General features: G+C 38.7%; 1 protein-coding gene and 1 pseudogene across 1 annotated transcript; one reads left to right on the top strand and one right to left on the bottom strand.

Annotated features, from left to right (window-relative positions):
* Positions 1–3,899: 3,899 nt before the first annotated feature.
* On the bottom strand, positions 3,900–7,626 carry LOC145100604 (peptidyl-prolyl cis-trans isomerase FKBP43-like). Its single transcript, XM_079037808.1, has 7 exons — positions 7,402–7,626; positions 7,207–7,292; positions 6,879–7,123; positions 6,720–6,799; positions 6,230–6,376; positions 4,240–4,349; positions 3,900–4,094 (listed from the first exon to the last, which is right to left on the bottom strand). Exons 1-5 carry the CDS (start codon positions 7,412–7,414, stop codon positions 6,327–6,329), a joined length of 474 nt encoding a protein of 157 aa, XP_078893934.1. The 5' UTR covers positions 7,415–7,626; the 3' UTR covers positions 3,900–4,094; positions 4,240–4,349; positions 6,230–6,326.
* Positions 7,627–30,282: 22,656 nt separating this feature from the next.
* LOC145099327 (protein HESO1-like) lies at positions 30,283–91,423 on the top strand (annotated as a pseudogene).
* The last annotated feature ends 52,756 nt before the right edge of the window (positions 91,424–144,179 follow it).

Below are 144,179 nucleotides of genomic sequence, written 5' to 3'. Positions count from 1 at the left end.
TGTTCATTGTGAGTTTGAAGCATTTTAGTGTGTTTTCTTGAAGATTTGGAGAGGGAAGGAGTGTAGATCAAGAAGAAGAGGAGGAGACCAGGCATCTTTGAGCTATCTCAGTGTTTTCCTTGAGGTATAACTCGATTTCCCTCTATTTTCATGCTTATAGTCCCTTTTTAGCTCCATGGAAGTCCTTCTTGAGTTTTTCCCCAAGCTTGATTATGCCTTATGGTTTGTAATAAGTTGTTAGCCTCTAGATCCAGGTGGGATCGAGCTCCAGGAGCTTAGATCTACTGCCTTTATGGAGCCATATTGCATGAAAGCCCTAGATCTACTCTTTTGGTGCATTTTGACCCCTAAAACCTTCATTGGTGAATATTTACACGTAAAGTTGGAAACTTTACGTGTTATTCATGCCCTAGGAACCCAGATCTATGAATAGCATGAGTTGGATTCAAGCAGAATCGCGTGTATAGTATTTGCATGTGGCTGACTCGGCGAGTCGAGTCGTGAGTCCCCGAGTTTCCCCCTTTTCGTGCTTACGGGGTGGAGTGGTGAGTCGTGGGATAGGACTCAGCGAGTCGGAAGCTAGACTCATTCGAGAAGTAACTCGGGGAGTCAGTGCCATGACTCGGCGAGTTCAAGGCAATCTTCTTGCCTCAAGAACAACTCGGCGAGTTGTTCATACAACTCGGCGAGTGACAGCTTAGAGTGTTCTTCGGATGAAGACCAACTCGGCGAGTTGTTCATACAAATCGGCGAGTAGGATGAAGGACTATTGGCTTTTAGTTTAGAAGGAGAACTTGTCGAGTCAATGCTTAACTCGACGAGTAGAGACGGGTTTAGGGTCGGACAAAGGGATAGGGACTCGGCGAGTTGACAAGTCAACTCGGCGAGTCGGGCCAACTGACAGTTGACTTTGACTTGACTCTTGATTTGTAAAGGGTGAATGGTCATTTTACCCTGAAGTCGGTTAGCAGTATTTGACTAAGGGATTTGTGGGAATTATAGCCGGAGGATTTCCGGAGCGGCAGCAGCAGCAGACAGTCAGTTCCCACACAGATCAGCAGTTACTTTGAGGTGAGTTTCCTTCCAGTAGTAACGGGTCTAAGGCACCAAGGCCGGCCCGTATAGACGAGATGTTAGTATTAGAGTGTGGGCCGAGCCCGTATCTCTTGGTTGAGTTGATTATGATATATGCCAGTATGATAGAGTTGTCTATACTCGTTGTCTATGTGATACTTGTATATTATGGGTTAGCAGCTGAGTGTGGGCGAGGCCCGTATCTCTCTGAGAGTGGAGTGTGGGCGAGGCCCGTATCTCCCAGATAGTGGAGTGTGGGCGAGGCCCGTATCTCCCAGCTAGCGGAGTGTGGGCGAGGCCTGTATCTTCATGAGTGTGGGCGAGGCCCGTATCTCACAGCTGTTCATTGTATGTTTGTATGGTATGAGGTATTATGGGGGAACTCACTAAGCTTCGTGCTTACAGTTTTCAGTTTTGGTTTCAGGTACCTCTTCTTCGAAGGGGAAGGAGCTGGCGCGGTAGCGGTACATCACACACATGCTTTATATTCCGCATTATGATATCACCTGAGGATTTGTACTCTGACACTTTTATGTTTTATAAAAATGTTTTCCAGACATGCAATATCTTTTGTGAAATGATATGATCGTTGAACGTTTTATTCCTAACGTTTTGCTAAGTACATGTTTTAAAATGAAATTTTTAGCTCGTATTTTTGGGATGTTACAATGATACTAGTATTTGAATTTTCGAATTTTAGAAGTTTTGAGACAATGTTAAGTTAATATTGGTATTTGAATTTTTGGGGCGTTACATCACCCCTACGAAATCTAGCTAATGATACGAAAAGATGATACTGACCCATCCAAATATCCCTAAGTTTCAGTTCAAGAGCTTTTTCATCATGAACCTTAATTAAACGGACAAAAGCTTATCGCTTATCAATTTTAGAGAGTTTCCTAGCAACATACACATTCGAGACCACCCCCACTTTCTCATAAACCTTCTAATGATCTTTTCCATCAACATCGGGAGGAAAATTCATGACATAATAAGCCACCAAAAGTTTGTCCACACTCCTAATACTATGCTTCCCATGCTTTGCCTTCTACAGTTTCTCGTTTCCAACCATCACAGGCCAATGATAATAGTTCTTTAGGCTATAATCGTATTATGATACCACTAGAGTATACTCCTACCGGTGTTTGAACCCACCAGAGGAGACGTAGGAGTCAATGATCAAGAGTTCTCTAAAATCGTCAGACAATAGGATTTTATCTTTGTCGATGATAATATTGTGATTATCCCTTCTATACTTTTCAATAATTTATACTTTGTGTTAAAATTTTAGGGAATTTAGGACTTCCGCATTACTAAAAGATAGTTTTTTTATCTTTAAAAGAGCTAAATAAATGTCATTTCAAACTACCATATAATGGATGTTCCATTAGTGAGAACGGAGTCGTGTTGGGGGGCAGGGGTACCACTGGTACCTCCGAGATATGATACTTTCTTCAGTGGGTTGCAATGAGTTAAAGAATGTGGGGTGATTTACAGTTTATCTAAGTCGTTCAAACAATTTTAGATCATGCAATAATTAGTTGTTAGATCATGCATTGATTAGTTGTACTTTTTGGTTTAAGGCTTATATCGAAATAGTTTTGTATGTTTTTAAATTAGTTTGTGAATTAGTTTTCTATGATTTTTATTACTTTTATGTTTATTTTACAATTAAAAATTGAATGGGTTGAATGTGTTGGAAAATAGAGTTTTTATGTGTTCTAGGTTGCGAGAAAAAAAAATAAAAAAAAAACCATGAGAGTTGATTAAAAGGATTAGGAGGAAATCCACCGTTACATTTAATTTTTCAATCATGTGTACACTATTCCGGTGTTTTTATCCTTCTTTGCTTGAGTAGAATACAAGATGTCATTTCTCCACGTGGATGTGTATCATATCACCATTGTGGAACCAGATTAAATCATGTGTCTACTTTGGTTGTTTATTGCTATTTTGTTTATTTGGTTTTGTAGGATATTTTTATCTACTTGATTTATACACCCTCTCTGTTTTGTTATCATTGTTGGGTTACCCTTGATTTTGTGGATTACAGGTTTGGGCTTTTGGTGGTGTATCACCCGAATTATTGACATTTTTTTTGTTGTCAAGTCGTCAAGATATATTTTTTCCAACACATGAAAGAAGTCAGAAATCAGGGTTATGTTGAGTAAGTTGGATCCAACATATGAAAGAATTTAGAAGTAAGGGAAATGTTGAGTAAGTTGGAACAAAAATAATTTGGTTCAATTTCCTTCTTATACTGAAATGACTTTTTGCCTAATTGCTTTCTTCATTTTGTCTATTTGTAATGCAATGTAATGTGATCACAATTATTCAGGCCATGGCTTGTAAGTTCACAATGCTTTTTCTTTTTTGTAATTTTTATAATGCGTTGTAAGTTTATAAATTAATAATTCAACTTTAGCATTTCTGTAACCATTTAGTTTACACTTTCATTAAAATAACTTCAGAATCGTATTTATCATATTGGTTTGTTTGTTTATAACTCAAATCATGATTTATAAAATTATAACGATAAATGTAAAGGATGCGGATTTTATTTTATGATTTATTATGTTTGTAAATTTTTCTTTTTTATAAATTCATACATATTTTTGTTCATAGTTTACTAATAATGTTTATGAATTAATAATATTTAAATATTATTAAGACTTGCTTTTAAAAATAAATCAAATCGGTAAAAGATTAAAATCCGGAGAAGTCACAAGTCCAAGACTGCAAGTGCAAGCTGCACTAAACAGATCTAGGCTCAACTTGGCTTTTTCAAAACAAAAGTAGTTAAAACCCATGTGAAACTCTTTTTTTGGAAAAAAAAAAACCATGTATCTTTAAACACAAAAACTAGGCATGGCAATAGTATTTTTCGAACTATACGAAGGCAATGTAAAACTTAGCACAAAATTCTAATTGCCTTGCCTCACTAACCCTTTAAGCTAACTAATTATCTTGCTTATTTCCCTCCCTTTTCCTTTAACTTCATCTTCCCGCAAGAATCGTCCCTGACCATAAAAAGCAAGTTCTTTGATATTAGCACTAAAAACATACACATTTAAAAAATACACATTTTTAGCTTATGTTGAAAATAAATAATTACTTCTCAATTTGTTTCATAAAAACATTAAAAAAAAAGGTGTGACAACTTACTTGACATTGAACTTCTCCTTTTATGTTTCTTTTCCCTCTCCTTGGTATTGTCAGGGATTCTCATTTTCCTTTTCATATTCCTCTTCTTTTTCTTCTTTTCAATAGCATCCCTGCTTAATGAAAACATGAGTTGTGGCAAGATATATATGAATGTTTTCCTTTTTAATAAATTAAAAACAACTTGATAATAGGTTTAGAAAAAAAATTGGGTTTTTCTATTTAGTCATAGCTTTTTACAAATTCTGTCTTTGTTTAACTTTTTCTTACCATTTCTAGAGTTTGTCATCTTTCCTAGGAAAAACAAACCATCATAATCTGCCCAAACAAAATAACATCTACAAAAACTAAATCGGTGTTTGAAAGAAACAATTATATATATATAACTGTTTCTCGCTTGTGCCTTTCTGTTGTTTCTTTTGTTTTAATAATAGTTTACCCGCCTTTCAATATATATATATATATATATATATTTGTAAATTTTTTAAGAAAAACATTTTTTGGCCAATTTCACAGATTTAGTCGGTATATTATTGTTTTTACGTTAATTTGGTCAAAATATTAAGATTTTTCTGAAAATTATTCTAATTTTAACCAATAACCAAAATATTTTGACTTTTTTGAAGATTACCCTTAAATTAAACGTAACATAGTGAAAAGTGAAAGTTTAAAGAGATAATTACTTTTCACTCGTTTCCATTTGATCTGTCATTCAAGGCTCACTTTTCACTTTTGATAGACATATATTAGCCGATAGTTGTTACGAGATAAAGTATAGACGTTAGGTGATAATTAGGTTGAAAAACATAAGAGGTACACCAACTTGAGAGAAATATCTACATAGTGCATCGAACTAAGAAAGTGACAACGATGCATATCAAAATGTGTTATATTTATAAATTATTTGTTAATAAAAAAAAGTCACAATACTTTGATCAAATTATCAAAAAAAAGATACCAAAATGGTTCAAAAAAAATTTCTAAAATTTTAACTGGTATTCTATACTTTTCCATAAATAAAACTTATTTTCAGATTTTTTGATAAATTGTGCTAAGATATTATGAGTCTACCGGAGATTTTTGATTATTTAACTTTTAACCATCATTTATAAGACAATATTTTGATCTGAATTTTTTTTCTTTCTCTAAATCTGTCGAAAAAAAAAAAAAACTAGAAAGACATTTGCCAGTATCACTTGGACCATATGTGTACTTTTTAGGGCTGACAAAATTGTACCACGGAAAACCAACCAATATGTTACCAATCGAACTAATAAACTTGGTAGTCAATCTATTTGGTAGCCAACATGTTTGGTTGGTAGTACCGTACCAACTGATCAATGTTTGTACGGTAATGGTACAAAAATTTGAATACCATGTTAATACTGTACCAACCAATTTATTATATATATATATATATATATATATATATATATATATATATATATATATATAAAATCGTATATTTCAACTATTAATTGTGTTTAGTGTTTACAGTTTTAATAAAATTATATTAGTCATTTGATTGTATTAGTCGATAGTTATTATCACATTAAAGCACAAAATTAAAACGTTACTTTAGTATAATTCTTTTGTAAACAAAAAGAGCTACGTAACTAATTTCTATACTAAACATTAAAATTTCGATCTCTTTATTTTAGTAGAATTCTTTTGTAAACAAAAAGAACTACATAACTAACTTCTATACTAAACATAGAAATCTTGATGTCTTTGCTTATTTTTAAATGTTACAATAGAAAATAAAAGAAGTTGATATATACCATTACCAATTTGTACCAACCAAACATGTTGATAGCCAAATAAATTGGTACCAAGTATACTTGGTACGGTACCGGTAAAAAAAAATTTATACCAATTATAGTTGGTACGGTACACGGTTTAGAGAAAAATGATTTGTTACCGTACCAATTCCACCCCTAGTACTTTCAGTCAAAACCATATATATTGATGGTCAAGAAATCGAACTAAATACCTTTTCTCTTCTAGTAATCTGGCAAACACTGAAAATGATTTCAAAGCACTGGATTTCTCTCCATCTTCATCAGAACTGCGGGGCACCTGCTGCCTAGTTATGTACTTCTTGTGACTACCAAAACTAGAATCTTGATTATCATCCTTTCTGCTCCCATAATTCAAACAAAATTGTAGATTCAAAAAGTACATTTTTGACTCATTATAACTGGTTACCAAGAACTGAAAGGTGAAAAGATGAAAAAACATATCCAATTTCTTTGTTTGAGTAACATTTTAGAAAACGTTTCCCGGCTTTCAAGTTTTTATCACAATGGTTAATACCTGTGATTTCAACTGTGGTTGAATCTTTAATGGGATCTGATAAAAATTGAATGCAAAAGTCACGAGATATAAATACTAAAAGACATGAGACACACACGCAAACACAAATCTTTCCCTTCTTTATCTCCCCTGAACACAAAATACAATTATGTACGCAAGAAACATACCTGTCTTGTTAGAATCAAGTTCATGAGCATCACGACAACCAGCGTTCTCCATGAGTGCTTTCTCTTTCCCTTCATGGCAACTAAAAATTGAGTTGTCAATGACATATTAGTTGATCATCCATGTTTTGGGGGTTTCAAGATTGAATCTAAGGGACTTACAGTGCATGGTGATGGGAAGTGGGAGGAGAAGGAGGAGAAACGATCAAATAACCAGCAAGATAAACACCGCGAGGACCCATGACGGAGAAGATGACAGTGTGGGGCTCCTCGAACTCAAGATCTAGTTGACAACAAGTCATCTCTTTTACAGACAACGAACATATAGCGATTGTAGGTTTATCTCCTATCGAACATCTTACTATGCTCCTCGCCGGTGAATTACGTGTAGCATCTCCGAGTGTAGCCTGTTGAACGGTGAATGAGACTAGCGTATTCAAACCCAAACCCACGAGAGAGAAAAAAAACATATTGGGCATGAGATTCTTACCTGAGTAATGCGAAGTCTCTTCGGAACAGTATCATCATCATCATCATAGTGTAGAGTGTAGGGTTCGTTGGGCTTGAGATAAACCCCTTCTCAATTTTGTAAAGAGAACGACGAGTATAAACGATTAGTGATATTGGTGCATCGAAATTATAAAGATTAAGAGAGGATAAGTTTGAAAATAAGAAGATAACATACCCCAGAACGCCATTTCAGTGGTTGAGTGTGGAACTGGTTCTGGGAATCAATTTGAAAGGAGTGTTTTTTTGGCGGGAAGAGAAAGAAATGTGAAGTCCAACCCTTTCTCACACTGTTTTGTCTCAATGCCCTCGGGAACTCGCAACAAATCAAATCCAAGAAAGGGAAGAAACAGCAAGTGTTGAAAGGCGTACGGATTGATGGGCATAGCGGAAATGTCATAACCCAAATGAATGGGGCGCCCTGCACGTATGATGTTAAATTACCTTTGTTGTTCAAAGTTCAAACCTATTGCCGAGATTAGTGCATATACTTGCTATGTATATATTGTACTGATTAGTACATGTATATCTTTTTCTTACCTATGTATATCATTTCCTTGGTTAGACGCAAGCCAGTCCATTGAGATGCTAAAATAATGCCCCAAAAATAATTGTTTCTATTATTTATTACTTACCATTCATGACACATTTTTTTTAGACAAAACTGCAAAAAAGTTATGGTATGCATGTTTTCCGTTGTTTGGTTCAAACCTCAATTTTTTTGATATCATAGTCTTTTTGACCTGGTTTGTATGTAGGGGGTGTTTGGAGTATCTTTTTGAGAGACAAAAGGACTTTTGGGAAAAGATAGAGAGAAAAGATGTTTGGTAAAAGTTCTTTAAAAGCTCTTTTTGGATTTTTTATAGAAGGAAAACTGACTTTTTGGAACTTTTGCCAAAAGTTTTTTTACCCTCTCAAAAGATACCCCAAACACCCCAGTAGAAATGGTCTCCCGACTTAACTCCCGTTAAATTGTTGTTATTAACTCCATCATGTGTGAAGGTATTTTTGTCTTTTCAACTTTAGAGACCATTTTTACAGATGGAAAAAATCTTATACCCTTTAAATGTTTCCCATTCTTGCTATCTTCTCCAACTTCTCTTTTCTTCCCCTTCTTTTTCTTGAGCTCTTACAAAAACAATGGTGCTTTGTTTTTGGGGAAAGCTTGTTATGGTGGAAACGTCATGGACCCCACTGAATCCCGAAAGGAGATTTTTTGTATGCCCTATGAACGATTCTGTTTATGGGTTTATCGGGTGGCTTGACCAGCCAATGTGTGCTAAGGCTAAAGTCGTCATACCTGGTATGCTAATAAATTTGAACTCAGTGCAAGAACGGTGCAATCAGTTTGTTAGAAGTGTCAACGTGCTAGAGGAACAGTTTAATGGATTGATAACCAGAAACAACATCTTTGTGGCAAATTGAAATGCATTGAAGGATGAATCTTTGAAGATGAAAATCTATCTATTTGGAAGTTGTTGTTATTTTTATTGTTATCTTTGGTATTTGGTATGTATAGGGATTAGGGTTAGACAAATGGGTGGGTGGGAGGGTGTAACGCCTCTGTTTCCGGGCTCGTCATTAATATTGATATAGTAGTCTAGGTTAACCTTTGTAACCCGTTTTGAAATAATAGAAGTGTATTATTTGAGTATTATGTGTTATGTGCTTAATTGTGTGTCTTAATTTAATTAAGAATAAAAATAAGCGTCAAAATGAAATGTTAGATAAAGCCGATATCTATGGATAATATTGTAGTAGTTGAAACGAGGTTTCGAATATATAAAGAATGCCGAAATCCGAGTTATCACGAAGAAGTTATGACCTGTCGAAGTTTCGCGACAGAACCGGCAACGCTGAATAACATAAAAAAGTGAAATTTACGTTAGTGCGATATTTAGCCTTAGTAATCTAAAAGAATGTTTTAGAGTTCCTTAAACCGAGAGCGTGCACGAAAAGAACGCCCAAATCTGACTTCATATGAGGAAGTTATGAATTTTCGAAGTTTCGACTTAGCGGTATGCAGCCCGAATACTCGAAATAGAGATCGAGTGATATTTAGCCAAAAATTTATAAATGAGAATTGAAGATCTCATCGATAGTAGTCCAACGATAAAAAGACAAACGAAAACGGAGTTCAGATGAAGGAGTTATGAATTTCGAACAGAGTTTTCCTGTCCCGACCTACTAAAAATAATGTATAAGTAATATACTTATAATATATTAAAAATCAAGTCAAAATTAGCCAATGGAGTCTAAACAAGAGTTGTAGAGCATAATCGCACCTTCGCGTCGATATAAAGAACGTCGAAAACAGAGTTCGTATGCGAAAGTTATGAATTTCTAAAGTTCGGGGCGCGAAACCCCAAAATTGCCAGATACCACGACGTGGCAAGTCTTCTGACACCTCTGGGAGTCCCCCAGACGCAACTTGCGATGACGCATGCAGTGACGACCAAGCCCACGACGTGGAAAAGGTGCCACGACGTGGCAAGGGCCAATTTTGCCCTATAAATAGATTTGAAGGGCCAGCCATTTAGGGTTGCTATATTCTCTCATCTCTCACGCATATTACCTCGATTTATGTGAAAAGAAGTACCCCCAAATCCCCGGTATCATTCCCGAGTCCCGAAGCAAGTTCCGGAGTCCCAATGATCCCGAAGAGCGTTATTCCCGAGCCGAAGCCCTGCCCTCGAGGAGCCCGGTTTTTGTGAAGATCTTCCAGATCTACCGAAGGATACTACTTCTACAAGTCGTAGTGCTGTCTGATCATCTTCTGATCAAGTGAGTGTGTAGTTACTTTCTTCTAACGCATAACTATGAAGTATTTTATACGCTATACGTGTTATGTTAATATTTTGTTGTTATATGTGTGAATGTATATTCACTTTCTTCTATCTCATAGATATGATTTATTCTCTATGAAATACGTGTTATGTGTATGTGTCTCATCTGTTGATTGGAATATGTATTGAATGAGAATGATATACATGTTTTAAACTATGTATAAAAATATATATTTTATCTATTAATATGTTGGGTAGAACATGGGTAGATAGTTGATGTGTGATAAACAGATGAGAGGCCTCAATGATGTTGTTGTTGATCTAGTTATTCAGTGGAGTATGGATAATGACCACAGACTTTTTCTAGACAGTCCTGTGGAACGCTAGCAGGTTCATAACCTATAGGTGTTGTGAACGATGTGTTCACCGGTGTACTCTATCCCCCTCATGGTTGCCTTTAGGACATCTATTGTTGAGGAAACCCCGTAGCAGTAATGTCCGTCCCGATGAAAATCCTAGATTAGGTCCCTTGAGATAGATGTTGTTTTAGGGACGTAAAGTGAGGATAACGGGAATGGGTAATCGGGTTATTGTTGGTTGGTGAAATTAAATATAATTATTTATTGTGGGTTGAAAACCCTATATGCTCACCACGCTCCCAAGCCTGACCCACTCAGTCTTATTTGCATTACAGGGAGTGGCGCGAGGGCATAAGATAGATGAATCATCAAGTTGTTTTGTTTATGAGCTTGTATATGTATATAACTGTTGTATGGCTTGTAATATGTCGGTTATGCTTTTTGGTCTATATCGAAACATGACATCCTGAATATTGTTATATAATGAAAACGCATCTCTTGATGAAATGCTTTGATAAACTTTATTTTATCATATTTTGTTTTGGGAACAAATTCCGCAACTCTTTTAAATCAAAAGGATTTACTCTGAAATTATTTTAAAAGCATAAATGAAACCAATCTTTTATGGCCGTGATTTTGGGGATGTCACAGAGGGGGTGTTGAGATGAAGGGTATTAGTAAAAAATGGGATTCTTTTGTTGTAAGTTGATTTGATCATGTTTGTAATGAATTATGTTGTTAATGATATATATATATATATATATATATATATATATATATATATATATGGTAGGTATGAAAGTATGATATATATGTAATGAACAGGTTTGTATACCAATATACCATATATGGTATCAAAGTATGACCAAAATGTATAAAAATAAGCACATTAATAGACTAAAAGTACATTACCAAAATATGTATCAGAATTTAACCAAAATGCACATTTCATTAACTACATCAGTAGAACCAAAAAATATTACCAAGTTAAGCATAAATGTGCCATTCCACCATACACAAGCAAATCATGAAACCATACCTAAGAGTCTAAACATAACAACCAAAATACAATCAAAGTGACATTGCACCATACATATAAGTCTAAAACTAACAACCAATTTTTCAACAACATATAATCAAAATCACAGAAAACACTTGCATGAAATCATACCAACTTCATCAAAACTTGCTTCTTGGATTGATTCCCACTTTGCCCTTTACATGTCCTAGATTTGTGTCCCTTATTCTTGTATTTGCTACAAGTAACACTAATATGCTTCCTTGATAGCTTTTTCACTCCATCATTTGTTGGTCTATGGGATCCTTCTTCTTGTGTAGCCTTGACTCCATCACCTTGAATTCCCCTCTGTTTTTTGCTAAACCTTTCACCCTCACTTTGTCTTCTCTTTTTCTTAGGCGTTCCCACCTGAGCGCGATTTGGGGGAGGAATTAGCTTTGTTGGACAATCACTTTTGGGCCACATGGATCTCCCCTTAATTGGCTCCACCTTAAATGAATATGATTTTTTCCATGTCTCTAGCCAGTAGACCTTGTGTACCCATTTGTAAATGTCAAGCTCATCCTCTGAGTCTTTGCTCATTTGATTGAGAGTTGCAATTGCATGTCTGCAAGGAATTCCAATTAATTACCATTTTCTTCAACTATAAGTTTTCTTCCTAACATTCACAACATGCTGATCTTGCAAAGCTCTAGTTACCTAATACTTGTCTCCGATATTCCACCTAGCGGTATATTGTGAAGCAACTGCTTTTCGGGCATCTACGATGTTTTTTTTATGTTGGTGTAAATGGACCTTTAGCCTTTTTAATTTCCTTCATGACATTGCATATCGTCTTCATTAGGTATTCCCTAATGTACTCTAGACATCATCGGTTTGTCCCTTTCTTTCTATATCTTCCCATTAAACACCTCACACATGTTTGAAATCAACACATTAGAAATAGTTCCTCCTGTTGTACATGACAATAACAAATAATTAATACAATTATAAACAATTGTACAATATTATGAGAATATTGAAACATATAGAATTACCTAAAAAATGACTCCTTGCATAATGTGCAGGAGGAATCTGCTTTAACCACTCACATGCCTCCTTATCATACTGGCTAAACTCCCTCATCAAATGCTCAAATTTAGGAATGGTGGGTGCTGATGCACACCTCCGTAAGTGGTCCATATACTCAGTTTGTCCCCACTTCTTTCTCATATTATCATGAATATGTCTGATACAATATCTATGCTCAACATTGGGAAACAATTCACAAATTGCAGTCTGTAAACCCTACATGATCCAAATTAATATTTAGAATTAAAAACATACATTGAAAACAAAAAATATATAAGTATGCATTACCTTTTTTCCGTGACTTATGAAAGTATAATTTAAGTTTTTTCCAAGCTCCAAGTCATCCCTAAGGTGTTCTAAAAACCACTTCCAGCTAGCTGTGTTTTCAGACTCAACAATTGCATAGGCTAAGGGATAAATTCCATTGTTGGAATTCAAACCTACTATTGAAAAAACCTGAAGAAGGAATAGGCCTTTCATGAAGGCACCATCCAAACCTACTAAGTCCCTAAGTCATGCCTTGAAACTTTTTTGAGTGAACCCAAGCAAACATAAATCCTTCAAAATTGCCTAGTAGGGGAAGCAGGGTTAGCCTTAGAACATACATCTATCTTCACTATGGTGTCTGGGTTGGTATGTAACGCCCCAAAATTCAAGACTAAAAAAATTTCTTTTAATAAAAATTACTTAAAGCAAAATCATCAATCTGAAACATAAACAAAGTATTAATTTCCAAAACACATGTTCGTTATCAGAGTAAAACATTCCCAGGCTGTCTAGTCTATGGTGTGTGCCATGCGATCACCCCGAGCTCTTCCCTCTGCTACTGGAAGTACCTGAAACCAAAACTGAAAACCGTAAGCACGAAGCTTAGTGAGTTCCCCAACCTACCACATACCATGCTTATCCACATACTGCACATACTGGGCCACGCCCGCTATCCTGGGCCTCCCCCTGCCTCGGGCCTCGCTCGCTACAACGGCCCCGCCGCTCCAGGCCCCACCTGGCTTCGAGCCCCGCTCGGACACAGATCTGTTTCACTTAGGCCTCGCCTGTCACAGGGCCTCGCCCGCTAACATATAATAGCACATAAACATACCACAACACATAAGCTAAACATATACTAATGGATCCTGTCCTAAGGCCTCGCCTATCCTGGGCCTCGCCCTTGTACTACTATTGATGAGTCATGGAACCCCGTCCACGCTCCTACTGATAGTGAGATACAGGCCTAGCCCACACTTACTTATTCCCTAACTTGGTCCTCGCCCCTGTTCTGCTGCTAATGAGATGTGGAACACCATCCACACTCTGCTATTGGTGAGATATGGGACCTCGCCCGCACTTACCTCCCTACCAGGCACATACATGTATCACACAGACAACAAGTATAAACTATCACATAAACAAATCCTTGGGCACCCGCCCGCTATCATTGGACCTCGTCCTGAATATCATACTAGCATATTGTGCCTAGGGCTAACCCCCGGGTCTTCTACTCATAACTAAATGGGCCGGCATTGTGGTCGTAGACCCATTCACACAAATGGGAAACTCACCTGCACTTTGCTGAACTTGCTGATAACCCCTCTAGCTGCTGCCCGGCAACTCTCTGAACTCCTGCTCCACTAGCTCCCCGAGCTACCAATATCAATGCAATACTTAGTCTAATTGTCCCCCGAAAGTCAACTAAGTCAACTCTGGACAATGACAAAGTCTTGGTCAAAGTTAACCTTCCTGGTCAACCCTACTCGCCGAGTTCATATGCTCAGAGTCCTTCCATTCGCGACTCGACTCGCCGAGTCAGTCCATGACTCGCCAAGTCTACCGATTTCTGAGTCCTGACCTGTCCAACTCACCGAGTCTCCACTCGACTCATTGATTCGAGTCTCAACTCGAAGGGTTTGGGGTTTCGCGTCCTGACTCGCCGAGTCCAAGAACAGACTCGCCGAGTACAAGGCAATCTTCATCCGACTCGACGAGTTGCTCATCCCACTCGTCGAGTTGCTCCTAATCTCCATGCTACTCGCCGAGTCCACTCAAAGGACTCGCCGAGTCCATTCAGATCTTCATATATTGCAGAGGACTTTTGAGTCATGCATGGACTCCAAACTGTAGATCTACCCTTCCCAAGCCTATTCCTCACGTAAAGTTGCAAACTTTACGTGTAGAGAAGGAGATCTAGGCTAAATACACCATAAACTAGGGTTTAAGGCAAGGAGGCTCCATAATCAGCTCAAGGGCAGCTACTTTCTGCTTCACAAGGCCAAAATGTGCTTAGATCCGAAGTAGCAACCTCAGATCTGGCTTCTAACTCAAATGGATAACTAATCATGGCTAAAAAGCCCCAAGACTCACATCTAGAATAGATCTAAATGAAGGAAACGACTTAGTACCTTCAATAACTCAGAAAGGTTCCACAAACTCCAGATCTAAGGCCAATCCTTGAAGCTTCAATGATTCCCCTCTTTCTTTTTCCTTCAAATCGCCCAAAAATGGCTTGGAAGCTTGAATGAGCAACAATGGGGCTTAGGGTTCGGTGTTCTGGGTGAAAGAGGCAGTAAAGGAACCCTAGGGGAGAGAATGATACGTTTAAATAGGCTCCAAGTCCCGGATTTAGGGTTTTCCTCGTTCAGACCAGACTCGCCGAGTCTTCTTGGCCGACTCACCGAGTCGGTCACTTACTCCTTGACCCAGATCCCGCTCAGACTCGCCGAGTTCCTCCTTGGACTCGACGAGTCGTCCCTTAAACTTAGGGCTTCCTTTCCTTTCTTGGCCTTCCTGACTTTGGGTGTTACAACTCTCCCCCACTTAAACTGAAATTCGTCCTCGAAGTTTGCTATGGCCAACCGCCTGCGATCTACTTCCAATACTCTACTAATTGATCGAACACCAGCTGCCTACCTTCGCTGGTCTTCCGCCCAGTCATTCTGACTAACATCAATCCTTGCGGATGATAACCTCAGGTCAACCCTAACCCTGAATATTCTGGAAACACAACTTACTCAACCGACAATCCTTCTGGGACTCACCAAGTACTGCACTGAACCCATAGGGGTTCACCCCTTCTTTCCTTGCGCGATTTCCTTGCCTTCCCAAGGCGATGCTCCATAACCAACTATTTCCTCTGTCACTGTGAAGATCCTATCTTCACCAAATCCACTACTCCTGCTACTTCCAGTACGTGTCATTATTGCCAGTATCCACTGGGCATTTCTTTCTACTATAATTGGTGTCGATCACCCCACGACCAACTATCTGAATTTCACCATAGACTGCTTACCAACACTGCTACTGACTGAAATTTTCTGTTATTCCTTATCTGCCTTCCAGAGAAACTGAGACCACCCTGGTCCCTACCAATCTATCAATATCTGGATTACCGGCTCCCACGGGTCGCTAGTCCTAACACAACTCCTAGTCGCTCCCAGCGACTTCGAAGAGACTTCGGCCACCTATAACTGCTCAATCTATTCTGCCATTCAGGCACTACAATCCTGGGATCCCCGATCCCCTATCCGACACTACGATACCTACCAGGTCTCACCTATGCTACTAAAACTCACGGGCCTCACCCATGGGTCTCACCCGCCTCTATCCTTCTAGTCTCACTTGTCTAACCACTCTTGCATGGGCCTCGCCCACGGGTCTCACCCAACCATACTACTGAGCAACCCTGCTCTCAGATCTCACCTATACTGCTACTCTCATACGGGCCTTGCCCACGGGTCTCACCTAACTATATCCTGGAGCGGCCTCTCCCAAGGTCTCACCTCTCTAGGACTATACAAGCAAACTCCCTATCATTCTCATCCACTATCCATTAATGATCCCTATCTGATCGCTAGGAGATAAGGGCCTCGCCCCACTCCACTAACTAGCTGCTAAGGAATGCTACAACTTACCCGCAGTCTTACAACACCTTCCACCACGGACTGCTAGTGAATGCTACGGCTGGCCCATAGTCTTACAACACCTTCCACCACTGACTGCTAGTGAATGCTACGGCTGCCCCGTAGTCTTACAACACTTTCCACCACTGACTGCTAGTGAATGCTACGACTGCCTCGTAGTCTTACAACACTTTCCACCACTGACTGCTAGTGAATGCTACGGCTGCCCCGTAGTCTTACAACACCTTCCACCACCGACTGCTGCTGAAGAAGGCTGCAGCTCTCCCGCCGCTCTACCATGCTCTACATGCTGCCTCTGCCACTGTCTACTAACACGAAAGCATCCCGTGCTATCTGTCCTCAAGATCTTCATTCCGACTCACTCGAGTCCTACAGGAGATCCTTCAACCCGAATTCTGAACCACGTACTCACCATCACCATTACACGCACGAACTGATGGGGAGTTTCTCAAACTCCCAAACCTGAACTACTCAATCCATCAAACGCTATACTACCTCTTTTCCTTCTCAAAACTCATTCTCGATTTGCGTACTCTTACCCTTGTACACTCAGAGGATTCTCCCCCCACTTCGATCCTGCTTACACCTCGCTGCTCAATGAATAGAAATCCCAATCCTTGATACCATTCCACAATCAATCTGCTGAGGAATCCCAAGCTTACCATAACTAGGGATCTAACCAGTCCATTTCTAAAACTTATACGGCTCCAAACTAGCGAGACATACCAAGTCCCTCCAAGGCATGATACAGTTACTGCACCCTAAGTAACCTTCTTCAATAAAACCCATCCCTTAACTACTATCCAAATATCCAAGGTATGCAGATGGCTTATAACTCGATCATAAGCAAGCCGCACAAAATAAAATACTCATACCAATAATGATGCAGAACCATAACAATATAATCATGCACAAATAAAAGAACAGAAAACGGAAGTCGTATACCTGCAACATCCGGTGCTGCTCGCGTCTCCAGGGTAGTCATCTGAAAAGCCCTGCCTCCTACCACAGGCGCCTCCGCACGGCCCTGACGACCGTCCGTGATCCTCAAAGTTGCAGGGGCGGGTGCCATCACCCGTCCTGCCGAAAACAAACTGGGGCACTGTTCCTTCTTGTGGCCCCGCTAATTGCAGTGAAAACATATCAAGTCCGATCCCTGTGTGGTGGTAACAGTACAATCTCTGCTAAAATGACCAGTCCGACCGCACTTGAAGCAGCCAGACTCACCACCGCTACTACTCCTGCACGCGCCCCCGTGCACCCTGCCACACTTCCCACACCGGCTGCGGTCCTGATAATCCCTCGATCTCGAATCCGATTCCTTGGGCCTTTTGCCCGAGCCTGTGGCTACCTGAACCTCATCCGGCTTCCTCTTCCGGATCTGCTCCAAGTCAATCTCCCTCTCTCTAGCCCGAGAGATCATATCTTCCAGCGTCTTACAGTCGGACCTGCTCACGAACTCCCTGATGTCAGCCCTCAACATCTTGTGATATCGGGCCTTCTTCATCTCCTCATCCGCGACATACTGCGGAACAAGAAGGGCCCTCTCCCTGAACTTGGCGGTGATCTTCACCACAGTCTCAGTGGTCTGCGTCAAATCCTGAAACTCCCGTGCCAAGTGTTGCACCTCAATAATTGGCGAAAACTCCGCCCTGAACCTGGCTGAAAAATCACCCCATGTCATCGCGTCCAACGCGGCATCATCACCCAAAGCATGACAAATCTCTTCCCACCAATCCCACGCTCTGTCCTTCAGAAGACAGGAAGCGAGTCTGACCTTGTCCCCCTCGGGACACCGGCTCGTACGGAATGTGTTAGCAACATCAGCCAACCATCTGCTGCTAGCGATGGGGTCCCTAGCCCCGTGATAATCTGGTGCACCGCAAGCCCTGAACTCTCGAAATGTCAAAGTACGCGCTCCCATCAATGCCATCATCTCGGTACGGAAGGCTCCCAGCCTCTCATCCAAAATCTCCAGTATACCCTCCTTGACTGTGCCAAAGATCACAGGAGTCTGATCTAGAATACTGCGCGTAACCTCAACTGATATCAACTCCCTCATTCGCTCCTCGAGCTGCTACGCACCTGAACCCGAGCCTGACCCGTCTCCGGTGCCTGATCCGCCCACTGGTCTCTCTCGCAACGTCACCATGTTGAAAATATAATACGTCCTCTTATCAGAATACTTATCACCGCTGCGAGACCAAACACACGCACTACCAGGTTCCCGGTCTTGCCTCGGCCTTTCCCGAATCGAATACGGATCCTCTGCTTTCAGTAGTATGGGCCCATACTACCTTCCACATCTATCTGTACTTTCCTCAATAACTGCTTCGACTCCACCAGGTCCCTTTTCTACTACTACTGCTCCCAGCACTACCTAATCCTAGGCTTGCCCTAGGGAAACCTCTGACTCAAACCAAAACCAGTCCTCAGCTGCTGAAGGACTTCTTGTGATGCCAATTAGCCATCACCTGAATACCATCACATGTGACGAGGCTCAGATAATCCTTCGAGTAAAAGACTCGTCCCTACAACGGTTAGACTCAAACGAGAGCTGCGCAATAGGGCCAAATCCAACACTCTAAGATTATTCAACCCTGATCACATGTGACGTGACGTATCCACCTAATGGCTAACTCCCACCACTAAGAATCCCACATTGCACAAAGCAAGCAGCATTCAGACAAGGGAAAATCTAACCATAACATACTCAAGCAATCATAATATCATACCAAGAATCTGTACTAGCATGCAACACAAACTCATAAACTCAGGCATAACCTAAACTGGCTATCCTACTACTGTCTAATCAGTACTATCATGCAACTCAAAAGCACATATAACAGGTACATAAGGCATCCTCCCAAGATCCTTAGTCCTAATCTAGCATGTTGTTCTATTAACTGATAATCAAAACATAAACTTGTATGGGTATTTTGGGGTACTTACTTGAGCTCGACTGACTGCATGCACCACACCCTTTTCTCTAATAAAAATTCTTTTTGCTTTTCTAAAACTGTTTTCTTTCTCAAAACTCTCTTTTTACAATTTGTCTTTTCATTTTGAAAACTTCTATACCAATTCCTCAGTTTGAGTTCAGACACACCCGAGAGCATGTCCGAATCCCTCAAACCAAGGCTCTGATACCAACTTGTAACGCCCCAAAATTCAATATTAAAAAAATATATTTTAATAAAACATTACTTAAAGCAGAATCATCAATCCGAAACATAAACAGAGTATTAATTTCCAAAACACATGTTTGTTATCAGAGTAAAACATTCCTAGGCTGTCTAGTCTATGGTGTGTGCGATGGGATCACCCCGCGCTCATCCCTCCGCTACCGGAAGTACCTAAAACCAAAACTGAAAACCGTAAGCACGAAGCTTAGTGAGTTCCCCAACCTACCACATACCATGCTTATCCACATACCGCACATACAGGGCCACGCCCGCTATCCTGGGCCTCACCCCCTACCTTGGGCCTCGCCCGCTACAACGGCCCCGCCGCTCCAGGCCCCGCCTGGCTTCGAGCCCCGCTCGGATACATATCTGTTTCACTTAGGCCTCGCCTGTCATAGGGCCTCGCTCACTAACATATAATAGCACATAAACATACCACAACACATAAGCTAAACATATACTAATGGATCCTGTCCTAAGGCCTCGCCTATCCTGGGCCTCGCCCTTGTACTGCTACTGATGAGTCATGGAACCCCGCTCACGCTCCTACTGATAGTGAGATACGGGCCCAGCCCACACTCACTCCTTCCCTAACTTGGGCCTCGCCCTTGTTCTGCTGCTAATGAGATGTGGAACACCATCCACACTCTGCTATTGGTGAGATATGGGACCTCGCCCGCGCTTAGCTCCCTACCAGGCACATACATGTATCACACAGACAACAAGTATAAACTATCACATAAACAAATCCTTGGGCACCCGCTCGCTATCATTGGACCTCGTCCTGAATATCATACTAGCATATTGTGCCTAGGGCTAACCCCCGTGTCTTCTACTCATAACTAAATGGGTCGGCATTGTGGCCGTAGACCCATTCACACAAATGGGAAACTCACCTGCACTTTGCTGAACATGCTGATAACCCCTCTAGCTGTTGCCCGGCAACTCTCTGAACTCCTGCTCCACTAGCTCCCCGAGCTACCAATATCAATGCAATACTTAGTCTAATTGTCCCCGGAAAGTCAACTAAGTAAACTCTGGTCAATGACAAAGTCCTGGTCAAAGTCAACCTTCCTGGTCAACCCTACTCGCCGAGTTCATATGCTCAGAGTCCTTCCATTTGCGACTCGACTCGCCGAGTCAGTCCATGACTCGCCGAGTCTACCGATTTCTGAGTCCTGATCTGTCCAACTCACCGAGTCTCCACTCGACTCACTGATTCGAGTCTCAACTTGAAGGGTTTGGGGTTTCGCGTCCTGACTCGCCGAGTCCAAGAACAGACTTGCCGAGTACAAGGCAATCTTCATCCGACTCGACGAGTTGCTCATCCCACTCGTCGAGTTGCTCCTAATCTTCATGCTACTCGCCGAGTCCACTCAAAGGACTCATCGAGTCCATTCAGATCTTCATATATTGCAGAGGACTTTTGAGTCATGCATGGACTCCAAACTGTATATCTACCCTTCCCAAGCCTATTCCTCACGTAAAGTTGTAAACTTTATGTGTAGAGAAGGAGATCTAGGCTAAATACACCATAAACTAGGGTTTAAGGCAAGGAGGCTCCATAATCAGCTCAAGGGCAGCTACTTTCTGCTTCACAAGGCCAAAATGTGCTTAGATCCGAAGTAGCAACCTCAGATCTGGCTTCTAACTCAAATGGATAACTAGTCATGGCTAAAAAGCCCCAAAACTCACATCTAGAATAGATCTAAATGAAGGAAACGACTTAGTACCTTCAATAACTCAGAAAGGTTCCACAAACTCCAGATCTAAGGCCAATCCTTGAAGCTTCAATGATTCCCCTCTTTCTTCTTCCTTCAAATCGCCCAAAAATGGCTTGGAAGCTTGAATGAGCAACAATGGGGCTTAGGGTTCGGTGTTCTGGGTGAAAGAGGCAGTAAAGGAACCTTAGGGGAGAGAATGAGACATTTAAATAGGCTCCAAGTCCCGGATTTAGGGTTTTCCTCATTCAGACCAGACTCGCCGAGTCGGTCACTTACTCCTTGACACGGATCCCGCTCGGACTCGCCGAGTTCCTCCTTGGACTCGATGAGTCGTCCCTTAAACTTAGGGCTTCCTTTCCTTTCTTGGCCTTCCTGACTTTGGGTGTTACATGGTAGCTTTAAGTTCAAGAGCATAGTTCCTCAACAGTTCATACTCTTTTGTTTAGTCACTAGTTACATGTTTTCTTGCCAAATCTTTTGCGTGAAACACCTTATCCATCGAAACACCCCTTGGTATGTCTTTTAAAAGTGATATTGTATAACTCTTAAAGGAATCTATGGGTTTGCCTCCAATTGATCTATGATTCTATTGGAAATTAATGCAACAGTTCAAGGCCTAAGTTTCCTTGTTTGTAAGCATGTGTGAGTCTGATTTAAGGTCCTCATAAACTAGTCAGACTTAGGGTTTAACCTATAAGCGTGTACATACCAACAACATTTAACTTTTGTTGTATTTACTCCTTTGCCCTTGCTTTTAGAATTGGTAGCTTGACTACTCACTTGGCCTTTATTGTTGACAAGGACAAGTCCTCTACACTGAGCTCGTAGCCTCAGGTTGTCATTTTTTAAAAGAAAAGATTCATCCTTGTTTCTAGTGCATGGATATTAATTTGCTCCTTCAATTCTTTTTTACTTTTAAATTTCTGACAAATTGCGATAGATAAATTGTGTATTTTCCTAAGGTTGCACCTTTTTTATTTTCCTAAATTTTTTATAAGAGCTCTTCTTTGTCTGTCTTGGTCTGATCCTTCATCCAACGAATCAAACTCCTCATTTTTATAACTTCCATGTCTTCAGGTTCATCACCAACATGCACATCATTAACACAACCTCCTTCCACATCACTATGAACATTGAGAATGAAGTCTGCCATGTCCACATCTATATCTTGGATATTGTTGTCCTCATCTATTATGTAGTCCAATTTATCTTCATATTCAGAGTGTTTCACTTTCTCTGGAACATCAACATCTTCAGAGTTTGAAACCAGATCTTCATACTCTACATCATCCTCTTCACCAATAGTTAAATTTTCCATAAGATTATCAAACAACTCATTAAATTGTTCATCATCATTAAGAGGGGGTGTTGTAGAATCCTTGATCCACAGTTGTAGCATCCTGAACACCATTCATCTCATCACCAATAATATCAAGATTTGAAGTACCTGGCTTGTAGCATCCTTGATCAGTAGTTGTAGCATGTTAAACACCAGTCATCTCATCCCCAACATTATCCATAAAACATGTTGTAGCATCCTGATAAGTAGTCTTTTCCTTTAATTCATTAATATCATCTAAATTAAGTCTCCTAATACAAGAACCTTCATTTTTTTTGGAGTTCCCAACTCTACCCCTTCTATACTCTGGCGAGAAAGCATCAATTTTACTCCCCAAAAGTATCAAAGACATGTACTCACCAATAGGCTCATCATTAACATGGTTCATATTTCTCAATGAAGAGTCCACATGAACTTCAACCTTTTGATCATCATTTTCAGGTAATTCCTTAATCACAACTTTACCCTTTGCATTTGGGGACATGAAGTAAGTCCATAAATTTTTCTTCCCATGTTCTATGTACACCTCGATCAACTTGGTATGTGGAATGTATTTAGATAGATTGATAACATCCTGATCATTACCTAAAGCTCTAAGACCAAATTGACAGTTAGCATTAGGTATCTTAAATTGGTAGTATATAACTTGGGAGCCTGAGAGATCAACTACTTCAGTCATCCGTGAGTATGGGTAACCTAGGTCAAGCATTATGGCATCAAGTTCATGTACATAGCACTCATCTGTGTCCACATAATCAATATAACACACTTCACCTCCAATATACATTATATCAGGTAACATAGTAAACTTCCTTCCGTGATGTAGCTTAATACTAAACCATGTGGGTGCACCCACTACAAGTCAAAATTTTGCATGAATACAGAGTCCAAATTATACGTTTTAGAGTATGAAAATCAAGGGGAAAATGCTTTATAAAAAGTTAAAGAAAACCGATCAACTTACCATACATGGATGATACGTCCAAAATTTTGTTTTTTAGTTTGACCTGCCACATTACATACACCATTTCGACTTTAACGTATGAAATCACCTTCTGTTTGTTGCTTCGATTAGGGTTTTTAAAGAGGGTCTTTTGCAGGTTATAATGGAGCAGAAGGAAGATTGAGGGAGATGAGGAGTTCACGTGTCTTTGGGATCGTAAATGAGGGGTAAAAGATTAAATTATGTGTTGACATTCCATCTGCAAAAATGGCCCCTAAAAGTTGAAAAGGCAAAGATACCGTTATGTGGGAGGCACGTGATGGGGTTAATGTAACATCCTAAAATTGATGACCAAAAAATTCATTTTTTAATTATGTAATTATAAAAAGCAGTAGTCTGAAAACATCAATAGTGTCATCCCATATCATAATCAAAACCAATATCTCAATAACCAAAACACGTCATAGTAAAATAACATCATAGTACAAATCCCAAAGATCTCATATGCGGAAAATCATAGTGTGATGCACTGCAATCATGCAGGCTCCTTTCCTTTCGAAGTAGAAGTACCTAAAACCAAAACTGAAAACCGTAAGCACGGAGCTTAGTGAGTTCCCCCATCGTACCACATACCATACAATAAACATATTGCCTAGCATATCCGGGTGCTGGCCTACCCCTTCGGTATCTTTCAACCGGTCTTGCCTAGCATACCAGGGTGCTGGCCTACCCCTTTGGTCTCTTTCAACCGGTAACCGCCTAACATATCAGGGTGCTGGCCTACCCCTTCAGTCTCTTTCAACCGGTAACTGCCTAGCATATATGGGTGTTGGCCTACCCCTTCGGTCTATTTCAACCAGTTACGAGGTCTATTTCACCCTTATCACTACCACATAATATCCTAATATATAAGCACATAAATCACATACTGCCTAGCATATCTGGGTGCTGGCCTACCCCTTCGGTCTCTTCCAACCAGTTACAGGGTCTGCTTCACCCCTACCACTACCACCAAATAACATAGCATACAAGCACATAAATCTCAGCAGATAGTGGCATACCAAACAGTTAGCACAAAGACAACCATCTATACTATAGACAATTACTAGTGGGTCGGCATTGGTGCCTTCGACCCACTTATACCGGGAAGGTAACCCATCTCGAAAACTAGAAGTTGCTGAACAGTCCCCGGCTCCGAATATCAACCCAACTCAATCCCCTACACATAACATATTTACTTAATTACCCTTTCATACTTATAACCCCTTAAGGGTCAAATTTGGTCCAAGTCAAAGTCAACGCTCCGAGTTGACTCAACTCGTCGAGTTTGCCCTTCAACTAGTTGAGTTCCCATGAATCACAAAAGTGTGAAATCGTGATCCAACTTGTCGAGTTTTCCTCCAACTCACTGAGTTCTTCCTTTTCAACAAAATCAGGACTCCTCAATACAACTCGTCGAGTCCTTCCATGAACTCGTATCCCAACTCCCACCAAAATCTAATACGCATGCATGCAACATGTCCTCAAGAGTCTGAATCGTCCTCTCACTCTGTCCATCTATCTGCAGGTGGAAAGCGGTACTAAAATGAAGACGAGTACCCATCTCTTCATGAAACCGCTTCCAAAATCTGGAAGTAAAGTGAGCATCTTGATCTGACACCACCGAAACCGGTACCCCATGCCGAGCCACCACCTTGTGAACATAAATTTCAGCTAGGTTCTCCACCGATATACTCTCCTGGATTGGGATAAAATGTGCACTCTTGGTCAACCAATCCACGATGACCCAGATAGAATCTACTCCTCGTGCGCTCCTGGGAAGCTTTGTGATGAAATCCATAGTGATGTCTTCCCATTTCCATACAGGAATCTCCAACGGTTGTGTCGTACCGTAAGGCCGCTGATGCTCGACCTTGAATTTCCTGCAAGTCAGGCATCGCTCCACATACCAAGCTATGTACCGCTTCATGCAGAGCCACCAATAATTAGGGCGAACATCCCAATACATCTTTGTCGCCCCCGTATGAATAGAGAATCTCGACTTGTGAGCCTCCTCCATCAGAACCTGGCACACACCTCCCTAGTAAGGAACCCAGACCCTATGATGCAGGGTCAACAATACATGACTATCATAGTCGAATGAAGCCACCTACTCTATGATCTGCTCACACTTTTTGTGCTCTTCCTTCATACCCTCGACTAGAGCCTCCCGAATCCACTCCAACAGCAGAGTAATCATTGTTATCCTCAGGTATATATCACGAATAGAATCGGAGCTGCAACTGCCTTGCAGCTGAGAGCATCGACCACCACATTGGCCTTCCCCAGGTGGTAGAGGATCTTACAATCATAATCCTTCACCATATCCAACCAACGTCGCTGTCTCATATTCAGATTTGGCTGATCCATCAAATACCTCAAGCTCTTGTGGTCGATGTAGATAGTACAACGGACCTCATAGAGATAGTGTCGCCAATTCTTGAGGGCAAAAACAACTGCCTTAAACTCCAGGTCGTATATCGGGTAATTCGCCTCGTCAGGCTTCAGTTGCCTCGAGGCGTAAGCGATGATGCGCCCTCTCTGCATCAATATTGCACCAAATCCTGTGATAGACGCATCACAGTATGTAACAACCCGTTATTTCAGGTCAATGTAATGACTAAAAGTCAAATATTGTAATCTTTTTGCGAAGTAATTAAAAAAATAACGTCAAAATGAAATGTTCAAAAAGCTTAGTTTGAGTACAATTAGTGATAGATATCGTAACAAGGTTTCCAAAAATATAAAGAACACTAAAATCCGAGTTATAACGAAGAAGTTATGATCAATCGAAGATTCGCGACAATACCGGTAAAACACTGTTAAGCAAAAAAACACGAAATTCCAATAAAATGCTTTTTAACCTTAGGTATCTAAATGAAAGTCCTAGATATCCCAAAACCATAAACATACATAAAAAGAGCGCCCAAATCTGACTTCATATGAGGAAGCTATGATTTTTTGAAGTTTCGGACATAACAGTAGACAGCAAAAACTTGAAATAGAGATCGAGCGACTTTTATCCAACACGACCTAAACGAGAATCAAAGATCTCGTCAATGGTAATACAATGGTAAAAAGTCTGATGAAAACGGGACACTAAATCCGAGGCTGTCAGGCAGCCCACGACGTGAGCCAGATGCTCACGATGTGAGGATTTGATTGATGGGTTCCAAACCTGGCCAGCAGACGTCGCATCTAAGGAAGAGATAAGATCAAGCTTCACGAAGTGGGAGAGATTTTCACGACACGGACTTCTTCAGGTTCACGACGTGAAGCCTGAATCAGGCCTATAAATAGAACTCAAGGGTGTTCCGGGTTTAGTTGCCCAATTCTTCTCATTCCCGTGCTTTTGCTCTGCGTTTAACCCCTCGAAGTCATCCCGAAGCCCCGATTTTCATATCCAAGTTCTAAAGGAAGTTCTACGCTCCCGAGATTTCTGAGATTCCCGAGAAATCAGCTTTTTCCAGTCGAAGTTCTGCTCGATTATTGTCTCAAGTTCTTCAAGCTACAACCTCAACCAAGTGAGTTCATACCCATATCACTATGTTTTTAAATACCTTTTTAAATTCTTTTAAGGGGGGGGGGGGGAATACAAGTAAACACACGGCTAAAATCGTGTGAAACGTCAATCTTGGATATACTTTTCATACTATTGTTTAAACTATCTTATGAAGTTATCATCATGCAAAATATCTCATAACACAACTTTACCCTCTTGGGATACGATATATTTTATAAATAGAGATATGTTTTGTTTATAAGTTTGCATATTATAGAGTAAACATTTCAACTACAACATTGTGCATTCATAAGAACATGTCAATCTCTATTATGCCTTTGTTAATATCGTTGAAAAGGATAATCATTTAAAAAACAAATGCATTCATTTTAATACGGGACTTAATTGAGAATTAGTGAGTCGTTCATCTTCAATATACCTATTAAGGTACCGTTAGAAGTCTTGTTTATAACCAGAATCTCTCGTCCGGAGAACGTGAAAAGTGTGTATCAATCTATACGCGACTAATGATCCCGCGCCCCGATTGTTAGCTACAGTCCCCAGGGTGACAAGTGTCATCTCATTTCCACGCCTGAAGAACGTCGCTACAGGCAAATTATGATAGTAAGGTTATAAAAACTCACTGGATAGACAATTATTATGGTATTACGTTTTCATGGGAAAAATAACTGTTACAGTTCTTTTCACATTCAAATAAAATCTTCTTATAGTTTTGTTTTATAATAAGACTATACGTCATTCTTTTGAGCATGTCATATTTGCTTACAGGTTATGGTCTTGGTTATTTGAAATTGCATTTCACTTTTAGAAAAATATAGGATTTTCCTGGTTCAAATATATACAATTTAGACAACAATCATTCATACTCATTTCATACATTCGTTAGAAAATATCAGATTTTCTGGAAAACCTACACAAACTTTCGAATGGCATTCATTTTCTCAAAATGCTACTTATGAACTCACCAACTTAATTGTTGACACTTTTTCTTTAAAATAACTTGTATTCTCAGGAAACCGCTAAGCCAGGTTTGTGACAACTTTTTGGGATTAACGCTCCGGTGTTAATAACTTCTTTTGGAACATGATTTTGTATTTAACTTTTGAACATGTAATAGATACAATCATGTAAACTTTACTATATATATATATGATATGGTGGTGTGTACTTTCTTTACTATTCAATTGTTATGATACTGAACATGACGTGTATCAAAACCATTTTTGATATCAAAGCATTGTTTATAGTGAACTAAGTGTATCAAAACCATTTTTGATATACAACTATAAACACAACTGGGAAAAAACACTCTGAGTGAGAGTTATACTTTTAAAATGAAATTTTTATAAAGTATACATGCATACATTATATAACAGGGTCAGTATCATAATGAAAACAATATAGAAGTATTATAGATGAGTTGTGGAATATAGGTATGCCTTGGAATATGTAATCGAGACGGGGATGAATATAGGCTGATCAATTATATTTACCCGAGAGCCGATTAACGTATGCCGGGGAATAGCTGCAATGGACAACTAGTCTAAAACTTATCAACCTTCTAAACTTTAGAATCAAACATAACATCTAGAATAATATATGAGTATTTTGTAAATACAATAGTTTAACTTACATGTTTAGATTTACATGTTTTAACTTTTTGACAATTCTCATATCTCTATTCTCGCATAGACACAATGGCTGGATTCCATCTACCAGGGGACCCCTACTACCCAAATCAAGGCAACGGAGGGTGGGTGGAGGATGACCTAGAAGAGGATGAGGAACCCTTGGAAGAGGAGGAAGACGAAGGCTCGGATGGGATAGACTCAGAGCCAGAGGTAGTTAACCCACCAGCCGTCTGACCTCCTGCTATTAGGATAGGTTTTCAGGGAGCAACTCCCGTTTTGGGAAGCCACATTCACCACTAGAGTCAACAACAAGGGTTACGTCCTCCATATGGGATGTGTCGGGACTTCTACAACGTTAGCAATGGAAGCTCAGCTGACCAGTCACTCCCAATCATTGTGGGCAAGATAGCTAACCAGGCCTACCCATCCGGAGTCTCAGCGAACCGGGTTCGTGAAATCAACGTAGAGGTACAAGATAACGCTGCTGACATTCGTCGTCTGGACGGATTACAGGAAAATGCCCAACTCCACACCGATGTACTCCAAGGCAGAATGGATGCAGCCCTCTCCGAGATAAGGGAAATGAGGGAGCAGCAAGCTATCTTTGAGAGGCGTCTAATGGAAGCCACACAATCAGACGCAAAGCCTAGCTCCAAGTGCCACTCGCGTCGCAAGTAGTACTTGCTCGACCCCAAATTTTTTTTATAGAATAGGATCTTGGCTAAAAGTCCTACTTTTCTTTAACTTATGTATCGTAGACCTTTAGAAAGGTCAAAATTTTCCTAACACTATGATGTAACCCAACTTATATATATAATGAAGTATTTCCTTTGCGTGTAAAAATTTCTTGGTTATCACTCAAATTCATAAGTTTATCTATTAATATATAAACTCTCATTATGAATCAAACTCAAAACCGTGTTTAGGTCAAATCCAGTTCATGAAATGTTTAAAATAGCTAACTCATGAACACGCGGTTTTTAATCATTAAAGACTTATTGTCTTAATTGTTATTTCTTTGACAACACGATGCTGCGTCGCAGATCTGCTCGCAGGTTAAACAACACAACACCAACGCCACCACCACCACCTCCCCAATATGAACCTAACATGGTGTAGGCTGCTATCACCGCAGCAGTGGCAGCTGCATTGTCTCAAATAAATTCTAACGGCAAAGGAGGGGCTGGAAGTAGTACAAACCATCTTAACCATGGCACTGGTCAGGGTCATGTCAGGGAATGCACATACAAAGAGTTCTTAAACGCAAAGCCAAAGATGCTCAATGGCACTGGGGGAGTCATTGCACTTATGAAATGGTTCAAAAAGACCGAGACGGTCTTTGAAATCTGTTCATGCAATGAAATAAGCAAGGTCAAATTTGCTGCTTGTACATTCACAGACCGTGCCCTCACATGGTGGAAGGGCCATGTGAAATCCGTATCTCTTCCAGTCGCCAACGCCATGAGCTGGGAGGACTTAAAAGCCCTGGTATTGGAAGAATACTGCCCAAGAGGCGAAATTTAAAAAATGGAGCAGGACCTATGGAACCTGAAAATGATTGGGTCCGACCTAGCCGCCTACACAACTAGGTTCAATGATTTGTCAGCCCTGTGCCTGGGCATGGTCAACCCGGAACCAAAGAAGGTGGAAAGATACATATGGGGGCTTTCACCCCAGATTCAAGGGCATGTTTTGGCTTCCAACCCAGTCACATTCAACAGCGCGAAGCGCCTGGCACAACGATTGATCGATCACGGGGGTAAACAGGGTACCATCACAATTGCTGCTGTCCCACCAAAGGAAATACAGGGTCAGAGGAAGCCCTGAAATAAGAGAAGGGGGTAAACCCTACAAGAGAACCCCACGAAACATAAAATAGTGACGGTCCACGTTGTTACTGTCCCTACCACTCCTGCCCCAACGAATGCATACAACAGCCACCTGCCAAAGTGCAACAGGTGCAACTTCCATCATCACGGGCCTTGTCGTGACTTGCAGTGCACTCGGTGCAACAAGAAGGGACACACCATCCGCTTCTACAAAGAACCAGTCCAACCAGCCGCTCCATCTGCAAATGTCGGAGTAGGTCGTACCTGTTACGAGTGCGGAGCAACAGGGCATTTCCGAAAGGACTGCCCGAAGGCAAATAACAGAAATGTTTGGGGAAGTGGCCGAGTATTCACAATGGGCTAGGAGGAAGCCGTTGCGGACCCTACTATTGTTATGGGTACATTTCTCCTTGATAACTCATATGCATGCATGTTATTTGATAGTGGAGTGGAGAGGAGTTTCATGAGCCGTAATTTTAAAAATCTAGTCAAACAAATCCCTCAATAATTAAGTGAAACTTTTATAGTAGAAATGGCTAACGGGAAAACAGAAGGCGCTAAGGAAATATACTTAAATTGTACCCTCCTACTAAACAATAAATCCTTTCCAATCAACTTCATGCCAGTCTCAATAAAAAGTTTCGACGTCATCATAGGCATGGATTGGCTATGTTCTCATCGTGCGGACATTTTATGTTACGATAAGGTCATTTGCCTTAATCTGCCAAATGACGAATCCCTTGTTATTTATGGCGACAAACCTAGCACCCCTCTTTGTATCATCTCTTGCATCAAGGCTCAAAAATATCTACGCAAGGAATGCCACGCGTTCTTGGCACATGTTGTGGATGTGAAACGAGGAGTAGAAGACATCAAGAGCGTGCCTGACGTCTGTGACTTTCCCGACATCTTCCCTGAGGATCTTCCAGGAATACCTCCTGCAAGACAAGTCGAATTCAGAATCGACTTATTTCCTGGAGCCACCCCTGTGGCCAAAGCGCTGTATCGCTTAGCCCCAACAGAGATGCAAGAACTACCCAGTCAACTGAATGAACTACTCAGCAAAGGATTCATCCAACCAAGCTTCTCACCTAGGGGAGCACCAGTGCTTTTCGTGAAAAAGAAATACGGATCGTTCAGAATGTGCATCGACTACCGAGAACTCAACAAACTTACCATTAAGAACCGGTACCCCCTACCACGAATAGACGATTTGTTCGATCAACTCCAAGGAGAAAAATACTTTTCCAAGATCGATCTGAGATCGGGATATCACCAACTGAGAGTCCTAGAGAGCGATGTTCCTAAGACGGCCTTCCGAACCAGATACGGTCACTACGAATTCGTAGTGATGTCGTTCGGACTGACCAATGCACCCGCCGTGTTCATGGACTTAATGAATCGGGTATGTCGTTCGTTCCTGCACAAATTTGTGATAGTATTCATAGATGACATAGTCATCTATTCAAAAAGTAAAGAAGAACATGGTCAGCATCTGAGATAAGTCTTAGAGACACTAAGAACTAAGAAGCTTTACGCGAAATTCTCAAAATGCGAGTTTTGGATTAGGAAGGTGGACTTCCTAGGTCACGTGGTCAACGAAGAGGGAATCCACGTGGACCCTTCCAAGATCAGCGCTATTCGAATTGGTCTGGGCCAACAACACCAACCGAAATTCGCCAATTTCTAGGCCTTGCTGGCTATTACCGCAGGTTCATACAGAACTTCTCCAGCATTGCAAAACCTCTTACCTCCCTGACTCAGAAGGGTGTAACCTACAACTAGGGGAGAAGCAAGATACTGCATTCCAAACCTTGAAGCAAGCCCTGTGCAGTGCACCCATTTTGTCTCTTCCAGAGGGGACAAAAGACTTTGTAGTATACTGCGATGCATCCAAGCAAGGGTTGGGTTGTGTACTAATGCAGCGAGGAAAGGTTATTGCGTACGCCTCACGACAGCTAAAAACGCATGAGGTTAACTACACCACTCACGACTTAGAACTTGGAGCAGTGGTGTTCGCCTTAGAAATCTAGAGGCACTACCTATACGGTACAAAGTGCACCATCTTCACAGACCACAAGAGCCTTCAACACATATTCGATCAGAAGGAGCTCAATACGAGGCAAAGACGTTGGGTTGAGCTACTCAACGACTATGAATGTGATATTTGTTATCATCCGGGAAAAGCCAATGTGGTGGCAGATGCCCTTAGTCGTAAGGAATACTCTGGTCGAAGAGTGAAGTCATTAACCATGACGATCCATTCACACCTGTCAACGCAAATCAAGGAAGCCCAACTGGAAGCCTTGAAACCCAAAAACCTGATAGATGAAGCACTTAGAGGGATGGACAAGAATTTTGAGATCAAGGGTGACGGAATTCGTTACCTCATGAACCAAATATGGACACCGAAGTTTGGTGGGTTCAGAGAGATAGTTAAGAACGAAGCACACAAGACCCGATACTTCGTGCACCTAGGTTCAAATAAGATGTATATGGATCTCAAACAAATCTACTGGTGGCCAAACATGAAAGCAGAAATTGCTACCTATGTGGGAAAGTGCTTGACATGTGCCAATGTCAAGGTAGAACATCAAAAGCCCCCAGGTCTACTCCATCAACCCGAAATACCTACGTGGAAGTGGGAGCAAATCTCCATGGATTTCATAACCAAACTACCCAAGACGCAGGGTGGTTACGATACCATTTGGGTGATCGTCGACAGGTTAACCAAATCTGCCCACTTCTTGACAATCAAAGAAATCGATAATATGGAGAAACTAACAAGAACCTACATCCGAGAGATCGTGCGACTTCATGGAGTGCCGATATCTATCATCTTGGATAGAGATAGTAGATTCACTTCAAGGTTCTGGCAAACGCTACAGAAGGCCTTAGGTACTAAGCTAGATATGCGTACAGCCTATCACCCACAAACTGACGGGCAGAGTGAGAGAACGATCCAAATCCTAGAAGAAATGTTGCGAGCATGTGTAATCGACTTTGCTAAAGCATGGGACATCCACTTACCATTGTTTGATTTCTATTATAACAATAGTTATCACACTAGCATCAAGACTGCTCCATTCAAAGCCCTTTACGGCCGCAAGTGCAGATCACCTCTATGCTGGGCGGAAGTGGGCGACATGCAGTTAGCGAGAGATCTAGTCCCTGATAGCACTCTCACTGGTCCGAAAATCATTATGGAAATGACTGAAAATATTGTTCGAATTCGAGAGCGACTGAAAGCATCAAGAGATAGACAAAAGAGCTACGCTGACAAAAGACGAAAACCCTTGGAATTTCATGTTGGTGACCGCGTTCTACTGAAGGTCTCACCTTGGAAAGGCATGATACACTTCGGGAAGCATGGAAAAATAAACCCAAGGTACATTGGACCATTCGAAATTACTGCAAGGATTGGTCCAGTAGCTTATATACTTCAGCTTCTAATCGAAATTAACAAAGTACATCCGGTGTTTCATGTATCTAACCTGAAGAAGTGTCTATCCGACGAAACTCTTGTAATTCCACTCGAGGAAATCAAACTGAATGAAAATCTTAACTTTGTGGAAGAACCCGTCGAGATCATAGATAGGGAAATCAAACGAACTCAGCAGAGTCGCATACCCATAGTGAATGTTGGCTGGAATGCTAAGCGGGGACACAAATTCACTTGGGAGTGAGAAGATCTGATGCAAAAAAAGTACTCGCATCTTTTCCCTAGTCCATAGACATTTACTTTATAAATAATTTCGGGACGAAATTCCCTCTAACGGGGGGATGATGTAACAACCAGTTATTTCAGGTCAATGTAATGACTAAAAGTCAAATATTGTAATCTTTTTGGGAAGTAATAAAAAAAATAGCGTCAAAATGAAATGTTCAAAAAGCTCAGTTTGAGTATACTAAGTGATATATATCGTAACAAGATTTCCAAAAATATAAAGAACACTAAAATCCGAGTTATAACGAAGAAGTTATGATCAATCGAAGATCCGCGACAATACCGGTAAAACACTGTTAAGCAAAAAAACATGAAATTCCAATAAAATGCTTTTTAACCTTAGGTATCTAAATGAAAGTCATAGATATCCCAAAACCATAAACATACATAAAAATAACGCCCAAATCTGACATCATATGAGGAAGTTATGATTTTTCGAAGTTTCGGACATAGCCGTAGACAGCTAAAAACTCGAAATAGAGATCGAGCAACTTTTAGCCAACACGACCTAAACGAGAATCGAAGATCTCATCAATGGTAATACAATGGTAAAAAGTCTGACGAAAACGGAAATTGGATGAAGAAGTTATGGATTTTTAACGGACTTTTCCTGTCCCGACCTGTTAAAAATGTAATATTAAAAATCAAATAAAAAATTAGCCAACGAAGTGTAAACGAGAGTTATAGAGCATAATATCACCTATGCGTGCATATAAAGAACGACAAAATCAGAGCTCATATGCAAGAGATATGAATTTATGAAGTTCGGGACACTAAATCCGAGGCTGTCAGGCAGCCCACGACGTGAGCCAGATGCTCACGATGTGAGGATTTGATTGATGGGTTCCAAACCTGTCCAGAAGACGTCGCTTCTAAGGAAGAGATAAGATCAAGCTTCACGAAGTGGGAGAGATTTTCACGACATGGACTTCTTCAGGTTCACGACGTGAAGCCTGAATCAGGCCTATAAATAGAACTCAAGGGTGTTCCGGGTTTAGTTGCCCAATTCTTCTCATTCCCGTGCTTTTGCTCTACATTTAACCCCTCGAAGTCATCCTGAAACCCCGGTTTTCATATCCAAGTTCTAAAGGAAGTTCTACGCTCCCGAGATTTCTAAGATTCCGAGAAATCAGTTTTTTCCAGTCGAAGTTCTGCTCGATTATTGTCTCAACTTCTTCAAGCTACAACCTCAACCAAGTGAGTTCATACCCATATCACTATGTTTTTAAATACCTTTTTAAATTCTTTTAAGGGGGGGGGGGGATACAAGTAAACACACGGCTAAAATCATGTGAAACGTCAATCTTGGATATATTTTTCATACTATTGTTTAAACTATCTTATGAAGTTATCATCATGCAAAATATCTCATAACACAACTTTACCCTCTTGGGATACGATATATTTTATAAATAGAGATATGTTTTGTCTATAAGTTTACATATTATAGAGTAAACTTTTGAACTACAACATTGTGCATTCATAAGAACATATCAATCTCTATTATGCCTTTGTTAATATCGTTGAAAAGGATAATCATTTAAAAAACAAATGTATTCATTTTAATACGGGACTTAATTGAGAATTAGTGAGTCGTTCATCTTCAATATACCTATTAAGGTACCGTTAGAAGTCCTGTTTATAACCAGAATCTCTCGTTCGGAGAACGTGACAAGTGTGTATCGATCTATACGGGACTAATGATCCCGCCCCCGACTGTTAGCTACAATCCCCGGGGTGACAAGTGTCATCTCATTTCCACGCCTGAAGAACGTCGCTACAGGCAAATTATGATAGTACGGTTATAAAAACTCACTGGATAGACAATTATTATGGTATTACATTTTCATGGGAAAAATAACTGTTACAGTTCTTTTCACATTCAAATAAAATCTTCTTATAGTTTTGTTTTATAATAAGACTATACATCATTCTTTTGAGCATGTCATAGTTGCTTACAGGTTACGGTCTTGGTCATTTGAAATTGCATTTCACTTTTAGGAAAATATAGGATTTTCCTGGTTCAAATATATACAATTTATACAACAATCATTCATACTCATTTCATACATTCGTTAGAAAATATCGGATTTTCTGGAAAACCTACACGGAATTTCGAATGGCATTCATTTTCTCAAAACGCTACTTATGAACTCACCAACTTAATTGTTTACACTTTTTCTTTGAAATAACTTGTATTCTCAGGAAACTGCTACGCCAAGTTTGCGACAACTTTTTGGGATTAACGCTTCGGTGTTAATAACTTCTTTTGGAAAATGATTTTGTATTTAACTTTTGAACATGTAGTAGATACAATCATCTAAACTTTACTATATATATATATATATATGATATGGTGGTGTGTACTTTTTTTACTATTCAGTTATTATGATACTGAACATGACGTCCTCCGCCCCCGAACGTTTTTGTCGTTCAGGTGTGGGGGTGTGATACAATACACTACGAAATCCTCAACACCCTCTGGCAGAGTTAAAATCGGTGCCTCACACAACTTCTGTCTTAAAGTCTCGAAAGTCGTCTGCTGCTCAGGACTCCAGCGGAATGCCACCGACTTCTTGGTCTGTCGGGTCAGTGGAACAACAATTTTGGAGAAATCCTGGATGAATCTCCGATAATAACCCGGTAGACCAAGAAAAATCCAAATCTCGAATGGAGACCTCAGAACCTCCCATCTCGCCACTGCCTCTACCTTGCCCGGATCGACTAGTATACCATTCTGGTTGACGGGATGCCCCAAAAACTGCACATCGCGTAACCAAAACGCGCACTTGGAGAACTTTGCGAAAAGTCTCTCCCTCCTCAGCATCTCTAGCACCTCCTTTAGGTGCTCCTCATGCTGCTCCTGCGTCTTGGAGTAAACCAAGATGTCGTCAATAAAGACTATCACAGACCGATACAACATTGGTCTGCATACGCGGTTCAAGAGATCCATTAACACGGAAAGAGCATTGGTGAGCCCAAATGGCATCACCATGAACTTGTAATGACCATATCGAGTCTGAAAGGCTGTCTTCTACAAATCATCGTCCCGGACTCTCATCTCATGATAGCCTGATCGCAAATCAATCTTGGAAAACCTAGATGTTCCCTGAAGCTAGTCGAAGAGATATCTGATCCCTAGGAGTGGGTAACGGTTCTTCACCATTACCTTATTCAACTCCCGGTAGTCTATACACATTCGGTGTGATGCTTCCTTCTTCTTCATAAACAGGATCGGGTCTCCCCATGGCTAACTGCTTGGTCTAATGAATCCCTTGTCTAACGGCTCCTGCAGTTGTGTAGACAACTCCTGCATCTTAGGAGGAGCCAACCAATACGGTTCCTTGGCTATTGGATCCGCACCAGGAACTAGGTCAATCCTGAACTCTACCTGCCTCTCTGGAGGTACCCCAGGCAGATCCTCTGGGAACACGTCCGAGTACTCCCCTACGATCGGTACATCGTATACGGTCACCCTGCTATACGCAGGGGGATCCGGCTACTATAAGTACGATCTCCTTACCCTTCTCCAAGGTATCCATGACAAAGGCGATATAACTTGCGCAACCCTGCTAAAGGTGGCGTCTCGCCCTCGTTACCAAACACAAAGTCGGTCCACACTGCGGCCTCTCACCCTGAATCACCAAACCTCCCCCACTAGGGGTTCTAACTTGCACCAGCTGCTTCTCGCAGTCGATCACTGCCCTATTGGGGCTCAACCAGTCCATACTGACGATGACCTTATTCCCTCGCAGGGGAATATGGATTAAATCCACAGAATACTGCTCATCGAACAACTGCAGTGTACATCTCCGGTGAACCCTCGCGACCCGAATGGTCCTATGATCCCCGATCTCTACATCAAGGGGACAGTCCAACTCCCCTGGAGCTCCAACAAATCGCTTATTAAGCGTGAGAAATATAAAGGATCGGGTAGCCCCATAGTCAAATAATACTATCACTGGGATATCGTTCACATGGAATGACCCTAAAAAAAGATACATGTAATACAAATATCACAACTGACATATAATAAAAACTAGGGAGAAGAAACATACCAGTCACCACATCTGGTGTGACACTCGCATCCTCGGCGGTCAGCTGGAAGGCTCGGATCCTCACCACAGGAGCATCTGACTTGCCCGGACGGCCATCTGTGATCCTCAGGGTCGCTGGAGCTGGCGCCGCCACTGGCGCTCCTGATACCAATCTCGAGTAGTTGTCCTTTTTATGCCCTCGCTGATTGCAGTGAAAACTAGGCATGTCTGATGTCTGAATAGTGGGGATAGGGATAGTACAATCCCTACTAAAGTGCACCAACTTGCCTCACTTATAGCAGCCTGATCCTCCTACTCTGCAAACTCCCTCATGCGTCTTGCCGCATTTCTCACAGCGGCTCCGACCCTACTGGCCCTTCGACCTCGAGTCGAATCCCTTAGGGTTCCTCATCGAAACCAAAGTCGTCTGCCCAGTCTCCGCCTTCCTCTTCATAATGTGCTCTATATCAATATCCCTCTCTCGTACCTTAGATATCATATCATCCAAAGTCAGGAACGCCGAATAACTGACATATTTCCGAATGTCAGCTCTCAACATATCATGGTACCGGGTTTTCTTCATCTCTTCATCACCTGTGTACTGGGGCACCAACAAGGCCCTTTCCCTGAAATTGGCGGTAATCTCAGCCACCGTCTCAGTAGTCTATCTCATATCCAAAAACTCCCTGCCCAGCTGCTGAACCTCCACAGCTGGCACAAACTCCACCTGAATCCGACTAGGCCATGGCCTCAACGGCTGGGGCTCTCAATGTATCACGGAATGCCTCCCACCAGTCTCTAGCTCGCTCCATCAAACAGCCAACAGCACAATCGCCACCATCTGAAACAAACTACACAATCGCCAGGGTCATACATAATCATCGAGAGATCTCACACTCTACCACCCATGGTTCCTCGCAACTCTCAAAGAGTCAAGTACGGATCCTCTGCTTTCAGTAGTATGGGCCCATACTACCTTCCACATCTATCCGTACTTTCCTCCTAGGTTGCCTTGGGTTACCAAAGCTGCTTCCTATCCATGATTATAATTCTCAATCAAATAGCTCCTGCTACTATTCTCATCAAAGCTTGCCCTAGGGTAATCTCCGACCCACTCTCCATCATCAGTTTCATAAGAAGTCTCTGCTATCTCTCCCTAACTAGGTCGCGAATACCATTACATATCACTAAGATCAGATAATCTTTGAATGAGAGGTCCTACCCTACATCGGTTGGACTCAGACAAGAGCTGTGAAATAGGGCTAGACCTATTATTCAGTCCTCATAAAATGTATCTTAACGTATTCGTTTACTAGTTAATTAGAGATGACTAAAACTCCTAAAAGCACAAAGCAAGCAGCATTCAAGCATTGAGTAACCAAAACCAGGCATATCCTAAACAATCCATCATATCACTAACTAATCAGTACATGCATGTAGTTCAATAAGCACATACAATAGGCATACAAGGCATCCTTCCTAGATCCTTAGCCCTAATCTAGCATGCAATTCACATATTCACACTTCATATCATAATATAACATTTATGGGTGTCTTGGGGAAAACTTACTTGAGCTCGACCGATTGCACGCATCACCCTCCCTGTTCTTTATGAAAACTATTAATCTTAATTTTAGAAAAATATTTCTCTTGAAAAAATCTCTCAAACCCTCGATTTGAGTCTAGACACCCCCGAAGGTGTGTCCGAATCCCTCAAACCAAGACTCTGATAACAACTTGTAACATCCCAAAATTCATGACCAAAAATTTCATTTTTTAATTACGTAATTATAAAAACCAGTAGTCTGAAAACATCAATAGTTTCATCCCATATCACAATCAAAACCAATATCTCAATAACCAAAACATGTCATAGTTAAACAACATCAGAGTACAAATCCCAAAGATCTAATATGCAGAAAATCATAGTGTGATGCACTGCGATCATTTCGACTCCTTTCCTTTCGAAGTCGATGTACCTGAAACCAAAATTGAAATCCGTAAGCATGAAGCTTACTGAGTTCCCCCATCATACCACATACCATACAATAAACATACTACCTAGCATATCCGGGTGTTGGCCTAACCCTTCAGTTTCTTTCAACCGGTACTGCCTAGCATATCAGGGTGCTGGCCTACCCCTTAAGTCTCTTTTAACCGGTAAGCACCTAGCATATCAGGGTGCTGGCCTACCCCTTCGGTCTCTTTCAACCGGCAACTTCCTAGCATATCTGGGTGCTGGCCTACCCCTTCGGTCTGTTTCAACCGGTTATGGGGTTTATTTCACCCTATCACTACCACATAATATCCTAGCATATAAGCACATAAATCACATACTTCCTAGCATATTTGGGTAATAACATAGCATACAAGCACATATATCTCACCAGATAGTGGCATACCACACAATTATCACAAAGACAATCATCTCTGCTATAAACAACAACTAGTGGGCCGACATTGGTGCCTTCGACCCACTTATACCGAGATGGTAACTCACCTTGAAAACTGGAAGTAGTTGAACGGTCCCCGACTCCAAATATCAATCCAACTCAATCGCCTACACATAATAGATTTCCTTAATTACCCTTTCATACTCATAACCCCTAAAGGGTCAACTTTGGTCCAAGTCAAAGTCAAATTTAATGCTCCGAGTTGACTCAACTCGTCGAGTTTGCCCTTCAACTCGTCGAGTTCCTATGAATCAGAGAATCGCAAAATCGCGATCCAGCTCATCGAGTTTTCCTCTAACTCGCCGAGTTCTTCCTTTTCAACAGAATTGAGAGTCCTCAATACAACTTGTCGAGTCCTTCCATGAACTCGTCGTGTTCTTCAGTTTGTTAACTCTTCTTAATGCATCAAGCTATTTTTTCTTCAAATCTACATCCTATACTCCAGATCTAGACTAGAAATGCCTCTAGGAGGATAAAGTTTCAAACTTTACTGATTAATACCCTTCCTAATGAGATTAAGCTCAAACCCTAACCCACAAATGCCAAAGTTTTCATCCAAAAGCCACTCAAACTACAAGATAAACCATAAGGTCATAGATCTGGACTCTGGGGACTGAAAGGTCATGTAAATTCTTAAACATTATCCACATACATGGCCATTTGGAGCTTTAAGGATCAAAATGTTGGTCTAAAGGTTGCATGGGACTTCCATGGCCATAAAGTTAGCACCTTTATGCCATGAAAACCCCTCAAGACCCTAGATCTAAAGTGTTAACCCATTTGGGACGTCCAACTCCCAAGGACCATGATATTTGGGCCAAAACCAAGCAAAATAACCCTAAAAGAAGATCTTAACAACTATAAGTCAAGGTTCAAGATCTATACCAGTAAAGGGTCGATGACGAGGCAAGGATTCTGAATCTATAAGCTCTTTCTTGAGTCGTCAAGCTTTTCCTTCTTCCAATGGCTTCAACACACACCAAAAACACCCAAAATGGCTCACAAACTCTCACGAATGACTTAGGGTTTTGAGATTTAGGGTTAAGACAGTGGAGGCTGGGATATGAGGCCACCATGAAAGGTTTAAGGTGTTTAAATAAGGTGCAAAACCCTGGAATTAGGGATTCATTTTACCCAGCCAACTCGTCGAGTTGAGGTCTCCCAACTCGTCAAGTTGGTCACCAAAAGGCGCGGTCCAAAACATATCTACTCGAAAAGTCTGGGGATTCTGACTCGTCCAGTTGCTCTATAAAAATGAATAAATTATAAATTTAAATACATAACAGAAACCAGGCGTTACAATTCTCCCCCAATTGTCTCATACTTCAACCCCGAAGTTCGTTGTCTCAAGTAATCTTAGATAGTGCTCCCTCATCTCGTCCTCTAGCTCCCACGTCCACACTAACCCCTTACGGTGCAGCCATTGCACCTTCACTAACTAAACATCCTTATTCCTCAAGGTTTTTTTCTTTCGATCCAGAATCGTCACTGGCTTCTCAACGTAGTTTAGACTGTCATCCACCTGAATATACTCTAAAGGCACGACTGTAGAGTCATCCACTAAGCAGTTCTGCAGCTGGGAGACATGAAAAGTGTTGTGGATCTGACTAAGCTCGGCTGACGGATCCAGTTGATACGCAACCTGGCCCACCCGAGCTAGAACCCAGAACATACCAATGTACCTGGATCCCAACTTGCCCTGCTTCCTAAACCGGATGACAACTTTCCAAGGTGACACCTTCAGGAAAAAGCATATCTCCCACCTGAAACTCCACGTCCTACCGGTGCTTATCGACATAGCTCTTTTGCCGACTCTGAGCATTCTGGCGCCTACGCCGGACCTGTTGGATCTTCTTTGTAGTCTTAAGTACCACTTCGGTACTCCCCATGACTCTCTGACCGACCTTGCCCCAACAGATTGGGGTCCTACACCTCCTCCCGTAGAGCATTTTGAAGGTAGGCCGGTCTATGCTAGTGTGATAACTGTTGTTATACGGAAATTCTGCTAACGGAATATATATATATATATATATATATATATATATATATATATATCCCAACTCCCACCAAAGTCTCACACACGCGCACGCAACTTTTCCTCTAGAGTCTGAATCGTCCTCTCACTTTGTCCATTCATCTGCCGGTGGAAAGTGGTACTAAAATGAAGACGAGTACCCATCTTGTCATGAAACCGCTTCCAAAATCTGGAAGTAAAGCGAGCATCTCGGTCTGACACAACCGAAAATGGCATCCCATGTTGAGCCACTACCTCGTGGACGTAAATTTTGGCTAGCTTCTCCGCCTATATACTCTCCTGGATCGGGATAAAATGTGCATTCTTGCTCAACCGATCCACGATGACCCTAATAGAATCTACTCCTTGTACGGTCCTGAGAAGCTTTGTGATGAAATCCATAGTGATGTCTTCCCATTTGCACATAGGAATCTCCAAAGGTTGCGTCTTGTCGTGAGGTCGCTGATGCTCGACCTTGACTTTCCTACAAATCAAGCCTCACTCCACATACCAAGCTATGTCCCACTTTGTGCATGCCTTACAATATCTTGAAACTAATAGTATACATCTCCTTGAATCTCCCAACATGTATGTATCTTTGTACCGCTACCTGTGATACAAAGAAGCTGAATGGGTCAAGTTGGGAAACCTGGTGAGTATTAGAGTTTTTAACCCACAATAATACAGTTAATATGTTTCATTATCAAACAATCAACCCAATTATCTATCCCTGTTTTCTTGTATATTTATTCTATGATCCTCTCCTAAGAATCATCACCTACATCGCCATTTCCTATAAAATAATCAACTATCATTGCATTTTATATTTTCATCGGTAAGGGCTTTTCCTATGGGTCATCGCATATTATCGCACTGACAGTAATGTTTCAGGGATATCCCTGCAATAGATGTTAGTAGAGTATATCACATGAACATACGGTTCGTATATCGCTTGGACTCGTTATTCTTAACCTACAGGTTGCAAACCTACTTGTCGGACCCCTCGACCCCTTAACACCTTACTACATACCCCTAGGAACCTAAAAAAAACTCAAGAATAGATAGTTCAGAGAGAAAGGATTGGAAGTTTGGTGTGAAAATGTAGAAATTCGGAGGTCTATATATACTATAGGGCGTGTGTGCCGCGCAGGTGTCACAACTAGCACTTTAGCTAGGAAATTCTATTCTCATGTAAACATTCATCTAGTGTAATGACATGTAATCTAAGTGAATATCATACTCTATGCTAATTCAAATACATATCATGTGTTCAAACAAGGTTTGGAAACCCTAGAAATCCCGGTTCAAGTTCATTATGGACTAGGACTCTCTTATTGGGCCAATAAACTTTCAACTTGACTATGATGGACCTAGAAACCCGAACTAGGATCTAATTGGACCCACATTCATAAAACTTAACTTTTTGGGCCATGTGGGCCTAAAAATGATTCCATTTACCCTAATGGGCCTTGTTGGGCCATACATAATTTAATTAGCCCTAATGAGCCATAAACCCATTCCTTTATACAATATTGGGTCGTGAACCTCCTTAAGAGCCCAATGAGCCGAGAACTAATTATTTGGACCACAAAGGATCGTGACCAAGCATGTAAGGCCCAAGCTACCCATCCTTTCCTCTCTTCTTAGCCTCACTCGGCCCCACTATGCAAAAAAAGAGAAAATGATTAATTAACCTAATGCATGACACCTCATTTTTGTTTAGGAGATAACCAAGCTTATTACACACCATGTAACAAGGCATTCTCATATCTCCATGCAACATCACCTCAAATCTCTATCTTTCCTTCTTCTTCTACCCATGGACGAGACTCCCACCACCCACCTCCATTTTCTCATTCCAAACACCTTCAAACTCTCTCTAAGAACCCCTCCCTCTCCTCCATATTTTCGCAAGTTTGTGGGTGTCTTCAAGAGGTTTTTTCATCAAGATTATCATCCTAGGTAAGATCTTACAAACCTAAGTTGAATTACCACATCTTTACACTTAAATCACTCCTCTTACACCCATATTTTATGGATCATGTTTCTTAGAATCATCCAAGTTCGAAAACCTCTTCAAGAGGCTTGTCAAAGTCGAGATCTTCTTCAATCTCTTCATCAAACCGAATCCAAACCCCAAAGTGAGTTCATACCCCCTTTATTTTTGGTTTTATATGATTTTTGGGGGATGATACAAGTTGCTATGTGCTAGATCTAAGTGTTATGCATGTTATGTGTGTATTTCTTGATTTAACATGTGATTATGTGTGAAAACTCTATAGATCTCGAAATCTCTAACCAAAATCAGTGACATTTGTAAACTACAACATTTCTTACAACTTACCATAAAGATAAGTGTGTTAAAAATGTGAAGATCCATGAGAAACTAAACAAAATCTTGAAAAAGGGACTGTTTTTGACAAATAAACAAAAAGTTGAGGTTTTCAAGTTATTTTATTTTTTTAGGGGGACTAAATGAGTCAATTTATTTAAAAAACGGGTCTTAATGATATCCATGACTTCAAAAAGGGCCAAAAGTGAAAATTTCGCACAATGGGCATATTATGGGCCATGTTTTTCTTGGGCTTATTTTGTAAAAATCTCATTCGAAACAAAAATGTAAATCTTTGGATTTATGGGCTGAAAATGCCACTTTTATTAAATTTGGGCTTAAAATGCTATTTCTACAAAAATTGGGCCGAAAATGTTACTCTTTTAAAAAATGGAGTAAAAATGTGATTTATTATAGAAATGGGCTGAAAAAACAATATTTAATTAATTGGGACAAAAATGTCTCTATTACAAAAAGTAGATATTTTGTTGTTTTAGTAAACCTTGAACAAAAGCAAAACAACGAAATAATAACAAATAGACGAAATACATCGATAACAATATTATTGGGCCTAATACTCTTGTTACATGGCCAATGGGCCTTAGGGGCCCATTTAAGTGTATATTGGGCCTAATATTTTCCATGACATGTTTATTGGGCCTTGTGAACCAATTACATGTTAATTTGGGCCTGAAATATGGATCACATGTTTATTGGGCCTTAGTGGTCCATTTACATTCCTATTGGGCCTAAATTACCCTTTTACATGTTTATTGGGCCTTAGTGGTCCATTTACGAGCTAATTGGGCTTGGACTGAAAATCACATGCATAGTGGATCTTAACTATCCCTCTACATATCGACTGAACCTCATATATTCATATACATACTTTTGGGAATTGAAAACTTAAAACATACACGTAAACATTATACTTAGTGAAATACAATACTCGTGAACAAGTTGAGAATCTAGTGAGACTTGTTGGTTGACACCTTTGAGTGTATGATCATAGCCTGAGAGTCTCTTGGAGAGAGAGAGAGAGCGTGACTTTGTGTATAGATCTATACGGGGTGACCCCCCATGCCTTAGCCGTTCGCTACAGCTAGACTAGGCCAGTCTAGGGCGACAAACCTTACCAACATCAAAACCGACGCCTGAAAACGCCAAGGCAGGAGAATTAGTCATTATCAAGCATGGTTGTAATGGCTCACTTAGAGACTAACTCCATCAAAGATTTCAGTATATTTATACCAATCTTGATGATACTAAAAACATACATACATCGATACTCGGTCTTGGGATTTATGATTACGATAGTTTTATAAGCAGAAAATATCGGATTTTATGGGATAAATACAATTATACATTATTTTACTTACAGAATAAGACACATGATTTTCTGGGCTGCATTTCATATACATTTCTAAAAACAGAATACACACATGCAATAATACTTGATTTTGACACATTACTTTCAAACTACTTACAGAAAATATCGGATTTTCTGGTGTTTTACGAACTATTCATAACTTATCATTCAAACATGCTTACGAACTCACCAACATTATATATGTTGTCATTTTCAAAATGATTTGTATTCACAAGAAATCGTTAAGTGGAAGGTTAGCAGAGAATGGGAAATTTATTTTATTTTGTTGTCATCATATTGTTAACGCTTTGGTCAAGTAACTGAAAATATTATACATGATGTAAAAGATTGCAGTTGTAGTATTTTATGCATGGTAATGATGATGTTATGTTTCATTTATATTCATTATGATGATCTTTCAAGATGAAGTCATGTACAAGCCCCTAGACGTTTCCGCCGTCTGGTTCAGGGGAGTGACAGAAAACAAAACAACGAAATAATAACAAATGGGCAAAATACATCGATAACAGTATTATTGGGCCTAATACTCTCGTTACATGGCCAATGGGCCTTAGGGGCCCATTTAAGTGTATATTGGGCCTAATATTTTCCATGACATGTTTATTGGGCCTTGGGGCCCATTTACATGTTAATTTGGGCATGAAATATGGATCACATGTTTATTGGGCCTTAGTTGTCCATTTACATTCGTATTAGGCCTAAATTACTCTTTTACATGTTTATTGGGCCTTAGTGGTCCATTTACATGCTAACTGGCCTTGGATTGAAAATCACATGCTTAATGGATCTTAACTATCCCTCTACATATCCATTGAACCTCATATATTCATATACATACTTTTGGGATTTGAAAACTTAAAACATACACGTAAACATTATACTTAGTGAAATACAATACTCGTGAACAAGTTAAGAATCTAGTGAGACTTGTCGGTTAACACCTTTGAGTGTATGATCGTAGCCTTTAGTTATAACCAGAGTCTCCTGGAGGGAGAGCGAGAGTTTGTGTATAGATCTATACGGGGTGACCCCCCACGCCTTAGCTGTTCGCTACAGCTAGACTAGGCCAGTCTAGGGCGACAAACCTTACCTATATCAAAACCGACGACTGAAAACGCCAAGACAGGATAATTAATCATTATCAAGCTTGCTTGTAACAGATCACTTAGAGAATAACTCCATCAAAGATTTCGGTATATTTATACCAATCTTGACGATACTAAAAACATACATACATCGATACTCGGTCTTGGGATTTATGATTACGATACTTTTACAAGCAGAAAATATTGGATTTTCTGGGATAAATACAGTTATACATTAATTTACATACATCAGAAGACACATGATTTTCCGGGCTGCATTTCATATACATTTCTAAAAACATAATACACACATGCAATAATACTTGATTTTGACACATTACTTTCAAACTACTTACAGAAAATATCGAATTTTCTGGTGTTTTACGAACTATTCAAAACTTTTCATTCTAACATGCTTATGAACTTACCAACATTATATATGTTGACTTTTTCTAAATGACTTGTATTCTCAGGAAATTGTTAAGTGGAAGGTCAGCAGAGAATGGGAAATTTATTGTATTTTGTTGTCATCATACTTTTAACACTATGGTCATGTAACTTAAAATATTGTACTTGATGTAAAAAATAGTAGTTGTATTATTTTATGCATGGTAATGATGACGTTATGTTTCATTTATATTCATTGTGATGATATTTCAAGATGAAGTCACGCACATGCCCCCAGACATTTTCTCCTTCTGGTCCGGGGTGTGACAGAAAACACAACAACGAAATAATAACAAATGGACGTAATACATCAATAACAATATTATTGGGCCTAATACTCTCGTTACATGGCCAATGGGCCTTAGGGGCCCATTTAAGTGTATATTGGGCTTAATATTTTGCATGACATGTTTATTGGGCCTTGTGGCCCATTTACATGTTAATTTAGGCCTAAAAGAGGGATCACATGTTTATTGGGTCTTAGTGGTCCATTTACATTCCTATTGGGCCTAAATTACTCTTTTACATATTTATTGGGCCTTAGTGGTCCATTTACATGCTAATTGGGCTTGGATTGAAAATCACATGCTTAGTGGATCTTAACTATCCCTCTACATATCCATTGAACCTCATATTTTCATATACATACTTTTGGGATTTGTAAACATAAAACTTACACGTAAACATTATACTTAGTGAAATACAATACTCGTGAACAAGTTGAGAATCTAACGAGACTTGTCGGTTGACACCTTTGAGTGTATGATCGTAGCATGTAGTTATAACCAGAGTCTCCTAGAGGAGAGCAGGAGTTTGTGTATAAATCTATACGGGGTGACCCCCCACTCCTAAGGTGTACATGCAACCCTAAATACCTTGGAACTATGTTTTCTTTATTATACATGCAATCTTGAATATTCCAAGGTATTACCCTAACTAGCATATAATCATATGTTACTTGCATAATAAAAGTAGATAGAATTACATACCTTGTTTCTTATGGTTGATTCCTTGGAGCTTTAAGAGCGTAGCACCAATAATGTGAATGCCTCAAGTGGAATCACAAATCACCAAAATAGCTTGGAAGAACTTTGAGAGAATATGGAGCTCACTAAAATCGGCCACCTTTTCTTTCACACACACTAGTGCCAATTTTGTGAGCCAAGGACCCCTTTATATATTATGGAGGATTAGGGTTACATCCATGTAAACCCTAATACCCATGACCTTTCATTTACATAGGATCCATGGGTTAAAAGCTCCATGGACTATCCATGGACTTCCATACACACTTAGCCCATCCTAAATAAACCTTGGCCCATTCAATATATATATATATATATATATATATATATATATATATATATATATATATAAGAGTCCATATTTAATTAGCCTCTTTTGATCACAAAATTAATTCCAAATTAATTCTTGATCAATACTAATTAAATAATATCATTTCATATTAATATATTATAACTTATAATATATTAATAAATCATAAATATTCTTTTCTCATAAGTATATCCATACAAATTGTTCCGGTGAAGTGCAACCCAAATGGACCATGCCAGATCGGGTCAAGTCATACCAATTATAGATATGGACTTAGACACTAATCCAACAGTCTCCCACTTGGATAAGTCTAATAACTATTATTGCAAGTACGATTTCATAACCCAACTAGCAATCGTAGCTCTTAAAGCCGTTTTCGAACTCTGAACAAATCAAATGACACGTCCATAAGATAAGTGATCATATATTCCTCCATTCTAGATATCATATGGACTGAGACATGGATTATAATCATTCTCTCTGTCCATTTGTTGTTTCCGGATTTCCGATTTATGACGACCGACTAATTAAACAAATCAAATCAGTCCATGCTTGGCCAAGCACTTAGGGGTGTCATTAGTAAATCATCGAGGGGCCCACAGATATCGCTTTTATCCTTATGAGTTAAAAGGAATGGATAAACTTCGACTCATATGCTTGTACTAACTACTTGTTGAATCATACACAAATGCGCGTTTTATAACATCAAGTTACTAATGTGTTTTCGTATAATCAATGTATAACCAATTCATAGTCAACAACTCATATCTCTAGGTTTGAAGAATATAAGATATTATCGTCTCATGATTCACTCGTGATAAAATCCATGAAGTGATTCAAATGAGGGTGGGTTTAATCCAATACTCGAATCTTATTCCAGGAGCACTCATGAACACTACAACTAAGTCTAGCCACCTAGACAAACTACATACCCATTCATGACAGTCTTGCCTCAATACCTACTTCCAAAATATGATGGACTGTGGACGGTTTGAATAACCTAGTTATTCGGGAAGTCAAAACATGCAAAGTGAAACACAAGAATAATACTAATCCTATATGGCCCCAACACTTTGAGAGTAAATAGAAACACCTTTTATCTAAGCACCATATTGATTACTCATTATTCATATAATGTTTCAGATTATCAACTTAATACTTGAATTAAAACAATAGTCATGCCATGCTCCAAGCATGCACACTATGTTTACCTATGATCCTTTCTTTTTGTGAAATAGATCAATTGAACACGACTCCAATGATGCTCATTTCACAATCCCAATTCCTTTTGTAAATGTAAGAATACCAAACTCTTGCCATTTATTGTAATCTGTTAGATTCTAAACTTATATGCAATGATTCTCTTGTAATGACTATGCACAAAAGTCATAAAGACTTGGCAACATACATTACAAATTATTCCAATGGAGATCAGTTCCATGGAAACGAAGTCTCATATTCAAAGTGTATTCCTTTGAACATCCTTCTTTGCATTAAGTTTTCTAATCTTATACATATTCAAAGAATAACTTCCACCTATGGAAACAATTCCACATTTCCATTTTTACCATCACTTTTGAACAAGAGTTGCCTTTTTTCAAAATATGTCAATATGGTCCTTTCCAAAGTTTACATTATACTTCCAATTGTCTACGAGCAACCAATCTTTGGTAAACCTCAGATCGTCCTCGACAATTGTTTAATCATTTTAGTCATATCCGGTTCTATTCCTTTTTCCCTCTTAATGCCCTAAGCATTTGGAAAATTTAGAATGGATGTAATCGATCCTATACCCGAAGCATATGGGACACGATTCATGCTATAAAATTTTTTATTTGTCATGTTCTCACAATTCGAACTATGAAGAGGGATTCCGTAATCATAATCGAATTTTGAGAACACAACACATATAGAATCTCCTTATGTTGAAGCATTCCAACATTCATATATATATATATATATATATATATATATATATATATATATATATATATATATATATATATATATATATATATTTATCATTGACTAAAGTCGATTAAAATCTCAATCTAAGCTTGTAGAATTGGAATGAAGTATAACATCCTGTCCCTTAATTATAGCAAAACAACTTTTCAAAGCGAATTGAAGCTTTTGTTTTCTATAATTAACATTTCTAACCTGCAACACGTAACATAATAATCATGCTCCCACTAACATGATAATTATAATTTAACTAGCATAACGCTTTATGCTCCCACTAGCTTTGACATGTACCTAGAAATTAGCTGGACTTCTAGAAATCAATACTTTATTGACTTTCTTACCAAAGTTCAGTTTTTTGATACAAGATGCTTTGATAAGACTTTATCAAAATCATACACATTTCCTTAGATAGTTTACATATGTGTCTAAACAATTTTAGAACTATGAAGAGGGATGCCGTAATCATAGTCTCAATTGTTTAGACCTTTTCCATTTCTCACAAGTCTATGTTAGTGTGCCGGTTACCCACACACGCTCCAGTAACGACTTTGAGAATGCAAATATCACAATTGCTATCTACTTAAAACCTACTTAGTGAAAGTGTTTCCTCACCAACATTTTCATGAATCGGAGAGAAACCTTATGACACTTAGATTTTATTTTTATGGTGTACGTGTTCCTATCCATGTGAATTTGTCAAAAGCATAATCATAAGACAAGGTTTGTGACAAATCTAAACTCATATGGACTGAACTTGTGTCACACCCCAAACCAAAACGGCGGAATCGTTCGAGGGCGGATGACTTCATGTAGTATTGAAACAGTTGAATGCATAATAAAGAAAGTAACAAAACCATCATATATATTAATTTGAAAGTTTACATTGTAGAAAGTACTTGTTTCAAAAGAAATTACAATATGATGTCAAAATGAAATTAAACTAACGCCGCAACGTCCCTTCTTCAAAAGCAGTAGTTTACCTGTATTACTGAATCCCTGAGAAATATAAGTAGTTTTGAAAGAGTAGGTCAGCATTTAAGCTGGTGAGTTCATAAGTATTTAGTGACAATGTTTGTATGAAATAGAATAAAAATGGTTTGTACGTGTTTAAATGTTCCTAGAAAATCCCATATTTTCTAATATAGTAGATGGTAGTTCAGTTGTTCCAAAACTATAATGCAATAGTGTTTTTCATGCCTAAAATAGTAGGTTTATGTATAAATCGCTAAGGCATTTGAAAAACTCCATAAACCAATGTGTTTTTAATACTCCATGTGAGTCTTATAACGATACTATTTGACCAGGATGCCTATAACAACGTTCTTCAGGCGTTGGAAAGTTATGACGTTTGTCACCCCAGGCCTGCCGGCCTAGCTGTAGCTAACAGCTTAGGTGCGGGATTGTCAATCCCGTATAGATCTATACACAAGTATCACGCTCCCCCTACAAGAGATTATGGTATATAATACGGGACTTAAAATGCATACTCGAAAGTACGTGAAATGTCTCACAAAACTTAGTATAAAACAGATTTACGTATGAAAATGTCCATTTGTTCTTGCGTATGAAAATATCTCTTTCATATAGTGTTTCTAGTGTGTAAATGTTCATGATTTTCTCATAAACTATACCTATTATAGTTTTTCAAAGTGTGTGTTTCGTTCGTATAGTAAATCCTAGTGTAATGCTCACTTGTTATGTAAAGTATAACATTTAAAGTGACATAAATGATCACATATACTTAAAGTATAAATAAAGTGTTTGATTCGTATATATATATATATATATATATATATATATATATATTCCAAAAGACAAGATATTATCCTGAATATATATAGCATACGAAAGTTCCTATGTAGTAGTTATGAATCACATATGATTCACTTGATAAAAGAGTATATAGTGAAACTTCATGTTACACACAATAATAACCGTGTGTTTACTTGTATTCCCCCCTTAAAAGTGTATAAAAAGCATTGATAAAACATTTGAAAGTGTGGTTTATAGGGGTATGAACTCACTTGATAGATCGAAGAAAGCGAGATGATAATTGAGCAGAACTTCGACTTGGAAGAGTTGATTTTTCTCGGGATTCTTGGGAATCTCGGGAATCTCGGGGGTGTAGAACCTTCCTTCGGAACTTGAGTGTGAAAACCGGGGCTTCGGGAGCTTAACCGCAAAGTTTCGGCACGAGAGATGGAAGAATGGAGCACCTAAACCCGACACCCCAAGAGTTCTTTTTATAGGGGTGGATTTTTGGGTGCCACGTCGTGGTAAAGGCTGGCCACGTCGTGGGGAGAAAATCTTATCTCCTTCCGCTGATTGGACGCCCTCAGTCACTTGCCGGGTCGCGGCAACTTGTGCCACGTCGTGGCAGACCTGACAGCTTCGGATTTTGGATCCCGAACTTGTAAAATCCATAACTTTCGTGTATGAGCTTCGTTTTCGACGTTCTTTATATGCACGTGTAGCTGAAAATATGCTCTACAACTCTCGTTTAGACTTCATCGGCAAATTTTGACTTTATTTTTAATTATTTATTTTTAACGGGCCGGGACACGAAAAGTTCGTTAAAAATCCATAACTTCTTCATCCGATTTCCGTTTTTGTCAGACTTTTCGCCGTTGCGCTACTATTGTTGAGACCTTCGATTCTCATTTAGGTTGTTTCGGTCAAATGTTTCTCGAGCTCTATTTTGAGTTTTTAGCTGTCTACTGCTATATCCGGATCTTGGAAAAATCATAACTTCCTCATACGAAGTCAGATTTGGACGTTCTTTTTGTGTACGCTCACGGTTTGATGATATCTACTACTTTCATTTAGATACTTACGGCTAAAAACCATTGTATTGAAACTTTGCGTTTTTTGTTTAATTGGTGTTATCAGTTTTGTCAGAAATCTTAGAATGGTCATAACTTCTTCGTTATAACTCGGATTTTAGTGTTCTTAGTATTTCTATAAACCTTGAAACATTATCTAGCATAATAGAGATCCCTATAGAGACTTTTGCACATCTTATTTTTTCGAAGTTAATTTCATTATATCAAAAGTGGTTACAATACTTGACTTTTTAGGTCATTATATAGAGTCGAATCATTGGGTTGTCACAACTTGCCCGATCGTATTTTCTTGCCACTTAGTAGCAGAAGGGCCTACCATTGCTTCCAGGTTGTTATGGAAACAATTGAGAACTTATAGAACTCACAAGCACAATGGGTTAGAAACCTCAAGTTGTGTGCTAGCGATTCAACAATGGGTTTTATTCTTGATTAGTTCTTGAAATTTTTCCAAGATCTTTAAGACTCCCACTGTCCTCTTGACATATAAAATTCTCTTGTCAAGATCCATTCCTTGACAAAACAAATTATTCAAGAGTTAGTGCGGATTCTTATCAAGATAAACACTTCTTCCAATTGGTCTTAGTTGGTTTTTGTCTTATCCAAAACATCACAACTTACCAATCTCAAATGTACAAGAGTAAGAAACATGTTACTCTACATTTGATAAGTGTTATAAATCTTTCTTAAAATTATGTCACTCAAGTTACAATCTTAGAGTATGACTCTAAGACTTGTTTTGGAATGAAGTATGATTTATCTTTTGATTTGACCATTTCCACACTTCATGATTCCTCTCCTTAGCCAAAAAAATGCACTAAGGTTTTCTTAGAGGATCAATTGTGATATGGTTCCATAATCACTAAGATAATCATATAACAATATACTCAAGTACTCTCCTATCTCTTCAGATTGGATAAACTTTTACCTTTCTGCCTTATTTGATTCTTCTTATCCGTCCTGCCATACATTGAAACTTTTCCAATGTTTCAAAATTACACTTAAACTTGTAAGTATAACCATATTTACTAAACTTTTGTAAATCATAACGAATAATCTTATTAAACTTTGTGGTGGACCTGACCAGCGCACAACCTAGTGTACCCAATCCTTCAGTCCTTTACTCGACTCACACATACATGTGAACAAGGACTTAGTCTTAATTTCCCAAAGACGAAAACTCTCATTCATCACACAATACAACTTGTGCAATTCCCAGTTTCTTTCCAACTGAAACTTGGGTGATGAGAATCCTTCCTTATTTGGTAAATTATGACACTACCACAAATGAAAGAATCAAATCCATTTTCCAATATTGCTATCAAATGGAAACATATAAACAACGATTTTACACAAATGCCATTGTAAGGATACTTAAAATAAATAAAATCAAAATTTTTCTTTTAATTTAAAACTTGCGGAAAAACTTACCCTTACAATGCAAATACATATGAAAAACATGTTGTTAACTATTCCTAAGCAATCTATCATAACTCTTAAGTAGCAGCTCAAAATTCTGATCATCGAACCATGCGACCGAAATCCATCTGTTCACGATCAGAATCAACTTACTCTTTCTTTAAGCTCCTTACTTTTCTTTGATTCTACAAAACATCAAAATGTAATTACATTACATCATGTATTAAGAATCTCCAAATAAGAACTTAATAGAGTTAGATAGTGGACTTTACCTGAAGTAGAGTCAAACCTTTTTTGACTTTACCATCCTTATGCTCTTTCAGGTAAAATGGGCAGCTTTGCAACCAATGTCCCTTCTCTTGGCAATAGAAACATATGGACTCTTTGGAAATGGTGCACGAGACTGTCTCATAATTAGCCTTTCTCTTTGCCATTAGGTCAAATGACTTGACCATGGTCGATCCCTTTCCATTGGGAAGAGAAAGCTTTTATGGACTTTCAATGTTACCATTACCAATGTCCATGGAAGCATGGGAAGTAGATCTTCCAATCAAATTTTCTTTACCATTGCTCCAAATCATTGATGATTCAGTAGCATTAGGAAAATATGTAAGATAATTAAGGGTCATGTCATGGTTTGTCACATAACAGTCCTTAAAGAACTCACTATATGACTTGGGAAGTAACTGAAGAACCCAATCAACAGTTAACTTCCTAAAGACTTTGACACCCAACTCTCCCGTCTTGCCAATATGTGACTTAATCTCCAAGATGTAAGCACATATAGACTTTGCTTTCCAAATAGGGATTGAGTGGCCTTGAACTTGTGGGTCAGGGATAATTATTGGAAGAGGTGGAGGAAGTGAAGCTCTATCCAAAAGGATGAGGAAGACCATAGTTATCTGAACTTAGACATCTACGAGGGAGAAATTCAAGTTTCGGTTAATTTTAGTCCTTAACATAACACCCAATATGAAATATTAAGGCGAGGACCCAACAAACTATTTTATAACTTGGAAGAGGGATGTCGTAATCCAAGCTACAAAATATTTGAAGGTAGCTAAATGACGATTTACCAATTTCCACAATGAAAAACAAAATAAATTATTAAGTTTTAACTGGACTGAAACTCCTAGATCTTTTGAGATTCATTGAATTTTCAATGGCATGTTTAAATCTCGATTGTTCCCTCTCAAGTTTGTGACTGGGATGCCGAGGATCATAAACAAAGTGTAAATAACAATGCAAATTAACTTGGTACCCTTAATTTTATCACCCAATCGATGTGCCGGTTAACCACACGCGCTCCACCAATCTATGATAAAACTTAAGTCACCCTTTGCCACACATTGTCATTCCCATGTTAGTGTGTCGGTTAACCACACACGCTCCACTAACGACTTAACAAGGGTGCAAAGTGTAATTTCATGGGTTAGCACCAAATTCACATTTTCCTATGTAACTAAGATTGGGAATTTATTAGTGTTTAGGTACTTAGTATTTATCATTATACTTTTAATGAAAGGAGAATTAGAGTCATATCCTACCCGTTCGGCTAACGTCCCTCCACCAGTCAAGGAAGCGGTGGGTGAGAGTGGACACCCATTAAACTGCCATTTTATAGGCAGTAACCTTATACCCCCGTTATAGACTGGCTTCGTGAATGAGGCCTACTAACGGTAAGACTGACTTTGTTCTTATACATATATAAGTATTAACTTTTAATATTATAATAGTATAAGGGTGTATTTTACACATTTAAAATACTTTGTGGTTTAATCTTATTAATTAAACTACACTCTTAATTTAATTAAACTTAAACCATGTCATTACAGGAATATTAACTCTTTTAATTAAACACTTTAATTAGTTTAATGAAGTCCATAAAGTTTGAATTTTAACTTTTAAAATTCTACAGTTTGGAATTAAAGCATTAATGTGTGTGAGAGTTTACAAATTCCAAAACTTGAGGGCAAGTTTTGAAACTATTCAAAACCTTTCATATTCATAACATATGAGTTTAATGTTTCTTTAATGGCAAGACTCTTGAAAATCCATAACTTGAGGACTAGTTATGGAGATCATAAAACAATTTATGGAAAAGAGATTCTTCAAGTTTTATAACTTATGACTTTTAATGATCCATTTAAAAGAAAAACCTTTGGAATTCCATCACCTGAGGACAAGTTATGGAGTCCATTAGAATCATCAAAGGCAACAATTGATCAAGAACGTTACAAGTTCTAGATTAAACTCATATGAACTAGGTAATTCAAGTCAAACAAATTCCATGCAATTAGACTTAATCATATAAACTAATAGAAAACATGAAATTTTGACAATCACCTTTCAAATGGATTAGCATGATCATTATCATATCTTCAAAAAATTATTTTTATGATTCAAAACAGTTAATGATCCTATCCATTTGGGGGCCAAAAACCCGTTTTTTTGCACTCTGTCCAGCCAACTCGGCGAGTCCATGAACATGACTCAACAAGTAGCACATTTTGTACATGGACTCGTCGAGTCCATCAATGGACTCGGCCAGTTCATCACCCAGAACGCAGAAAACTCGATTTTTTCAACTTTAAACAACAAATAGCATCAAGTTTAATTGAAAACAGCCCTAGGCTCTGATACCACTTTTGGGTTTTAAGCATTCTAACACTCCTAAGGTGTACATGCAACCCAAAATACCTTGGATCTATGTTTTCTCTATTATACATGCAATCTTGAATATTCCAAGGTATTACTCTAACTAGCATATAATCATATGTTACTTGCATAATAAAAGTAGATAGAATTACATACCTTTTTTCTTGTGGTTAATTCCTTGGAGCTTTAAGAGCGCAACACCAATAATGTGAATGCCTCAAGTGGAATCACAAATCACCAAAACAACTTGGAAGAACTTTGAGAGAATATGGAGCTGACTAAAATCGACCACCTTTTCTTTCACACACACTAGTGCCAATTTTGTGAGCCAATGACCCCTTTATATATTATGGAGGATTAGGGTTACATCCATGTAAACCCTAATACCCATGACCTTTCATTTGCATCCATGTAAACCATAATCTCCATGGGTTAAAAGCTCCATGGACTTCCATACACTCTTAGCCCATCCTAAATAAACCTTGGCCCATTCCATATATATATATATATATATATATATATATATATATATATATATATATAAGAGTCCATATTTAATTATCCTCTTTGATCACAAAATTAATTCCAAATTAATTCTTGATCAATACTAATTAAATAATATGATTTCGTATTTATATATTATAACTTATAATATATTAATAAATCATAAATATCCTTTTCTCATAAGTCTATCCATACAAATTGTTCCGGTGAAGTGCAACCCAAATAGACCATGCCGGGTCAGGTCAAGTCATACCAATTATAGTTATGGTCTAGACACTAATCCAACAATATTCATAGGAAATCGTTAAGTGGAAGGTCAGCAGAGAATGGGAAATTTATTGTATTTTGTTGTCATCATACTTTTAACGCTTTGGTCATGTAACTTAAAATATTGTACTTTATGTAAACAATGGAATTTGTATTATTTTATGCATGGTAATGATGATGTTATGTTTTATTTATATTCATTGTGATGATATTTCAAGATGATGTCACGCACAAGGCCCCGAACGTTTCCTCCGTCTGGTTCGGGGGTGTGACAGAAAACAAAACAACAGAATAATAACAAATGGGCGAAATACATCGATAACAATATTATTGGGCCTAATACTCTCGTTACATGGCCAATGGGCCTTAGGGGCCCATTTAAGTATATATTGGGCCTAACATTTACCATGACATGTTTATTGGGCCTTGTGGCCCATTTACATGTTAATTTAGGCCTAAAACATGGATCACATGTTTATTGGGCCTTAGTGGTCCATTTACATTCCTATTGGGCCTAAATTACTCTTTTACATATTTATTGGGCCTTAGTGGTCCATTTACATGCTAATTGGGCTTGGATTGAAAATCACATGCTTAGTGGATCTTAACTATCCCTCTACATATCCATTGAACCTCATACTTTTGGGATTTGTAAACATAAAACTTACACGTAAACATTATACTTAGTGAAATACAATACTCGTGAACAAGTTGAGAATCTAGCGAGACTTGTCGGTTGACACCTTTGAGTGTATGATCGTAGCCTGTTGTTATAACCAGAGTCTCCTGGAGGGAGAGAGGGAGTTTGTGTATAGATCTATGTAGAGTGACCCCCACGCCTTAGCTGTTTGCATAGCTAGACTAGCCCAGTCTAGGTCGACAAACCTTACCTACATCAAAACTGGCGCCTGAAAACGCCAAGATAGGCGAATTAGTCATTATCAAGTAACGGCTCACTTAGAGACTAACTCCATTAAATATTTTGGTATATTTATACCAATCTTGATGATACTAAAAACATACATACATCGATACTCGGTCTTGGGATTTATGACTACGATACTTTTATAAGCAGAAAATATCGGATTTTCTGGGATAAATACAACTGTACATTATTTTACTTATAGCAGAAGACATAGGATTTTATGGGATGCATTTTATATACATTTCTAAAAACAGAATACACACATGCAATAATACTTGATTTTGACGCATTACTTTCAAACTACTTACAGAAAATATCGGATTTTCTGGTGTTTTACGAACTATTCAAAACTTTTCATTCAAACATGCTTATGAACTCACCAACATTATATATGTTGACGTTTTCAAAATGACTTGTATTCTTAGGAAATCGTTAAGTGGAAGGTCAGCAGAGAATGGGAAATTTATTGTATTTTGTTGTCATCATACTTTTAACGCTTTGGTCATGCAACTTAAAATATTGTACTTGATGTAAACAATGGCAGTTGAATTATTTTATGCATGGTAATGATGATGTTATGTTTCATTTAAATTCATTGTGAAGATATTTCAAGATGAAGTCACACACAAGCCCCCGGACGTTTTCGCCGTCTAGTTCGGGGGTGTGACAGCACGTCCAAGAGGTATGTCGCTCTCTCAGGCCTGACTGGCTCCTTTGGCCTTCTGACATGTGTCGAGATCCCGGACTTCCATATCATTGCTTCTTGAAACAAGCCGCATGGCCAATAGGTGTGGAGCCATGTGTCGCAACTGTGTAGTGCCATGACACCTTGACTCTTGGAGGAGTGGGCGACCAAATTGCCACATTACGTACTCCGGTGTGTCCATATAAATAGCGTAGACGTTTTTTCATAGATATCAAAACGTCTATAACATTCATATACGGTCTTCATTTTCGACATTATTTTATATCCCCGGAATCCTCTCGACGAGCTCTACAACTTTCATGAATGTCTCAACATCTAATTTTTGTTCTAACAAAAACTCATATTTAGACCAGTTTAAACTGCTAAAGTCTGTGCAAAATTCATAAAGTCTGTGCAAAATTCATAAATTCTTCATATGAAATCCGTTCTCGACTGTCTTTTTATCCTTGGACTCCTTATTATGAGATTTTAAATTCTCATTTATATTGTTTCGGGAAAAAATCGACCGATCTAAAATTCATTTTCTTTGCTAACACAGCTGCGCTGAAACTTCGAAAAATCATAACTTCCTCTCACAAAGACACATTTGGACGTTCTTTATATTCACACTCTCGATTTAATGACTACTATGATTTTCGTTTAGATCACTTAGGCTAATAAGTAATTTATGAAAATGTCACTTTTTGTTTGATACACAGAGCCGTGTCGGTTTAATCGCGAAACTTCTAAGAAGCGTAAATTCTTCATACGAAGTCGGATTTCAATGTTCTTTATATGTAGAGAATATTTGTCACGTATATAACTTTGGTTAAAATTATTTTTCCTAAATAATCTTCTATTAAAAAATCATTTTTAACGCTTAATATATCTTAATTGACTAGCCCGAATCTAGGGGTGTTACAACATTCAACTTTCAAGAGTTAAACTAATCCAACAATAGCTTATATAAAATAATAAAAATCACCATCAAAGACTTTAAGGACTAACTTCAAAATGCAAAGCACCTCGCTAATCTCAAATACCAAACGAACTTTATCCTCAACTGCACATTTCAAGTACAAAACATCAATTTCTAGCATCCAAATCACCTCAGTATGAACCAATTCACCTTATAACCAATATCTATAAAGTTTAAGAGAGCATCCCAAAATAATAATCATTTTTTCCAATTCTATCACAATGTGCATTATCACAACAAAATCATGCCATATTGTTATAACTGGGCAGCTACCCATTTAGAATACACTTCTATACAAACTTATCTACCAAAAACCAATGAGCATCCATATGAAAGAGAATAAATAAAGAAAATTAAATAATATATGAACACCAAAAGCAAAGGTCTCTCCCACTAATAAATAAGCTAGTAACAAATTAACTCTATAACTAAACTTCCAAAATTACCCTCCAAGGACCAACTATTCTATTTTGCCTTTATTATTTCCACTTTTACTCTAGCAATCCATTCTACTGTCATCATCCTCCAACAACTAATAAGAAACAATCAAAATTTTAAAACTAACAAGTATCGAATTATCGAACTCACCTAAGACAAAAATCGAAGACAAATAAGAAATTAGAATGAGAAAAACGAAATCTGAATAGGAGTCGAACTCACCCAATTTACAAAATCAAACACAAACCAAAAATTAGAATGAGAAAAAGAAAATCATAATACGAGTGGAACTCACCAAAACCTCAAATTCCCAAGGGGCTTCATGTCTGCTTCAAATTTGGTCTCCAAAATGTCATATGTAGTAGGTTTAAGAAAGAATTGGATAAATTAGATTGAGAATGAAATGGAGATCAGATTAGTGGAATGAAATACTCAATTGATTAAATCCTCCTCGACCTCTACATCTTGCATTTTTCTAAACAAACAACATGTTTGGCCATTAAGTTTCTTAAGACATGTCAATTGTTTGACGCCCACCCTCTCACCTCTCAGATGTCTTCAAGCGTCCTAAACGCGAGACACCGGTCACTGATGTATCCGTATTGGACTAGACTAAATTTTGTACCAAAATCATATGTATACTAATAAGTTATTGGATTAAAATTATACCCCAATTTTTCTGCTCCCCTGGGCTATACCTCAACCTACCTGAGTATCCAGTCGGACCTAATTAGATAAGATCAATGGGATAAATGAGAAAATGCACAAGCAACTGTCCCATTGTAATGTGAAACTTTGAAGATTGGAAGAAGACCATCATTTATTGTTAAGGATAACCAGAATGGTGTTGTTCTTACATCCATTTTGCCTCCCAAATATGCTATTAAAGCATCTATAATGTTGAGTTCAATCGGGGAGTTAAATGAAGTGACAAATCTAATTGTTATTTATGCCGATAGTTGTGGTAACACACCTTAACATACTTTTGGTATGTCACGTTAGCGACACCTTATTTTTCCATCACCCTCCATTCACCCCGCAAAATCGATAGGAGTGGTACTACATCTTACCATATTTTTTTTAATTAAATAAAATGTAATTTATAAAGGAAAATTGAGTAATATAACCACAATTTGAGTTTTATTTAACAAAACTAGCAATTTTTTTTGAAAGCTAACCACTTGGAGCGGAATGGGCAATTCCGGAGCAGTATAGACAACCCAAGCCCAATACTATAACCCAATGTTAAATATATGGTTCCGACACACAACATCTGGAATATGCATTCTAGATTCTGCAATTTTGAAGTTCGTTCTACCTGGATTTGGACCTACTTTTGAGCATATATCCGTCAAACCAAGTGAGTTATGTTGTTTAAGTTACTTGAATTTGAGTATTCAAACAAGTATACGTATTCCAAAATGTGTAGAACACTCCAAAAATGAGTCAGAAATATACACTTTTTGTATGTTTTTTTGTTATACATATATGATGTATGTGTAAGTATCTTATGTTGTGTTTAGGACTGTTTTTTAGTCTAGAACTATGTTTTCTAAGGAATTTGGAATAGTCTTGTGGGTTCGGAATACGAAGAACTTAGTCTGGAATATGAAGAATGTATTTCGAAACACGATAATCTATTCTTGAATAACTAGCTGGAATGAAAATTGATTACTTCTTTTTTTGGTGCCTGACATTGTTTAACAACCCTCATTAGTCCAAAGACGAATTTGTGTATATGTTGTTAATAATAGGTTTTTACAGACGAAGAAGTTGTATTCCATTTACAAGAGATTTCAAAATTGCGTTCGATAAAGGTAAAAATAATTAAAATGTTGTTAAAAAGGTTAGTTTTATGGTAATGTATTAAAACATTAATGTTGTTGGAATTTTCTTTTTACGTATAAAAAACCAGGATGCCAAGTTCAAAAACAAAATAAAAAATAAACCAGTAAGGGCACCTATACAATTAAGAAAGAAATTGGAAATGGTGTTAAAGATTAAATTGAAAGCAAATAGAACTCCAAAAGATGGGAGTGGAACAAGTTCAGACAAATCTGCTATTATAGACTAGTTTCAATGTCATTATATTTTAAGTAAATTACTATAATCGTCCGTGTAGTTTCGCTAAAATTGTGTGTATGGTCCCTAACGTTTTTTTTTTTTTTTTTTTTTTTTTTTTTTTTTTTTTTTTTTTTTTTTTGCACTCGGGTCGTCTCTATGCTTTGTTTTTTTTTCGTTTGTGGTGTCTGACCGACTTAAAATGACCATATTGTCCTTATTGTATATTTTTATGTTTTTTTCTAATTGATAATATTAATTTATTTCTTTTATTTTAATAAAATTAACAAAGGTAGTGATACGGCCTTATTTTAACTATGTATTTTAGGCAATTATCTTAATATACTTGATTAAAATGTTATATTTTTAGATATATGATACTTAATATGCTTGGAAATGTTCAACTACAGTTAAAATGGGAGCTAGGATGCAAAAGGAGGAGAAAAGAGCTGAAAAATACACAAAAAGGATATTGATGGATAGCTTGACCCTTGTCAATATTTTGGTCATATATCATGACTCGTAACTCCGATTAAGGTGATTCAAAATGATCTGAAAATTAGAAAAAAGTTCAGACGACTTTCATGTTTGTGTAAAAATGTGAAATCCAACCACCACGACACGGTGATCACCACCACAACATGGTAAAAGGAAACTTCGCAATCATTGATTATTCATGAGGTGCCTCTTAACCACGTCGTGGTGGCCAAAATTTGGCAGGTATATATATATTCCATACATTAGCTCAGTTCCAGGAGGTAGAGTCCTTAGGGATATGATTATTCATGAGGAAAAGCCCTCCAAGGGTTGATTTTGAAGCTAGAGATTCAATTGGAGCAAGGATTTGAAGATTCAAGCGCTATTAGGTTTAGATGATCATTGTATCTTGATGTACTTGAATCTATGATCATTAGGTTTGCATAAATAGGACTTCGATCATAAGCCTAGTGTTAGATAATATTAATCGGTGACTTTGGTTGTGTTAAAAAGCATTAGATATCCATGCTATGCTTAAATTGATTATCATCATCATTGACAAGAAATCACTAGATCATATCGGTCATAGTTCAAATATATTTAATTCATTATGTGATCACTAATTATATGATCATTGCATTAGTTGGTCATTAATTATTAGTACTAGAAAATCCGGTCAAGATAACTAGTCATATTACAATTCGGCAATCAATTCATTAATCCATTGCACTTCTAATAAATCAAACCTAAAAACTTGGGGGATTCGCATTCTAGTGGAAGTACTTCTTATTTATTGTTTCCATTTAGTTCTTTAGTTTCGTTGATTAATTAAGTGTTAAAATTAGTTTAATTTAGTTTATACAAAAACCACCTTTTACTCTATTGTTATTAATTTAATTAACAATTGAATTATTTGATCTAAACCATCACGTTCCCTATGTTCGACATCCTTTCTTATGACAACTATATTACTTCAAGACTAGGTATACTGCCTATTGTGTTTAAGACTATTTAAGATTAGATAGGGCTCTATAAATAAAAAACTAGTGTATATATAAACACATTAGGTACAACCCATTTTAAGCTGATGTTTAGCCACACCCATAAAAACTTGTTCAAAGTGCACATGTAACCTCGACAGCCACCATCGACAACTTACTCTACTTCCCGATCTATCTTCTGTGTTGGTCACCACCTCCATGAACCACCACCACTGACCTTGATCACTATAACATCATAAATTTCAAACCAAATTTTTATTTAAAAAATAAAAGCATTTGTTCAAATTAAAACTTCGAGGATTTAGATAAAATCATTTGATTCAAAACATTTATTAGATTATCATTATGAAGTTATTAAGTGAGGAAATCTATATTGGATGCGATGTAATCGAGCCACACCCTTCTTTTAATATACGAAAACCTGAAAACATTTAAAACATAAACCATAATCATAAAGCTAAGTGAGTTCCCCAAAATACCACATACCATACATAACATATTGGGTCTATTTTAACCCCCAGTGAAAGCTATGGGTCAAATCATAGTATTATAGTTACTTTCTACCATGGGCTACCCCCATGGTATTTACTTGCACAAGTGTTAGGGTTCAAATCTTGTTCTTTGTAACACTCGTGTTTCTAGCCTAGGTATTTATATTGAGGTGATAGTCTAGGTTAACCTTTGTAACTCATTTTGAATAAATAAAAAGGAATTATGTGAATATTATGTGAATTATGTGTTTTATGCTTAATTATTAGGGTTTAATTAATTAAGAATAAAAATAAGCTTCAAAATTAAAGTGTGAGATAAAGCTGACATCTTTACAAAATGTCTTAGTGGTCGAAACAAGGATTTCGGGGATATAAAGAATACCAAAATCTGAGTTATAACGAAGAAGTTATGACCTGTTGAAGTTTCGCGACAAAACCGGCACGGTGCTAAATGTCGTAAAAAGTGAGTTTCTGATAAACTACTTTTTAGCCTTAGTGATCTTAATGAAAGTCGTAGTATTCGTTAAACCGAGAAGTTCGATAAAAAGAACACCCAAATCTGACTTCGTATGAGGAAGTTATGATTTTTCGAAGTTTTAGCTTTGCAGTAGACAGCTAAAAACTCGCATTTTAGATCGAGTGATTTTTAGCCGACACGACCTAAACGAGAATCGAAAGTCTCGTCATTAGTAGCACAACGGTAAAAAGTATGACGAAAACGGACGTCGGATGAAGAAGTTATGAATTTTTAACGGATTTCCTGTCCCGGTATGTTAAAAATAATAATATAAAAATTAAATTCAAAATTAGCCGACGAAGTCCAAACAAAAGTTGTAGACCGTAATTTTACCTACGCGTGCATATAAAGAACGTTAAAAACGGAGCATGTATGCGAAAGTTATGAATTTTAGAAGATTTTGGCACAAAATTCGAGAAATTTCGCATAGATAAGCTTCACCCGGAAATGCCACATCACCTTCGCTTCGGATCCAACACGTGTCCGAAATCTGCTGAGTCACGAATCCACCTGGCTAGACGTGTCGCCTTCCCTCGCATCCGAAGTCCAGTCCACTAGAAGTCCGACGCGTGTTCCATTCCTCGTGTCCGAGCCTCGCAGGAGGAGCCACGTCCGAAGCCTCGACTAGACCGTGGTCCAATCAGGAGGCGACAGCGAGCACTTCGCATGCGCAGCCATGTGCGAGCCCACGTGCAAGCAGGTGCTGCGAGCCCTTCGGATCTATGATGCGTGGCTTCTTTCTATCCGTTGGATTAGAAGCCTCGCCCCTATAAATAGAAGGGTGCGAGACCTCCCGGATATATTTTGGAATCTTGTCATTTTTAGCCCCTAAACCCATATTTCTTTCATCTTAACATCCCCCAAAGCCCCGATATCAATTATAAGCCCCGGAATACTCCACGAAGTGCCCGAGAAGCTCGGAAAATTTATCTTTTCGGTTTCGAAGCCCGACCTTTGCAGAGCCCGGTTTCTCAATAAAACTCCCTGTTTTATTAGAAACGATCATTTTAGGAAACAAATTGCTGCCCGATTTTCATCAAATCAAGTGAGTGTATAGTCACCTTCATCTTACACCTAGATATGAATTATTTTGCATGAAATACGTGCTACGTGTAATTATATTAATTGTTTGACTGAGGTGACTGTTGAATTGACGTTTTATACAAGTTTTAAACTGTATATGTATTTTTATCTACAAATATGTTGGGTAAAACATGGGTAGATAGTGATGTGTGATAAAATAAAAGTGATGAGAGGCCTCGATGTGATTTGAGATCCAGTCCTCTAGCGGAGTTTGGATGACGACCACAGACTTTCTAGATAGTCCAGTGGAACACTGGCAGGCCCGCGACCTGTAGGTGTAATGAACTAAGAGTGTTCATTATTTGTACTCCATCCCCCTCACGGTTGCCTTTAGGACATGTATGGCCGAGGAAACCCCTTAGCAGTAGTGTCCATCCCGATGCTATTCTTTAGGCTAGGTCCCTTGTGATAAGTGTTTAGGGATGTAAAGTGAGGATAACGGGAACGGGTAATCAGGGTTATTGTTGATTGGTGAACTTAATAAGTTTATTATTACTGTGGGTTGAAAACCCTATATGCTCACCAGGCTCCCAAGCCTGAACCACTCAGCTTTTTATGTTACAGGTAGTGGACCCCGAGTATAGTCGGAGGACGACGAGAGTTTTTTGGATTATAGGCCAGTAGTTGTAAATAACTATTGAAAGGCTTATAATGTCTCGTTTATGCTTTTGATCTGTATCGGAACATGACATCCCGAGGTTTTGATATGAAATGAAACTATACATTTCTTAAAGAAAGGTTTTGCTAAACTTTTATCATGTTTTGTTTTGGGGACTAATTCTGCAACATCTTTTAAAAAGATTTCTATAATTTTATTTTAAAAAGCATAAATTAAATCAGTCTTTTCTGGCCGAGAAATTAGGGGATGTCACAGTCTTACAATCAAGTGTCATGGGCTACCCCTATGGTCTTTCATACAATTGCCATGGGCTACCCCCATAGTCTTATTTCATACATATGCCAGGGGCTAAATCCTGGTCTTCCATGCAAGTATCACAAAGACAACTAGCATCTTGCATAGTATAGTGAGAAGAATCACCTCACACTCATATTCAAACAACCACAACTCAAAAAGTCCAGGAACTAATGCCACAACACACCTATCAAAATATCTCAGGTCAAACCTTCATCCTCACTTTAAGACTAGCAATTTGAACCAAAAGTCAATAGTTAAAGTCAACATCAGCTGACCGCCACGTTGTGGCCTACTCATGGCCATGATATGGTGATATCAAGACAGAACAGTCGTGGATTCCCTCCTTCCCCATGTCATAGCAGCCAACTCGCCATGTCGTGGTAACTTTCTGTGGACAGCTTAATGGATTAAGCTCTCAACCCATTAATCCCTAAACTCATACATTCCAAAAGGCTTCTTGCGAACCTAAAGGTCCATACAAATCCAAACATTATGTATATGCATGTCCAATGCTTGTATTTCTCTCATCTAGGTCAAAAGTGGTAGAAATAGGGTCACAAGCCCATGCAAGGCCTTCAACACTCTCTCAACTTCTTGATCCATAAGTTGCTATGCTTATTCCATTCAACCACTCCAACCAAACCAATGACCAAAATAAGCTAATTTGACCTGGATGTATAAGGAAGAAAACAACAAGATGAAAACTTGAGGACTTACAAAGAGTTCAGAAGATGCACACAAGGATTATGATGGATTGCTTGCTAGTTTTATGCACCAAGCTTCCTCTTACTTCATTCAAAGTCACCAAAAATCACAGAATGAGATCCAAAAGCTTCAAGGAGACTAGGGTTTCATTTTAGAAGGTTGGAGGATGAAGAGGATTCCCTAAAATTCGAAATTAGAAGCTTTAAATACGAAAGAAACCCTAAAAATCATGGGTTTGGGCTTTAGCACTCGCCATGTCATGGCATCTTTCTTGCTATGTCATGGTGTCCATCAGGACACGTGATCAACTATGTTTCACATCACGTTGTGCTCACCAGACCACCACGTCGTGGCGTATGGTTTTCCCCAAAAACCATACTTTTGACTCCTTTAAGTCACTAACTGATCCATTCTGGAAATCGGGTGTTACAACTCTCCCCTATTATCGATTTTGTTCTCGAAATCCATCCTAACATTTTATTCTTAAAACACCCTCCAAACCCCTTGTGGGTTTTCCATGTATACTCCTACCCGCATTAGCCGATGGCAGACTAAATATCGGAAACTGCAACTACATTCACATGGATTTCCAAAACTAAGCGCATAAGCCAAACCGAGCAGAAACTCTCTAAGATTGAGATCACATCCGGTGCAGCACCGGAACAATACTCCATACAAATACTTTCTTCAAATTAACTATAACTTCAATCCTTAGTGGGAAAAATAGGCGACCTAATGAAGAGACGAACACCAACGCATCACGACAAACCAACCTCAAGAAGAGCTAACTTCCTCGTCTATAACTTGAAGACCATCCAATCATGTCTGACTTCTATGCAAAAGAGTCACCCCATGCATTAACCAAGCCGACCCAAAATTCATGGATCCGATCTTATCAATACCTCATCGATCTGATATTGTCCCATTAATAACTGAAGAGTGGAATCCACTGCCAACGGCTGAAGATAATAACCCCATAGACGATCGCACAATGAACTCCAACCAAAAGCCTGATAGACCAAGGCTAACCTAGCCTATACATCAACACGGCTCTAACATCCCTTAATTCTAAGCAAGGGATGAGTAACAAACCAACAAATGAACAATGGCAGGTCTGATTCAACCCAAGTGAATGCTACAGGCCAAATCATAGTCTTATATCACTCCCGGCCTACTTTAACCAACGGTATGATTCACTTATGTGAATAATGTTGTCCTCCCATAATGTTACAACACTTCCGACCTATTTAAACCATGTGAATCTTGTGGTTCTCCAACAGTCTTACAACACTTCCTCAATTGTCATGGGCTCCCCCATGGTCTTCCGAACAAAGCTACAATGATAGAAAACAAAACTGAAACGAGAAGGAGCCCTAGTCTACTAGACCCCATCAGGTGTTCGAGCTGTGCATCAAACACTAAAGCCTTAATAAGACAAGAACAGGAAGAGAGGCCCTCACACAAACCTCAACCTGAACCTATAGACTAACCCAATTTATGCTGTTACTAATGCTTCATGTATTTGGTTGAATTAACCTTGACTCCTCAACATATGCTTCTCTGACCACAACTGACTGCTGAACATCATTTCTTAATAGACATCTACTAGAAGATATATATATATATATATATATATATATATATATATATATATATAGAAAGACTGCTTTTCTTAATAGACATCTACTAGAAGATATATATATATATATATATATATATATTAGCCTGGATGTTTTCTTAATCTATGTTATCCTAGAAAAATGTGTAAAGCTTGAGACCCACTTGCGGATATAAAGAAAACATCTAAAGGTTGCAATCATCCTTTTAATATAAAGACAAAGGTATGCTTTTATATCAAATCGAATAGAACATGTGTGTTTACTACGAACTAGTGGGAGCATAGTGACATTCCTAATCTTGTATAAATGAGATATGCTAAATCATGAGAAATTATGTTCTAACGATGCTAGGCCTTTTCACATTGAATCGAAATGTGAAAGACTTAGGAATAACGAGATACATTATAGGAATGTAAAATCTATAGATATAGATAAAATGAATGTTAAAAGTGTTATATCCTTATGCATATATTGACAATACATATCTCGAACGAGATCAAGATATAAAATTCGTTTTGATAAATATTAGCATTGTCACATGACTCTAAGTTTGAGCTAGCCTCAAAAGAACCTAGCTCATAGGTTTGAACTAGCTGAAATGATTATATTCAATTTACTTGGAAAATGAATCCATCATTTATGCCATATTATGCATAAGACCTGGTATATGATCATGCTTTGACTATATCATAAGATACCAATTGAATACATGTTTAAGCCATCAAAGGACTAAGATAACATTCTAAGAGTACTTAAGAAGAACTAGGAGAATATATATGAGGTAATCCGTTTAGAAAGTACATTTATCTAAAGAGCTACACAAGATATTGATTTATAAACAAATATAGATAATTATGAATTCTAATTGGATTATAACTTCATTATGGAATGAAGAGTAAGTTTAGTTGGAATGAGTTGCAAGAAAAAAATAATGACACAATCTACTACAAAATTAGAATACACTACTTTAGATGCTGAAATCAAATATGATTGGATGAATGAGATCATTGAAAAAGTATGTTGATTTCTGCCATTAAAGAATCACATAGAAATCTTTGTGACTTCAAGAGTATACTTAATCAAGCTAAGGGACTCTATGTCACGAAAGAACACCAATCATATTCTCCATGATATTTAACTGTACTTAGAGTAAAGTCAAATATGGAGATGAAAGTATTCACACAAATTAAGCTTAGCGAAGCCATTAATAAAGTCCTTCTTTTGAGTCAAGTATGAATGGTCACACTTCCACTGTAAGAATCTATTGTTCTAGAAATGGGATTTTGATTTGGATTTATTATTTGGATATTGGAACATTATGACAACAACTATTATATAATGTTTTGATATATTGGGATATGATCATAAAATCAATACTTGTTATGGTCTATATTAACATGTTTAATCCATGAATAATCTTATATTCTAGAAGTTCATAGTTGGTTATAATTGTGGGAGAAATTATGATGTAGGACTAATATGAATTGGGTTGGTTGGCTCTCACCAGATGAAAGTAGGTAAGTGGTTGTAACCAAGATTTATAAGCACCTGTCAAAGAACTTGAATTGAACTGACCCGCATCAAGATCACATCATGGATCACTATCATGAATGATACTTGATTAAAAGGTACTATCTTTTTATCCTTAACACCTGATAGACATAGTGGGACTTATGTATAAGGAGTGTTGTGCTTTGATATGGTCAAATGTCGGTCCTAGCCGGACAGTTATAAAAGCCTTTTTCAGGTATGGTGTGAACTATGCAAGAGGCTTACATAGTGAATATGGGATTTGTTCCTCTTATGTGTTGAGAGTTAGTCACTAAGGCGCCTTACCAAAAGCTAAACACCAGATGAGATTGATTGTTATCCATATCTCATGTTCAACATGATGTCTGTGACAAAGGGATAACTGATAACTTACCTTATACATCAATTGTAGCTTTGAGCTTCTAGGAAATTAGGCGATGATAGAATGGTACAAAGTTGTATGTTGTTAGTGGTAGTGACATGTTGCTAGCCGTTCACCAAATATGATTCTTGTGCAAGTGGGGGATTGAAAGTCCTAAGGGTCACCCTAACAACAACTTGAAACAATTGATTATTTATTAGAAACCGATTTTAATAAATATTCAATAAACTCTTATAATTAATTGGTAATTATTTATTTCTTCAAAAAATAATTTTCATTAGCATGTAACATAATATATATCATATTGTATGATCTAAGGCACGTACAACATTTTGGACTAGAAAGACACTTTTGTCTTTTAACAAAAAGTTAAGGTTTATATTTTATAAAAGAGTTCATAAAATTCACAAGCTTTCTATTTCTTTTATTAGTCAAAACCATGACTTCTTATATGCCAGAAAAGTTCTGGGCTTTTGATTAAACAAATGGAAAGTAATACATGTCTAAAAGCATGAGGGGTCACTTAGAATTTAGGGGACATTATATGCTTAATGTGCTAATTACCTAAGAATAAATAATTGGCTTTATGAAGTGAGAAAGGCTTTCGTTTTGCCATGAAAAATCTGAAATCCTCTATATCTCTCTCATTGTCTCTTGGTTTTGTGGATCAAGGGTTCAAGTTACTTTCATCTTCACTCTTTTGAAGTTCATACCTTGGTTATGAACTTTAAGCTTAAGAGTTTTAAGAGTTTTATTAGACTAGCATCTTAAATCAAGTTGAGTTCTTGTTGGTGTCTCAAAGGTTCTACATTCTCCATCATCTTCCAAGCCTCTCTTAGAGGATCAAAAGTCTAGAAAGGTTGTTAAACTCTTATTCTTCTTTGGTACTTGTTTTCTTTCCAAACTTTGCAAGAAGATCCATGGTTGGTTATAACTAGGTTATAGTTTTTAAAAAATACTCAAGTTTCCTATTGCTACAATTCTTTTGAAACTAAAAACCCAACAATTTTGGTGACTTGCAGGGGAGCTGTGTCATGGTAGCCAAGACTGCAAAAGTGTGTTGCCTTATCCACAAATGAGGCAGCATATATGGCATCAACAAAGGCATGTAAAGAGTTATTATGGATAAAGATATTTATGCAACAACTTCACTTTAGGCAACATTTTTATGTTGTTATTTGTTACAATCAAAGTGCTACTCACCTATTAAGAATTCAATGTTTCACAAAAGAACAAAGCATACTGATATGAGGTATCATTCGATTAGAGATGCTCTTGAAGAAAAATTTTCATACTGTTGATAATGGTTCTAATATGTTGAATAAAGAATTATCAAAAGAAAAGTTGAATATATGTTGCTCAATCGCCGGGCCGAAGATTTCTTCCTCATAGGCAAAAAGGGGGAGATTTGTTGGGTTTTTATGGGTTTTTTTTGCCCATGAGTAGATATCTAAACTTATGTTTATCCTTGTTAACATATATCATAGTATCCTATTATACTCTAGGGGTTACTTTGTTATTATATATAATTAGGGGTTCTTTCTGTAAATAGTCCCAAGTTGCTAGGTTTTACCTCCCTGTAATTTTATCTTGGACATTATGTAATGTCTATTTGATCATCGAGAATGAGGGCTTAAAATCTATTCAATTTGTAACTATTTTTGTATCAATCAGATTCAACACATGAATCATAATATGGTACTAGAGCAATAGGAATGTTCTTAGTATCTATCTCTATCAACCTATCTACAAATAAAAAATCCTTCTCAAATCTCCATTGTCGACCAAGCTCGTCAAACTACTAATAATTTCAAATTACCCATCAAAATCAACATTTTTCTTATGGTCACTACTCCAGGTACTTTATGTGGTCAATTTTGGAACTTACTCCTTATTATTCTTGGTTTTTTCTTTCCTTGGTGCATCAAATTAGGAGTTACGGTCAAGAACAAAATTTCAATCAGGTCTTATCTCATATAGCTTGATTCTATATGTTTGATATTTTGGTAAGCTCAAATTCTAAGTTACAACATGAACACCTCTACTGTTAAAACCCGTCCAATATATGTTGTTCTCGATGGTACCAACAATGTAATGTGGCACCATCACATAACCATTCACCTCAATTCTCTTGGGCTATATAGTTACGTCACTGGTATAACCATAAATCATGTTAAACAAATAGATGAAATTGATATTGCGTTTGATAAAAGAAGTGATGACTAGGACATAAAAAATGCTAAAATCGTCAGTTTCTTTAATACCTCTACAACTATAGAGGTTCACCAATGGTTTCTTGGGTACACTACATCAAAACAAGTTTGGGACTTGTTAGGCAGACACTTCACAACCTCTGGTCTTTCCCATAAATACCAATTATGGTTTTCCTTTCAATGAAAACGAAAAAAACCCAATCAGTCTATTAGTCAATATGTATCAGATATGCAAGTTATTCGTGATCAAATCAATGCTACAACCACTCAGATATTTGATGAAACAACTGAACGGTTTAGGGATATTTTAATCAACTCCATCTTATCACTTTTCTCATGGGGCTTACTGACTAGTTTGAGAATGTATGTGCCTCTCTAATTCACCGACATCTGCTTCCCACACTCGATGCAACTATCTTAGAACTCATAAATGAAGAAGATCGTTTTAGACCATGAATCCATACTAATCTAGACACCGTTCTTCATGTCCCCTTCATAACCGTTTTCATGAATTAGTGCGAAATATTTTCCATTTAGATTTTGTGGTGCATACATTTCGATCCATGTGAATCTATTAATTCCAACCTATAGTCATAAGATAAGGTTTAGGACAAACAAAAATCAGATTTAGTTTTCCTTCATGGACTGAACTTTTCTATTTTTCATTTCTTGCGTTCTGGTAGATCAATGGCCTACAAGTGCTTCCATGTTGTTAGTAGCTCACCCATATTGATCAATATACTTTCACTGACCAACGTGCTTTTCCTTTTGATGATAAATAAGGATCATAGAACTCATAAGCATTCGTCAAATGTAAGTGCACAAAAATAAGATTATGTCAATTAAACACAAAAAGTTATAAACATCTGGTTATGTGTTAGTGATAACTAAAAGAATCATTGTCGGTTGACTCTTGTAAATTCTCAAGATCAATACGCCGCCCACTGATTTCTTGACATATAAGTTGTTCTCTCAAGGAACATTCCTTGACGAGCTAAAACAAATATTCAAAAATTTGTTCGGATTCCCGACAAGAGAACACTTCATACAATAGGACTAAATTTTCTTTTGTTTCTCGATCAACGAAAGCATCAAAACTCCAATTCTAAATGTGCTAGAGAAAGGAAAGCATTCTTTACTCCACATATTATGAGATTTTATCATCCTTCTTAGTTTGAAATGAGTTTCAAGATACGAATTATAGTTACTAGAGCATGGATCTAAAACTTGATTGGAACAAATTATGACTCATTTATGATCGAACCATTTCCAATAATGTTTGATTCCTCTTTTAGGTAGACAATTGCACTAAGATGTTCTTTGAGGATTAATTGTGATACAATTCCACAATTAATAAGATGTTCATAAAACATGATACTAAAGTACTCTCCTTTCCTTTCAGATTGGAAATTTTTTTATCTTTCTGCCTAATAGTTTCTTCTATTTGTTATGCTACTCTTTGAACCTTTTCGTAATCATATTTGCTGAAGCATCAATAAATCATGACGAATAGATTTATCGTCCCTTGTGGTGGATCTGAAAAGTCCATATCAATATATGCTAGATCCATTAGTCGTATAGTTTCATCACATAAACATGTCAACATAAAATTAGTAATATTTTTTTGATGAACAAGATTCTCATGCATCATACAATTTGAATTGTATGACTCTAAGTTTCTGTCCAATTGAAACTTGATGACGAGATTTCTTTTCACTTGGTCAAAAATGATAATGCCAAAATCACATTCTATAAGAATCAATATCCACCATTAATATTGACATTATTAGAAACATAACCAACACTTTCATAAAGGTCATTGCAAGGAAGTACAAATAATGTAACTTCGTAAACCAAAACTTCTTTTTATTCCTTGAAAGAAAATTGGAACTTGTCCTTACCATGCATAAAATGAAAAAAATATATTTCTAGACATCTCTGAAGAGTAATGGCAATCTAATAAATTATTCTAACTCCCTACTAGTAGCTTCAAATTCTGACCATCGAACAATGTGACCAAACTCCATTTCTCACGATCAGATTTAGCTCCCTTTACTCAAGCTTCCTTCTTTATTGTAGATTATACAATACCATCAAAACATGATCATAACATTATGTATTAAGAGTCTAAGTATATGAACATATGGAATTAGATAATGGATATACCTAAAGTAGAGTCACACGAATTGACTTTACTATCTCTTAGATATTTCAGGTATTTTGGGAAGCTTCGCTTCCAATGTCACTTCAATTGGCATTAGAAACAAATGGAATCATTGGGGTCAACATGTGGAACGATCACAAAATGATCCTTTCTCTTTACCAGACGATCAAACAGTTTGAACTTGGCCGATCCCTTTTGACTGGGAGGAGAAATATTTTCTTGATAACAAATGTTACAATTGTCAATGTCAATGGAAACCTTAGGATTAGACCCTATAAGAATTTATGCTTCAGTTGTGTTCTTAAGCATTTAAGCTTCAACAACTATCAACATTTGGGTCAAATCAATTAGGGTCACCTCGAGATTCCTCATATGAAAGTTCTTATTGAGCTGACCATATGACTTTGGAATCGAAAAAAGAACCAAATCATTGGCTTTCTCCTTTGGGAATACGACACCCATTCTCTCCAATTAGTCAATGTACTATTTTATTTCCAGAACACGGGCACACACACATAATTTTCATCTTGATGTTTAAATGCTAATAGTGCATGAGTAGTTTCATATTCAACCCGGGAAAAACGTGATGTTGGAAGAGCCACAAGAGGATGAGGTGGAAGAGTTAAAGAAGGATAATGTTAAATTCCACCATCACCTAAGGAAGGTAAGATAATTCCGCCTTTCCTCGAATGTGGAAGACCATCTCTAGATGATTGACAAAAACCATTTACATAAGAAAGAGGAAGACCATTTTTGTCCTCATACGACATCTAAAATTGGGAAAAGAAAGAACTCAAGTTAGTTGATTTTAATCCTTAATTATTAACCCACAAATTAATATAATGTTAGGATCCATATTTCCATTTCATAATATGAAGAGGGATGTCATAGTCGTATCACAATCCATAGTTTCACTTCATTGAATCTTATCAATAGCATGTTTAATATCTAATTATGCTCTTACCAATTTGGATGCCGAGGATCACAATTAAGATGCGAATAACCGTGTAAACCCGCTCAAACACTCTTGATCGATTTATAATCTCCCATTGATGTACCGGTTAACCACACACGCTCCATAAACAATTAGAAACATGAGTTGTTTCATCATTTGATCTGTATAGTTCCATATTATTGTGACGGTTAACCAGACACGCTCCACTAACGACTCATAAAAAATAATGTGCATTTTCATGGATTAGCATACACTTCACATATATGCCTAAAGTAATTAGAGTAGGATTTTAAAAGAAGGTAATAGTACTTTATAAATTAAACTTTAATCTTGATTATGTCCTATCAAACCCGTTCAGCTAAGGATTCTCCACCACATAGGAGAGCGGTGGGTGAAAAAGACACCCATTCAACGGTCATTTTATAGGTCATTTCCTTATACCCTATTTATAGTATGGCTTTGTGAACGAGGCTTACTACTTTTTCTTATACACATAGTAATTAACATTTAATATATATATATATATATATATATATATATATATATATATATATATATATATATATATATATATATAAGCTGTATTTTAAGACTTTTTAAAATACAAGGTTTAAATATTTATCTTAATTAATTGTATAATTAATTAATAAATTTAAAACAATTTGATTTAATCTTTATCTTTTTATTAAAAACTTAATTAAATTAATTAAATCACTTAGGAATTAAATAATTATCTTAATTAAAACATTAATTAAATAATTCAAATTTAATCCTATCCTAGCAATTTTAAAAAAGTAAGGTTAAGTGTTACCAAGTTTTAATTACTCAAATTTTAAGGCAACTAAAATAATAATTAAAGATACTAGAAACCCTAAGGGATTTTCGAAAATAAGGCAAGTAGGCTAGGGTTTCAAGAAACCCTAGAAAAGTCGAAATTTTCAAGGGAAAAGGTTTATTTCCGATAAACCCTAATCATGACAATTCATCTCATGCACTAATCAATAGAAAACGGTGACTATGATACCACTGATAGGTTTTATAGAATAACAAAAACATGTAAAGTAGAAAATCATACCACTTAAGTTCACATTCAATCTATAAGGATCTATGTTTTCTCTAATTGATAACAACATACAATCAATATCAAGAACCCTAATGAAAACCTAGTATAATTGAAATACACGAATTAGGGTGACATACCTTTGATTTATTATAGTAAACAAATCACTTCAATCCCTTGTGTTTGTTGGTCTTGGAAAGCTAGCACCAAAACAATGATGCCTTTTGTAAAAACCCGATCTAGGTATCAATCTAAAACACAAGCTTAGAGCGGAATCCTAATCAAGTGATAAACACAAAACAATAAATACGAAACAAGAACACAAACACGAATCTTCAATGCACACTATTATTGATTAATAGTCAGGTACATAAGATCAAACGATTTCTCTCCAACTGTTAATGCTCTCTAAATCCATCTCTAATAAAACCAAATGACTAAATCTCTTCACGACTGAAAATAACAAATTATATACTAATACCTAATTACTAAAGCCCAGCCCAACCGAAAACATCATTAAGCCCACCAAAATCACATGGTGATTTTTGTCCAAGTACCACCGAGATCATAGTGATTTCAGTCCTAAACCGAGAACCATAAAAGCCTTGAGAAGCAAAGTATAGACCACAGATTTATGTCCTAACAATCTCCCCCTTGGTTTATAGCTTTCTTTTCTTTTTAGTCTTCCTTGATCTTGACTTTCAGCTCTTTCCTTGATCTCTTCACTACTTGACTACAAGATGTACATATGAATCTTCTACATGAATAACTTCATCTTTAGTAGTTGGACTTCCTTTAAAATTTGACTTTTAATACAAACTGGGCATAGAGGCTTCTTGTATTGCTTCTTCAAGATCAGTACGTTCAACTTTAAATTTCTTCCTTGATAATTACATAGAGTTCGATGCTTCTTGATCACTTCAGTTGGTTCATAGATAGTAGCAAACTGATTGAGGAGGCTTCAATGCAATTCGTCACATAACTTCAAATACAGCTTCACCTTGCTTCTGGGGTTGAAAGGTTGTGTGTTGAAAAATAATATTCACTTCTTGTTCCTTCGAATGAATATTCTTCATCGATCACAGATGCGTCGTGAAAAGTAACCATGACTAAAAGTCCCTATGGATCATATAGTCATAAAGTCCATTCTCACCACAATTGTTCAAGGACCCAGCCTTGGCTCAAATGGAGAATACTCGCAGTAGCTGTGTGAACAGGGAGGAGCGCACTGCGATTTGTTGAGTATCGGAGAACTACTCGTGCCTATTTTTTGATGTTCTCCCCTGGATATCCTCGATCAAAGATCTCAATATAGTTTTTCAAGTTAACAAGTTAACTTGGCCCTTGGCAAGACGTTCAATGGTTTCTGAATCTCAACTGAGTGTACGATTCTAGTGCCAGTGAGGGTTAATGAGGAATAACTCACAAAACCATTCTTGTTACAAATGTATCTGAAGACATATTTCCACAGTTTAGCATGACACAAGGTCAATGCCCTTGGCGGGTCATTCAACGATAATCGTGTCTTACGAGGTGCATCGCCCTGGTGCCAATATCATTAATTCCTTAACTGTGGAGAATGTATCCGAGAATACATTTGAGTCTCCATAGTTTTGCATGACAAAAAATTGTCAAGACCCTGGGCAGGATGCTTAGCGATATTTATTTCCCTATTGGGTGAATCGCCCTGGTGCCATGACAGTTCCTAGGTTACATGAACTGACAAGACCGACATGGAGACGTAACTCCCAACCACCGTTCGTTGAATGAACATGGTCAGCTTGTAAAGGGCAACACTTGTCTTAACAGGGTATAACATGACAATTTGTACAGTTACATGCCTTCAATTCCTTAAATATAACAATTCTTATGAAGATACTGCCAAAACTGACTTGAACGTCAAAGGTTCCAATCTTCTCTCGCTTATTTATTTGTGATTTATTAATATATTATAAGTATATTATATTAATTGAGAAATCATATTATTTAATTAGTTTTGATCAAGAATTAATTTGGAATTAATTTAGTGATCAAAATAGAGTAATTAAATTTACGGGGACTGATTGAGTAAGTCAATAATACTTATAATATGGGCTAATGATCCTTGGTATTAGGATGGTCTAAAACTGTATGATAGTCCAAGAACGTTTAAACCCAAAGGGCCTAAGAAATATGAAGGGTCATGGTGAATTATGGTTTGCATGGATGTAACCCTAGGCTTTCCCACACTATAAAAGGAACCCCTTAGTCACTAAAATCGGCCCCCATGCGCCATAACTGATTTTGTGCTATCTAGCCACTTCTCATAAGTCTCCTCTTGCATTTGGTGTGTGTGACACATTAGAGGCATCACATTTGAGGTGCTAAAGCTTTTGAAGGCCAAGAACTACAAGCTACACCAAGAGGTATTCATCTAACTTGGTTTTATGTTGTATATCTTCAATTGTATGCTAGTTAGGGTGTGTGCTTTGGAAAAATGAAATTGTATGTATAATTAGAGAAAACTTAGATCCAAAGCATTTAGGGTTGCACGTGCACCATAGGAGTGTTATAGTGCTCAAAACCCAACAATGGTATCAGAGCCTAGGATTGTTTTCTATTATATTGATGAATTGGTAATTTTTCAAAGCAAGAAAAATCATTTTTTTTTAAATTTGACTGGTGACCACGACATGGTAACTGTTCAGTGGACGATTTTTCTAGTTTTTTTGGCCAAGTTTTTGATTAGAATTATTACCACAAACTGTTTTGACTATTAATTTTTTTTTTGTGATAAGGTAATGATTTCCATCATCCAAAATTAAAAAGACAATTATCAAAATTTAAGATAATGTTTTGATTATATGATAATATGATTATTTGTATTATTTTATTAGAATTGTATTGTAGTAAGAGTTAAATTAGGTCAAATTAGTAAATGATAAGTTATATGATAATTGTATTAGTTTATATTTAGATCTAAGTGGTTCATGAAGAGATTCATAACTTGTCCTCAAGTTATGAAATATGAAAAGTCTCATTCATGAAAGTTTAAACTATTTAAGTTATGGAGTTGAAAAAGTCTTAAAGTGTTTATAACTTGTCTTCAAGTTATGGAACATGGAAAGTCTCATTTATGTAACATAAATTCTAAAAATTAAGAGGTTTTGAAGAGTTTCAAAACTTGCCCTCAAGTTTTGAAATTTAAAGAGTCACATTTATGAAACTTTAATTTCAAACCCTAGAATTTTAAAAGTTTAAAATTTAACCCTATACTATTATAATATTAAAGTTTAATACTTATATATATATATATATATATATATATATGTATATATATATATGTGTAAGACAAGTCAGTCTTACCATTAATAGGCCTCATTCACGAAGTCAGTCTATAAGGGGGGTTATAAGGATACTGCCTATAAAATGGTGGTTTAATGGCTGTCCACTCTCACCCACCGCTTCCTTGACTGGTGAAGGGTCGTTAGTCGAACGGGTAGGATAGGACATTAATCTTCATTAATAAGTATAATGAAATTATAAAGTAACTAAACTTTTATAAATTCCCAATCTTAGTTACTTTAAGAAAAATGTGAAATTGGTGCTATCCCATGAAATTGCACTTTGCACCTTGCCAAGTCGTTAGTGGAGAATGTGTGGTTAACCGGCACACTAATTTGGGACCGATAAGGGTGGCAAAGGGCAGCTTGAATTTTGTCATAGATCAATGGAGCGTGTGTGGTTAACTGACACATTGATTAGGTGATAAGTGACATCAAGAGTACCAAGCAATTTGCATGGTTATTCACACTTTGTTTGTGATCGTCGGTATCCCAGTCACAAACTTGAAGTGCATAATCGAGATTTAAACGTGCCATTGAAAATTTCAATGAATCTCAAAGAATCTAAGAATTTCAATTCATTTACAACTTAATAATCAATTTCATTTTTCATGGTGGAAATTGGTAAATCGTCATTTACCTACCTTCAAATATTTTGCAATTGGATTACGACATCCCTCTTCCGAATTATGAAATATTGTGTTGGGTCCTAGCCTTAATATTTCATTTGGATGTTATATTAAGAATTCTTATCTAATCTAAATTTTTTTGTTTTTCCTTTTCAGATGTCTATCCCAAACAATGCTTCAAGCTCCAACCCTTCTAACTCGTTCTCACTCATGAACTTGGGTGGGAGAACTATCTTTGATGGGTCAAACTTTAACGATTGGATTCGAAACATTTGTATGTCCCTTCATTACGAGGACAAAGAATATGTCCTCGATAAAGAACTGAAGGAGATTGATGAACAAACTGTTACTCCCAAGCAAATCGAGGAATACAGGGTTTATGAGAGGGACGCAAAAAAGGTGTCGTGCATTATGACTGCTACCATGACTGCTGAGGTTCAAAAGTCCTATGAGGACTTCTGGCCCTTCGAGATGCACCAAGATTTGAAGGAAAGGTACCATCAAAGTGCTCGACAGGAAAGGTATGAGATAATTACCTCCATGATTACAACCAAAATGAAGGATGGAGAATCCAACACGGCCTACTTGCTAAAGATGAAGAGGTTTGTAGACCGCTTGTTGAAGTTGAATGTGAACTTCGATGAAGAGTTGGCTATTGATATCATCCTACATTCTTTGCCTTCTTGTTATGATCAGTTCATAATGACTTATCATATGAACAAGTAGGAAGTCACTCTGAGCATGCTTCAAGACCTACTAAGAACTGCAGAAAGTAATTTGAAAGGCAAGTGTTTTGTACCCACTCCAACTAATGTTTCCCCTGTCTTGGCAATTGGATATGGAAAGGGAAAGAAGAGGAAGGCCCATTCTAAGATCCACAAGGGAAAGTCCCATGATGGATCCTCTTCTAGTGCAACCAAGGTTGGTCCTGCTAAACCATCTACCAATCCAAAGGAAGGATAGTGCTTCCATTGTCATGAAAAAGGGCACTAGAAACAAAGTTGCCCCAAATACTTACATGACATTAACGATGGGAAGATAAAACCTACCTTCGCAGGTATCTACACTATTCTTTCTAATAACTCATCACATGCTAATTCTTGGGTCCTTGATATAAGTTGTGGATTTCACATTTGTTCTGATTTGCAGGGACTAAAAGGAAGTAGGGATGTGGAGCACGGGAAGTTAAACTTAATCATGGGAAATAGGAAAGTGTCGCTCGTCACCAAGATTGGAGTTTATTCTTTATCGCTTAGTAGTGGGTTAAATTTAGAGTTGAATAATTGTTGTTACTCGTCGGATATGGCGAGAAATATTATTTCCTTTCATGGTTTGTATAAACAAGGTTTTAGATTTTCATTTGATAATGAAATTGGTTCTATTAATGCTTTCTATAATGGTGTATTTTATTTTAAAGCATTTCCTTGTAATGGTATATATGAAACTCTGATGGTTGTAGATAACCTAGGAAATAATGTGTTGAATATTGATTCGTCTAACGGTTTGGACAAGGCATGCTTGTGGCATTGTCGTCTTGGGCATGTCAACAAGAAGCGCATAGCCCAACTCCAAAAGGATGGAGTCTTGGAGTCATTCGACTTGAAGTCAGATGACACTTGCGAATCTTGTTTGCTTGGAAAGATGACCAAGTCACCCTTCACTGGTACTTGTGAAAGTGGTGAAGGTCTGTTGGATCTTATACACACCGATGTGTGTGGAGCCTTCTGATCTGCCACAAGGGATGCTAACCGCTTCTATGTGACTTTTACTGATGATTATAGCAAATATGGCTATATCTACTTAATTAAGCATAAGTCAGAAACCTTTGAAAAGTTCAAAGAGTTTAAGCAAGAAGTGGAGAATCAATTGGGCAGGAAGATAAACATGCTTCGATCCGATCAAGGTGGTGAGTATCTTAGCATTGAGTTCCACGACTATTTTAAGTATTGTAGAATTGTTTCACAATTGATGCCACCTAGGACACCACAACTTAATGGTGTGGCTGAGAGGCGCAATCGAACCTTGTTGGACATGGTTCCTTCCATGATGAGTCGAGCTTTGTTACCTATCTCATTCTAGGTGTATGCCTTAGAGACTGTCGCCCATATCCTTAATCTAGTCCCAACTAAGAAGGTTGCCAAAACACCTCATGAGATGTGGACATGGAAAGTTCCCTCGTTAGTACATATCAAGGTTTGGGTTTGTGAAGCTTTTTTAAGACGAGAGACCCACGACAAGCTCGAACCTCATAGTGAGCGCTATATTTTCATCGCCTACCCGCAGAAGTCCTTTGGATATCTCTTCTATAGACCGAGTGACAATGTTGTCTTCGTTGCGAGGAGAGGGGTTTTCCGAGAGATAGAACTCATATGCAAAGATGATAGTGGGAGGAAAATTGACCTTGAAGAGCTTCATGTGTTAAGTGATGAAGGAACCTCAAACACTAGCGCTCAACCCGAGGAGGAAACTCTTGTTGACAGATTGGCGAGTCCATACCTCTGAGATGTTCCAGTAGAGTTAGTGTTCCACCTGTGTTATATGGTTTTCATATAACAACTGAATGTGATACGTTTATCAGTGATAGTACATTGATAAATTTGGTTGAACCTAATAACTACAAGGAAGCCATGGCAGGCCCCGAGTCTGAATAATGGAAAGAGGCGATGGACAGCAAGATTCAGTCCATGTATGACAATTAAGTTTGGAACTTGACTGACAATGTACTAGGTCGCAAGACACTCGGGTGCAAATGGATCTTCATGAAGAAGACCGACATGGATGGGAAAGTACACATATATAAGGCGCGATTGGTTGCGAAGGGCTTTACTCAAACTCATGGAGTTGACTATGATGAGACCTTCTCACCAGTAGAGAAGATTAAATCTATAAGGGTTATGCTAGAAATAGCTGCATTTCATGATTATGAAATATGGCAAATGGATGTCAAAACCGTATTCCTTAAAAGAAAGTTGGCTGAAGATGTTTACATGTGTCGGCCAGAGGGTTTTTTCAATGCAAAGTACCGTAATAGAGTGTGTAAGCTTGAGAAATCCATCTATGGATTGAAACAAGCATCTCGCAGATGGAATATTTGTTTTGATGAGAAAGTCAAAGAGTTTGGATTTTCGAGAAGCGAAGATGAGTCCTGTGTGTATGTCAAAGCTAGTGGGAGTATAGTTAGCTTTCTGGTATTGTATGTGGATGACATACTGCTCATAGGAAACGACATCCCAACCTTGCAGAAGGTTAAGTTCTGGCTTAGGAAGTGTTTCGCTATACCTTGGGGAAGCTGCTTACATTCTAGGGATAAGGATATTGAGAAACATGAGTAAAAGACTAATAGGACTTAGTTAAAGTACCTAATTGGATAAGGTTTTGAAATGTTTCAACATGGAGAATTCCAAGAAAGGTGACTTACCTATCTCGAGCAATACCAAACTGATCAAGGCTTCGACTCCGAGAACTGATGGAAAGATAGCGAATATGAGTCAAGTACCATATGCCTCCGTTGTTGAATCAATCATGTACGTTATGACGTATACTCGCCCTGATGTGGCTTTTGCTTTGAGTATGGTTAGTCAATATCAAGGGAACCCTGGTAGAGCTCATTGCACTGTAGTAAAGAACATTCTTAAGTACCTGCGGAGGACTAAGGATTGGGTTCTTACCCTCAGAGGGAGTGATGACTTGAAAGTGACAGGGTATTGTGACATCGGTTTTCAAACCGATAGAGATAATTTACGCTCCCAATCGGGCTGGGTGTTTACCCTAAATGGAGCAGTAGTAACATGGAAAAGTTCCAAGCAAGAGACTGTAGTTGATTCAACGTGCGAATAAGAATACATAGTAGCAAGCGAAGCATCGAAGGAGGCGATATGGTTGAAAAACTTCATCGGAGACCTTGGAGTTATACCATCCATAAAGGAGCATGAGGAAACTTTCTATGAAAATGAAGGAGTGGTCACCTTGAACAAAGAACCGAGATATCATGGAAGATCCAGGCATATCGACAGAAAATACCACTTCATAAGACATCGAGTAAAAGAAGGACTCCTCATTGAAAAAGGGTATCATCAGAGGATAACCCAACCGATCCCCTTACGAATGGACTGTGTAGGGTCAAGCACTTGCAGCATGCTAAGAGTATCGGGCTGAAGGACGATATTAGTTTTAGTGATTAGATAAATATTTAGAAACTTGTGATAGCTAAAATGTAATTAACATTTGATGATTAAATAAAAGGAGTTTTATTTATAAGTAAAGTTACTATCTTGTGTCAATTGTTTACTATTGTTTCACTTTTGCGTGTTTTGACTTCCAGAATAATAAGATTATTCAAATATCCACAGTCGATCATACTTTGGGAGTAGGTTATGAGGCTAGACAGTCATGAATTGGCTTGTAGATTTTCTAAGGTGTTAGACATAGCAAAAGTATGCTACAACATTCATGAGTGCTCTTGAAATAAGATTTGAGTATTGGATTAAAACCACGCTCACATGAATCACTTCATGGAATTTATCACGAGTGATTGTGAGACGATAATATCATATAGTCTTCAAACCAAGATATATGAGTTGTTGACTACGAGTTGGTCGTGCATTGATGGTATGAAAACGCATCGGTAACTTAATGTTATAAAATGTATTTTTGTGTATGATTTAACGAGTAGTTAGTACAAGCATATAAGTCGAAGTTTACATGTTCCTTTTATCCTAAGAGGATTAAAAGTGATATCTTGGGCCCCTCGATGATTTTGTTTTGGCTTATGTGTCGGGCATGGTCTGGACTCAATTAATGTGTTCAAATAAGTTCTATGTCAAATAAATCAGAAATCGGGAAACAAACTGCAGGACAATAAATATGACTATGTTCCATGTATTTGTCCGCATGATATCTTAAAGAACAGAGGATTATACGATCCCTTATCTAAAGGACGCGTCACTGACTGGGTCAGAGTTCGACAACGGCTTTTGAGAGCTACGATTGCTAATCGGATTTTGAAGTTGCATTGGCATTTATAGTTATTAGACTTATCCAAGTGGGAGACTGTTGGATTAGATGTCTAAGCTCATAACTATAATTGGTACTTGACTTGATAGTAGCATGGTCCTTTTAGGTTTCCTTCACCGGAGCAATTTGATAGGATGAACTTTTGAGAACAGGTTATTTGTGCTTTATTAATATATTATAAGTATAATATATTAATTGAGAAGTCATATTATTTAATTAATATTGATCAAGAATTAATTTGGAATTATTTTAGTGATCAAAATAGAGTAATTAAATTTACGGGGACTGATTGAGTAAATCAATAATACTTATAATATGGGCTAATAATCCATGGTTGATTAGGATGTGATAAACCTATATGATAGTCCATGAAGGTTTAAATCCAAAGGGCCTATGAAATATGAAGGGTCCTAGTGAATTTGGGTTTGCATGGATGTAACCCTAGGCTTTCGTGCACTATAAAAGCAACCCCTTAGTCACTAAAATCAGCCCTACTGCCTTCTTGTGAAGAGCCATAACCGATTTTGTGCTATCTAGCCACTTCTCATAAGACTCCTCTTGCATTTGGTGTTTGTGACACATTAGAGGCATCACATTTGAGGTGCTAAAGCTTTTGAAGGCCAAGAACTACAAGCTACACCAAGAGGTATTTATCTAAATTGGTTTTATGTTGTGTATCTTCAATTGTATGCTAGTTAGGGTGTGTGCTTTGGAAAAAATCAAATTGCATGTATAATTAGAGAAAACTTAGATCCAAAGCATCTAGGGTTGCATGTGACCCATAGGAGTGTTATAGTGCTCAAAAACCAACATTTATATGTTTGAATGTATGCTTTGTGGGGCGCGTATGCGAGTTAGGGTGAGGCCCGTTATACTCATTGGGCGGGGCCCGCTATGCGAGTTACGGCGAGGCCCATTATACTCATTCGGTTAGGCCCGTATTGCGAGTTAGGGTGATCCCGTTATACTCTTTGGGTGGGGCCCGTTATTTGTATGGTATGTGGTATTTTGGGGAACTCACTAAGCTTTGTGCTTACGGTTTTCAGTTTATGTTTCAGGTACTTCTAGTTTGAAGGGGAAGAGTCCGAGATGATTGTAGTGCACACACCACATCGTTCTGCATTTTTATATTCTTCTGATGTACTTGGATGATACTGATACACTTTGATTCACCAATTTTTCTATAATTTTATTTGGATAATGGTTTTATTAATTTAAAAGTTGGTTTTATAAAATAAAAGACTTGGGGTATTAAAGAGGAGAGAGAATGAGTGTTTGACTAACTCTTCCTTCTCTCACTCGTGATTTCGTGTAAGCAGCCCCAACACCGCCTTTATGGATTGTTCAATGCATGTAAAAGCTTTTGTGTTAGTCATGCTTGAATTTTGTATGTGTGGGATGATTAAAAGGAGTGAAAGGCTTTTATTTCTACTAACCCTCTTGCATATGAACGAAATTACTCTCACAAACTCTAACCCATCTCTCTCTAAGTTTTTCGTTGATAAAAAAAGAGAATATATACTCTCTTGAACACAAAAATTCAGTCTTAGTGGTTCAAGCTTAAGAGGTGTATTATCAAGAGTTGAAGTAACATTCATATAGTGTTGGAGCTTGTTGGTGGACTTTCTTTAGAGGGATTCTACTTTGAACTCTTTCCATCAACATCATCATTCAACCTCTCGTGAGGACCAAAGGAAAACAAAAGTTGTTAATCTTATCCTTCTATGGTTGTACTAAAATCTCTAAAAAGAAAAGTTATGTTTTTTTTTTCGCCCTTTAATCGTTAAGTTTTAGCCAAATTTCATGATATACATGATATGAACTTTATTTTACAGGTGGATTTCATGGGATAAAATATATTTTACATGCAAGACAACTATGATATCAATAAGAACAATATCTCTTGTGATATTTCCATCAAACAATTTGACTAGTCAAATGAAGTATAAACTGTTGTTTTGGATAAACGAAATCGATGGTCGTTTTCATAATTTGGTTTTAATCGTATGTTTTTTTTTTTGTGTTTTTTATAGAATTATAAACAACAATTTTTTATAAGCTAAATTGCTATTCTTGTCTTTAGGTCGAAGAATGGAAAAATCACATGGTATTAATGATCCTAAAATTAGGACTATGAATTCATATTCCCTTAGCTTACTCATAGTATTCTAGTATTCCATTTTCAGTTCATCTTTTTATACTTTTTCATATTTATTTTTGTAGTATTCGTTTCATTTCTTTAGCATATTTTTTTTTTCATTTCAGACTTGTGAAACAGCTATTCTACCTCCTTTAAGTGAAATTTACCAATGGAATACGGCTGCTGACCTTTTTGGTATATTTTAAGTTTTAACATAAATTTGAAGGGGAAATTGTAGGAAATAACAACATACTTCACTATCCTTATTAATAAAAAAATAAAAAGAAACCACATTGCCTACATATCATCTTGATGTGAATTAGGACCAAATTTTTAATAGTAATAAGTTGTGAGAGTTGTTGCTGAAGAAAACATTGAAGAGGCATGTCGTTTGAGCATAAACAGGATTAAATCAGACAAGTCAAGAAGGGTTAACAGAAGCTCTTTTGCCGATCTCTTTCTTTCTTTTCTTGAAAATATGAGTTAGTTTTATATTATTTTATGTATTATTCTGTTACAAGATCCTAAATAATATGTTTTTTTGTTTATTTTTTTCAATTATGTAATATTAATAGGAGGGCATCAACACAAGGAATTAGTCCATATAATGGACAATGGGAAGATATTAATAAAAATATGATATGACAGCCCAAAACCTATGCATTATTTGTACGTTTTCTATTCCTATCTTTCTCTCTCTTTTATATTAACAAAACGTGAGTGATTTTGTGAAAAGGGTGATAGATCGAGGATCCTTTTGAGAAACCAACGAATTGTGTAAAAGCAGTTAGGAACAGAAAGTTGATGAAATTTCCACCGGTGTTTCGAAGCAGCTATTAGAGGCTAGCTTATCCTAATTAGACCCATTCACTTCCTATTCTTGTGAGGCCTTGAAGTTCTACGTATTATGTAAAGATCTCAAGTTGTAAGCTTTGTTGTTGGTGGTGGTGTTGGTATCAGTGGCATGAATCTGGGCCCACATATTCAAAGAAGCCCTGTTGGTGGTAGTAATGTTAAGGGTAGTAGTGGTGGTGGAATTACCAAGCATTACAATGACTAGTGGACATACACGAATCCTAATGGAACTGACATGCCTCATGTAATAACCATATTACTTCTGTCCAATTTTTTTTTTTTTTTATTATTTAAACATTTCACTTCAAAAGTACAATAGAAAAAAAAAACATTAAAATAAAATTTTACATGGTTAAAAATTTGACCCGCTATTTGTCTACTATGTGACAAACATTCTCTTTCTACATCTAGATCTAAGTAGTAGTTGTATGTGTCTCTCTTGTTTTTAATAGGTGACTAAAGGGCTATCCTTAAGGAAGAACCTCAAGGTTTTATTTAAATAATGATTAAAATAATTTGTTTAAATTTTAAGTTTTGATTTTGGGATTTATTTTGTAAATAAATCACAGGATAGAGTTAAATGTAAATAAATAAAACATTAGTTTAGGCTTTAGGACTATTTTTAAAACTGATTTCTAGGATAGGGGTGAGTTTTGCACATTTTAAATGAGGTTTAATGGATTAGGGACTGGAATTGTAATGAATTTCGAAATTGGGTTAAACTAGTTAATTTTGAAATGAAAGTTTGGTTAAATTGATAACAAGAGGAGGCTTTCCTCCAGTTTCGGCCTTCATGCAGCGACGAGTTATGAAAAAAAAAAAAAAAAAAAAAATTGTTTCGTGGTTTCCGTTGATTGACGAAGCAACCATAAAGCAAATGGAGTTGGTAGAGGTTACCTATAACTGAAATGGGTGGCTGGAGGTCGTGGAAGGCAGTGGTGGCACCTGGCGGCAGTGCCAGCGTTGTGGTGGCAGTGGGAGGTCCGAAAGTGGCCTCCTTCGGCTCTCCTTCTGTATTTGAGCTGCATTTCGACAAGATGGAGGCTAGGTGGTGTTGATGCTTAATGGAGGGGTTATAAGGGTGGTGTAAGGTGAGTTTTGGGTGGTGGAATGGTGGTGTATGCCTGTATGGTGTTATTGAAATTATTAACCAACTTGGTCCCATTTAATTTATTTAAATTAGTAAATGGACTCTATGCTTTGGGTAATTTACCAATCAACCCTCCACATATTAATTTATGTTAAAATTCATAGGAAACTAAATAAATCTCGAAGGTTCGTTATCAAAGCAACACTTTTTGGTTTCTTGCATCAATTCTCGAAATAACTCGACAACCACACTTTAAGGAGAGTGTTACGGCTCCTCCATACTCTCGGATTATGGACAATTGACTATGTCTAATCCATACTCCCAGATTAATGACAAATAATTATGTCTTCTCAATACTTTTAGTGAGGACAAATGACTAGGTCAAATCCATGCTCTCTGATCAATGACAAGTTTTAAAGTTCTACTCTCAATATATATCTCACTTGTACTCATAAGGAGATACTATCCAATATTCCTCTTAAGTAATTTAGGTTTACTCTGTATCCTAAATCATTATATTTTATCATATATGCTCTTAACACGTATTTCAGGCAATATCAAATATTACACACACAAACATATATTTAATACTATAATCAATACCTGTATTAAAATCATGTTCATGAAATGGACTATGCACTCACCTTAGTAGTGTGATTTGATTAGAATATTACTAGAAATGGTCAGCGGTTCGTGATCGTTGTGGTTGGGACAAGGAAACAGCCTTCGAAAAATGAGAGAGAATGAAAGCAGAAGGTGTAAGGATTGAATGAGCCTTGATCGCTATTTACAGGTTGTTCATGGCCCATTCACGTCATGAAATATCTATGTTCACGTCGTGAACTTCCATGAGTCATCCTGTAGCCTTACCACGTGTTTTCTAGCCTTGATTAGTGTCCTTGGCTAGTTTCACGTCGTGGACTTAATGTTCACGTCATGGACTTAAGGCGACTAGGGTTTCTTCCACGTGTCATGCCCTCAGACAACTACATCTTCGGAAGCTCATAACTTTTTCATATGATCTCCGTTTGTGACGTTCTTTATATCCACGCGTAGGTGGAGACGTTTTCTACAACTTTCATTTAGATCACGAAGGCTAACAAATAATTTATCGTAAACTCACTTTTTACGATTCCCGGTGTCGTGCCGGTTTTGTTGCAAAACTTCGATAGGACATAACTTCTTCGTTACAACTCGGATTTCGTCATTCTTTATATGTATGAAACCCTTGTGAAATATACTATAACTTGGTTAAGATTATTTATTGTAAATAATCTTCCATCAAAAAGTCATTTTTTATGCTTATTGTCTTCAATGCTCAGAGAAGAATGAACAGTTTAATAAAACATATAAGAACAAAGGTCGCAGCTAGGAAAGTATCTACATGATATGCCTGCAAAAAATTCTGATTTATTTGACAAAGATGTTAGCGAAAAATCTGAATTTTAGCAAGTTTAAAAGATCTTATGGGTTCCCCAAGCTTGCTTGGAACTGTGACTACTATTTATTGAAAGCAGAAAAGTAAATTACTAAGCACTGGGTTGCCTCCTGGAATGCCACCCCTTTTTCAGGTCGTTGGCTTGACTGTGGCCAACTAGATTTGTCAATTGGTGTGGTTAGGACTCTTATTTAGCTCAACCCATTTCTTTCTCACTCCAGATCCCTTCAGATATGGAATAGATTTTAGATATGGCACGTGCACAGTAGCCTTGAAAAACTTTAGATTTTTATCAGAGGACTCTATTTACAGATTTTTAAGTCTCTTCCTTTTTTTGATCTTGTTGAGTCTATAGGGTTGCGTCATGGGCTCGGTCCATAGCCTACTTTGAATGTCGGTATTAGGCCTATCCAGCCGTGCATAATTTTGTATTAGGGTTTAGTATATAAGCTGCATGCATGCAGACTTAGATGTTATCGCTTTCATTGTTTTTGTTTCACATCTTCTGTAAACCCTAGCTCGCCTCTACAACGGAAGTTCTTCATCGAGCTCTGCTGAGGCGTGACTCAATTTTGAATCATAAGCATAAGTTTGATTTTGTTCTGTGTTCATACTTGTATTGATCTTAAACTGTTTGATTACTTTTATCGTACTTGTGAAAGATCTAATCGATCTAAGAGTTTTGTACTCATCAATTGATATCAGAGCAGGAGACTGTGTAATCCATACACACCTCTTCTGTCGAAGAAGTTCTTAGGGTTTTAATTCCACATTGATTGATATTTATTGAGCCGCACTCTTTATTGACGTATCTCATTAATTGTTAATCTAACCCTAACGAAATATTACAAGTCTGATCTTTTACAGGTTATCGATCAAAAGTATTTACAATGTCCATGGACGATTCACAAACCAATCCGATCAATATCTCCAACAGCATAAGGTCTACAACAAGAGTACCAATCTTGTATACACAAGACTATGAAGTTTGGACACATCACTTTGAAGATTACATGATTGGATCGGAGGACAATGGATATCTAATCTGGGAAGCAATCACTTCAGGCCCATTCATGCACTCAAGCACGTCAAAGGTTGTTAAAACACAGAAAGAATACAATCAGCTTGTCAATGACGTCAAAGACATTCCTCAGGATGAAAAAGAGAAGTTTCAGTGCAACATCACAACTCTACGGATGATAAGGTTTGCGCTGCAATCGGATACGTTTCGTTTAGTGAGTTCTTGTGCTACAGCTAAGGAGATCTAGGATAGATTGAAGGAATTATATTCCACAGATGAAGATCTGGAACACTCTATCCAAACTCTCTTGTTATCTGAGTTTGGTGACTTTAAGCAGAAGCCTAAAGAAAAACTTGTTCAAACTTTCGATCGCTTCAATCATCTTTTGAGTAAGATGATAAAGCATGGAATTGAAAGAAAGGTAATTGAAAAAAAGATCACTTTCATGAACGGCCTCAGATCTGAATGCATGGCTGTTGTGTCAACCGTCAAAGCTCATGAATAGTTCAAGTCTTACTCTTTGGCAAAACTGGTGGGTATTTTAAAATCCCATGAGAATGCTTTATCAAAGGAAACGAATGTAGTTTTGGGTCTGGGTTCTTTAGCTCTTGTCTCCAAAGGAAAGAGATCGGTTGAAGAAGAAGAGGAATTAGATCTTGCAGATTTTGATCTATCCGGCGAAGAATACGCCATGATGGTGTCAAATCCCAGAAAATTCATTAAGAAGAAATTCCCATCCAACAAGAACCGAAACTGGCAGGGAAGTTATAGCGTCGAAAGGATCAAGGAGGAACCGAAGATGGGATCAAAGTCAAAAGAGTCAAAGAAGGAAGCTAAAGTTGGAGGAGACTCAGGATTCGACTGTCATTACTGTGGAGGCAAAAATCATTTTGCTAAAGACTGTATGCTGAGAAAGAAAGAAGAAAAGACAAACGAAGAAGATGAGGAAGCGAGCCTCCTGAGAAGATTGTAGGAAATAAAGAAAAGAAAGTCTGTTGTTAATAACTCTACCATGAATTCTTTGATTGTGCAGGGTACAATAAACAGTGATGAGTTCGGTGGTGTGGAGGTCTGGTCCACAGATTCTGAGGATGATGAAGTAAGGAAGCCTACTCACGAAAAAGCTATGTTGGCAAAAGTAGAACATGCAACGGGGAGATGCTTTGCAGTGACCGAGGTTGTGTCCCAAATGAGAGGATACACAACTGATGGGGGAATTGAAGAAGAAAGAGAGCGAGAGGACAGATGTTTTGCTGCCAAGCCTGTTAGTGATCAGATCAACGAATGTGATGAGTTGATTAAAAAGGTACAAAATATTCTTGCTTCTCTAAAAATACCTGCTAATGATTATGAAAAGGAATTAAATAATTTAAAGTCAAAATTCTCAAGCATAAGGAGCAGTCTCACCCAAACCCGTGTCACAAATTCTAACCTAACTGATCAAATCAGCAGGATTTCTTCAAAGAGTGAGGAACGAAGGATGTGGATTGAGCAGAAGGAAAAGGAGTTAATTAGATCTAAAGATGATTCTATTTATTTGCAGAGAGACAATCTTAAACTTCTTAAACAGAGAAATGTTTTTTGTTTAATTGCTAAGAGACTCTATTTTAACATCACTCAGTTGCATCTTGATTGTGAAATAGGGAAGAAGATACATCGTATGATTTTACCTTTCCTTGAATTAAAGGAGGATGAAATCGATGCTGAAGCCTACAACTGTGAAAGTGTTGTATCTTCTAACGAAGTGTCTCCAGCATACAAAATAGGTCTGGACAAAATTGAATCCTACATAAAGTCCAAGGACCACAAGGACATGCTCAAAAATTTGTTAGATGAAAATGATAGATTGAAATTGAGAGCTGAAACTATACAAAAATTTGACTCCTTGAATGCCAATTTAAGTTCAGAAAACAAAATTGATGTTGAAAATACATCTGAACTTAATGAGGATGATGATATGAGTGAAATTTCTGTAGAATATTTGGTAGACTGTTCTGAATTAGCCAAAAACGAACCCAAGTCCCATAAGAACCTAATTTCTGAAAACTATGTTAAGTTTGCTCGTTCCTCTACCGACAAGTCCAATGTTCTAAAAGCTAAAGCTGTTGTGTACCAAAAGGCTCAAACTACTCCAAACCAAGTCTACACAGTGCCGGGAATCACTCCACAACAAACTGCAGAGTTAACTGCTATGGTAGAAGAAGACAATGCTGGTGGATGTGATGAATTCTTTTGGTCGGCCCCAATAGACAATGCAGACGAGACGAAGGGTCTTTCTCAGAAAACCTCATGGAGAGTGAAAGGTAGATACATACCTGAACCACTAAATGAGCCTACAAAGTACGATGTGCCGAGCACAAGTGGAACTAAACCCTCTTTGGACGAACCGATGCAAACCACGAGTGACACTTCTTCAACAAAGAGTGAATGTTGTGCTCATGCTTCTAAAAGAAAGGCTAATATTCATAGAAAGCCAAAACAGGTGACTGATCGAAAGCATCAAAGAAATCTGAGATATAAGAAGAATCTCTCCGAAAGAAAGCGATTTTGGAACTCTCAGAATCCTGATTTTGTAAGGATTGAAAGGAAGTCTAAATTAGAAGAAAACTCAAGGAACCAGAAGAACAGTTACGTTTCTCATCACAATACCAACCGAAAGGAAGATTTCGGTCCTTCAACAAATAGGAACCGAAAGGGTAGTTTCGGTCCCTCGACTGAAAACAACCGAAAGGGCAGTTTCGGTCCATCATCCATCAACAACCGAAAGAGCGGTTTCAGTCCCTCATCCTACGACAACCGAAAGAGCGGTTTCGGTCCCTCAACCTACAACAACCGAAAAGAGAGTTTCGGTCCCTCATCCTACAACAACCGAAAGGAGAGGTTCGGTCCCTCATCCCATGGAAAACGAAATAGCAATTTCGGTCCTCATGCCCGCAAGTCTGATCAACAAAACCGGGAATCTAATGTCTCTTCTAAATCCAATTCTCTAAATTCCAGTTCCTCAGCCAAAAACCCCTGTCCTCCTAAATCAACAAAAATTAAAATTTTCACCATTAAAAGAAAAGATGAAACAACTTTGATTAAACGTACATATATGGTTGATATTTCTCTTACTATTCCCTGTCCTGTAAAAGGCTCACAAGGACCCAAGAAACTTTGGGTTCCTAAATCTGCTTAATATTTTACAGTTATTCGTGACGAGCAGTTTGACGAAGAATGGTACATCGATAGTGGCTGCTCGCGTCACATGTCGGGAAGAAAGGAGGAACTAAGAGAGTTTCGTTCTCTCAAAGATGGTGGTATTGTAAAATATGGCAACAACTCTTTTGGGACTATCAAAGGCTATGGAATGATCACTAATGGCGAGTTCTCCATAAGGAAGGTTGCATATGTTGAAGGGCTCCAACACAACCTCATCAGCGTATCACAGCTGGTGGTTGGTACCGGATTAAAAGTGTAATTCGACGATGAAGGCTCAGAAATTGTAGAAAAGAGCTCAAACAACATTCTGTTGAAATCAAAACGAAAAGGGGAAATGTATCCTTTGAATCTCAATCCTATAAGAGGTAAACCAGAAGTATGCTTACTCACAAAGGCTCACTCCGATGAAAGTTGGTTATGGCATAGAAGACTCTCTCATATAAACTTCAAGGACATCAACAAGTTGGTCTTAGGTGATCACGTTCGAGGTCTACCCGTTCTAAAATTTGATAAAGAACATCTCTGTGCAGCATGTGAAATGGGAAAGCAGAGTTGGAAGAGTCACCCTTCTATTATCAATACTAAGGTGATAGAACCACTGGAATTACTACACATTGATCTATGTGGTCCTTCGTCCATCGAAAGCATTGGGGGAAACAAATACATTCTGGTTATTGTGGACGATTTCTCGAGGTTTACATGGATTTTCTTTCTCAAGCAAAAGTCTGAAGCTACTCCAAAGCTCATGCTCTTCATTAAACAAATTGAGACACAACTAAGAAAGATAGTTCGTAATATAAGGAGCGACAATGGCCTGGAATTCAAGAACAAAGACTTTGAAGGTTTTCTAGCTGAAAAAGGGACGACTCACAATTTCTCAGCTCCCTATACTCCGCAGCAAAATGGCATTGTTGAAAGGAGAAATGGACCACTATGTGAAGTTGCTCGTACCACGTTATGCTTCACGTCCCTGCCGTTGTATTTCTGGGTTGATGCAATTGTGACTGCATGTTATACTTAGAATCGATCATACTTGAATAAACAGTTCTCAATTACTCCTTACGAGATCCTAAACAATCGAAAACCAAACGTGAAGAGGTGTGTATGGATTACTTTTTGTTCAAATCCTTACTGTGTTCATACTTGTATTGATCTTAAACTATTTGATTACTTTTATCGTACTTGTGAAAGATCTAATCGATCTAAGAGTTTTGTACTCATCAATTGGTATCAGAGTAGGAGACTGTGTAATCCATACACACCTCTTCTATCGAAAACATTACTTCCTTTCTCCATTACTTCCTTTCTACTTATAAAATTCCAAAAACATTTTTTTATCTTGCTTTCATAAAAATTCTTATAAAATCCAAAAATATTTTTCTTTTTTTTCAAATCCTTCATTCTCTCAAAAGACAAAAATATTTTTTTTCTCTAATGTTTTTTTTTTGTGTTTTTGTTTAAGTGTGATTCTCGATGGCAAAGCTAAGATAGGTTAATGGGTTTATTAGTTAGGAGTCCCTAGAAGCATGTTGCTGTATGTTGACCAAAGCCTCTACTGATTTTGAGTGAAGCCTTAATAACATGATTTATACCCATCATGTTTTCCCAATACAAGCTATCATATTCACTCTAATCTTGAGCTACCTTAGTCTTCTCATATTGAGTTTTGAGTTTTCTGCTTGGTCCTTCTTTTCTTTAAAGCAGAGGTATATTCGCTTCTTATACCATCTCTATCATCTTTCTCCATTATAATTCATTTCATCAATATAACACCTAAGATTTTCAGTTTTAACCACTGAGGTTTATGGTTATACCAAGTCTGTGTTCATGATCTTAGTTTCATGCCAATATGTACTAAGTGAAACCCAAAGTTCAACACCACTAATGAATTGACTGTGAATTAAACAATTCAAGCTCTTACTTGTTACCCAATGAAATCTCTTTTTCTTTTGTGTGATCTTTATGAGCTTGCCTCTCACCAAGGCTTCTCTAACCCTAAAAGATCCAGTTTATTTTTTTTTTGAGATTTCCATTCTTCTCTGGTCACTATAAAGTTTATCATACCTACTTGTTCACCAGATCACAATGATCTCACAAGTACTTCATTCAGTTTTGGTCTTATGTTAAGTATCGAAATTATGAATTGAAGCGAAAGCCACCCTCTTTAACCTTTAAAAGAAGCCTTTCAAAACTTCTCAAAAAGTTTTTGATCGTTATTCAATGGAAAACCAAGCAAGCACTTTAATGTCTCTCTTGACTTTGAAGGAAGCGATTTTTGCCCAGAATCAATTATTTTATGTCAGATTACGACATCACATATAATCCCTACAATCTCGTTTTATTTCTTTATCTTTTACACCCTATGCACGAAAATTTTTAATTTTCCAAATTCTAGTTCTGATTCAGATTGATCATTAAAGCGCTAAAGGCACAGAGATTCAAGTGTCATAAGGAGAAACGATTGGAATAAAGTGGATGTTGACTCAACAACTATCCAAACGGTTTGACGATTTGAAAAAGTGAGTTTTATGAAAGGGCGTGTAAAAGGGAAACGTCTTTTCTCTCTCCTACGTCATCCTCGGCATGCCAACTGCCAACCCATCAACTCAGGCGCTATTTCTAAGATAATCCAAGATTTCAGCCGAATTTTTCTCTCTCCTCATTGTACATATAAAAGGAATTGGAACGGTACAATCTCATCCTTTATCACTTCCAAAATTCTCTCAAAGAAACCCGGTGGTTCTCTACGACAGTTCATCATCTTCTCCAAGCTACTACAATGGCAGAATCCTCATCCGTTCACGATACCTCAGTTTGTCAACCCTACTCACTATCAAAGCCCAACAGAACCAGATCATTAATCTCACTCCATTCGTATATGAGCCCTATATTCTGTATGTGGTTGAGTGTCTCAAATACTCACCACTCGTCGACGCACTGACAAAAGTTGAAGTAGTTCCTATGTCGTTCTTGTCTTTTGTCTACTCTACTGCATTCTACGACAAGCCAAATGAAAGGATTCACTTTGAACTTCACGATGAGAAGATCTCTATCTCCAAGAGTCGATTCTGTGCCCTAATTGGTCTTTCTCAAGATCAATCTCTGGTAAACCCTGATTCCATTACCACTGGTTAACTGTTCACTATGTTCTATCAGATGGGGTATACCGAAAACCTAACAACTGTCACCAAGTTCAAGAAGTCCTACCTTCCTCCTTAATGGAATGGCTTTTTCACGCTATTGTTCAAGGGATTGTCTGAGAGGAGCGTTGGTTCTGACGGTGCGAGCAAGTCATTCATGACGGTGCTGTATGGGTTATACAATGGCCTTAACCGCGATTATGGGTCCATTATTTGGCAGCAGTTGGTTCAAAGCCTGGTTTCTTCATCCAGGCATTTTGAGATTTCATGTTGGCGTTTCTGGTCTCTCATCACCAAATGGGCAATGGATCATCATCGTGTCCCAATAATAGCAGATTCCTTGCTCTCCTCTATTGCCACTTTTCACACGATGAAAATCATCATCACTGATCCAACAAAGTTTTCATTCATCGGACCTATTCCTGAAGCTATGCTCGGTCGTATTTCAGCGTCGAGTAACGTTCTTCAATAGTACATGAAGCGTACACCTGTTGGTCCAAGAGAGCTTATGCCATCAATGCTTCGTTCCATTAAAGAGGCTGACAAGCCTTCCAAGAGGGGTAAGAAGCCTGAAACACAAATAGAGGGACCTGTCACAAAACCATCTGAGGGGCAGACCCCCAAGAAGCGAAAAACTGATAAAGCTGCTACTTCCCAACCTCAACCCAAAAAGCAGAAGAAGCCCGCTAGGAGACTTATTCTTCAATCCTCCAGTGATTCGGATTCAGAATATTTTCCTCCTACACAGAAGAACGCACTTCCTTCAGAATCTGAGAGCAAAAGCTCTGATGGAGAGGCTTCGGGCCGAGGGGATACTCCACCTCGCTCCCCTACTCCAGAAATTCCGGTTCGTTCTTTTCCTCCTTCACCTCCACCTGTTACCATTCCAGTTTCTATCCCTCCTATCTCTCCAATAACCACCTCTCAACCCTTCACTACAATTCCCATTCCCACTCTTATTTTCACAGATACAACCACTACCACTACCACCACTAAACCAGACTTTACTGTTCCCAATCTACCTGTAACCGAACCTACTTTCACAATTGAACCTCCACCTTCTTCAAAACCTTTATCCCCAACACCATCTACTGAAACAACCCCTATTTTAGGCGGTGAGGACTTGGAATTCGATTCCACACATTTCATTCCTTATCGTGTATAGAGTGAGGATGATGACGATGAGCCTATCACCAAACGTCATCTCAAGGCAGTAAACGACAAGCTTGATCAACTGCTTTCCTCCTCTTCCTCTGGAGCTTATTCAAACGTTGCATTAAAAGCCTTGTTCTCTTCGGTCGTTGCCGAACATAGTCCTCTTTATCTACTGTAGCCAAGGCTATTAAAGCCTCCACTTCCCAATGTCAACAGGATTCTCTTGCTGTTGATGCCTCTACTAAGGAGTGCAATGAAGCGACCGCAAAAGTCGATAAACTAGTTTCACAAGCTCACTTGTTTCTAGATTCCTTGCAGGCTGCTGCTGCCAAGAATGCTGAAACTGTCAACACTTCAGTAGAGAATCTTCAAAAGACTCTTCAATATGAGTGCTCCAACATTGCAGCGGCACGCCGTGCCATTGAAGAAGCCAATGAATCGCTCCATGCTAACGTCAACGAACGCTTAACTCAACTAGAAGCAAACTTAGCTATGGAAAATAGGATTATGGATGAGCTTGACAGACGTACAACCTAGCTTAAACTGCAAACACACAAGCTGTATATTGCTAATGCTGAGATTAATGACCTCAACTCAGAAAGGGAGGTTATCCGGAGTTCTGCTGCAGATGTTCACTCTATCCTTCTTCAACTCATTGAGGCTAATGATCCGCTTATGACTATCACTGTCAGAAGGCGTTTGGCAGACAAGCTCAGACCGGCACTGGACGTTCTCAGCCGTATCGAGGGTGTTCCGGTGACTGGGGTCCAACCGAAACAAGGGGGAGAGAAAGAGTCAAAGCAACCTCCTCCTTCTAGCTCAAAACTAGCTGCTGAACCGAAGGGTAATGAAGCTTCGGTCAGTAACAAAGATAAAAAGAAGAAGAAGATTGGTGAAGACGACACAGACAATGAAGATGATGTCTATGTTGAAATTCCCAAGAAGCCTGTCCCGAAGGATAACACTTCTGAAAAAGAAACGGAAGAAATCACCAAGAAGCAGCGCGCTGAGCTAGAGCAGAAGAGAAAGGAGGCAGAGCTCCTAGAGAAGAAAAAGTCTATGTTTCCTGTATGGACAAAAGACTCGCTTCAACGGTGTGCAATCGACGAGACAACTGTTCTCTGGCTCGAGCCAATAATGTCTTTTGGCCTTGACAACTCCAAGGATGCACAGTTCGATATGCCAATCACTCGAAAGGCATTCATTTTCCACTGCTTCAACTCGACTGTTGCCATTCCATCTCCGGACCCGAAGGTAGATAGGGATCTTCTGGAGTTTTACTTGGAGTTTGCTCAACCCCAATACCTGACCTGGAGCTCAAAGAAGATAAATACAGTCAAGGTGATGAAGCCCTATTCAGCAGAGAAATTTATCAATGTCAAATTCAGGGTGAGTCGTGGAACCGAAGGCTCAGACTACCATTTTACCCTTGCTGATCTACCAAACCTCAATCCCCATGACTGGCTACTCCTCAACAACATTCTTCTATCGAATCCTCAGGAGTATCAGCCTATAATCGATCATGTCAAGTGTATGCTTGTTTGCTACATACATGAGGTAGCGAAGATGGACCAGGAGATTGCCTCTGCCATACACAAGCGACCAACGATCAAGACCATGGGCAGAGCTGGCAATGTCAATACCATGATCAAGGGGAAGATAGATTCAAAGTATTACATGGTTATGTTTCTCAGGCGTGAAGGTCAAAAATGTCTGTTCGCTCTTGTTGACAAACACCTCTTCTTGACGACTTGTCTTGAGCATATCTTGGAGATCATTCAGAGGTGCGACCAGAACAGTGCTGCTGATAAGAAACTATTCACTGACATGCTTAGGTGGTACATTCATTTCAGACAAAATCTTCTCGCCATTATTCCTCGTTTGTTTAAAGTTATAAAGACAGTGAGGCCTGCTCAGAGGAAATAATCTCTCGCCTCATTTGACGCAAAGGGGGAGATTGTTGAGTCTATAGGGTTGCGTCATGGGCTTGGTCCGTAGCCTAGTTTGAATGCTGGTATTGGGCCTGTCCAGCTGTGCATAATTTTGTATTAGGGTTTAGTATATAAGCTGCATGCATGCAGACTTAGATGTTATCGCTTTCATTGTTTTTGTTTCACATCTTCTGTAAACCCTAGCTCGCCTCTACAGCGGAAGTTCTTCATCGAGCTCTGCTGAGGCGTGACTCAGTTTTGAATCATAAGCATAAGTTTGATTCTGTTCTGTGTTCATATTTGTATTGATCTTAAACTGTTTGATTACTTTTATCGTACTTGTGAAAGATCTAATCGATCTAAGAGTTTTGAACTCATCAGATCTTCTCGACAATCATCACGTTTTCCTCAAGCTTGGATTTTTCTGTCAGCTTCTTGAATCTTTTTTTCTTTTTGATTTTTTGACAATACCAGATTCTTTCTCCTCCCCAAGCTTATTTCTTTTAAGTTTCTTCTCAGCAACAACCTTCTTCTCTTTTTCCCAAAGTTTGCCCTTTATCAGGTCTTTCGATGTGTCATAAAAAAAATTATGTATAAAAAATTTCTTGCATAGAATCATTAGAAAACTCACAATAGTCCTTAGACATATGACTGTTGGTATCAATATAATTAACATAAAGATTATCAAAAATATTAGCATCATTTATTATTGAAGTTCACCACATCACCATCAAATTTTATAGAGAGCGTACAAGCAAAAACATCAATTTTTGTTTTATCGGTTTTCATAAAAGGTCTTCCCAAAATGATTGAGTTTTTGTTTGACACATCCAAACTTCCCATATCCAAGATGTAAAAATCATCATAAAAATTAACTCTTTCACTTGGACAAAAACATTGCCCAATACACCTTTTGGGTGTATTATCGAGTGATATGCCAACTGAATGATGGTTTCAGTCTTTTTCAAAGTTCCCAACTTTTATTTATCAAAATACAGATAATGGGAGGAAATTGACTGGGGCACCAAAATCAAGTATGGCTTTTGGAAAAGTAAGGTTTCCCAATTTACAAGGAATCGATAAAATTATCGGATACTTGAACTTTGGAGGTAAGCCTTTTTGTAAAATAAAAAAATATATATTTTCACCAGTTTGACAATTTCATTGATTTCCAGTTTTTTTATTTGAAGCACACAATTCTTTTAGAAACTTAGCGTAACGAGGAGTTTGTTTAATAATATCAAGTAAAGGAATATTTACCTCTACCTTTCGAAAGGTGTCCATGATCTCCTCGTCCTCTCGCTCACACTTGGTGCTCTTTAGTTGTGACGAGAATGGTGTGATAGGCTTATACTCCCTCAGAATCGGCTTGGGTTGCTTGGGAGTCTCTTTTCCCCCCTTTTTTTCAGCTTCCTTCTTACCCAAAATCTCTTTAGTTTCTTTCTCAGCGTCTACTTCTGGTTCCGATTTTCTTTGACCTTCATAACTCTTCCCGCTTCTCAAGGTAATCGTGCTTACATTATGCTTTGGATTATGTTCAGTCTGAGCACGTAGCTTCCCTTGAGACTCTAGTCGACCCAGGAAAGTGCTAGTTGAGACATCTGTTGCTCCATATTTTTATACTTGCTCTAGTTCCATTCTAGAACGCATGAGTGTTGGTGGCTAAACTTTTAACAATATCTTCTAATGAAATGCTGGAGCTGCCAAATTGTTGATTGGAGTGTGGATTCTAAATTTGTTGTTGCTGGTAACTTTGATGGATTATATTCTGATAAGTCGGATGCTAAAGTTGATTCTGCTAAAAATTTGATGGCTAAAAACCCAGCTGCTGAAAATTTCGTTGTAGATGGAATCTAGGTGGATTCTAATATTGTTGTCGTTGCTAAAAATTTTGTTGATAGGCTCTGATAGCTTTTATTGTAGTTGTGTCCTCTTGTAATAAGGGACACGTATCAGTGGGATGGTCTGTCTTTAGTAAAATTCCACAATGTTTTTTCGCAACTTCTATTTCTTTTGTCAGTAGTAACACCGCTTTCGTTAGTTCAAAAATTTGGGTTTCTAGATGATGTAAGCTAACTTCTTTAACACCCCTTGGCTGATTAGGGTACCACTCTTCTTTGTTACCGGAATGTTTCGACTTAATGACAAGCTTTTCTATCAGCTCCCAGATTTCAGTTAGTGTCATGTCCCCTAAGGATTCGCCACTTGAAGCATTTATTAGGTGCATCTCCATGGGTGTTAGACCTTCGCAGAAACAATTATAGATTTGGTAATTGATGATTCCGTATTGTGGGCACCGAACCAACTACTTTTTAAATCGCTCCCAACACATATGTAGAGTTTCTATTTTTCCTTGTTTGATACCAAGGATCTGTCTATAAAGGTTTAATACACGCGCTTCTGGAAAAAATATTTTTCTAAAAACAACTTTGCGAGCACGTTCATATAGTTATGGAGCCTGAAGGGAGATCATACAAACATTCTTTTTCCGAGCCTTGAAATGAAACAAGGAGTTCCTTTATCTTTATTTGATATTCTGATATGGCGTGCAGCTTCATTTCTGAACATAACACATGAAATTTCTTAAGGAATTTATGTAGGTCTTTGATTTCGAGTCCTCTAAATATAGGAAGAAGATGTATCAGCCCAGATTTCAGCTCAATGTTCTGGGCTTCAAGAAGCTGATGCAGACAGGTTGCTGATTAACCTCATGGGTGGCCTATTCTATAAGAGTTTTATCTTCATTTTTTGCTCCCTCATGAATAATTTTTCGAATTCGGTTTCAGACGAGTCTGTGGTTTCAGATTTTTCAGAGGATGGTAGGGAGCATGTTTTAACTGGGATTTGGGAAGGTGAAGATGGAGGTTCTTTTAGAAATAATGAAAACGAAGGTTTAGGTTCATTCCACTAGGGACTGCGTTGTGATGTGGTGATTTCTGGTGGTAATACATAGGATGGAAATGAGGAACCCGCTTGTTGCTTTTGAAGTTTTGTTTTCTTTTCCAGCTTCCTTGCATTTTTCTCAAGTTCTGGATAAAAAACTAAAGGTGTACCTGTATGAAAAGTTCTTGGCATACAAACTATTAGTAGAACCATGTCCCCAACAACAGTGCCAATTTGATAAAATATTAGTGTGGGCATCTTAATCAAATAAAATTTCACAAGTTGAATGTACTATAGGATATCACAGAGAAGCAGGGTCGAATCCCCAAGGACACAACCTAATGGTCAATTCCTCTTTGCATAAGGCACATACTAGTCATAAAACAGAAAAATATAGAAAGATGGATTTTTTTTTATTATAACTAAACTAAAAATAGCATTGAAAATAACTACATAAAATTCAATAATAAAAACAAATTCAGTTCTGTTGAGACTTTCCTAATCAGGCAATCAACATTGACCTAATTATTCTAAATGTGTTCTATTCAAGCTAATAATAAAAACTAGTAACTAGCTTTAGTAGAGTTCTTGTTTACCTAATTAAATTAACCAAAACAAGATCTTCAGTTAACCCTTAGTTTTTACTAATATAATTAAACAAGCTCTTAATTAAATTCATAAAAGCAACATTAAGATCTATATAACATTCTCAGCAATACCCAATAGTTCTCACAACCTTGGAGGCATAGAAATATGAAATTTCGGTTTATAAAAAAGTCATATCCTAACACAAAACTGATTTGTTACTCGTTACTTATTAATAGTTGAGTAGAACAATTACGAATTGCATTAACTGATTAACTATATTGATTTAAACCTAATTAGGTGATCATGCTAAAAAGAATCAAAATCAAATATTCATTAAGCACATAACTGAAAAATCTAGATATAATCTCAAATAAAAAAACCAGATCTAATGATTGATTACATGAAAAGTATTGATATATACATAACTAAAATACATGGTTTAGCCAGACATGGCTAAAATCTGATCTAAACTAATAAAAAGAAAGATTAAACTACTAATTCTTACTAATCTAACTAATTAATATGATCCACTGCATTCAGATCTTCAAAAACTAATGAAAAGTGCAGAAAAATTGCCTTCAGAATTCATTTTAATCGCCTAGGAACGTCTAGTCTTCAAACTGATCACAGAGGTCGAATTTATATGCAAGCCCGTGAATTCTGGAGTAAGAAACAAGAACACATGATCGTGTAACGCACAAAACAAAAATGTGTTTTTTCCTAAAATCTCCTAAAATCCCGTTTAATGGAGCATGATGTTATTTCTAACATAAATTTCAAAAACATGATCATGTTTCTGGGCAAAACACGATCGTGTAAACAACTTTGAGGCCCTGAAAATTGATTTATGGCATGGAAAAGTTGCAAAGATGAAACAAGATCAACATCACGATTGCATGGTGAAAAACACGATTGTGTAAAATCAAAAACGCGCATTTCGGACGTGAAATCTTTAGTTTCAACAAATCTGGCCCAATGTCGAGCTTCCTCAAGTGTTTTAGCTTGATTATGCTCCTATAATGCATCGAAGCTAATTCCAAAGTACAGCTCTACTTGAATTTTCTGAAAATGACATAAAAACATGAGCAGTACGAGAATTCTGACGATACACATGAGCTGAACATTTTTTAAACTAATGCATATGAAATAACATAAAATATGATGCAAAATGCTAGTAAAAACTATCCTAAAAGATACATCAAATGGAATCTATCACATGTATCGTTACTTATTGTTCCTTGAAGTTTGATATTAATAAATTGTTTATTTGAGGAAAGTTATGTCCCACGCTAAGCATAGGATAGTCCCCTATGTTGACTGTAAGAGGGAGTTTTGATGTGTGGATTTAATGATCTACGCTAAGCGTAGGTTAAGTTACACTAAGCGTAGGTGCGTTGGACCAAAACCTAAACTTAGGGGTTGTGAGCCCTATTTAAAGGCTCTAACTTCTGGGGATCCTCCCCACGCTCAACCTCCACCCTCTTAAGAAGCCACCTTGTAACCCTACCCATCTTGTGTGATATTTGAAGGAAGAGTTGCATTGTGGAATCACTTGGAAGCTCCAAGTCTTATAGATCTGGAAATTACATCCCATCATCCACCTCCAGAAGGTATAAAGTTTCCATATTGGTTCTCCTTCGTGTTAGATATAGTTGATCATGGGTTTATATTCCGTTTGCCCCTATAATCTTGGTCTTTGTGAGTATGAGTCACTCCAGACCATTTGAATGCCATTTCCAAATGCCTTTGGGGTTATTGAGTCATAAAAGTAAGAGCTTGGTCACTCTCATCCATCCACGCATGATTTTGAGCATTTGAAGACTTTATAGACTTAGGGTTTGGTTTTGATTTGCTTTTTTGTCTTGCAAATGGATCTGGAAATCTAAGGAGCTAACTTTCTGTATTAAGATACTAATGAAGGTTTTGGACATTAGGTGGCTACACTGAGTGTAGATTTCTTTACGCTAAGTATAACATATAAAAGGTCCATTTTTTATCAAGAGGTCTTCCTCAAGCATAGAGCAGCATCCTACAATGAGCGTGGGTCAATTAAGGGTTAACCGTTGACTTTTTGACCATATTGACTTTTTGTCAACTGTGTTGGGGTTTAGTGTAGGAAGGGGAAAATGGTCTTTTTCCCCAAGGAGGATTAGCTATGATGTAATATTCTTAGAGAGATAGCTATTACCTTAGTTATTAATTAGGATTTTATTATGTGTGTTTAGCGTGAGGACACTAGATATCATCAGCTTGAGTATGTGGTTTCTCATGTCTTCAGATTGAAGTGAGTCTTTTCACTATATTGTGTACAATACTAGATTGTATGTCTGATTCTTGCATGTATTTTGGGCAGAGCCTATTATGAATGTTGAGTGGGGCCCGTTATATATGTTGGGTGGGAACTGTTAGGCAGGGCCCGGTATGTGACTTGGGCAGGGCTCATTATACTCTCGGGTGTGTATGGTTATGCGGTATTTTTCGGAAATCACTAAGCTTTGAGTATACGGTGTTATGTTTAAATGTTTCAGGTACTATGGGTTCCAAGGGGAAGGACTTGGCTTGATCGCATTGTTTCTCCCAGAGTTTTATTATGCCTATCTTTTATGATTCGCTTGATGTTTTGAGAACACTTTATATACTATGATTATCTTTTGGTAGTAATGGATAAATGGTTTGGTTGATATAAAAATAATTTTTTACTAGATATTTTTGGGGCGTTACACTCTGCTTACTCTTCATCTCTTAATTCTCAACTCTAATGCCTTAACTTCCTGTCCTCATCTAGACCCAACGGTCCTTTCTAATACTATACTTTCATCTGTCTTATAAGGGAAACCACATCCCACTAACATTAGCAGGTATACTTATCCAGATTTACTTGCCTCTCTTATGATCCATCGTGGAACCTTAACCATTTTTCTTCTCTTGAATCTCTCATGAATTCCTTACTCTTAATCTCTCACAAATTATATCTAAGTTCTTAAAAGAACTCTCTTGCCTTGTTCCACTTCTAAAACCTTTCCTCTATCTTCTCTAACTGTACCTAATATTTACTCTCGTAGGAATCATCTATTTACATCCCAAAAAGGATAATCATCTCTTTCCCCACAGGGACATAATGTCATTCTCGAAAGAATCATACTCTTATTCGTGTAGGAATCATACTTCATATTCCTGAAGGAATCATACATATTTATTCCCGAAGTAATCATACTCTTATTCCCGAAAGAATCATCTTCCTATTCATCTTTATCTCTTTCATGTGACTCATTACATCATACTTGTCCCCTGGACGTTCTATCACTTTATCTCATCAAGAAAACTTTTAATACACTTCTAGCACTTAACTCATTAAGTACTTAATATGTTGGATTAGGTGTCTAAGCCCATAACTATAATTGGTATATACTTGAGTTGATAGTAGCATAGTCCTTTTGGGTTGCTCTCAAGACTAGCAACTAGGAAGGATGATTTTAGAAAAGGAGGTTGATTTATTATTTGATTAATAAATTGAAATAAATAATTTTTAATATATTATGAGAATAATATATTAATTAGAAATATTAATATTTAATTAATATTTAATCATAAATTAATTAGAATTAATTTCGGGATTAAAAGAATTAATTAAAAGTGCAGGGACTGGAATGTAATTGTTTAATAGTTGAGCAAGAGGCAATCTAGAACCCTCCATAGGCTATGGATGGTTTTTCTAGGGCCTTAGGGTTCTTAGAATAGTCTCTAATGGATAATCAGGAAAGTGGATAATTACCCAGTTTAAGATTATCTTGGATTATGGTTTATTTAGGGTTTCTTGTCTGAACTATATAAACAACCTAAATCCTACAATTTTTGGCCAACTTGTTTTGAAGACCTAGCCGAAATTTGCAACCTCTGTCCTCCTCATTGATCATTCTTCATTGCTAGTGTTGCGTGTGAGACACTAGAGGCGTGACAATTGTGACGCTTGTTCTCAAAGTCGTAACAACACTAAGGATTTGGATTGTTATTCCTATATAACAATCAAAGGTATGTTTTATAACCCTTAATTGTGTATTTTCGATTATATATTAGTGTTCTAGGGTTTCTACATTGTTGTTCATATTGTATGTTCAATTAGAGAAAACGTAGATCAAATTTAGGGTTGCATGCACACATATGATTGTTTGTTATGCTCAAACCCCATTGGTGGTATCAGATCGTTGGTTTAGTTTTCTATTGAATTGATACATACGTGAACTTGAAAAAGCAGAAGAAAAACAAAATTGTCATTATGTTCTAACACCACGACGTGGTGACTTTCACCATGACGTGGTGCCTTACGATTTTTCTCTACCACGAAGTGGTAATTTTTTACCACAACATGGTAAGTTCTCAGATTCAAAAATTTCGGTTTTAAGATATATTATGAATTGATTAGGATAATTACCTTTAATAATATTTTTTTAATTGTATAAAATTGAATATTTTAAAATGTAATTTGATATCCTTATCTGAAATTCATAATGGGTTTTATTTTTTAATTTAATTAATTGAATATTAATTTTGAAATTTTAAAATATAACCTTAGTATTTTATAAAGTTTTTAAAAATACACCCTTATATTATATGTAACATTAAAAGTCTATATATATATATATATATATATATATATATATATATATATATATATATATATATATATATATATATATATATATATATATATATATGACAAGTCAGTCGAACCGCTAGTACGCCTCATTCACGAAGCCGCTATATAAGGGGAGTTTAAGGAAGCAGCCTATAAAATGACCACAATTGTTAATCCACTGTTACCCACCACTCCCATGATTGGTGGATGGTCGCTAGCCGAACGGGTTTGATAGGACAATTAAATCCTCATTAATAAGTATAAGAAAAAACATAATAAATGGTCCCTGTGGTTTCCCAAAATCTGATGTTTAGTCCCCGTGGTTTAAAAACGTCATAGATGGTCCCTGTGCTTTCAAAACTTTTGACAATTTGTCCCTATTGCTAACTTCGTTAAGTTTGTCTGTTAACTAAAGAGCATTTTCGTCTTTTCACGATCATAAGGACCATTTATGAGGTTCTCACTTATTTCAAAAAGAAATGAAAAAATGAAATAATATGCAAAGGGGCTCCTACCTTTTCTCTCTCTCTCTCTCTCTCTCTCTCTCTCTCTCTCTCTCTCTCTTAAGCCCTCTCTTCCTCTCGTTCTGATATCACCAACCACCACCACTGTGTTTCTTACTCTTTTCTTTTGATCGGAGCTACCCAAATACTTTCACATAATACCAAAAAGGGTTTTAAGGGAAATATGGATCGTAACAACTAAAAACTCTCCTTGGCATTTTAACAAACACTTTGTGTGCATATTTCAGTGAACTAAAAATTGATAAACATAATAACTTTTGCAATATATGAAGAACAAGAGAGAAACAGATAGGCCTATGTCATTTTTAAACTCGTGTGAATCGAGCACCAAGTACACCTCAAGAAAACTAGACCCCCCTTAACCTTCAAAGATCAAGACTGAGATGCCCTTTTTTCCTGTGCGCCTTTCTTCTCGTCTGTACATATTCAAATCACAGCCCCTTCTTCCTTATGTTCTCTAATTGCATATTGAAAAGGATTATGGTGGTGTTCTGATGATGGACAATGAAACAGTATAGGAGAAGAGAGAATGATTTCAATAGAGATGATGGTCTTAATTCTTCACAGAGAAAAGATGTATGCCCTGGTTCTTGATTTAAAAACTTTAGTGAGATAGATACAACCATACAGGCGGTGGTAAAATAAAGAGGTGTAACAGAAGATAGATTGTTGAGTCTATTAGTTTTGGTGAATCGGAGTCCTCACTGAGGCAGCAGGTGGCGGCGGCGTGCAATTGTAGTTCCACTGCCTTGCTCATTTGTTTTATGCTAACGTGAACTCAAAGGGAGTGGCAGTGAACGGTGACAGGTGGTTGGAGGGAGCTGGTCAGATGGAGCCACACAAGCAGTAACAGCAGCACAAGGTGTTTGGCTAGCTCTGATCAACAGCAAATAGTGAGAAACACGATGATGGTGGTTGGTGATATAAGAACGAGAAGAAGAGAAGGGTTGAGAGAGAGAGAGAGAGAGAGAGAAAAAAAGAGAGAGAATGGGTGGGACCCCCTTTGCATATTATTTCATTTTTTGTAACTTTTTTTAAAATAAGTGAAAACATCATAAATGGTCCCTGTGGTAGTGAAATGACAAAAATGCCCTTCAGTTAACGGACAAAACTTAACGGAGTTAGTAATAAGGACCAACCGTCAAAAGTTTTGAAAGCACATGGACCATCTATGATGTTTTTAAACCACGGGGACTAAACTTCAGATTTTGGGAAACCACAGGGACCATTTATGTTATTTTTCTAAGTATACTGATCTATAAAGTAACTAAATACATTTTTACAAAAAAATTCTCAATCTTCGTTACTTTTAAAAAAATTTGAAATTGTATGCTAACCCATGAAATTACACATTGTACTTTATGAGTCGTTAGTGGAGCGTGTGTGGTTAACCGGCTCACTAATTTGGAAAAATAAAGAGTGGCAATGGGTGTCTCGTAAATTATCATTGATTAATGGAGCGCGTGTGGTTAACCAACACATTAAAATGAGATGATAAATGAAATCAAGAGTACCAAGTTGATTTGCATGGTTATTCACATCTTGTTTGTGATCCTCAGTATCCTAGTCACAAATGGAAGAGCATAATCGAGATTAAACATGCCATTGAAAAGTTAGATGATTCTCAAAAGATCTAGGAATTTCATTCAAAACTAAATTCATTAAATTTTCGTTTTCAATGGTGAAATTGGTAAATCATCATTTACCTACCATTATATAATTTGTAATTAGATTATTGCATCTCTTTTCTAAGTTGTAAATTATTTAGTTGGATCCTAGCCTTGATATTTCAGTTGGGTGTTATAATGAGGATTGTTGTTGTCTACCTAAAACTTTCATTACTCTTTCAGATGTCTACTCCTACCGATGCTTCTGGTTCCTCCAACAATAACAACAACTTCTCTCTATTGAACATTTGTGCAAAGGTGAATTGGATAGAACCAAGTACAATGATTGGATGCGCAACATCAAAATGGCACTTTGTTTTGAGGATAAGAAGTATATCCTCGAGAAACCACTCGATGAGATCGATGAAATGAAGGTGAATCCTGAAGGCATGGCTACATACAAGAAACACTACAAGGATGCAACAGAAGTTGCTTGCATCATGGTGGCCACAATGACTATAGAATTATAGAGACACTATGAGGATTACTGGCCATATGGGATGAACAAGGACCTGATGGAAAATTACCATAAGCGAGATCGTCAAGAGAAGTACGAGGTAGTAAAGTCCCTCATGGCCTTCAAGATGAAGGATGGTGAGTCTGTAAGCAACCACATTTCGAGAATGCAATGATATGTGGATAGTCTCATCAAGTTGAATGTGAATTTTGATGAAGAGTTGGCAATCGACATAGTGTTTAACTCTTTTCCAAGTTTTTATGATCAGTTCATATTGACTTATCATTTGAACAACAATGAAACTACTTTGTCACAATTGCACAACCTCCTACGAACAACTGAAGCAGGAATGAAGGGAAAAGGTGTTGCCTCCACTCCTATTGCTGCTCCTTTCCTGGCCATTGGTCAAGGGAAAGGGAAAAAGAGGAAAGGTCCTCCCAAGATGAACTAGAAGGGAAAATCCCAAGTTGGTTAATCTAGTAGTGGACCCAAAGGAAAGTCCAATTCTGACGCTCCCCTTATTTCCAACCCAGAGGAGGCCACTTTCTTTTACTGCAATGACAAGGTGAATTGGAAACGAAGCTCCCCGAAATACTTGCAAAATATCAAGGATGGCAAGGTGAGGCCAACCTCGGTGGGTATTCACACTATTTTATCTAATAACTCATCATATTCTCATTCTTGGATCCTTGATACAATATGTGGATTTCACATTTGTTCTGATTTGCTGGGGATAAAAAGAAGTGAGGATGTGGAGCATGGAAGGATGAACTTAATCATGGGGAATATGCGATCTTCACCTGTTACAAAGATTGGAGTTTATAGCTTAATGCTTAATATTAGGTTAGGGTTAGATTTATTGAATTGCTGCTACTCATCAGAGATGACACGTAACATCATTTCATTTCATGCTTTATTTAGACAAGGTTTTAGATATTATTTTGATGACAAGAATGGTTGTATTCCTGCTTATAAAAATGTCGTGTTTTATTTTCAAGCTTTACCTTGTGATGGTGTGTATGAAACTGTGATGATTGTAGACAATTTAGGAAATAGTGTTTTTCATATTGATTCGTCTAATGGTATAGAAAAAGCGTGCATGTGGCATTGTCATATTGGACATGTCAACAAGAAATGCATGGCCCAACTCCAAAAGGATGGAGTGTTGGAATCATTTGACTTAAGGTCATATGATACATGCGAATCTTGTTTGCTAGGTAAGATGACAAAATTACCTTTCACTAGTTTTGTGAAAAAGGTGAAGGATTGTTGGATCTCATACACATAGATGTGTGTGGGCCCTTCAGATCCACCATAAGGGATGCAAATCGATTCTATGTGACTTTTGCTGATGATTATAGTAGATATGGTTATATCTACTAAATCAATCATAAGTCAAAAAACCTTGAAAAGTTCAAAGAGTTTATACAAGAAGTCGGAAATCAATTGGGCAGGAAGATAAAGATGCTTAGATCCGATAGAGGCAGTGAGAGACTCAAGGAATGTGGAATAGTTTCACAACTCACTCCTCCTAGAAAACCATATATCAAGGTTTAGGGTTGTGAATCTTTCGTTAGATGAGAGACTCATGGCAAGCTTGAACCCTGAAGTGAGAGATGTATTTTCCTCAGCTACCCACAAAAGTCCTTTGGATACTTGGTCTACAGACTTAGTGACAACGTGGTCTTCATAGCATAAAGGGGAGTCTTTCGTGAGAGAGAGTGTAATGTCCCAAAATTCAAGTCCAAAAATTTCATTTTTAATTAAATTGTTCATAAAACATTCACTAGAAAATATTGAATCAACACGTCATCTCATAAAATCAAGTATCATGTTTCAAACCCACAACATAAGCAAATAACATATCAGAGTACAATCCCAGAAAACGCCGTGCAGAAAATCAAATGTGTGTGTGATGCCATGCTACGCTGCCGACTCCTTCCCCTTAGATGAAGGGGTACCTAAAAGCAAAAACTGAAACCGTAAGCACAAAGCTTAGTGAGTTCCCCCATCATACCACATACCATACAATACCATCGGTATCTTTCAACCGGTAATCGTTATCGGTATCTTTCAACCGGTAACTGGGGACTATTCCACCCCTACCACTAGCATACAATAGCAAGATATAAACACACAGTCAGGCATATCTGGGTACTGACCTACCCCTTGGTCCTAAGGACCACTATCAGGGAAACTATCCCTATCATGTAACATATCATACAGATATAACTGATAACCAAAGGCGTACTAGACCAAGATAAATTATCACAAAGACAATTATCTTCTAGATACTCCTCATTGGTGGGCCGACATTGTGGCCTTAGACCCACCCCTACTGGAAGGTAACTCGCCTCATACAAGTAGTTGCTGATAATCAGTGCGAGAAACCTCCGTCCGCTGCTGCTCCGGAAATCCTCCGGCTACAACCCCCACAAACACTCAGTTAGAAACTGATCTCTATACTTAGGGTAAAATGACCATTTTACCCTCAACCAAGTCAATTCAAATTCAAAGTCAACTTCCAGTTGACCCGACTCGTTGAGTTGGGCCATCAACTCGCCGAGTCCCTCACTCTCTACACGTTCCCATCCGTGACCCTACTCGTCGAGTTGGGCCGACAACTTGATGAGCTCTTCTCCCATTCGAAAGCCACAAGGAAACTCATCCGACTTGCCGAGTCCAGGAACAACTCGTCGAGTCCCACGAGCATATCCCCTACTCGCTTCCAAATCCTCACCAAAATATCCATCTTGAGGATTTGGGTTTCTGGGGCTATCGCTACTCGATAAATTGCTAATTCCGCGAGCAGTGACAAAGGTTTGGACCTTCTACACTTAAACCCCTCTTAACTCAGTAACTGTTCATATGACTCGCCGAGTTTGAAGAACAACTCGTCGAGTTCCAGGAAATCTTCATAGGACTCGCCGAGTTGTTCATTCAACTCGCCGAGTCTAAGACCATCTTCATAGAAATCGCCGAGTCCTTTCGACCCACTTCCCATACAGACCAAATCTGAGACATGCAACGCTTCCAAACCATAGATCTGTGTTCCTAGGGCATGCTTATCATGTAACGTTGCAAACTTTACGTGCATGCATGGCCCTATAAGCTTAAAAAGGCAAATCCAAGCTCTTTATGAGGTCAAACTCTTAATAGGGACCTCAATCACTTCAACCACATAAACGTTACACTTCTAAGATGCCCACAAGGCCCAGATCTGAAGCCCTTTCAGAACATAGAGCAAAACACATAAAGTTTGAGGTTTTAGGGCTTAAAAACCACAAATTAGGGACAAACAGGGGATCTAATGAACTAGAGATCAAGGTAGGAACTTTTCTACCTGAATAGAAGCATTTCACAGAGTAGATTTTGGATCTACTTCCCCTCCGTGCACCCTTCAACCTTCTCCTTCTTCTTCTAAGCTCCAATCTTCCTTTACAAAGCCAAACTCACTCACAAGAGTAATATGGGGGCTAGGGTTTCACTTTACAGCTCTTCTGGAAGTGTTAGGGGAAAGGGAGGCCGAGTTAGAGTGTTTAAATAGGGTGCACACTCCTGGATTAGGGTTTTTGTCCATACAGCAGCTTACTCGCCTAGTCCGGGACCTGACTCGGCGAGTCCACAACTTAAACCCCGTGCCCCTTCCCGCTTCTACTCGGCGAGTCGATCCTTTGACTCGCTGAGTCCAAGGCCAAGATGCAAAATGCACAAAGAATTAAGTAAAAGAATACGTAGCAAGAACCAGGTGCTACAAATCTCCCCCATTTATTTTAGACTTCGTCCTCGAAGCTTGTTGCTCGATCCTGAAACAACTTGGGGTAATGCTCCATCATCTCGTCCACTGGCTCCCAAGTCTACTCCGAACCCTTACGGTGCTGCCATTGCACCTTCACGAGTTCCACTTTCTTGTTCCTCAGATCCTTCGACTTCCCGTCGAGGATCGCTACAGGCCGCTCGATGTAATTCAGGTTGTCATCAACCTGAATGTCCACCAAAGTTACCACTGCTGAGTCGTCCACCAGGCACTTCCACAGCTGAGAGACGTGGATAGTGTTGTGGATCTGACTGAGTTCGGCTGGTAGATCTAGCCGGTACGCCACCTTGCCCACCCGGGCTACAACCCTGAAGGGTCCAATGTACCTAGGGACCAACTTGCCCCGCTTCCTGAATTGGATGACCCCATCCATGGCGACACCTTCAGGAGAACCATATCCCTGTGACAACCCGAAATTTATCCCGTCATTTTAACCTCTTCTTCCGTTCATAAAACTCGTTTTATTAAATTGTCCATTAACCTTTTGGATTAGGTTAATTAAATTGGGACTTTTATTATGACTTCATAAGAGTCAGAACAAATTAGAAGCACATGAAACACCCTCAATAATCCCTTGAAAAGTTTTAGTTACAATCAAGCCAAATTACGACCATTCAATCGGGTGCGACCAAAAGCCCCGTTTAACGTCAGTATCAGGTAGATTTCCACTAGGCCACAAACTCAAACCCCTATATAAGGGTGATTAAACCTCATTTACACCCTTTTCACTCTCTCTCTACTCTCTCTCTCTCTCTCTCTACAAGTTGCTTTCGATCCAAAAACGCCCATTTCGAGCTCCATAATCGTAAGTAATCTATCCTACCTGGTTGTTTAGCTTAATATACCTGTAAATTTGTGTTTAAATCACCCAAAACCCTCATAATCATGTGTTTACGGCCCAAGAACACTCTTGGACAGGAAACACTCGTAAATTGGGTTTTGAAGCCCCAAAACCCTTCCAAATCCCTTCTAGTGCTTAGGTATGACTTAAGGACTTGCATGTATGAGCTTAGAACCCCAAAATCATATCATATGGAGAGTAAACATGACTTTACAACCCAAGAACACTCTTGGACTGTAAACCCCACTTCATGGGCCATGAACACCAATTAAGGTGTTAAATTTTCCCTTAAACACCTCCTATAGCTTGGGTAAATGTCTAGAATCAACCACCAATGAAGTAGGGGCATTAATCATTAAAGAAACTATGGACTTAGGAGTTTACGGCCGTAAACCCCCCCAACGATTGGTCCATGGGCCGTAAACTCCCTTAAGAAGGACAAATGATGCCCTAACATCCCCCTTTGGCTTGGAAAAATGCATAGAACCTTATACTCTTTCATTTAAGACCTTAAATCATGAGTGGAAGGACCAAGTGAGAGTTTACGACCATAAACTCTATGTTTACAGCCGTGAACTCCCTTCAATGGTTCATTTGGAGCCTTAACCCCTTCCTATTCCCTAGATTTGAACCTAGCCTAATTCTACAAGTGATATAAGACCTTTAGACGTCCAAAAACACACCACCCATGAGTTTACGGACGTAAACTCATGGGGATATGGTCTTAGGGCCTAAATCTCCATAAAGAGTTACTCTTGAAGAGTAAACTCCCTAACTAGGCCATACACTCCCTTATTGCAACCCAATAGCCTCCTAGCAGTTGACCAAAGTGTTTTCCGCACATTAGGATGCTTATACGTGTTTAATTAGAATTATAATCACTAATTGTATGTAAACATATGTCATCATATGTTAATAGGTCACTAGTGTGTTCAAGTCTTTACTTGGCACCGAGCACCTAACCGACACCTCCGTCCGATCCACCCGCAACAGGTGAATTCATACCCCTGAATTAACCTTTTAAATGATTTTAACTGCTTTTATAGGAGGAGAATACAAGTTGAACTGTACAGTTATTAGATAAATAACATGTGATTAATAACGGTATTGCAAAATAGATTTTTGCATGTTAACTATTTTATCCAGCTTAAGATGTTCCAATCTCACTTTCAACTCTTGTTAAAGTATGACTTTCTCTTTTAGATTATCATATGTATTCGAAAGTTTTTTCCGAAGTTTTTTTTTCAAAGGTTTTCCAAAGTTTTTTTTAAGCTTGGTTACTAACGAGACATCAAGTCGTAATTTCTTGTTAAAGGTTTTCCAAAGGTTTTCTTCACTTAAGCTGTTTTATCAAATCGTTTTCAATGCTCGTTTTACAAAAACGACATCAAGTCGTAAATTCTTATTTGTAAAGGTTTTCCAAAGGTTTTACCAAAGTTTTCTTCTATGCTTCTATTTCGTTAAATGCATTCCTATATTTGTATAATTATATAAATAATGGTTAAAGGACTTAGGAAGGCTAGTTCGCCCTATTTCCTTTTCCTTGTTGGGATGTGGTCTAGTGGGTATCGGTTATCCGTCCGAAGGTCGCTTAAACATTAATTATATATCATGTATACATGTATGGACATAAAACCTCTCTCTCTCAGCCAATTCATCGCCTTGAGTAGTACAGGCATCCTTGTATTATTCATGTTTCTAGAACCCTAGTAACTATTATAGGAATAGTTAGGAGACTCTATCTCTAACTCTAACTCTATCTCTATCTCTATCTCTATCTCTATCTCTATCTGTATCTCTACTTCTCTCTATCTCCCTCTCTCTCTTTTACTTTAGAATGTGACACACTATTTCCCTCTACGATGCTTCATTGCACCAACGCCGTGTAACCAGAGTCTCCGGGAAGGAGAGCGAACATCATGTGTATAGATCTATACGGGACTGACACTCCCACACCCAGATTACTAGCTACAGTCCGCGCCGGTAAGGCCCATGGGTGACATAATGCCACTACCTCTAATGCCACTACATCTACGTGTGACCTGGAGGGTCATCGGATACTTTGTCGTCGATCAGCATGGTTACATATGAGTTCACATTCACCCTTTGTTTTAGACTTTGCTAGCTGTACCGTTCACTCGATACTGTCTGGAGTCTGTGTTTTCTTGTTTTAGACTTTGCTAGCTGTATCGTTCATTCGATACTGTCTGGAGTATGTGCTTCCTTTTGTTAGACTGAGCCAGGCGTATCATTCATTCGATACTCTCCTAGAGTCTATGCTTTCTTTTAATTTAGTCAGCAGTGTTACTGCTAAGTTATATATATTATTTTTCCTTAGTATTTTCACTTGTGATTTTCTCATTACTCTTTTAATGTCAATTCCGTATTTTGGTAATGATAGTATTTTGGGGAAAATTACTCCTTACAACATAAGTCTGTCGGGTCTTGGTAGAAGACTGCTTTTATTTAGAAAATATATGATTTTCTGGAAAGGACACTAATACACCGTAGATTCTATACAACTATCTTTCATAAAGTTATTTTGAATAAAAATGCGTATTTATACAAATGACACTAAATACTTATGGACTCACCAGCATTATAAAATGTTGATACTCGCTTTCAAAATAACTTGTATTCTCAGGTCAGCGATAGACAGGTACATCCCGGGAGCATTTGTGAAGACAGCCTAGTACCGAGCTGCATCTATATTATTCCTTGTATTAGTTTGATGTTGCTATGAAATGTAAACTATGTAAAATTATTACTATTAATGCAATGGTTGTTGTACTTTGGTTACTATACTGCATATGTTGTGATACTTGACATGACGTCATCCACCCCAGAACGTTTCCGTCGTTCCGGTTTTGGGGTGTGACAGATTGGTATCCGAGCATTGTTTATATTGAGCTCAGTATATCAATTTATAAAAGATATACATCCTATAAATACATAGGGATAAAACACTCTAACCAAGAATTATACTTTAAAATATAACCATATTTTACCAAATTATAAGAACATCCAGAATCTAAACACTCGAACAAAAGTATCACAAGAAGAACAAAATAAAAGTCTTTGGATGTTGACCACTACCGTCAAACCTGGGCAGTTATGTAATCGTAAGCTGGAATAAATGTAACCTGATCAGTTACACTTATTCGAGATGCGATGAACGTGTGCTTGGGAGTGATGGTGGTGTTGCAACAGGTCTGAAACTTACCAATTAGGAATGCTATAGCCAAACATAAAGTTTAAAATACTATGGGAGTATTTTGGAATACTAAAAGACTCACATTAATCCCAGAATCATATTCTGAAGTTAAGAATCAAACAAGAAATTAAAATACCATAAGGGTATTTTAGGATCCATAGATAACCTTGTGTGAAAAACTAAAAAGATCCGTATTGATATACCTATGATTACAAAGGGTATACTTCCAAGGTTATATTTAATAAGGATCCCATAGACTAAGAATGTGTGGTTTCGCTCTACTTCCTTTTCCTCGTTGGGATGTGGATATAGAGTAGTATCACATATTCGAACGCTTATCGGATCTAGGTTATATATAATTTGTGTACCCTATGTAATTTTAGCAGGACTCGATACGGATAACCCAGTGAAATGTAAATAATCTCTTAGGATTCTGTAGACATTTCCATTCTCGCACGAACCTTGTAGAAAACCTTATCCACTTTAGTGTTTGACAGAAGAGTTGATTCAGACCAAGAAGAGGTTCATTGAGAAGATTTCCAGTTCGGAAATAAATGAACTAGGACGAGACTATTGAAACCACCAAGTGCCTATACCTTTTAGGAACATCGGTGGGAAATTCGCCTAAACTTCCGAGATTTCCAGTCATCCATCATGAAGCGATGACACTCAGATTCAGGATCAGAAGTAAGGCAGAGTAGAGATTCGGTATGTCTACACGAGAAGAGAACCCTAGGTATCTATCCGAAGAAAACCCACGCCGGTCCCAGTCTAGGATAGAGATAGACAGAGGGAGCCAGTACATGGAACCCGAGAAGTGTCTTTTCCTCGTTATTGTCGCGCTAATACAGCCATAAAATAATACAATTTAGTGAGTTAGTGATTACACTACTCACGCTATGTGTTAGGTAAATCGCCTTTTCCCGTTGCAAGTAATACGATTAGATTGGATTCAAAACCTCGATTGAGAATGTTTAACCATAAGTCTTCATGAGCCTTTCTTTCCACCGTCTTCGTTCCGAACTGTCCTCAGATCTTTCCAAAGTCGGAGAGTGAACCTCTCCAGTATAAAGATAACTTAATAGGAACGACTCCCATCTTATGGCTTTCCGATACTCTTACTCCTACCTTGAATACCCGGACTACATCATAGGGATGTAGGTTGACACTCAGATAACCAATATCCGCGGCGCAGGAAAAATTTATGCCCATTATAGTAAGGATAGATACGTCTAGAGCTAAACATCGTCTGAAATCAGCTTGTGTTCCTTACCGTGTAGGAAAACCATGCCTCTGAAGAAGCGTAACCAATCCGCTGGCAAGAAACCTACTCTCCTATTCGATGAAGCTACATTCCAAGCTGCAGTCTCGGCAGCCGTAGTAGCTGTCATGGCTCATCTGAATGCTAACAACGCCAATGTTAGAAAGAGCCCTATCGGGATTCCCGATCCTAGAAATGGACGGCAGCAACCAACTTCTGCGTACCCAGCCACCCAAGAACCTCAACCAAATCCACTGAAGAGAAAGTTCAAGAACGAGGAGGGAAGTACCTCGACTCAAGGACCTTCCAACGGGCAACGAGCTGAGACAGTCAATACCCCTGCCAACCCGTCCGTCCCAACTTCAAGAAGACCATACCTAGGAAACCTCCCCCGTTGCAGCAAGTGTAGCTACCATCATCATGGTATCTGTCGAGGACCCTTTTGCATTAGGTGCAACATGAAGGGGCATGTCACCCGCTTCTGTAGAACCCCGGTTGAGTTCATTACATCAACCACCAATGTGGCGACCAGTCCAGTATGCCATCTATGTGGTGAGATTGGACACTTCAAGAAGGAGTGCCCAACTGAAGGAAACGACAAAGGCGCAGGAGGAGTCTAACTCTAAATACCTAGGGAGAGTCATCAAGGAAGCCAGTAGAACTTTTGGTACGTCTCTCAATCCTAGATAACTAACTGAAAACATTAAAAGGCTAATTCTAAATGTAATTACTCCCCGGTTAAGGCGAAAGTCGCAGCACTGTTGTAAAATTCAAAATTTTCATCAGGTAAAGCTATAATGGCTCGATATATATGTTAAAGCCATGTATAATTAAGATGGATAGACCTAGAGTGAGTGATGATGCCTTATTTCCTGTTCTTCGTTTGGTTGTGGATTTAAGGCGGAGCCGCTCAGTCAACAGTCCTTCCCACCTTGATTGTACATGACTAGTATATGTTAGGCGATTATAGAAAGGCCTCGTAAGAATCCATTCATGACAGGTACACTATTTCGAAACACTCAGGACCCTCTATAGTTTCGCGTCGACTCTATCGGTCCCAGTATCCGTGACAGTGATAGACAGGATGAAACCCGAGACGCCAGGAACTTGTGGGCCCGTTCAACACATGGCCCTCTTGACCCTCACTCTATATCATGTTGATGTATGCTAACTTCGACGGCACTATCAATCATGGTTCAAATTAGTGCAACCAAGTGTAAATTCCTAGTGCTGTGTAAAAAGAACTTTCACCGTAGCCATTTCGGCAAATAAAGGTTCTTCCTAACCAAATAATAATAAAACCTAATGTGATCCGTCGGTCGTCGCTCTTATCTAAAACTTTCCGAAATACCCCTGAGTAGGGTATCACGCGCTGTTAACCAACCCTTCCTTAGACAAATAGAACCCGAAGCGAAAGACACTGCAGGTATTCTAGAAGACGATAACCACCCGAAACCTACTCCGTAGATCCCCCAGAAAGACCCTTAGCACCTCACAATCAGGTTCGTGAATCAAGAGGAAATAACTCATGGGACTGACCACTATAACTGAGAGTATGCATAAGAGTGGTATATAATTGAGATCAAAAAGATTTAAGATGTGTGCTTCCTCCCTACTCCCTGTTCCTCGTTGGGTTGTGGGTCTGGGGTGGAGTCGCACAACTGAACATCGTGTCAACCTCAATTATATACGGCTTGCATACACCAAGTATTAGTGGTTAAGCCAAGTATGAGCTCTACCACGTACCTAATAGTGAAACCCTCCATCCTGTTCCATAGAATAGGAACTAGAGTTAAGAGAACCACTGCGAGTTGAGCTATTAAAATGACCGCAAATTCAAAATTTGTTGTCATCCCGGTTAAGCCAACATAGTAGCTAACACCCTCAGTTGGTAAAGAAATATGAGTCGTAAGAGTCAAGGACATTGACTATGACCATCCATTCACGCTTAATCCCACGAATTAAGCATCTCAGCGGATATCCTGGAAACCTCGAAGCTGCAATAAGTTAAACTATGAGAAGAGTGAATGAAGAGATTAGAAGTTCCGAGTAACGGTACCCTATACTTCTAGACTTAACCTAAATCAAGAAAACTCAGAACCATCGGAAGAGTAGTTGCAGAAGATGCTCACACTACTCAGGCACTTCGTCCACCCTGTTACATACGAGTAGTGCCTAGGACACTCCCCCCCCCCCCCTTCACGTGGAAGAAGCCACCGTCGCCCTATAGAGGATAGACTGCATTCTCCGAAGTGAATACTAGAATGCTAAGAACCACAGGATAACCTCCACAACCAAGAATACTTGAATAAAGTACGAAACTAGGTTGTATAAAGCCTTATAACCCAGATCCCGAAGAGAATATAGACTTGACACCAGTCTAGGTGTTAGCCGATGGGTTATACAAGAGCACGCACTTTCTGCAACTGAAACAAACCGACGCCTTAGAGAATAGAGCATGTCTAAGATTTTCATTGAACTACTAGGTGTTCCAAGAATACTATCTCGTGCAGAAATAGTAGAACCACCTCCCGAGATAGTCCAACACTTCAGAAAATCTCTAAGGACTGTGTTAGCCCTGACCAGAGATTGCTAATCATGAAAAAGCAATGCAAGTAAGAGCATGATTATCTCCTGTTAGGAATCATGTCGTGAAAGCATCAACTAGATGATGATGAGAAGTTTAAAAACTTTCTAAACAGTTGTCTGGTAAAACCCTATCTCCCCGACCCTGATAGTTATGTTAGAAACATCTCAAGAACCAGAAGTGCAGGTTCATTTTGCACTAGGTTGAGATAGACACCCTGCAGCAAACAGATACCCGTAGACATCCAATTCATCCAATGATCCAGAAAACCTCTGAAAGCCAATCGACAGGAAACACGAATCCATGGATAACCCGAGCTTTCTAAGAACCAACCTAAAGGACTACACTCCCAGTATGAGAGAACGTTTGGAACTTCGGAATGGCGATCACGCCAGTGATGATCCTGCCATAGAAGTACTATGTGTTCTAAGTACTGAAAAGCTCTACTTTTCCAAGAGCTTAGGACCATCCGAGATTCTTTACAAAAAATGGTCCAACCCTCGTCAGACCACGAATAGTTTCGGAAGTCCATAAGTTTCACCCCAAATCAATCCACGTCCTAGACTTGAAAGAGTGCTTGCCCGACGTAACTCTCTAAATCCCACTTGTCATGATAGAAATCATTGGGAACCCTAACTTCGTAGACGAACCAGTAGGAATCATTAACCAAACGAAACGAAATCCGAATCACGTTAAGTGAAAGTTTGTTAGAACGCCAAGCAAAGACCAGAGTTAGCTTGGGAGCGCAAGGACCAACCGAAAAGGAAGTACCCTCATCTCTCTACCTAATTGTTCATGCCTACATCCTTGCCTAAACCCAAATTTCGGGATGAAATTCCCTCTAACGGGGGGATGATGTGACAACCCAAAATTTATCCTGTCATTTTAACCTCTTCTTCTGTTAATAAAACTCGTTTGATTAAATTGTCCTTTAACCTTTTGGATTAGGTTAATTAAATTGGGACTTTTATTATGACTTCATACGAGTCGGAAAAAATTAGAAGCGCGTGAAACACCCTCAATAATCCCTTGAAAAGTTTTAGTTACAATCAAGCCAAATTACGACCATTCAATCGGGTGCGACCAAAAACCCCGTTTAACGTCAGTATCAGGTAGATTTCCACTAGGCCACAAACTCAAACCCCTATATAAGGGTGATTAAACCTCATTTACACCCTTTTCACTCTCTCTCTACTCTCTCTCTCTCTCTACAAGTTGCTTTCGATCCAAAAACGCCCATTTCGAGCTCCATAATCGTAAGTAATCTATCCTACCTTGTTGTTTAGCTTAATATACCTGTAAATTTGTGTTTAAATCACCCAAAACCCTCATAATCATGTGTTTACGGCCCAAGAACACTCTTGGACAGGAAACACTCGTAAATTGGGTTTTGAAGCCCCAAAACCCTTCCAAATCCCTTCTAGTGCTTAGGTATGACTTAAGGACTTGCATGTATGAGCTTAGAACCCCAAAATCATATCATATGGAGAGTAAACATGACTTTACAACCCAAGAACACTCTTGTACTGTAAACCCCACTTCATGGGCCATGAACACCAATTAAGGTGTTAAATTTTCCCTTAAACACCTCCTATAGCTTGGGTAAATGTCTAGAATCAACCACCAATGAAGTAGGGGCATTAATCATCAAAGAAACTATGGACTTAGGAGTTTACGGCCGTAAACCCCCCCAACGATTGGTCCATGGGCCGTAAACTCCCTTAAGAAGGACAAATGATGCCCTAACATCCCCCTTTGGCTTGGAAAAATGCATAGAACCTTATACTCTTTCATTTAAGACCTTAAATCATGAGTGGAAGGACCAAGTGAGAGTTTACGACCATAAACTCTATGTTTACAGCCGTGAACTCCCTTCAATGGTTCATTTGGAGCCTTAACCCCTTCCTATTCCCTAGATTTGAACCTAGCCTAATTCTACAAGTGATATAAGACCTTTAGACGTCCAAAAACACACCACCCATTAGTTTACGGCCGTAAACTCATGGGGATATGGTATTAGGTCCGAAATCTCCATAAAGAGTTACTCTTGAAGAGTAAACTCCCTAACTAGGCCATACACTCCCTTATTGCAACCCAATAGCCTCCTAGCAGTTGACCAAAGTGTTTTTTGCATATTAGGATGCGTATACGTGTTTAATTAGTATTATAATCACTAATTGTATGTAAACATATGTCATCATATGTTAATAGGTCACTAAGTGTGTTCAAGTCTTTACTTGGCACCGAGCACCCAACCGGCACCTCCGTCCGATCCACCCGCAACAGGTGAATTCATACCCCTGAATTAACCTTTTAAATGATTTTAACTGCTTTTATAGGGGGGGATATAAGTTGAACTATACAGTTATTAGATAAATCACATGTGATTAATAACTGTATAGCTAAATAAATTTTTGCATGTTAACTATTTTTTCCAGCTTAAGATGTTCCAATCTCGCTTTCAACTCTTGTTAAAGTATGACCTTCTCTTTTAGATTATCATAAGTATTCGAAAGGTTTTTCCGAAGTTTTTTTTTCAAAGGTTTTCCAAAGTTTTTTTTAAGCTTGGTTACTAACGAGACATCAAGTCGTAATTTCTTGTTAAAGGTTTTCCAAAGGTTTTCTTCACTTAAGCTGTTTTATCAAATCGTTTTCAAAGCTCGTTTTACAAAAATGACATCAAGTCGTAAATTCTTATTTGTAAAGGTTTTCCAAAGGTTTTACCAAAGTTTTCTTCTATGCTTCTATTTCGTTAAATGCATGCCTATATTTGTATAATTATATAAATAATGGTTAAAGGACTTAGGAAGGCTAGTTCGCCCTATTTCCTTTTCCTTGTTGGGATGTGGTCTAGTGGGTATCGGTTATCCGTCCGAAGGTCGCTTAAACATTAATTATATATCATGTATACATGTATGGATATAAAACCTCTCTCTCTCTCAGCCAATTCATCGCCTTGAGTAGTACAGGCATCCTTCTATTATTCATGTTTTTGGAACCCTAGTAACTATTATAGGAATAGTTAGGAGACTCTATCTCTATCTCTATCTCTATCTCTATCTCTATCTCTATCTCTATCTCTATTTCTCTCTATCTCTCTCTCTCTCTCTCTCACTTTTACTTTAGAATGTAGCACACTATTTCCCTCTACGACGCTTCATTGCGCCAACGCCGTGTAACCAGAGTCTCCGGGAAGGAGAGCGAACATCATGTGTATAGATCTATACGGGACTGACACTCCCACACCCAGATTACTAGCTACAGTCCGCGCCGGTAAGGCCCATGGGTGACATAATGCCACTACCTCTGCGCGTGACATGGAGGGTCATCGGATACTCTGTCGTCGATCAGCATGGTTACATACGAGTTCACATTCACCCTTTGTTTTAGACTTTGCTAGCTGTACCATTCACTCGATACTGTCTGGAGTCTGTGTTTTCTTGTTTTAGACTTTGCTAGCTGTATCGTTCATTTGATACTGTCTGGAGTCTGTGCTTCCTTTTGTTAAACTGAGCCAGGCGTATCATTCGTTTGATACTCTCCTGGAGTCTATGTTTTCTTTTATTTTAGTCAACAGTGTTACTACTGGGTTATATATATTACTTTTCCCTAGTATTTTCACTTGTGATTTTCTCATTACTCTTTTAATGTCAATTATGTATTTTGGTAATGATAGTATTTTGGGGAAAATTACTCCTTAAAACATAAGTCTGTCGGGTCTTGGTAGAAGACTGTTTTTATTTAGAAAATATTGGATTTTATGGAAAGGATGCTAATACACTGTAGATTATAAACCACTATCTTTCATAAAGTTATTTTGAATAAAAATGCGTATTTATACAAATGACACTAAATACTTATGGACTCACCATCATTATAAAATACTGATACTCGCTTTCAAAATAACTTGTATTCTCAGGTCAGCGATAGACAGGTACATCCTGGGAGCTTTTGTGAAGACAGCCTAGTACCGAGCTGCATCTATATTTATCTTGTAATAGTTTGATGTAGCTATGAAATGTAAACTATGTAAAATTATTACTATTAATGCAATGGTTGTTGTACTTTGGTTACTATACTGCATATGTTGTGATACTTGACATGACGTCATCCACCCAGAACGTATCCGCCGTTCCGGTTTTGGGGTGTAACAATCCCAGACCTGGAATTCCAGGTCTGATCGATGCTTGTCGGCATAACTTTTCTGCTGACTCTGAGCAGTCTGAAGCCTGCTCCGGACCTGCTGAATCTTTTTTTTCGTCTTGAGAACTACTTCGGTGCTCCCCATTACCCTCTGGCCAACCTCGCCCCAGCATATCAGGGTCCTGCACCTCGTCCCATACAACATCTCGAAGTGAGGATGGTCGATACTAGCATGATAGCTATTATTATACGAGAACTCCGCCAACGGGAGGTAGGTATCCCAACTACCTCCGAAATCTAAAACACATGCCCGTAGCATATCCTCCAGAGTCTGGATGGTCCGCTCGCTCTGGCCATCCGTCTGCGGGTGAAAAGCGGTGCTAAAATGCAGACGAGTACCTAGCTCGTCATGAAACTTCTTCCAAAACCTGGAAGTAAACCGCACATCTTTGTCTGAAATCACCGAAATTGGCACTCCGTGCCGCGCCACCACCTCCCTGATATAGATATCTGCCAATTTCTCGGTCGAGATGCTCTCCTGAATCGGGATAAAGTGGGCGCTCTTGGTCAATAGATCGACAATGACCCAGATCGAATCCACTCCCCGCGCGGTCCTGGGAAGCTTGGTGATAAAATCCATCGTGATGTCTTCCCATTTCCATAGCGGAATATCCAACGGCTGCATCTTGTCGTGTGGTCTCTAATGCTTGGCCTTGACCTTCCTACAGGTCAAGCACCGCTCCACGTACCATGCCACATCCCGCTTCATGCAGGGCCACCAATAGTCCAGACGAAGATCCCTATACATCTTCTTCGCCTTGGGATGAATGGAGAATCGGGATTTGTGCGCCTCCTCCATCAGGACCTGGCGCACGCCTCCATGATAAGGGACCCACACCCTACAGTGAAGATTCAATAACCCTCGGCTATCATAGTCGAAACAAGAAACTTGCCTAACAATTCGCTCACTGCTGAGCCTCCCGGATCCGCTCCAGAAGCGGAGTCACCACTGTCATCCTCAGACAGATATCCCTGATCGGTGCTGCCTAGCGGCTAAGCACATCGGCCATGACGTTGGCCTTCCCCGGATAGTAAAGGATCTCACAATCATAATCCTTTACCACACCAAGCCACCGAAGCTGTCTCATATTCAGATTTAGCTGATCCATGAGATACCTCAAACTCTTGTGGTCCGTGTAAATCGTACAACGAACCCCATAGAGGTAATGACACCAAATCTTGAGGGCAAAAACAACAGCCCCCAGTCCAAATCATGTGTCGGGTAGTTCGCCTCGTGAGGCTTCAGCTGCCTCGATGCATAGGCGATGACATGACCTCTCTGCATCAATACTGCGCCCAAACCTGCGATGGATGCATCACAGTACACAACAAAAGCCTCCATGCCCTCTGTCAGGGCTAAAATTGGCGCCTCGCACAATCTCTGTCTCAATGCCTCGAATGCGGCCTGCTGCTCAGGCTCCCAGTGATACACCATCGACTTCTTAGTCAGTCGGGTGAGCGGAACTGCTAACTTGGAGAAGTCATGAATGAATCTCCGATAGTAGCCTGTCAATCCTAGAAAGCTCCGAATCTCAGATGGAGACCTCGGAACCTCCCAACTCATCACGGCCTCTACTTTGGCCAGATCTATCGAAATCCTGTTCTGGTTGACAAGGTGTCCCAGAAACTGCACCTCGCACAACCAGAACTCACACTTGGAGAACTTAGCATACAAGTTCTCCCTTCTCAAAGTCTCCAAAACCTCCCACAGATGCTCCTCATGCTGCTCTCGCGTCTTGGAGTAAACCAAGACATCATCGATAAACACTATCACAGTCCGGTCTAACATCGGTCTACATACGCGGTTCATGAGGTCCATGAACGCGGCAGGAGCATTGGTGACCCCAAACGGCATCACCACGAAATCATAATGGCCGTAGTGCGACTGAAACGCGATCTTCTGCACATCCTCCTCTCTGACCCTCATCTGATAATAACCTGAACGCAAATCGATCTTGGAGAACCAAGATGCTACCTGTAACTGGTCAAAGAGATCATCAATCCTCAGGAGTGGGTAACAGTTCTTCACTGTTACCTTGTTCAGCTACTGATAATCTATACACATCCGATGCGACCCGTCCTTCTTCCTCACAAACAGAATCGGGGCTCCCCAGGATGAACTGCTCAGTCTAATAAAACCCTTGTCTAACAGCTCCTGTAGCTGTGTAGACAACTCCTGCATCTTAGGAGGAGCCAACCGATATGGTGCCTTGGCTATCGGAGCCGCACCAGGGACTAGGTTGATCCTGAACTCCACCTGTCGCTCTGGAGGTATCCCAGGAAACTCCTTGGGGAATACGTCCGCAAACTCTCGTACCACATGTACATCGTCCACCGTCGCCCTACCCGTCTCCCGGGTATCCATAACATACACGACATAACCTGCGCAACCCTGCTGGAGGTAATGCCTAGCTCTCGCTGCTGAACATAAAGCTGGTCCTCGCTGTGGCCTCTCGCCCTGAATCACCAGCTCTCCCCCACTTGGGGTCCTGACCCGCACCGACTGCTGCGCGCAGTCGATCACTGCCCCATTAGGTCTGAGCCAATCCATGCCTATAATCACCTTGTTCCCACACAATGGAATGGGAACCAACTCTACCAGGTAGCACTCCTCAAATAACCTCAGCACACAATCCCGGAAGACCTCAGATGCTCGTACTGACCGGTCATCCGCAATCTCGACCTCTAGAGGGCAATCCAACATGCCCGAAGATTCAGAAAACTTCTTGCTAAGCGCAAGAGAAACAAATGATCGGGTAGCACCTGAATCAAACAATACCTGAACTGGGATGCCGTTCACGTGGAACGATCCTAAACAAAGCACATATCAATATCACAAACATCATATACATAAATCAGAGGGAAAGAATCATACCCGTCACCACATCGGGTGCAGCGCGTGCCTCCTCGGCTGTCAGCTGAAATGCTCGATGCCGCACCACTGGAGCCTCTGTCTTGACCTTCCGGCCATCTGTAACTCGCGTCGTCCCTGAGGCCGGCATCGCTGCTGGCACTGCTGCTGACGTTGTTGTCAATCTCGGGCAATTGGCCCTTTTTTGGCCCCTCTGATTGCAATGGAAGCAAATCAGGTCTGTCATCAGTACCGCAGGGGCGGGGGCAGTACAATCCCTTCCGAAATGCCCCACCTTTCCGCACTTATAGCAGCCCGAACCCGACCCAGTGTGACAAGCTCCCTCATGTGACCGACCGCACTTTCCATAGCGGTCTCATCCTGCCTGGCCTTTCGGCCTACCATCAGATCCCTTAGGCTTCTTCCCCGAAGCCCCAGTTGTCAGCCCCTCCACTTCCTTCCTCTTCTGGACGTGCTCCAGATCAATCTCCTTCTCCCTACCCTGACAATCATGGAATCCAAGGTAGGGCAAGCTGAAAAACTAACATGCTCCCGAATGTCAGCTCGTAGCATGTCATGGTAGCTGGTCCTCCTCATATCCTCATCACCCGCATACTGGGGCACCAGCAATGCCCTCTCCCAGAACTTGGCGGTGATCTCCGCCACAGTCTCCGTAGTCTGCCTCATATCCAAAAACTCCATGGCCAGCCGCTGAAGCTCCACACCTAGCGCAAACTCCACCCTGAATCTGGTCACAAAGTCCAACCAAGTCATAGCCTCAATAGCCGAGACTCCCAATGAGTCACCAACAGACTCCCACCAATCTCTAGCCCTGCCTCGCAAGCATCCTGCTGCATATCTCACCTTCGACCCCTCGGGGAAGAAGTTGGTCAGCTGTGCGGACTCAATGTCCACAATCCATCGTCTGGCAGCAATGGGGTCCTTCTCCCCATGGAAATCCGGCACACCACTGCCCCTGAAGTCCTTAAAGGACAGTGTGCGAGATCCTGACTAGCCAAATGCCATGTCACTCCTGAATGATCGGAGGCGATCCTCCATCAGCTCAACAATCCCCTCCTTTATCGACCCGAAGATGATAGGGGTCGACTCAAGGATTCCTCTCGTGATCTCAGATGCGATGAACTCGCGCAGCCCGTCATCAACCTGCTCGGATCCTGCACCCGAGCCTGATCCCAATCCTGATCCGGAACCCCTGTTCCATGACGTGTGGTCACCATGCTGAAAATACAGGCATAAATGTCAGGATCATATGTATACTCGAGAGATCTAACACACTCTCCAAGGTCTTTAGTTCCATCTAGGTCCTCCTTGATTCAAGTACAGGTTATATGCTTTCAGTAGTACGGGCCCATACTACCTTCCACATCTACCTGTACTTTCCTCAAGGATTGCTTCGACATCACCAAGTCCCTTTTACCGATACCCTTTCCACTGACCTCATCCCAGGTTTCCCTAGGGCACTCTCCGACCTACCCTCCGCCATCAGCTGCACCAGGAGCCCCTACCATTTCCCCCTAACAAACTTATAGGTACTGTTACATATCCGCTCCTTAGTTAGTTGGAAATAGCCAGAACCCCCATATCACAAAGCAAGCAGCATTCGTGCATCGAGTAACCAAATCAGGCATAACCTATACAGGCCATCCTACTGCTGACTAAACAGTCCTAACATACAACTCATACAACAGGCATATAAGGCATCCTACTAGATCCTTAGCCCTAACTAGCATGCAAGTATCAGAATCATATATCAGGCACATAAGGCATTTTCCTAGATCCTTAGTCCTATTCTACCATGCAATTCTGAATCAAATCCATATAACATAACATAACATGTATGGGTATCTTGGGGAAAACATACTTGAGCCCGGCCGGTCGCATGCATCACACACCTTGTCTTTCTTAAAATCCTTTCGTTTAGATTTTTAGAAAACCATTTTATTGTAAAAATCTTTTAGCCCCTTAGTCTGAGTCCAAACACCCCCGAGGGGGTGTCCGAATCCCTCAAACCTGGCTCTGATACCAACTTGTAACGTCCCAAAATTCAAGTCCAAAATTTTCATTTTTAATTAAATTGTTCACATAACATTCACTAGAATCATAGTACAATCCCAGAAAACACCGTGCAGAAAATCAAATGTGTGTGTGATGCCATGCTACGCCGCCGGCTCCTTCCCCTTAGATGAAGAGGTACCTGAAACCAAAAACTGAAACTATAAGCACAAAGCTTAGTGTGCTCCCCCATCATACCACAAACCATACAATACCATCGGTAACTTTCAACCGGTAATCGTCATCGGTATCTTTCAACCGGTAACAGGGGATTATTCCACCCCTAACGCTAGCATACAATAGCAAGATATAAGCACACAGTCAGGCATATCCGGGTACTGACCTACCCCTTGGTCCTAAGGACGACTATTAGGGAAACTATCCCTATCATGTAACATATCATATAGATATAACTCATAACCAAACGCACACCAGACCAAGATAAATTAACACAAAGACAATTATCTTCTAGATACTCTTCATTGGTGGGCCGGCATTGTGGCCTTAGACCCACCCCTACTGGAAGGTAACTCACCTCATACAAGTAGCAGCTGATAATCAGTGCGAGAAACCTCCGTTCGCTGCTGCTTCGGAAATCCTCCGGCTACAACCCCTACAAACACTTAGTTAGAAACTAATCTCTATACTTAGGGTAAAATGACCATTTTACCCTCAACCAAGTCAATTCAAAGTCAAAGTCAACTTCCAGTTGACCCGAATCGCCGAGTTGGGCCATCAACTCGCCGAGTCCCTCACTCTCTACTCGTCCCCATCCGCGACCCTACTCGTCGAGTTGGGCCGACAACTCGACGAGTTCTTCTCCCGTTCGAAAGCCACAAGGAAACTCATCCGACTCACTGAGTCCAGGAACAACTCGCTGAGTACCACGAGCAGATCCCCTACTCGCTTCCAAGTCCTCACCAGAGCATCCATCTTGAGGATTTGGGTTTCTAGGGCTATAGCTACTCGATAAATTGCTAATTCCGCGAGCAGTGACGAAGGGTTGGACCTTCTACACTTAAAATCCTCTTTACTCAGTAACTGTTCATATGACTCGTCGAGTTTGAAGAACAACTCGTCAAGTTCTAGGCAATCTTCATAGGAGTCGCCGAGTCTAAGACCATCTTCATAGAACTCACCGAGTTCCACTTTGGGACTAGCTGAGTCCCTTCGACCCACTTCCCATATAGACCAAATCTGAGACATGCAACGCTTCCAAACCATAGATCTGCATTCCTAGGGCATGATTATCACGTAAAGTTGCAAACTTTACCTGCATGCATGGCCTTATAAGCTCAAAAACGCAAATCCAAGCTCTTTAAGAGGTCAAACACCTAATAGGGACCTCAATCACTTCAACTACAGAAACTTTACACTTCTAAGATGTCCATAAGGCCCAGATCTGAAGCCTTTTCAGAACATAGAGCAAAACACATAGAGTTTGAGGTTTTGGGGCTTAAAAACCACAAATTAGGGACAAAAAGGGGATCTAATGAACTAGAGATCAAGGTAGGAACTTTTCTACCTGAATGGAAGCCTTTCACAGAGTAGATTTCGGATCTACTTCCCCTCCTTGCACCCTTCAACCTTCTCCTTCTTCTCCTAAGCTCCAAACTTCCTTCACAAAGCCAAAATCACTCACAAGAACAATATGGGGGCTAGGGTTTCGCTTTACAGCTCTTCTGGAAGTGTTAGGGGCAAGGGAGGCCGAGTTAGAGTGTTTAAATAGGGTGCAAACTCTTGGATTAGGGTTTTTGTCCATACAGTAGCTTACTCGTCGAGTCCGGGGCCCGACTCAGTGAGTCCACAACTTAAACCCCGTGCCCCTTCCCGCTTCTACTCGGCGAGTTGATCCTTTGACTCGCTGAGTCCAAGGCCAAGATGCAAAATGCACAAAGAATTAAGTAAAAGAATACGTACCAAGAACCAGGTGCTAAAGAGAGCTCATGTGCAAATAGGACAGTGAGAGTACAATTGATCTTGAAGAAATTCAAGAGTCAAATGATGAAGGAACTTCTGAAAATACTAGTGCTCAACTTGAGGAAGAAATTCCAGTTGAACCAATTGATGAGTCATTACCTCTTAGGCTTTCTAGTAGAGTTAGCATTCCGCCTATGTTGTATGCTTTCCATATAGCAACAGAAGGCGATTCATTTATCAGTGATAGTAAACTGGTAAAGTTAGATGAACCTACTAACTACAAGGAAGCAATGGCGGGCCCTTAGGCTGCCAAATGGAAAGAGGCAATGGACAACAAGATTAAATCCATGTGTGACAACCAAGTTTGGAATTTGGTTGACAATGTACTAGGTCGTAAGATAGTTGGGTACTAATGGAGTGCTTTACTCAAACCCCAGGGGTTGATTATGATGAGACTTTCTCCCAAGTAGCTAAGATTAAATCTATTAGGGTGATGCTACCCATTGTTATGTTTCATGACTATGAAATCAGGTAGATGGATGTCAAAACCACTTTCCTTAATGGGAAGTTGGCTGAAGATGTTTGCATGAGCCAGCTAGAGCGTCTTGTGGATGCAAACTACCTAAAGAGAGTGTGTAAGCTTTAGAAATCAATCTATGGATTGAAACAAGCCTCTCGAAGATTGAATCTTTACTTTGATGAGAAAGTAAAGAGTTTGGCTTCTCTAGAAGTGAAGATGAATCTTGTGTGTATGTCAAAGCTTGTGGGAGTATAGTGACTGTAACATCCCGAAAATATGGACCAAAAATTTTATTTTCGATATAGCAATTTATAAAACAATTGACAGAAAACATCATCAAGTTGTTTCATTTCATAAATTCCTGCTCTCCCTCTAGGAGACTCTGGCTATAACTCCTTACAGGACTTTAGACGTACACTAATATTTTCATATTTAGGTACTTTTGAGATTTGTCTGACTAGAATATTGACAACGTTTCGAGCAATCGTTCAGGATTCATTATTTGTTAGATAAATAATGATATTAGTGCTCATTGAATAGAAATATCGTTCTCGTTCCATATCATTATTTGTACTCGTTAATTGGGTACTTCATGTTCGTTCCATTTTGTTTATTGACAAATAAGCCATTTTGAACTCTTGTCAAAATGACCCTACATTATCGGAATTGGCAAATATGGTCTTTCCTTTCTATGAATTGTCGGCTCAGGCCCGTATTAGTCAAAAGAAAAGTTTCAAGTTATAATTTGTGTAAATTTACAACTGTAGATTATGACACGCATTTTCTGTTTTATGGCATATAGAACATTACTTATGTTCTTAAAGGTTTTACGACAACAGTTTATGACATGAAATTTTTTTGTCATGAAAACTCTATTTTCGTATATTATTCTTGAGAAAAATATTTATATTAAAATATTTATAAATAATCACAAAAGTTTGTTAATTTGATAAAAAGTCATGAGTATGACATAGTATTCCAAGATAACCCTTATATTTGTGTTTGACCAACAGTGATTCCAAAATATTGTTATTTCCATACTTTAATCACTTTCCAAAATATTTTATCTACAACTTGTTTAAGTAAAGCTTAAAGCAATTCCTTATAATTGTTATAAAAATTCGTGACTTATACTTGGTATATACCAGTTCTTGTTTCAAACCATGTTTTGTGAAATATAATCCAAACTGTTGAGACTTAACCAAAATCTCGAGTTTTGGACTAAGAGTAAGGAATTTCATACTTAAGCACATGTAAGATGGCATGCATAAACAATAAGAAATTAGATCATGATTTACACAAGGCTCTGACTTGTATTCTCCCCCCAAAAACAGTAAAAGCTTAGAAAAAGTAAGGGTATGAAGCTCACATGGACTTGGTTGAGGAGTTGTTTGGAGAGATGGAGTGGAGATTCCGAGCCTAAACTTTGGCTGAGATGAGGAACTTCCTGGGAGGAATGTTTTCCTAAAGGTGATTATCACATATTATTATAAATAAAATAATATGGATTCATCTTGAAAATTATAAAATATTAGATAAGTGGGGAACTTACTTTAAACTTTCCAGGAAGACGTTGAGAAATTTTCCTTCAGCAAGATCCTTGTTCTTGCCTTGGAGATGAAATTTGAAGGAAAAATGGAAAAAGTGAGAGAAAATGTGAGGTCTAAACCCCTTTACTGTCGTTGCCTTGAGGAGTATAAGAGAAAGGGAGGGAATCTTTGGTGCATGGGGATCTGATGGTCCATGCATTGTTATTTGGTGGCTAAGGCATTGAATACTGCAATTTGCATGGGGAAATGGAAGATTACATCAAATCACAAGGTCAAACCTTCATGTCCTTATCTTGATTTAGGATAGGATCTTCCTAAATCCTAAACTTTTATTTTATGTAAATATGATTTAAATTATTAAATTTGGCATAGAATAGAGGTCTTAGGGGTCTCAGTTAAGAAAAACACGAGTTTGGTGGGATTCTCGACGTCAAAATACCCCAAAATGGAGAAAAAGTCTGAAATAGTCCAAAATCCGGAGCTAGAAGGGTGAAATCCGGAGCCACAACATGAATTCCGAAGCTCCTCTTAGAATTCTGGAGCTATATCTCAACTTCCTGAGGGGAGGGTTAGAGCTGCGAGGGTCCGAAGTCATTCTCGGATCTGAGGTCATGATCGAAGCTGTCCGGTTCAGCTTGGAGGTCCGAACCGCCCCACATCTTCCGAAGAAGAACCGAAGGGTCCGAACAAGGTTGTTTTGAAATGAGTGGTCTGGATGAGAGGCTTCCGAGGTGTGATCCCTCTTGGTTTCCTTAGAAGACATTCCAGACTAAAAGGGTTCCGGACCAGGAGGGTTCCAGACCAAGAGGGTTCCGGGCAAGAGGTTCAGGACCAAGAGGGTCCTTTTAGGTTTTCTCTTTCGGTTTTGGGCTGTTTTCGACTGAGGAAGGTATTTAAGAGATTTGAGATATGTGGAGAGATTTGGGAGAGATTTCACATACTTGGAGAGATTTGGGAGAGATTCAATATACTTGGAGAGATTTAGGAGAGATTCGATATACTTGGAGAGATTTGGGAGTGATTCGATATACTTGGAGATATTTGGGAGAGATTCGATATACTTGGAGAGATTTGGGAGATATTTCACATACTTGGAGAGATTCGATATACTTGGAGAGATTTAGGAGAGATTTCACATACTTGGAGAGATTTGGGAGAGATTCGATATACTTGGAGAGATTTAGGAGAGATCTGATATACTTGGAGAGATTTAACATACTTGGAGAGATTTGGGAGAGATTTCACATACTTGTAGAGATTTGGGAGAGATTTCACATACTTGGAGAGATTTGGATTCTAACACTAAATGGTTCATTAGGAACTCATATTATACACTTAGATGTATTAGCACAAGTCTCACAATAGTCCCTGCTTACTTGAGGATGAAATTTCCTAGCCAAAAAGGCTAGTTGTGACATCATCCCCTCGTTAGAGGGAATTTTGTCCTAATTTTTTTTTCGAAAGATAGGGTTATGAATGCGGAAATAGGTGAGGGTACTTCGAGTTATTTGTTCTTTACGTTCCCAAGTGAATATCGGCTCACGCCTAGCGTTCCCTTGGAACTCCACCATCGGGATGCGACTTTGTTTTGTGTGCATAACTTTTCTATCCATAGTCTCGATAGGTTGATTAACTGTTAGGAGGTTCTAGCTTACTTTAATCTTGTTTAATGGAACTTGGAGGGTTTTGCCCGATTGACACTTCCTAGGTTCGACACATGGAACACCGGGTGTGCGTCACTAAGTTTGGAGGGTAGTTGGAGTTTGTAGGCTACCGGACCGATCCGTGTGAGGATCTCAAATGGTCTGGTATGTCATGGATTTAGTTTACCTTTCCTTTCAAATCGTGTTATCCTTCCCCGAGGGAAGATCTTTAATAATACCCTGATCCCTTACTTGGGATTCCAAGGCTTTAACATGCTATATGTACAGTTCTATTGTCGACTTCTACGATGTTTGGGGTCGTGTTCGGGTTTTAACTATCCTTTTTGTGGTTTCTCGAATAATCTTGGGTCTAGGGAGTGTGTAATTGAGCATTTGTCCTCTTGTCAGTTGGGTGTCTCTCACCTCAGCCCAACAGAGGATGATCTACATTTCCGGCCACGCGGGGCCTCGAAGGATACAACTCCCATGCTAGGGTGGCACTTGTTGGTATATGAGTACTTGATTAGGGATTTTTCTAGTGTTAGCCGAAGCTTCGAGTGCGTCATTTAGGGACAGGTGGGTCTCCCAAGCCTTGCCAATGTCTATTACACATGCTTCTCTCCAGGGTGCGAATTCTTGTTTACCTCAATCTTGTAAAGTGGGATTTCTAAGGCTTCGGTGGTCCGACACTTATGAGTGTTGAATACATGGAATGTAAAATGTCTAAACTGAGCTCTTAGGTTAATCGGAGACTATGGGTTATCGGACCTTTCTCGGCGAGGCTTTTTGAATGGGCTTCTAGGGATCGGGATCCTAATGTCCTAGAAGTAGAGTTTCCTGGGCCTTAAGAGTTGGTACTATGGTCATTAAGGTTGAGTTTGTGTGATGTAGTTAACTTTATGAGTCTTAGATTATATTGGGAGTTTTCTTCCAAGCTAATGGTAGGTCGGCCATTGCCAGTTCCTTGCTGGTGGTTGAACGAATCTCCGATTCGGAGTAGGGAGTATCGATCCTTGGGGATGGGTTTGTTTGGGCTTACTCGTAGTCACTGGTGCTTATGAAATTTTCATCTTTATCCCCTTATGATTTAGACAGGTGTTTCCTGTGGTTAGGGACTAGGTCTGATGTTTCCTTTACATAATATGTCGATCTTATGATCAGGCACTATTTGTTCTTATGACCGTGCTAAGTGGTATCGGGTGTTTGGTTATTGGGGTGGTTCCAGGAGTCGGGGTGATTCTATCTCTGCTTAACACATGGTTGAGATTTCCGAAGGGATTTTAGGAACCTCTGGAGGAAGGTTGGAAGCCTTTTGGATTCCCTTTGATGCCCCTTGCTTCTTGATTTTCAATCTTTGTTGGGGCTAGGGAAGGGAGTGGTATTTCTTACACCAGAACATAAGTGTCTAGTTGTTAGGGATTCGTCGTTACCGACTGAAAGAGTTTTGTTATTCGGTTGAGTAAGACGAAAGTCTATTTGCAGAGCTCGAGGTTTGTAAGGTGAGGATCAATCGTGTCCGAGTCAGTTGATGACATTGGACTCCTTGTTGTTACGTTGATTTGAGGAGTATTGGTTGCTAGGAATGACAAGGTTTTCTATGTTCATGTTCTTATCGTTGCTAGTTTCGTTTTCATTGTTACCATTGGATCTATATTGTTTCTGCTTGTTAGGTATTTTAGCAACACAAAGGTGCTGCTATAATTCAAGGGAATTCGTAATCCGACTTCTGCCAGGTTTTTTCCCACTATAGATGGATGTGACCTAACCGCACATACTTAGGATTTTAAAAGGTAATTGACTGTGGGGTTCTATCCTAATCAACAATCAGACCAGGGACAGGAAAATGATGCGGGATCGCACATTTTTAGTTTATGGAATCCTAACTATATGATACTAACGTTCATATGGAACCATCATGGTCCATTCATGAGGATCCATAGCTTCCCGTGATTTACAGGATTTCCTCTTACGAGAAAATAGTTTTTGGGTTACATTTTTAATTAACAAAAGCTTTTTGTGATAATTCGATACCTAAAGTTTATCGTGGAACGTACTAAAAACTACGGTAGGGTTCCTTGTCGCCTCTTCCTGTCTAGTTTTCGACTCCTTCATTAGTCATCTCAATTGGACAATCTCACTTGAAATGTCCTGTTGCACCGCACTTGTGACAAATTGGACTTACTTCTTGGTTAAGGGTTGGGGTGACGCATGGGGTCGGGGCCCTATAGTAGCAGGAGGTGTGTCCCATCTTGTTGCACCTTTTGCAACAAAATGTATGGGAAACTCCCCAATGATGGTATTTACACTTGTTTCATGGTGGATTGTTCCCGAGGTACGATTGCCTCGATGTGGGAGGAGTAGGGTTAGTAGGGGTAGGGGCTGATCCCGCTTGTTGCCTCTTAGTAAGCCTCTGAGTCAAACTACCTCCTTTTTCATTCCCGAACTTTTGTTTCTTGTTGTTAAGTTTATATTTTTGAGTGCATGGGTGAGTTTTCCTTCGTTGGTTTCCTTGGTTGTTGTTACGGTTGAAGTTACCAACACTGCTTCCAACTTCGTTTGCGTTGTTAGCATTAAAGTATCCCATGGCGGCTGCCACGGCAGCTATTACAGTGGCTTGGAAAGTGGTGGAGTCTGTTCGTAGGACCGGTGCATCATTAGGGTACTAGTTATCTTCATGAGAAGACACGACTCTGTTGCACACGAAAGGTGAGCTCGTAAGTACTCATAGTTAGTTTCAAGTGAGTTTAGTCGTA

This window comes from Lactuca serriola, chromosome 4 (genome assembly GCF_051521515.1).
Source record: "Lactuca serriola cultivar US96UC23 chromosome 4, Lser_US96UC23_V15, whole genome shotgun sequence".
NCBI lineage: Eukaryota > Viridiplantae > Streptophyta > Magnoliopsida > Asterales > Asteraceae > Lactuca > Lactuca serriola.
This window is presented reverse-complemented; position numbering and strand designations above follow the sequence as displayed.

Coding starts and splice junctions, on each gene's coding strand:
- LOC145100604 (XM_079037808.1), bottom strand. Junction 7,124..7,206: donor AGAGACTTCGCATTACTCAG/GTAAGAATCTCA, acceptor ACCGTTCAACAG/GCTACACTCGGAGATGCTAC. Junction 6,377..6,719: donor ACTTGATTCTAACAAGACAG/GTATGTTTCTTG, acceptor TTATGGGAGCAG/AAAGGATGATAATCAAGATT.